The following is a 144,179-nucleotide window of genomic DNA, read 5'->3' as shown; positions in this document are numbered from 1 at the left end:
TGTTTCTGGAAGGTACGGTATTTTCTTTGTTATAATTGAGTACACGAACAAATAAGCTTTATGATTGCAAAGGAACCCCATGTTGGCCAGCAAAGCTTGATTTTCATCCAGAGGCCTAGACAATTGCTGTCCTCTGGACCATAATTTTAGTACATATAATCAGTCAAAAGTCCCAAATGGTGATTGATTAGCATGTGAAAACTTAGAGCATGTGTTACCCATTTTGCACTCTTCCTTATGGGTAGCATTCCCCTCACTCCCTGAATGCCCTTTAGTGTGAGCATCCTCACAAACCTTAATGGACAAGACCTAGTCCCAATCTGGAGGATGCCCTCTGTCGGTACCAAATGTGATGGAAGGATACCCTTCCTAGGCACCAAACCCAAATCCTATGGAGGGGCTCCCAGAGTCCAATCGTATGAACCAAGGGCACCGAATGAGGGTCTCCTATCTAAACTGAATAAAGTCTCTTGAGACCTCAGTCACAAGCATGGGAGGTCTTGGATCTGAAGCGACTTACCCGAGACCCTCAGGTGTCTTTGGGAAGACAACTGGAGCACAGGGGGTTGCTCAGGCTCCAGACAAGCTGGTTTCAGGATGGTGTCAGGAGATCTGGTCGTCACTTCAGAGCCTGACAACCGGCTCCAGAAAGTACCCACTGATGGTCATCGGCGCCAACTCAATGCCAGCAGGAATCCCCAATATGGGTTTGGGGTATGGTGAAGAAGGAAACTATTCAATGCAAACAGTGATACAACATGGCTATGAAAGCACCACAAGGATGGAACAAATCCTAGGGCTAGGCAGTCCTGGAGCTAGGCCGCTTCCACCGCTGAGAGCTTCAGAGTTTCAGTTTCAGCTTCAGCCTCAGCCGGGGTAAAAAGGTCAACAGCCACCCTTTCCTGGAAAGCAAATTCCCTGAACTGGAGGAATGCTGGCTTATAGACAGAAGTCCCCGGCACCTGATCCCTGATTGGTCCATTGTCATGCAAATGAGGACTCAGAATCTTCAGAGTTTGATTGGTCCAAAGGAACTGTCCTAATTGGTCGGAATAGAGTCGCTCTGGTCAAAGCTGAGCGGCTCCCATTACATGGGAGAGGCTCAGTCCTATTGGTTGAAATGGGACTCCAGGAAGCGGAGAGCTGGCTCAGGCAGCAGAAATAGAGCGCAGGCAGGCAGGCAGGCAGGCAGGCAATTCAGCGCTGGGCAGAAGCCCAGCACGGAGGGTTTTCGTGAGATTTGCGTGTGAGAGGACCCTGGGCAGAAATGCCTACTAGGTTCTGTTTTTCTTTTTCTTTTTTTCTTTTTTTATTTCTTTTCTTTAAATTTGAGCCCAGTTGGCCACCAGGAGCCCTTCTTAATAGTTAGGGTTCACAGTATCTATTTCCAATGTAGAAACAAAGATAAGTTACGCCAGAGAGACCTTTCGCATCCCCTACCCCTGCCTCTTTTCCTCCAAAAGACAGGATAGCTTAAGTTACGTGTAGTACATTCTAGAGAAGGTCTCATAGGCAGGTGAGACCTTGGGTTGTTGCTACAGTTTCTTGTCAGCAACGCCGAAGGGCACCAGAACATCCTATGTGTTTTTCATGTATTGTTCATGCTGGGCTACTTTGTCAGTCTTCTCTCCAGCGAAAACAAAAAACCCTCATCATTTCCAGTCTGCTACCTCACAGTAGCTTCAAAGCATCACTAGTATGGCTCTTAACACTTGTAGTAATTCACATCTCAAACTACAATAACTCTCTTGGAAACGGATTATTTACATGTATAGGTTATGTAAGCCCCCCTCAAATCTTTATTTCATTTATAGCTCCTACTGAAAGCTGAAATTTTGTTATTTAAATCTGTGTCTTCCAATTAAAATGTCAGCCTGATTGTGGCAGGGATTTCATTGGCAGGTTTCATCGCTGCAGTCTAGGGCAAGTTCTCAGAAAATGTCGAACGGGTGGCGTTTACGCAGCCTCTCATTTCAGTGATTTCATTTTTCCTCACAACTAGGAAATCTTGTCTCCATTTTTTGAACATAGAGACCGTGAATCAGAATTTAAGTATCTTTCCCGGAGTATCTTGGCAAGTATTACAGGGTACGACTTCAAGCCAGTAAGCTCCATAGTCCTCGCGAACCGTCCAAAACACAGCACGACGACAACCGGTGTCTGAGCTGAGGGCCCCCGGCGAGAACACCGTCAGCTATACCACCAGGCTGGCTCCGTGACTTCGGCAGGGGGCGGGGCGACACCGCCTGACCCGTGTCGCTCGCGTGACGTCAACGTAGCGACTCGGGAGATTTCCGAGAGAGCAGATGCTTGCTTCCTAGATCCCGGCGGGCGGCGCAATGGGCTGTGTTTAAGGCTTTGTGGGTGACTGCTTTTTCGCTGTGTTTGGCTAGGTGTCTTGGATGGGCTGAAAGGAGATTTGGACAGGCTCAGACCTCCAGCCCACACCTCAAGGCCTTCAAAGTGGGTGGTGGCAGAAAGTGGAGTCCGGCAGTGACTTGTGTGAAAGAGGCAATGTACCCCGAGATCTGGGGCTGGCTGTGCACAGGTTGGCCCAGCTTCAGGGTGACCGATTGCCCCCTGATGTAAATCGGTGTGTGGCGGGCTGGTAGCGTGCAAAAGACTAAACCGAGCTGTGTGAACTCCCCTGAGTCATCCAGCCTTGGATCCTCTGCCCCTGCTTTGGAAATAATCCTGCTCCCCCTACCTGCGAGCCGGTTTCAAAGAGCAAATGAAAAATTGGGAAGCTATAGAGTGCAGTTAAACACAATTGATAACGTAAGTTAAGAAGCTGGTGGATACAGGGAAAAGAGTTTCTAGATTACTTAACTGTCTTTAAAATAGCAAGTAACCTTGGGAGAATCCCCAAAGCAAGAGAATTTGTTAACAATCCTGTGATGACTAAATAGCAGCTACTGCAGTTGTAAAATAAATACTATCTTAAACTTAATGATCTCATTACTTATGAAATGTTTACCAGATTTCGCCTTTTTTTTTTTCATTGAAAGACTCAAGAAGTGTTTGGGTATCCAATAAGTGTAGTTAGTATTTGTTGGAGAGGATGTATTTGATTTAGTTAATGGAAATGAAAACCTTAAACAAGAATAGATTTTGCCTTAATTCTCTGTAGCAACCACTGGGAAACTCAAAAGCAGAAGAACATCTTAATTGTATAGATTTGTGTGGTGAATGTTGTAATTTGTCATAAAAATGGCATTGTTAAAAATTCTCATCTGAGGATGTGTTTATTGATTTTAGACAGAAGGTGGAGGAGAGGTGAGAAATAGAGATAGGTGAGAGAGGTTGCCTCCCGAATGGGCACCCAGTCAGGGGTAGAACCAGAGCCTTTTGGTATAGGGTAGGGTACTGAACCAACTGAGCCACCCGGCCAGGGGGCATTTAAAAAAAAAGTTTACTTTATAATTTTGCCCCTTACTTTGATGTCAAGTAACTTTGGAGTATAATATATTGAGTAGATTGTCCTCAAGTGAGAAATTAACTGCTGTATGTGTTTTTGCATTTTAAAAAAATGCATTTTTTTTGCATGTAGACCACATTTTTGTAAACATGCTTTAGTATAATACATTCTATAGTATAGGCACTTCGTTATTTATATTCCGCAGAGAGTGGCAGAAGGTATCCTTTTCAGTCCTGCTTCTTGCAAAAGGGCCATTCCTCGTAATTTTAGTGCATGCTATGGAAAGTCTTCCTAATATTTTACAGTGATCATTTGTATGTATGAAGGAAACTTAAAACTTTTACCTTGTACATCATGAAATAGCTAGTATTTGTAGACATGCTTACTAAAAGAATACTACAGTTACTTTATATTTTTAAACTTTATATTTAGAAATCATAACATTTCCTAACCTTATGGGTCTCAGCAGTTATAGGTTCATTTTGCTCTCCGTAAGACTATTTTGTCTTCAGTGTTCTCTAGTTGATAATAAATGACCTAGGTGAAAATGTATTTTGAATCAGTAGTGAAATCAAATAAATATGAAAATGTTTAAAAATTTGAATGATTAAAATTTTATTTGCCTTAAAATCTGGAATGTAGGGTTAAAAAAAATCACCTTTACCTTCAAGGAAATACTGGTAGTTTTGAGTTTTTAAAAATTAGTGGTTCCTAAAATTTCTTTGATGAAAGAGTTTGAAATATTTTTATTTCATCTGCACTGAGAAGCCCCGAGAACACTGTCTTGATATGGTACAGTGGTTTTATTGGTTTAATACGGTTTTATTGAGTTGTACTATGTTTAGAGTCTAAATTTAAGTAAACTTACTGGCAATTTAAATATCAAATGGAGTATGAACAGCTTACTTTTTAACAGTTATAAAATAACTTGATGTGACCTGTGTAAAGTATTTTACTTAATAGGAATTAGCACAGTTTATATATAGTGGACCAGAAATGGATGGATTATGGGTAGGATTTCTTTTTTCTGTCAAAGGTTGATTTTGCTTTCTCCTAAGTTCAGTTCCAATAGCCAAACTTTATTTGCATAGTCTTTTCAAAGTCATTGTACAGGTTAAAACCACTTTATCTAAATCAGTTTGTAACAATACTAAAGAAAAAATTAAGTGTGTGGTTCTTTAAATTTGGTTTTATTGGTTAAGTTTATATACATACATTTTAACATTGTGGTCAGTTGAGAGAGCATTCTACTTTTCTACCTGTTTTCATCCTCATCTGTGTATACCACTCCCCTCCCGAATTTTCTTCCAGCTCTGACCCAGCATTGGTATGATTGTATCATTAATTTTCAACATCATTATTCTCAGTGAAGTTACCACAGACAATTCGTAAGTTCAGAGATTCATTTAATTATATGCCTTTGATATAGTTATTTTTGTGAGAACTGACTGTATAGAAGTTTCTCTTTCTCTTTCTTCCTCTACCAGGCTCCCTGAAACTGCCTGTCCCCATAACACTTCTACCAGTGACAATTAGATGAACTTCAGTGAAATGACTCTTCAGGAATTGGTGCATAAAGCTGCCTCCATTTATTCTAATAAAATAGCTGTATGTTTTGATGAATGTAACAACCAACCTCCAGTTTACTACACCTACAAGACTCTGATTAATGCTGCTTCAGAATTATCAGATTTCCTGCTATTACACTGTGACTTTCAAGAAATTCAAGAAATTGGTCTCTACTGCCATCCTGGGATAAATGTACCCTCTTGGATTTTAGGGTAATATGTTTTAGAGCTAAAAATTTGATATTATTCTAACCTACTTTATGATTCTTTAATACATAGAATATATTGCAGGTTATTTTTCTGTTTACTATTGGATTTTTCTGTATTTCTTTGAATATTCTAGAGAGGCTAAAGGAGATCATATTTCCCCTAGGATTATTTTAATTAATTAATTTGAGCTTATTTAGGAGAGACTAGATGTTTTCATTCATAGTAGAACATTTAAATATCTCCAAAATATGAGGGCTTCATTTGTCTGCCAAAGGAAAAGTTATAAATTCTGTTGTTAGATAAAAGAAAATAAGTATTTCAGAAGTAATATGACCATATTTTTTCATCGGAGGCTGAAGTCTTAAGTACTCAAGTGTTCAGTAACTGAATGAATAAATAATTGAGAGTTTTGGATAGTGCTCCCTAAAAATTGGGATATGAATTGAGGAAGATACTAATCCAAACAAATATTTGCAAGATGTTCAATTATTTAAGTTGTTCTAGAATATTATTCTCATATAGTGATTTCTATATTAGGGTTCTGCAGTAAATAAAAGCTGTAAAGAATTAGACAAGTTGACATTCATCCCATAGTATGTGTGTTAGTAGTTTATATAACTGTAAGACAAAAAAAGTTTAAAAATTTTTCATTACAGTTTTGTTCCCTTTTAAGGTTTTGGTGAAATATGTCTTTTTAGTATTTCTGCATATGTCTCTCTGTATACTTATAATTTGCATGTGGATATTTAGCTTATTTTATATTAGTCTACATAGATAAATAAGAGTCTGCTACCTGTTTGGTATCTAGTAGTAGCCAGTTAACCTAGTTCATGTTACTGTAATACATTAGCTTTTAAAAAATCTTAGATTTCTCTGTATTAAGTAATGAGGATTTAATATAGTAAACACTCAGGATATTCAGTTTTAAGAGTGAGATAAAAATAACTACTTATAAACAAAAAGGTGTCAACAAAAACATTGGGAATTTCTGATAAAGTCAGTAGTAAAGTACATAGAGAAATAGAAGTGCTTAAAGATTATTTTCCACAAATATTGTATGTTAACTGTACACTGTGTTTCTTTAGAATTCTCCAAGTTCCTGCTGCTTATGCTCCCATTGATCCAGATTCACCACCAGCATTATCAACTCATTTTATGAAAAAATGTAATCTAAAGTATATCCTTGTTGAAAAACAGCAAATTAATGTAAGTGTATATATTTAAGTATTCTTTATGTGTTAACATCTTTTCATTTGAAGGGTTTCCCCTTAATTTCCTTTTGATTTCTAAATTTATTAACTCTTCAGGGTTACTGAGTTTCAGCATTGTTGAGATTTTGAGTTGGATAATTGCTTTTTTGTAAGTAGTGTCCTGTACATTATAAGATTATTTAGCAACATCCCTGGTCTCCAGCCACAAGATGCCAGTAGTGCCCCCCAGGTCTGACAACCAAAATTGTCTCCAGACATTACTTACTGTTGCTGGAAGTGCCCTTCACCCCTCACAGTCTGTTGAGAAAACTGCTCTATGGCATGAACATATCTCCTAGCTTTATAATACAGCATTGTGCATCGTTTTGGATTTCCTTTCTCTTTCCAAAGTTGTTTTTATACTAGGAAAATTTGAAACTTTTATTTGTATATATTTATGGCAATTTACAGTTGATCAGAACCATTAAAGAATTATAAGCAAGCTTAGATTTTGAAAAAGAGATTGGTACTTAAACCTTTCTGGAAACTTAAATTTATTGCACTTTTAAAAATTTAAATTGTATTTTAAAAAAATAAGTGTCAAGAGCTTGAGATAGATGAGAACTTCCTAGAGAATCATTGGTATTTGGGTAAAGCTTCCCAGAGACAGCTAAAGTATTCGTTTGGTTAATAAATATTTTCTGAAGAAACATGGGCAAAGTCTGGCCAAAGTTTTCTCTTCTGCTTAAACTGATTATTCCTTTGTTGTTGTAAGCAAGACTAAAATGGGAGTGCGGCATTCATTTTTCTTAACCTCGATGGCAGTTTTATAAAAGAAGTGATTGGGTGTGATAATTAAGTAACTGCTTATAGGAAGGAGTTGAGCACATAGAAAACCCCGTTGAAAGTTCCTTATTTCCTATTCCATGACTTTGATGGTGGAATAAGTATTCTTCCTTCCCTTCGCACAGGAGCAACAGGGAAGTATTTACTGAGCATCTCCTCTAGGCACAGCATCCAGCAGGCGTGTCCAGCCTTTTGGTGTCTCTGGGCCACACTGGAAGAAGAGTGGTCTTGGGCCACGTACTAAATACATGGAGACACATAATCACAAAATAATCTCATAATGTTTTAGGTAAATTTACGATTTTGTGTTGGACCACTTTTCATAACCACCCTGAGCCGCATGTGGCCTGAGGGCCACAGGTTGAACACCCCTGTTAGAGCATTGGTTCTTACCTGGGGGTGAGTTTGCCCCCCAGGAGACATTTAGCAATGTCTGCTGGTTTTTATTGTCATGATGGCAGTGGCACATCACGGGTATCTAGTAGGCAGAGGCCATTTAAACATCCTAAAAGAAACGAGACAGCTCCCCTCAAAGATTTATCTGGTCCCTTCAAAGATTTATCTGGTCCAGAATGTTCATGCTATGATAAAAAAAAAAAACCCTGCGCTAGAGTCAGGTCATCTGGGAAGGCATTGGTATGTGAAAGAAGCCCAAGACATGATTCCTACCCTCCAACTGTTCATAATTTATTTGGAGAGAAAAGGTTAATACTTCCAAACCTGTAACGTCTACCTAGTGTGATATTGTCCTAAGTGAGGTAAATATAACCTAGTAGAGGTAGAAAAGTTTTAATGGCAGATGATGATTTTTGAGCTAAGTCTTTAGAATATGTAGCCTTTTAATTGTTTGAATATTACAGGCCGCATCACACCCTACCCATAATATATACGGATCAAACAGAAAACACTGCAGCCTTCTGGGTTTTGACTTTTTTTCTCTCATTTATATTGAAGGAAAACTTAAATTATATTTCATTAAGCTGCTTTTTATCAAAATAAAAAGGTATATTCAAAGGAACCTCACTTTCGATATGTACAAACTGAATTTAGCGTCTTTTCATCTGAACTTAGTTCTGTAGTTCTGTATTAATCTATCTACCAAATACCTGACCCAGAAACTCAATCTTCTTGAGCTCGCTCTATTTCCAGAAAGTGACCAAGCCCTATCAATTCTTTGCTCATAGACCCTTTCTGCCCACTCTGGTTGCAACACACTAGTTCAGGCCCATATAACATATCTGAATTGTTGCAAATGGTTGATTAATTTGCTCTCACTTATCAGAGTCTTGACAGAATAAAGCCTCGTCTGTGCTGTTGCAACCTCCAATTGGAGCCTGTCGCCTACAGGTTAAGGTCTAAACTCCTTAGTGCTGACTATGCAAAGTTATTCAGGATTAGCATCTCCTGTTAACAGCACTACTCACCTTGCTCCCTTTCCCCAGCTCTGCAGCTTGTTGGAATGTTTAATATCCTCCACAACACCAGTTTTCTTGCGTCTCGTACTCTGTATTGGCTCTATGTTTGGAGAATAGCTACTGACAAACACATGTATTACATATGAAGAAGGAATCTCTGACCTAGGCAGTTAAGTTCAGCTCCCTCTGTTCCCATTAACATTTTAAGTATATTTCATTGTCACGCTTAGCACACATACTGCAGTCGTGTGTTTTTATATGTCTTTATTTTGAAAGTAAAGACAGCACTTTACTCTTGGAAGTTTCCAATTTATTATTTTTTTAATTCCTGGATGTAGAGCGAGCTCTCTAAATAAATAAATAAATAAATAAATGGCCATGATGAATGAGTAAATGAATACTTCTTATTACTTCTATGTAAAAGAGTGCCTTTTAACATTGGAAAATTGTGTTCTTCATTGAACAGAAATTCAAATCTTCCTATGAAACATTATTGAACTGTGATACACTTACAGTAGAACATAATGACCTAGTACTCTTCAGACTTCACTGGCAAAATGTTGAGGTGAGCGGGATGCTGAATGGTAGCAAGGAGAAATACGAAAACGAAAGAATGGCAAAGAGCACGAGTTCTGAGACCAGCGGTGAAGGAAAGTCAGAGGAGCACATGGATGCGAGGCTAAAGCATTGTTTAGCCTATGCCCTCCATACATCAGGCACCACGGGGATACCTAAGATTGTCAGAGTCCCTCATGCATGTATCGTGCCGAACATCCAGCATTTTCGGTAAGTTCTGTCCTTAGAGTCCTTTAGAGCTCGTAGCCCCCACATTATTCAACCATACAAATTTTATGTGGCAACCTTTGATAAGGAATGAAGACTCAATTCACATAGGTGGCAAAACCAGTGCTTGCTTTTATATCAAGTTGAACTAAGTCATTTGTAAAAAAGAGACTAAACTATGTGGGTAGGTTAAGGGAAGATAACAATTATTTTAACAAAGTCTGTTTCTATAGAATTCTCTGAGTCTCAACTTCTAGTCTTTAATGATAAGAATGTTACTTTCCTTCTGGTGTAGGGAGGGTGTCTTTCACATGGGAATTTCAGCTCCTGTTTTTATGGGAGAGGTGGAAGGAAGATCAGATTGTTTTTCTTTTATATACTGTTTTTCAAATGTCTTTAACTCAAAATAGTAGGGCAGAGTTGTATATTTTGTTATGGTATGTTCTTAACTCCTTGATTAAAAGATTAACGTTAGAGGGCTTACATACCGAATTTGAGAGGGAAAAGGGAGGGGAAGAAAAGGCTTCTGTGGAAAGAACAAATAAGCTTCTTTAGGAAAGACCCAGAGATAAGAAACTTTGTAATAATGTTGGTTTGTGCTGGTGAGAATCGCCTTTTCTACTTTGGGGCCATAGAACTCCCCTGCAGAGGATTATGGTATGTTTACTCTCTGTGTCCTTGCTGGAAATAAAAGCCATCCTGAATAAGGAATTTAAGGCAGCCTCATTTCCTAGAAGTTGCTGCTATTTGTCAGATAAGGAATGCTCGAAGAAGGCTTGTTTTCTGCATCTGTTTAATACAAAATGTCTTCAACTTAAAATAATCATACCAATTCTGGGGTTCTGGATGATTCCCCCTATTACCATACTTAAAGATATTTTGAAGTTAAAGTTAAGGTAATCCCTGCTTTTAGATAGAGCGGGTTTTGTGTGTTCAAATTGAAGTAGTGCTATAGTCTCAACAATTACTATCCATCCTCTATATTATCCTAACCACATATATTCTGTCTTGCTCTTTGTTTAACTACTAAGAGAAAATGCCAGATAGTAGGCAAAGGGAATCAGAGGTCCCTCCTAAGCACCACTGAATAAGAAAGGGATGGTCAGGCTGGGGCCTCATGGGCATGTGCTTATCCACATGGAAGTTAGGAAAGAAGATCCATGGGGTAGGGAGAGCAGTTGCGGACTCAGCTGATGTTTTGGAGTCTCTTCTTCATAAAAGACCTAAACATTCTCTTAAAGGCCTTCTGACCAAATCCAGCCAACCCAGTATAAGATCCTGTGATTAAAGGCAGTTGATTAGGGACTTTACTCATCTACAAAAATTCTTCATAGCAGCACCTAGATAGTGTTTGATTGAATAACTGGGCAAAAGTGCTACCCAGTGCAACTGCTTCCCTTCTGTCTTCCAGCTTTCAAGAGAGAATATCCTTGTCTTCTACCCTAATGGAAAACATACTAGAAAGGGAATTCTGGGGACTGTAGTTCAATCCAGCCAAGCTGACACATCAGAAAGCTATCACATAAATACTGGTCATAAAGCTGGTCATAAATACTTTGTTAGGATATATGGTTACCAAATATTAGACATTTCTCATAACTACATTCTGTTTTGCTTTAGGGTACTTTTTGAGATCACACAAGAAGATACTTTGTTTCTGGCTTCACCTCTGACCTTTGATCCTTCGGTTGTGGAAATATTTGTTGCTCTATCAAGTGGTGCCTCTTTGCTTATTGTACCAACTTCTGTCAAAATGCTCCCATCAAAATTAGCTGCTGCTCTTTTTTCCCATCACAGAGTGACCGTTTTGCAGGTACATTTTAGGAGCAAATGAAATGTTTAGTTCTTCATTATTTAATACTTTAAGTGTTTTAGAGAATATTTTGTATTCCTGCAGTTCTTTACAGTGGATTAATGATAATCTAGTTAGATTATCAAAGACTATCTACTGATTATCTCACTTTTTTTTGTTAGAGAATGTAAAAAAAAGGTCAGTTAATTCTGCCTAGAAAATTATTCTATTGTGCATTTTGTATATACTATAATAACTCGAGGAACTTGACACACTCAGATATGTTGAGATAAATGCTGCCTTTCCTACCTTAGAGTTTAAGTTTATTGTATTTTACACTGAAAGCTAAGTCAGTTAAATTATAATTGATTTAGAAATCTAGATTTTCTAATTTTTACATTAGTATATTTAACCTACAGAAACATATTTTAGGTTTGTCATTTTAAAAAATTTAAAAACATATATTTGAAAGTATGTTACTGGTACACAAGCCTTAAGATATTAATTGTAAATAGTTAGATACTGGAGAGAAATAATAAAATTATATGCATATCATGATAAACTAAAAACACCAGGCTTATACATAGTGTAATGAGACTCAAGAGGATGTTAAATTTCTGCCCCAAAGACAAAATTTGATACTGACTTTGTTTTTTTGGCAGTGTGTTCTGTTGGTGGGTTCATCCTAAAAAATAAATAAAACAAATATATGTACACAGACACACACTCACAGAATGGCTCACCAACAGATGAGAATTTATATCCATTGATATCTAGCAGGCCATATTGCTATACTCAATTTACATATATTGAGTATATGTAAATCATTCCGTGAATCTGGGCAAGATTTTAATATAAATTTTATTTTCATATAAAATTAAAGGAACATATTTTTCAGGAAACATTTGCAAAGTGCCGTAATAGATTTGGGTGATAATTACCAAAGGAATCAGGAGACTTTCTGTCTTTGTCAAGTCAGTGAGCTATACCTCTCTAACTTTGATCCCCTTGCTCAATGTTTTAGCATAATCTCAAATATATTTACTTTAGCAGTGGTTTTCAACTTTTTTGGCATCATTGCTCCTTTTGAGAAGCTGAACATATTCACTAACTTTGTTCCCAGAACACAATGAATTTTGATGTGCGTTCATGGTGATTTTATTTAACTCACAATACTGATTTTGGGATATTGTCAGTAGATTACATTTGACTTTGAGTAAGGAAGTACAGAAGCTTCCAGGTTATCCTTCCCTTTGTATAAAACACATGTTTTGTCTTATAGTAAACTTTAGCTTTGTTGTCAGGGTTCATCTTTTTCTTCCAAAGTGAAATTTCTTATCAAACAATATGTAAGCCATCAAGCATTTGTGTGCAGGGGGTGGGAAAGGAGGGGTGTGTGTATTTAAAAAGAGCTCCCTGTACAAATTTTATTTACAAATAATAACTTTACCCAAATATAATTTGATATTAAGCAAGGATTATAGAAGCTTAAAGAGAATACATGTTACTCAATTTTTGAATATTGAAAAGATATAGAACATGTTGAGTTACTGTGAAGGAGAAAGGCCCCAAAGTGAAATGGACTAAGCTTTTGAGGAAATTAAGGATCTGTTATATTTGTTTCAGAGTAAGGAGTTTCTTCTCTTGGGAAGAAAGACCCAATATTTGGTTTCTTACAAACCTAAAATATATTTGGGCATTTTTTGCATACTCTGGGTAACAACAGTTGTATTATTTAAACTTAAATTTTTTTTTACTGATTTATTTTTAGAGAGAAGGGAAGAGGGAAGAAAAAGAGGGAGAGAAACATCGATGTGTGAGAGATGATCAGTTGCCTCTTGTACACCCCCAATTGGGGACCTGGCCTGCAACCCAGGCATGTGCCCTGGCTGGGAATGTTGAACTGGTGGCCTTTCAGTTCACAATCCACTGAGCCACACCAGCCAGGGTTATTTATACCTTTTAATTAGAAGGGCAACTATGAGAGCTAACAAGTTTGGCAAGATTGGAGGATATAGGCTCAATATACAAAATGAACTGTATTTCTACATAAAGAAAGAAAAACCCCAAAATTAAAATAATAAATAATTATATTCACAATAGCATAAGAATAATAAAATAGGAATAAATTTAAAGAAGAGCAAGACTTGAACAGTATAAACTATAAAATATTGATGATAGAAATTGAAGAGCTAGTTCAGGGCATGCGAGAGGAAGCCAACTGACATTTCTCTCTCACATTGATGGTTCTGTCCCTCTCTTTCCCTCTCCCTTCCCCCCTCTCTGAAAACAAATAAAATCTTTATTAAAAAAATTGAAGAGCTAAATAAATGAAGAGACATTTTATGTTTATGGATAAGAAGTCTCAATAATATCAAGATCGCAGTCCTTTCCATATCTATCTATTAATTAAATATGGTCCCTATCAAAATCCTAGTAGACTTCTTTTGGTAGAAATTGACAAGCTGATCCAAAATTTTATATAGAAATGCAAAAGCCATTTATAAGCCATACAGTGGCATACCACTCAGCAATAATAAGTGCTATATGATCTGTTTGTGTCTATTCCCTCACTAAATTTATGTTAAAACCCTAATTCCCAGTGTGATGGGATTAGGAGGTGGGGCCTTTGGGAGAGCTTTGGTCAGGAGGATGGAGCCCTTATGAATAGGTCTAGTGTCCTGGCAAAGGAGATCCCACAGAGCTCTTCTACCATGTGAGGACACAGCAAGAAGTTGGCAGTACGTAGTGTGGACGAGGACTCTCACCAGAACCCACCCATGCTAACACCCTGATCTTGGAATTCCAGTCTCCAAGAACTGAGAAATAAATGTTGTTCATAATCTACCCAATCTGTGGTATTTCGTTATAGCATCCTGAACAGACTAAGTAGGACAAAAAGGAATGGACTATAGATATACACAAATTAGAATAATCACAAAGTATTTACGTTGAGTAGAAGAAGCCAGATCAAAACAGAATACGTGTTATATGATTACATTTTTATAAAATTCTCAAAAATACCAGCTGATCATAACTGAGGGAAAATAGATCATTCATCTGGAAAAGGGGTTTAGTTGAAAGGAATTACAATGGTATATAGATAATTTAAGGGATGATGCATTTGTTTATTTGGATTGCGATGGTATCACAGGTATATCTGTATCTTAAAATTTATATTGTATACTTTAAATATGTATAGTTTATTGTATGTCAGTTATATCTCAATAAAGCTTTTTTCTTTAAAAAAAATCCCTATTTTATTGTTTTCCTTGGGCATATTTTTACCCCTTTTATGTACTTTTTACATAAAGATAATGAGAGAGGGGAATGTAAATTGATTTTCTAGATTTTGTCATTTTTATCTTGAGACCTTTTTGTCTAAACTATATAATGAAACATAAGTAATATTTTTCTCAAGTTTTTTGCTAAAGCAAAATTGATACCCACTTTGAGAAGATAATGTTGCCTCAGGAGTTTTCCAAATATGATTTGTCATTTAATAAACATAGTCTTAATTTCCTTGTGGGTTCCCAGTGTTAAGCTTTGATCCAATCATTATAGTATTTACTTTTTTAAATAATTAAGGGGGAAAAATAAAATTTTCTTAATGTATTTACAGGCAACCCCAACATTGCTTCGAAGATTTGGATCTCAGCTTATCAAGTCAACTGTTTTATCAGCCAGTACTTCTCTTCGAATATTGGCCCTTGGTGGTGAAGCATTTCCATCACTGACTGTTCTCAGAGGCTGGAGAGAAGGGGGCAATAGAACACAAATATTTAATATTTATGGTATCACAGAGGTATCAAGTTGGGCGACTTTCTACAGGATTCCAGAGAATATTCTTGACTCTACTTTGAAGTAAGAGTTTTAATAACTTAGTAAGGTAGAAAGAAACTTTTTCCAGTATCTTAACACTAATAGTGTTTTTGGTAGGTACTGAGTTAATAATTTTAGAGTAGTATTTAATCTAGAATTTTAAGTTGGGAATCCAGAACCTTTCTTATTAGAACTGGTGCTACAGATCCTGCTAGAACTTTTTATGACTTAACAACAACAAATAACATGATAACCTTTCCATCTAACCTTTTCCTCTTGGTAGTCTTTGAATTATAATATAACAAAAAATATTTTGTTTCTTTATTTGATACAGTGCGATTTAAACACATTGGAAAATATTCTGTTGAAATGAAAAACATTAAGTCTGGTTCCAATTTTTTCGTAGATGTGAATTGCCTGTCCAGCTGGGATTTCCACTGCTAGGAACAGTAGTTGAAGTCAGAGATACTAACGGTGCCAGAATTCAAGAAGGCAATGGCCAAGTATTTTTAGGTTGTCTTATATTTATCAATTGGTAATTTTTTTTTAAGAAAAAATTCTGTATTAATTTTATTCTTTTCCCAATTTTTCTTATGTCTAGTATTCTTTTCATTGATGATACTTTTCAATCTCATCTTCATACCGATGAAACCTTTAATAAGTTACCATAATTATTAGCAATAACAATGTCGAATACCCTAAGGAAGTTGGACCTTTATATTTATAGCCAAAATTCTATTTAATCAGTGTTCTAAGAATTTTTAAAATCACATTTGTTTTGAGAAATATTTTTTTATCCTCTTATTTTACTTGAGGTTATTATAACTAATTTTATAATATTTAAAAGTGAGCCCACCGTTCTTATAAATATTAAAAATCTGAAACTGAGTAACTGAACTTTTGGAGATATTATTGATTTGCAGGTTTTTAATATGTTTTCCAGGGATTTTTTTTTTTTATTACATTGGTGTTTATGTCTTGTGAAGGTGGCAGAAACAGAGTATGTTTCCTTGATGGTGAAATGACAGTACCACTTGGCACAATGCGAGCCACAGGAGATTTCGTGACTGTGAAAGATGGAGAACTGTTCTTCTTGGGACGAAAGGACAGTCAGATCAAACGTCATGGTAAACGTCTTAACTTTGAACTTGTGCAACAGGTAAAACTATTTAAATTAAATTCCAAAATATCTACTCATATATGTATGTATTAGAGGCAACCACGACCAATTTTCTGTGCCAGGATTCTCTTTATTAGTATCATTTAAGTCCAAGATTTTGGTATTAATGATGAATTACAAATATTTAATGTTTACGGCATCACAGAGGTATCAAGTAAGGCAACTTTACAGGATTCCAGAAAATATTCTTAACTCTACTTTGAAGAGTTTTAATAAGGTATGGATAATTCAGTGTGCTCTTTATTCCCAGAATGAAGAGATAATTTTTTTTTTAAAAGTAACAAAATGGATTTTGATAACTGAAATTTAATTGATTTATTAGGCTATAAAAACTATTATTTTTGAAAAATGTTAAGAAACTTGGTAATAGTAATAGATCAATTTTTAAAAATATCTAGTGTATTTCACAATTTAATTTGACTGTGTTGGTTTCAGACATAGTAAGTTTGAGCATTTAGGAAGTTTGTTTTTAAATGTCCTCAATGGCAAATTGTGATAATCTCTCTCATAGGTTGCTGAAGGACTTCAGCAAGTGGAGTCCTGTGCAGTTATATGGTATAATCAGGAAAAATTAATTCTGTTCATCGTGTCCAAAAACGAGTTAGTAAAGGATTACATCTTTAAAGAACTGGAGAAACATCTTCCTAGTCATGCAATCCCAGATGAGCTTGTGCTGATTGATTCTCTACCATTCACATCTCATGGTAAAATCATTTGAAGCAGATATGTTTTAGTGCCAAATGATACTAATTGTATGCATAAATAGTTTCAAGGCCATGTAAATCCTTATTATAAGTACAGTATTTTGCCGTGTGTAATGTGCACCCACGTTTTTCCACACATTATATGTGGTATTGTTACCCCCATAGTATATAATTATTATACCCATGTATAATGCTCATCCTTAAAAGTGCGTGCTATACACGTCAAAATACAGTAATATGGAATATATTGTGGTAGACACTCTGTTAAATGCTTTGTATAATTAACTCATTTTATCTCCAGAAAATCTTGTGAGTAGGTATTATTATTCTCATTTGCAGATATGGAAAGTAAGGCTTAAAGAGATTAAGTAATTTTTCTAAAATTACATTGCTGGTTAGTGATAGAGCTGCAGTTCTGTTTAGGATTGTTTGACTTAAAAACAATTCCTCTTAGGCCCTGGCTGGGTAGCTCAGTTAGAGTGTTGATATGCCAGGATTGTGGGTTCAGTCTTGGTCAGGGCACATATACATGAAGCAACCAATGAATGCATAAAAAAGTGAAACAACAAATCAGTGTCTCTCTCTCTCACTTCCTCTCCATAAAAAAAAAATCAATAAAAAAATTTGCTCTTAATTACCATATTATATTGCCTTCCCAATTTCATCTTTATTTAATATTTACTTTAAAATGCAGTAATCGCTCAACTATAGTACCATTCCTTTAACTCTTTAAGTAGAAACATTAGCTAGTTCTCTTTTCTTACCTGTATCTGTATATTTATTACCCACTACATTCTTGATAGCATGAGACTGCCTTTTGTAGAATTGATTATCTATGACAAACTATTCAATAGGTTTTGTAATCTTTACACTGAAAAATATGTGTATTCTTATGACTAACAAAGAGAGAAAAAGCTTAAGCTGAAATTTAAAGGTTATTTCTTTTTTATATTAAGGCAAAATTGATGTTTCTGAGCTAAACAAGATTTATTTAAACTACACAAATTTGAAGTCTAAGCATAAGCTCAATGGAAAAGAGGAACTTTGGGAAAAATTACAGCATTTGTGGAAGGTACAGCTTTTAAGATATAAATTTGTTATTGTAAAGAGATCATTTAATATTTTAGGGAATGATAGCATCCTAATAAGTCCAATAAAATTTTCTAAGAATGTTATTGCTACCCATGTGGTAAGAAGTATAGTTTCATTTATTCAATTTGTATTAAAATAAGGGTTAGGTTTTCTATTGTAAGGTTAAATTAAGCTCCCTATAAAGAAATTTACTGGAAGTGAGGCACAAGTGGACAAAACCTATTTTGACATAACTTATCCCTAACAGAGCCCGTGGAGTGTAGTAACACTCTTGTCAGAGTTAGGAAAATAGCCAAATTTTGCTATTCTTGCTCTACCATTATCTGTGGTATAAGGGCTTATCTCATTATTCCAGAAGAACTTTCAGCTACAACATATATTTCTGCTTAAGGAAATTTATATATTACATAATATATATATCAAGCAATTTTAAAAATTTACTTTGAAATGTATATTTTATCACAACCATAGGTCAATACAATTTTTCTTAGATAAAATGTGGAGTTTTCTAAAGGGTTCTGAAAAGAGGGTGTTAAGTGTATGGTCTTGTCTGAAAATAAAGGATTTCTAGATAAAAGTCACTCTGTTTCATTTTTAAAATTTAAAAAATAATTTTTATTTGTATGAAGCAAATGAAGATAAATATTATTCCCATATTATAGAAATATCAGATATGAGTAACTTGAGGGCTTTATAATTAGTAAATCAAATGTTTTTATAATTCCATTCACTATTTTATGATTAGGAAAACTGCTCCAAAGAGAAGTATCATGTGAAGTTTTAGAGTGAGTTTATGACAAAATTGCTAGCATGGAGATGGTTTCCTTTACTATAAATAAAGTAATTTTAAAATTTATATTAGTTATTAAAAACATTTTTTGTCTTATGTTTATATATCATTACTACATTATCTTTAAGCTCCCTATAAAGAAATTTATATATAAATATATAGGGAGGTAACTGTACCTCCCTGTATATTACCTATAAATGTTGAATTCTAAATATTTTTATTTTAGGCCTTTATTTCACCATATTTCTTCCTTCTCTCATCTGTAGTCTATTCTGAGTCTCTCAGAAGATTCTTTGAAGGTTCCTGATGAGTCACTCTTCTTAAATAGTGGTGGAGATTCCTTAAAGTCCTTGAGGCTCCTCAATGAGATTGAAAAATTTGTTGGCACTTCAGTACCTGGGCTCCTGGAAATTATCCTTAGCCGTTCCATTTTAGAAATTTACAGTCACATCCTTCAAACAGTGTTTCCAGATGAAGATCTGATATTTAGCAAGAATTATGCCTCAAAAAGAAAATTCAGCGACATTAATCAAGAAGAAACCAGTGGAGAATCTTCACATCAGAAATCAGCTGTGCCTTTAACTTTAGACAGCGAGATAAATGCTTTTATTGCCCTGAGCAGAGGGAGTCAGACTTTGTCTCTGAATACTACTAGGTTTTTATCTAAGTTAGAACATTGCCCTTCGGCCTGTCCTGATTTAATCTCACAGCCTAGTATTCAAAAAGTGAAAAGCTTAAGTCCTCCAGCTCTTACTGGGAAGTCCAAAGATTCAACCTGTGTTGAAAATGTTTATGAAGATGGGACACCAGTGACAGGGGCTGAGACAATGGAGTTATGTGTGAGGTGGGTGGCAGACACAGGCAAATGTGTAGATGCTTCACCTCTGGTTGTAATACCGGCTGTTGATAAGTCATCTGCAACTGTATACATTGGCTCCCATTCTCACAGAATGATGGCAGTTGACCTTTACTCTGGGAAGGTGAAATGGGAACAGATTTTGGGAGATCGAATTGAATCCTCAGCATGTATATCCAAGTGTGGAAACTTTATTGTAGTAGGTAAGTTTCCGAAGTTGAGGTTTATAGAGTTACACTTAATCACCATACAATAATGCTAGTTAAGACTAAGTGAAATGAAAAAAAAGACCAAAACCTTATGTATAGTGGATTTGGCTGTCAAAGATAGTTACCCATGTGCTGATTCTCAGTGTGGGCCATGGGGTAGAGTCTCGATTAGAACTTAGCTCTAAAGCTGGTACCAGCTCTGTGACCTTTGTCAAGTTGCTGAATCTCTTAGAACCTCAGTTTTCTCTTGAATTTGTGGGCATAATAAATAAAACATGTCGCTGCATCACAAATTATCCCAAAACTTAATGGTTTAGAGCAACGCATTTATTAAATCTCACATTTTCTGTGGGTCAGGAATTCAGGAGCAGCTTAGCTGGAAGTACCAGCTCAGGGCCTTTTCTATGGCTGCAGCTATCTGAAAGCTTGCCTTGGGCTAGAAAATCTGCTCGCTCACATTGCTGCTCGCAGGAGGCTTTTGTTCTTTGCTGGATCTTGGCAGGAAGCTTCAGTTTCTTGCCACATGGGCCTTTCCCTCAGGTTGCTCGCATACCCTCACAACACGGCCGCTAACTTCCCCCAAAGTGATCCAAAAGAGAAAGAAGGAATGCAGTGCTTTTATGACTTACCCTCCAAAGTTGCATACCATAATTTTTGCTTTATCCTGTTCTTTGGAAGTACATCATTAAATCTAGCCCATGCTTAAGGGGTGGGGGTCTGGGTGGGGGATTAGGCTCTTGAAAGGAAGAGTGTCAGTTTGTAGACAAAATTTAAAACGACCACAATCATAATAGAGCTTTTGAGAGGACTAAATGAGATAATTACTTGTGAATCGCTTAGTACATTGCTAGGCACAGACTGAGTGCTCATTAGGTATTAGCTGCTACGCAGTTTCATTAAAGGATGAGTGACTTTACTGGGAATATGGAGGTCCAAGTGTGATGCCTCTCCTTTTTACTCCCCCACACACAGTAGGTTTTTACTGTATATGCTATGGAAACTGTTCATCAAAGCTTCTCAGCCTAAGGGCTTAGAAATAAACCTCCCTACTTACGCTATCCTAGCTGGGATCTACTTGAATCGGCGTTTGATCCTTCCCTTTCCAACACCTACATTTTGAAAATTATACTATAGGAAACTTTCAGTTACACATGTGACTGATCATGAGTAATCCCCATCCATGTAAGTCAGCTCATTGAGGTTACTATTAGCATCCCAAGTGTCTAGACTGAAAGCTTCTGGTACATGGTGGTCACTTAGTACTTTAAACATTTTAAAAATTAAGATATAATTTCTATGAGTAAACCCCTTTTTAGTATATAGTTTTATGTTTTGACAAATACATACCTTCATGTAACCACTACCACAACCAAGAGTCCATTACTCCAAAAAATGCCGTGTCACTTTGTAAACAGTCTGGTGTAACTGTTCAGAGCACAGGCTCTGGAGGTTGATTTCTTAAATTTAAAATCTCCTCTGCCACATAGCTGAGTAGTTCTGCCCTAGTAACTTAATCGCTGTGCTTCAGTTTTGTCATCTATAAAATGTAAATCTAAAAAGCACTTGCTTCACTGTGAGGATTAAATGAGTTAATAGATACAAAATTCTTAGAATAGCACCCTTCATGAGGTAAAAACTCAATAAAAGTTGGCTGTTGTTAATGTTAGCATTTTCCGAACACCTCCTTTGCACTGGGCATTTCATAATGTTCACAACAACCCTGAAAGTAAATATATTCACTTCAGCAGAAAAATAATCTGAGGCAGCCCTGCCTGGTGTGGCTCTGTGGATTTAACGCCACCCTGTGAAATGAAAGGCTGCTGGTCCAGTTCCTGGTCAGGGCACATGCCTGGGTTGCAGGCCAGGTCCCCAGTTGTGTGACGGGCAACCGACTGATGTTTCTCTCTCATGTTTCTTTCCCTCTCTCTCTTCTCCTCTCTCTAAAAATAAATTTTAAAAAATTTTTAAAAATCTGAGGCTTAGCAACACTGGGTGATTTGCTCAAGGGTGGCTTTGACAAGGTCTGTCAAAGCCTCTCCACTGCAGCAGGCTTCCCTGTTTCCTTATTGGTGAAACACAATAGTATTTTTTAAAAATAAGGTATGCCTACTAGGTAGGTACTTTACGTAAGTGATTTCTGTTCAGTTTCCGCTTTACATTGCTGCTGTTTAAATCGGAGCTGAACATAGAGACGAAGTACACATAAAGAGCATTGAATATAAATTGTCATGCTTTAGGCTAAAAAATTATCTTCTAGTGACTTACCTAAATCTCACCTTTTATATTTTGTTGCCCAACAGGCTGTTATAATGGATTAGTTTATGTTCTGAAAAGTAATAATGGAGAAAAATACTGGATATTTACTACTGAGGATGCTGTCAAATGCTCCGCAGCGGTGGATCCAACCACAGGATTCTTTTACCTTGGCTCTCATGACCAGCATGCATATGCTTTGGATATTTATGTAAGAATTTACCTCATCACCTCATATGTAGAAGAGTGTGAAACTGTTCAGTGCCCTTGACTAGAGGAGCAGGTGTTAACTATTTTCCAAGTTTAGAATTCTGGTCTGGGAAGAATGAGGAGTTAGTAATAGTCACATCTTAAGACATTTTTAACTTCCCTACCAAATTTTCACAAATAAATTTGCTACTCAGAGTTTTGAAATATAAAGAACTTAGAATTATTATCTTGACAATAGAAAAGAATCACAAAGAAAAATATCAGTAAGACCTGATTACATAAAAATGAAAAAAAATTAGCCCTGGCTGGTGTGGCCCAGTGGATAGAGTGCTGTCCTGCAAACCAAAGGGTCACTGGTTCTGTTCCCAGTCAGGGAAAATGCCTGGGTCGTGGGCCAGGTCCCCAGTAAGGGGCATGTGAGAGGCAACCGATCGATGTATCTCTCCCACATTGATGTTTCTCTCCCTCTCTGTCTCTCTCCCTTCCCTTCTATCTAAAAATAAATAAAATGAAATCTTTAAAAGAGAAATTAAAAAAAAATTAGAATTATAAAATTTAAAAGAAGTTGGGGGAAAAATGGAAACAAATGTGACAGTTAAAACTGATTGATAAGGTCGAATGAAAAAATAAATACAAGTTAAAATGAAAAATGTAAAGATCTAGTTGATTTGACTTTGGGTGGTGGGCATACAATGCAAAATACAGATCATGAAGGGAAAAAAGAAAAAGGAAAAATAAACAAGGGACTCCAAAGAAGAAATGGTAATAAATGTACTTAAATGTTTCAGTCCTTTAATAATCAAAGTCCTTTAATAAAAACTATGAGAGGAACAAATAGTATTAGATTAGAATGATAACATTAAGTGTTGATGAGAATAGCAGAGGGTTGTTAACTAGTGAAACCTCTGAGGAATACAGTTTGGCCATAGGTAACAATTTCATATCCTTTGATTCAGTGAAATTCTAGGAATCTATCCTAGCAAAATAATCAGAAACAGGGACAAATATGTGCACCATGATGTCTCTTTCCAAGTTACTTATAATTCCAAGAAATTAGTTCCAAACAATTTCCAATGATAAGGTAGAGAAATTCTTTTTCTCTCATATGGGATATTATGCATTAAAGAAATATTTAAAGAGTTTTACCAAGTAAGTGAGGTAAATTAGACACCAAGTGTATATTCAAGATGATCTCGGCTATATGAAACTCTATATGTATTTGTGTATGTCATTTATTACTTTTATATTAAAAATAAAAACTTATATTCGTTAAATGGACATAGCATATAAGAGACAGGATATATGAATTTGTTAACCACCAGCAGAAACCAATTAATTTGCTTTCTTATTTGCAGGAAAAAAAGTGTGTTTGGAAGTTAAAATGTGGAGGAACTGTATTTTCTTCACCTTGTTTGAACTTGATTCCGCATCACTTGTATTTTGCTACACTGGGAGGACTTTTACTGGCTGTAAATCCTGTAGGCATAAAATAATGTGTATTAATTTTGTTGCCTATTTTTCTTTAATATTCTTTTATTTTTACTTTGAATTCTGAACCTTAGAAGCAGTTTCAGTTAGATATAGTCCAGGTATCATTGAACTCATTAAGAATGACTGGCCTGAAGTCTAGAAGGATGAGTAAAATCAACTAAGTTCTGTACATGTCTTTTATCTATTTTTTAAATTAACAGAATTTTCTTACTCATATTAGAAGTTAGAATGACCTAAGGATAGATATTATGTGCTAGTTATTTCCTACCTGGTTGTACTGCAGGTGTCTATCTTAGTTCTCATAAATGATAATACTGGTTAATTTTTTAGCTGTGTATATGCACACTAGCTTCATTTATAATGTCAGCATGTCAGTAATGCCAGCAGGTCATTATAGTATTTTCTGATTTTTAGAGCTTTGCCTCCAGGAGATTTATGAGTTTGTTTTATGTTGGGTGATTGAGTAGAGTGATTGAAATGCTATGAATTGCTTTTTATCAACGACAGGCCACTGGGAATAGCGTTTGGAAACATGCCTGTGGGAAACCACTCTTCTCTTCTCCACGATGTTGCCTACAGTATGTTTGTATTGGTTGTGTAGATGGGAATTTACTTTGCTTTACTCACTTTGGAGAACAGGTAAAGTTTTCTAGTTCTATTTTATATATTTTTCTCAAAATGAGAGGAATTGATGACAACTGAAGTAAAATTTTAAATGTCATTATTCAACTTGTGTTGAAAACTAGCTCTGTTTTGTCAGGCCATGGGTTTCTTAATTTGTAAACAGTGCAATAGTAGAATTAAAAAATTCTATCCAAACATTGGTATACTTGTGCCACCCCCCCCCCCAATTTTTAAAAAATTTACAGTTTTAAGTCAGTTTTATTTTAACTTCTGCTGAGGTTATGAAAATTTGAGAAGCTCCTGCATTTTCTATGAAAACCAAAATCTGCTGTTTAACCCAAATTCCATGATATGGAGATCCCACCTTCAACTTCATAACTGGCAGGGCAGCCTCCTTCTGGGTTACATTAGGTCTTTTGTCGGGCGCAGTATCTGCACTTCTTTAAGTAAGCACACGTGACTGTCATTGGTGGCACAGTCAGCTGGGGGTTTGATTTAGGGGCATTACTTCGTGGACTTAAGAGTGCACTAGCTTCAGCATAGCGCACCAATGGCTAGATTCGATTCTGTGTGCTCTTCCTTCCACATTCACCCCTCGTTGCCGAGCAGTTTCTTTTGCTCTGTGTGACAGTCACCTTTTTATGAAATCTTTTATTTTGTTCACATAATGTTTTTATTTACAAAATTCTCACAGTAAGAAGAGACAAATGCTGTTACTCCTGTTTGTTTGGATGAACTATACACAGATTAAAGTGACTTTGTTCAAGTCAGGGACAGGCCTGAGATTATAAGTCATATTTCAGGAAGATGCCCATTCCTTATTATGTTTGTCTTTCATTATGCTGCTGTTAGTGTACATTTATAAACACTACTTTAGACTTGTACCTTTTCTTCAAAATGTTGGCCAACAGGTTTGTCTATAGTAGTAGCTTTGAAATAGGCAAATGATATATATCCACAGGTCAGACACACATTTCATAGCTTCTTGTTTAAAGCTTTAATTTAAATTATTAAACATGAACTCGACCTTTCAGACCACCTTACTTCCTTCTCCCCACATCAGGAGACTCCGATGAGATACAGTTGTTGGTAACATACATTGAAAACTTAGTGTGGTTTTATTTTTGAAATCAGTGTCTCTAACCATACTAGTAATAACTTTGGAATGGGGTTGAAATTAATTTTATTTAATATTATGCATAGCAATGGCTCATACACTAAGTATACTTGGTGTATTTTCTGCTGGATGTTAACACTGAGACAGAGGTCTAACCTGAGGGTGCTACTTTTCAGAAATACCCATTTTTTCTGTGTATGATTATCATCCAATAGCCTACATCCCTTACATTTTAATTTAGGATTTCATAAAGCTTTTACATACAGAATTGTTGAAATGAGATAAATGAATGATTTTTGCCTTTTCACCCTTCAGGTTTGGCAGTTCTCTACCAGTGAACCAATCTTTTCATCCCCGTGTATCTCCGCATCAGAGCAAGAAATATTTTTTGGTTCCCATGATTGCTTTATCTACTGTTGTAGTATGCAAGGTCACCTCCAGTGGAAATTTGAAACTACCTCAAGGGTGTATTCAACACCGTTTGCTTTCCATAACCACAATCATAGCAATAAAGTGTCACTGGCAGCAGCATCTACTGATGGGAAACTGTGGATATTGGAACCCAAGAGTGGACAATTGCAAAGTGTATATGCACTTCCTGGAGAAGTATTCTCTTCTCCTGTGGTCTGGGAATCAATGCTCATTATTGGATGTAGAAATAATTATGTTTATTGCCTGGATTTATTGGGTAGCAATAGAAAATAATCAAGTACAGTCTTTATTAGATTATATCTGAGATGTTTGAAAATATTATTATAAAGTATGTGGATAGTGTTATTTTATGATAAAGATTATATTTTGTTTAAGAAACTTGTCTATTACACTTTATTGGAGCACAACCATATTTTATTTCCTGTAGGAGCAACAAATACTTTTAAAAGGAGTTATAAAACAGAACATATCAATATATTTAGTAGCACTTTTTAAAAATCAGGCTAGAGCTATTTTATTTTTTATAGAAGACGCCCGGAAAAAAGATCAGAATACATTTGGTGGCTTCAACACTTAGTCTCTGAGGTCATACACCATTCACTCATTGATACTGAGATTCATGACAAAAGATTTTTAAAGGTAGGATCTATGTATCAAATTACGTTCCTTATTGAGTAGTTTTTAAATTGAATTTTTTGGGATAGCACTGGTTAATAACATTATATAAATTTCAGTGTACAACTTTATAATATGACATCTGTATACTCTATTGTGCGCTCACCACCTGCAGTCTGGTCTTCTGTCACCAGACATTTGACCCCTTTCCTCTCTTCATCCTCCTCCCACCCCCTTCCATTCTCGTGACAACCATTTTGTTGTCTGTCTATGAGCTGGTTTGTATATTGATTTTGTTTGTTCATTTGTTGCTTTTGGCTTTATATCCCACATATGAGTGAAATCACAAGGTTCTTGTCTTTTTTTATCTGACTGACTCACTTAGCATGATACTCTGACGTTTTATCCATGTTGGGTCTAATGGAAATATTTCATCTTTTTATGGCTGCATAGTATCCCATTGTGTATGTGCACCACATTGTTTTTCAAATATAAGAGAAAGTTTATTTAGAAAGTTACAGAGGAGTAAATGTGAGCCCTGGAAGGAATGGGCTGAGGAAACAAGTTACAGGGGCAAAAGAAGGGCCCTTGGAGCTTAGGAAAGTATACTCCAAAAGAAGATTTAAGCAGGAGTGCTCCCAGGCTCTCCGGGGACAGAGAGAGAGGGACAGAGAGAGAGAACGAGAGAGAGCAAGCGCGCACGCGTGCAAGAGAGCACATTATATGTACCACATTTTTATTTAGTCATCCTTTGAAGGCCACTTAGGTGTTTCTGCATCTTGGCTATTGTGAATCATACTGCAATGAACATAGGGGTAGTTATATCTTTATGAGTGTTTGCAAACTTTTTAGGCAGATACCCAGGAGAGGGATTGCTAGGTCATACAGTATCTATTCTTAGTTTTTTTTTAATTTGTAAATTATGTTTATTCTATTGCAGTTGTCTCAATTTTTTCCCCTTTACCCCCCTCCACCCATCCCACCCCCACCCCCTGCTCCCACAGTCAATTCCCACCCTGTTGTCCATGTCCACGGGTCATTCACATGTTCTTTGTCTAGTCCCTTCCCCTTCTTTCCACCATTGTCCTCTTTCCCCATCCCCTCTGGTCACTTTCATTCTGCTCCATGTTTCCATGCCTGTGGTTTATTTTGTTCATTAGTTTATTTTGTGGAATAGAGTCCACTTATAGGTGAGATCATATGGTATTTGTCTTTTGTCAACTGGCTTATTTTGCTTAGCTTAATATTCTCCAGTTACATCCATGTTGTCACAAAAGGTAGGAGATCCATCTCTTTTTCTTTCCTTTCTTTTCTTTTTCTTTCTTTCTTTCTTTCTCTTTCTTTTCTTTCTTTCTTTCTTTCTTTCTTTCTTTCTTTTCTTTCATGCAAATTGATTTTGTTTATTTTAAATGTCAAAATTAGTTATAAAATATTAAAAACTGTAAATCCTTTATAAAGTCTCAGCAATTAAACCAACATGACACAAGCACAGAAATAATCAAGCAGATCAATGAAATATAATGAGCATTCTAGAGACAAATGTATATACCTGACTAACAATGTAATATATGATTAAGTTGATAATTCAAATCAATGGATAAAAATAAGCCTTATTCAACAAATAAGGTGCATGGACCACTATTGAAATAAAACACATATAGAGCCCTATTTCACACATTATACAAGAAGTATTGAGGTGAATTAAAAATATGTAGAATCTAAGGAGTTTTAGGAGAAAATACAAACTAATATTTTTCTTACCCTGAAGTAAAATATTCAAACCCAGAAGCTATACAGTAAAATATTGACAATATGACTATATTAAACATTTAAGACTATATATTGATATACATATAAAAAAGTTAAAGGACAAGGAATAGAATAGGAAAGTATTTGCAACACACCTAAAAAAGGGTTAATGGTTTCTTTTGGGGGGACGGTGGGGAATTCTACAAACATTTAATCAAAAAACAGATAAAGAATACCAAAAAGTCATCTAAAGCTTTTTAAAAATAATAGAAATAGGCAAGAAATATACAGAAACAGGTTTAGTTTCAACAAATAATAAGGGAACAATTAAAATAACACATTGTCACAATCAGATTAGTAAGTATTAAAAATACTGGTAATACCAAGTATTGGTGACTGTGAAAGGAACGGTATTCATAAACTTTTTATTCATCTTAAAGCAGTCCCTTTAGCCTATTTTGCAATGCTGGTTTGGTGGAGCTGTATTCTTATAGCCTTCTTTTGTCTGGGAAACTCCTTATTTTGCCTTCCATTTTAATTGAGAGCCTTGCTGGGTAGAGCAGTCTTGGTTGCAGGCCTTTGCTTTTCATGACTTGGAATATTTCTTGCCATTCCCTTCTGGCTTGCAGTGTTTCTGTTGAGAAGTCAGATGCTAGCCGTATTGGGGCTCTCTTATATGTTACTACCTCTTTCTCCCTTGCTTCCTTTAGGATTCTCTGTCTTTGATATTTGCCATTTTAATGATGATGTGTCTTGGATGGGGTCTCATTGGGTTCCTCTTGAAGGGGACTCTCTGTGCTTCCTGGACTTGTTCGACTTTTTCTGTCCTCAAATTAGGGAAGTTTCCCATCATTACATTTTCAAACAGGTTCTCTATCCCTTCCTCATCCTCTTCTCCTTCTGGTATCCCTATTATACGGATATTATTACATTTCAGGTTGTCCTGCATTTCCCTCAAGGTCTCTTCGTTCTTTCTGAGCCTTTTTTTATTTTCTTGCTCTTTCTGGGAGCTTTTTTTTTACTTTGTCCTCCAGTTTGCTGATTCGATTCTCAGCTTCATCTAGCCTGCTTTTGATTCCTTCTACTGTGTTCTTCAATTAAAAAATGGTATTCTTCATTTCCTCTTGTCTCTTATTGAGACAATTGTCTCATAGTTTCTATGTCCTTTTTCATGCTGATACAGTTTGCAGTAAGTTCCTCCTAGTTTCCCTGTAGTTTTTTGTAATTCTCTCTAAGCTCATTGAGCTCATTGAGCTTCCTTAGAACCATTGTTTGGAACTCAATATCTGATCGTTTACTTGCCTCTTATTTCATTTAGTTCTCTTTATGGGGATTCCTCCTTTCCCTTTGAGTGGGAGAGTATTTCTTTGTCTTCTCATTATTTGTGAGACTTCTTTTTTGCTTCTGCTTCTTAAGTTGATCTGTCTTGATTTCCTGACTTTGTGGTGTGAACTTCTATGGTAGGAGATAGCTGTTTTTACTTTCTGGATCTGCCTCTGATGATGTCAGATGTCATCCCTGTCTGACCTTAGGCAGTCTATTCAAGGCTTCCAGTAATCTACTGTTTGTGACTGTCTCTTTCTGGTGTTAATCTAGTCACTCTGCACTCAGCAGGCTGCCATAGACAGCTCAGGGCAGGGCAGAGTCCCTCCTGGGGGCGGTGTTATTGGGTCCTCTCACGCTGCTACTGTATGGGGGAGGAGTCAGAACTGGGATCCCGCTGGCTACTCACTCCATTCTCTCCGCAAATTTTCCATCCCCAGTCTTTCCTCAAGTGTCTCCAGACCTCTCTGCTCCCCCTTTAGCCAGGGGTCTACTATGTGTGGCTGTCATTCTGCACTCAGCATGCGGCTTAGACAGCACAGGGTCGGGTAGCTCCCATCTGGGGGCGGGGCTATTGGGTCCTCTGATGCTGCTGCTCAGGTGGAGTGGTCTCTGCCTGAGCAAGATGGCTGCTGCCGCATGGGGGATGAGTCAGCACTGAGATCCCGCCGGTTACTCTTTCAGTTCTCTCCCTAAAGTCTCCTTCCCCAGTTTCTCCTTGATGTCTCCAGCACACTCTGTCCCCACCTTTGCTGGAGACCAAGGTAAGTGGCTACAAGTAAAAATTTATGTGTTGGCCCTTTAAACAGTTCTTTGCATCTCCAGCCACCTGGATCTGGCAGAGAGTCACCCTGCCGCTTTCGCAGCTGGCTGTTTTCTATGTACTTTTTGGGCTCTGGTGCTGTAGACTGGAGATCCACGCTTTTGGTTTAGACCCTGCTCTTCTCGGGGAGATCCAGCTGGCCGCTTCAACATCCTTCTAGTGCTGCTGCCAGTGGGTGCCCCGCTTACCTTCTCAAGTCTCTACCGCACTCCTTACCAGTTAGATTGCGCTAAAGCCAATTCTTCTGTCTCCGAGGTTACAAGGCTCCTCCCACACTCTTGTTCAGTTGCTTGTTCCAGGTGATTTCTCCACAATTGAGTTGTAATTCCAGGTTGGTCCTGGGAGGAGGTCTCCATGACTTCCACTCACTCCTCCTCCATCTCAATCTATTCTTAATTTTTTTAGGAAACTTCACACTGTTTTCCATCGTGGCTACACCATTTTACATTCCCACCAGCAGTGGGCAGGGATTCCATTTTCTCCACATCCTCCTAACAATTGTTATTTCTTGTCTTACTGATAATAGCCATTCTAAAAGGTGTGAATTGTGGTGCTGATTTGCATTTCCCTAATAACTAGTGATGTGGAATATCTTTTCATGTATCTGTTGGCCATCTGTATCTTCCTTAGAAAAGTGTCTATTCAGGTCCTCCACCCATTTTTTAATTGGATTTTGTTGTTATTGAGTTGGATGAGTTCTTTATATTGGATATTAGCCCCTTACGGAGGTATTGTTTGCAAATATCCCATTCAGTTGGTTGCCTTTTTGTTTTGTTGATAGTTTCTTTTGCTGTGCAGAAGCTTTTTAGTTTAATGTAGTCCCATTCATTTATTTTTGCTAAATTTCCTTGCCTTTGGGGTCAAGTTCATAAAAGCCCTCTGAGACCAATATCCATAAGGTTAGTGCCTGTTTATTCTTCTATGTATTTTATTGGTTTAGGTCATATAATCAAGTGTTTAATCCATTTTAAGTTAATTTTTGTGTATGGTGTCAGATAATAGTCTAATTTCATTCTTTTGCATCTGGCTTTCCAGTTTTCCCAACACTGTTTATTGAAAGGGCTTTCCTTTCTGCATTGTATGTTTTTGATTTCTTTGTCAAAAATTAGTTGTCCTTCTATGTGTGGGTTTATTTCTGAGCTCTCAATTCTGTTCCATTGGTCTGTGTGTTTTCCTGCCAGTGCAATACTGTTTTGATTATTGTAGCTTTGTAGTATAATTTGAATTTGGAGTATGATACCTCTACCTTGTTTTTCTCAGGATTTCTTTGGCTATTTGGCATATTTTGTGATTCCATACAAATTTGAGGACTTTTTAAAATCTCTTTGAACAATGCCATTGCAATTTTGATAGGGATTGTATTAAACCTGTATATTGCTTTAGGTAATATGGTCATTTTAACTATGTTTTTCCTTCCATTTCATGAAAATGAAATATATTTCCATTTCTTTGTGTCATATTCAATTTCTTTCAACAATATCTTGTAGTTTTCAGTGTATAGGTCCTTCATTTCCTCCGTTAAATTTATTCCTAGGTATTTTATCCTTTTTCTTGCAATTATAAATGGGATTGTTTTTTCATGTCTTTTTCTGATATTTAATTCTTAGTATATAGGAATGCAATGGATATTTGTACATTGGTTTTATATCCTACAGTTTTATTGTATTTGTATTTATTGTATTATTGTTTCTAATAGTCTTTTCATAGTCTTTAAGGTTTTCGATACATAGCATCATGTCATCTGAAAATAGTGACAGTCGTACTTCATTTCTAATTTGTTTTCTTTTTCTTTCCTAATTGCTCTGGCTAGGATTCTCAGTACTTTGATGAATAACAAGGGTGAGGGTGAGCATCCTTTTCTTGTTCCTGATCTTAGAAAAGGTGAGGCTTTCCATTTTCATATTGAGTATGATGTTAGTGGAGGGTTTGTTATATGTGGCCTTTATTATGTGGAGGTACTTTCTATACCCATTTTATTGAGTGGTTTAGTCATAAATGGATGTTATATCTTGTCAAATGCTTTTTCTGCATCTATTGATGTGATCATATGATCTGTAGCTTTTATTTTGTTCATGTGGTGTATCATATTGCTTGATTTGCATGTGTTGAACTATCCTTGCATCCCAGGAATGAACCCCACTTCAATGTGATGTATTATCTTTCTAATGTATTGTTGTACTTTACTTGCCAATATTTTGTTTAGGATTTTTCCATCTATGTTCATCAGTGATATTTATTTTTTAAAATTCTCTGTTTATTTCCACTATGACATTTATTATTTCCTTCCTTATACTCACTCTGAGTTTTGTTTGTTCTTTTTCTGGTTTCTTTAGAGGTAAAGTTAGATTGTTCATTTGGGATCTTTCCTCTTTCTTGAGGTAGGCCTGTATAGTTATCAACTTGCCTCTTAGAACCTTTTTTGGCTGCATCCTATTTGGAAACTCGTGTTTTCATTTGTCTCAAGGTAGTTTCTGATTTCCTGTTTGACTTTCTCTTTGACCCATTGGTTATTTAGTAGCAAGTTGCTTTTTGTTTTATCTTTTTGTTTTATGCACCCCTTGACTCCTTATTTAGTTACAGTTTTGCTACTTTTGTATTTTAACCTTCATATTAACTTTTTAAGTGATTGATTCACTGTGTTTACTATATATTTGTCTTTACCGGTGAGTTTTTTTTTTCTTTCCTGTATTTTACTTCTGATTATGGCCTTTTATTTTCTGCATAAATTTACATGTTTAGTGGTGCTGAACTCCTACAGTTTTTGCTCGTTTGGGAAACTTTATTTCTCCTTCAATTCTGAATCACTTTGCCATGTATAGTTTTCAAGGCTGCATGTTCCTTTCTTTGAGCATTGTAAATATTTCTTGCCACTCCCTTTGGCCTTTAAAGTTGATGCTATGATATCATCTGATAGCCTTATTGGTTTTCCCTTGTACATGACATGTCTCCTTGCCGTCTTCAAGATTCTCTCTTTAGCGTTAACTTTCACCATATTAATTACAGTGTGTCTTGGTGTGGGCCTCTTTGGGTTCATCTTGTTTGGAACTTGCTGTGCTTTCTGGACCTGGATGTGTTTCCTTCCCTAGGTTAGGGAGACTTTTAGCCATTATTTCTTCAAACATACTCTGTTTCTTTCTCTCATCCTTCTGGAATCCCTATAATGAGAATATTAGACAGGTTGACATTTGTCCCCAAGGTCCCAAACTCTCTTCACTTTTTCTATCCCCATCTGAGGATATGCTTATTGATTTTAGAGAGAGGGGAAGGGGAGTGGGAGAGAAACATCGGTATGAGAAACATCGGTATGAGAAACATCAATCAGTGGCTACTTGTATGTGCCTGAATCTGCAACCTAGGAATGTGCCCTGCCTGGAAATTGAGCCCATGACCTTTTGACTTATGGGACAACACTCCAGCCGAGCCACACTGGCTAGGGCTACTCTCTTCATTTTGGAAAAGTCTTCTTCGTTTTGCTGTCTTGTTTTATTTAAGATTTTATTTATTTACTTTTAGAGAAAGGGGAGGGAAGAGAGGGAAAGAAACATCAATGTGCGAGAGATACATCAATCACCAGTTGCCCCCCGCATGCCCCCAACCAGAGACCTTGCCTGCAACCCAGGCATGCGCCCTGGCCAGTGACCTTTCAGTTCACAGGGCAGTGCTCAACTCACTGAGCAACACCAGCTGGGGCCATTTTGTTGTTCTGATAGGGTGATTTCCACTATCGTGCATTCCAGGTTGCTAATCCATTCATATGTATTAACTAATCAGACGGTTGATTTCCTCTAAGGTATTCTCCACTTGGGGTAATGTATTCTTCATCTCTGATTGGTTATTATATTTTCTAATTCTTCTCTCAATTTCTCCATTCTCAAGTTCATTGAGCATCCTTATGACCATTTGTTTGAATTCTTTATCAGACAAATTACTCATCTACATTTTATGAAAAGTTCTTTTTCTTGTTTTTTTCATTTGGGGCATATTTTTCTGTTCTCCCATTTTGTTTCACGTTGTTCCTGAGAGTTAGGTGAAATAGTCATCTTTCCCAGTCTTGAAAAAGTGGCCTTGGTATAGACTGCTGCTGGATGGTTTTGGCAGGCCTGCTGTGGTTGGGGTGGGCACCGGTGGTGCCCGGAGTGCCACCGGGCCAGGAGGAGTTGGTCCCCGGCGAGGCAGCCTGGTGTATGCTCGCTTCCTCGCCCTTCTAATCTGGGCCAGGCTGCCCAGTGTGCCCACAGTACACCCTGTTGCACATCTGTTACCCAAGGCAGGTCGGGGTGGGGCTGCTGAGTTTCCGTGCTGCAGTGCCCTGCTAATTCCACACTTACTCTGGATGAGGCAGCCCTGCCTGCACACACCACAGCACCTGGCTAGTTTCCCCCGGTCTCCAGGCAGGGCAGCCCTACACATTCGCACGCCAGTTCCTCCAGTCCTAGAGAGCTCTCTCAGCTCACGGAGAGCTCTTGTGGTTCCCCCACCTTCTGTGCGGTCTCTCTTGTGGTGCAGAAGCTGTTCAACTGTCCATCAGTTGTCTCTCAGGAGAAACTGCTTTACGTAAAGATACACATTTGACATGTCCTTTGGAGGGGGCGGGTTCTTCATCCTCCTACACCACCACCTTGGACCTGCCTCCAAAAGAGTACTTAAGTTTTTTTTGCACCCAAGGTAAGTACCTCACTCACATTACTCACTTGCACCTAGTCCAGCCACGTGGCCCCGCAGGTCTGGCCAGGGCCATAAGCTCTCAGCATAGGGCCAAGCTGCTGTTCAGTGACCTGCACTTTGCGTAAGGAGGTTGTCGGATCACACTGTCTGGGACACAGACCATTTGATTCCAACTTAGGAATTGAGATAAACATTTTTATTTGACCCTATTCAATATTTTTCTCCAAAAACACCTAGTAAAAAAAAAAATTAGGTACCATATAAAATGCCTTGAAAATTTCCTTTCTCAACGAAAGCTATGTAAATAGGAGCATGCTTGAAATTAGTAAAAATGTCACCTTGAAAAGGAAATTCTGTCAGTGCTGAAGATCCTGTGGATATTTTTTATTGAAAGATCATATTCCTTCAATAATGGACATTTTACATTAAAACTTTATACAACCAAAATCTCAAAATAATATTAAAATCACACTAAGGTATTTCCATGGTTAAGCCTCTACTTAAGTTTATTGTTGGTAAAAATATTGCAAGACACTTTGTAACTCTAATATTTTTGCTTTAAAATAAGCAATTAAACTAAACGTCACAAGAAGAGACAATGAATACATACTACAATTTGCTGATAACTGGCTAAAATGATAATTTAATAGTGATTAATGTATAAGAAACAATTGCACTTGAAAAATTTAAAAAGTAAACAAAAAAATTCTAGTTTTATATATATATATGTGTCTATGAACGGAGGTTAATCATGTATAACCTTTCCAGGACAAGTGTGTGTTTGTTTTAATTTTTTTTAAAAAAAGCTGTATATTTAACATAGCAATAAGACTTTTTGTCTTGAATTTTTTATGTTTTTACAGAATTTCCCCCAAAGTTTGTTGATGAGAAAAAGACTGCAACACAAAGCAAAATAACACTTCATTGGTATTTAGTGCAAATCTGGAGTGATTTTTACATGAAATTTTAAACATGTAGCCTTTAGAAGTTGTTGGAAGTGAGTACTGTGGCTGTGCTGTCCTCAGTTCACTCTTCTTGTAAAGATTTTGAAGGAAACGTTAACTGAGGTGTTTCTCCTACTTTGTGTGGGCTTTGCTGTAGGTGAGCCAGTACAGTGGACTCATTTGCCCTTCTTTGTTATTAAGTCTGACTTCTTCGCTTGTTTTCTGCCATTACTATGATATGATCCAGAGCTGACAGAGGAATGAAAGGGTCAATGCAGAAGAATTACTGTAGCACAGGACTCTGGGTGGAAAAATTCCTATTAAAAAGTGTGTATTAGTGAAAAAATCAAAACTAACAAATGCCTATATACTTGATTTGAAAATGAGCATCAGTTGGAAAATGTGCGTGGAATCTTGTTTTCCATAGCAACAAAAAATTAAAGTTACACTGATTCTTAACAGACTGAAGGTCCAGTATGTGTATTTAAACTCAACTTGCAAGAGGACAGCTGCCCACATGACCACGCATTCTAGCTGCTACCATAAGGTGGAACCATGGTTTCCAGAAAGACAATGCCTTCTATATGGTAAGTCTGCTGTCATCCTTTCTTTAAGGTAAATGAGAGAATAATAGGACAGAATAACAGCACACTTGTCTACTGAGTGAGCATAAAGGAAATAACAATGTATAGAAATAAAATGTGTTTTTGCAGGGGAGGAAAAAAAAGGATGTAATGCTCTCTGCACTGGGCAAAAAATTTGTACTTATACTCTGGGGTCAGAAGCTAAGAAGATCAGAATATGCCAACACCATGAAATGTCAAGGTAGCAGCAACAATGTGTGGGTTTGCTGTATGTCTATGTTTCATGTAAAGCAAATTTAGGGAAATAAGTGAATATATGTGGCTTTTAAATTGCCAGATCCCTTTGTATCACATGTGTATGATAACAAGGCCACTTAAAACTCTGAGATGTTTTTTAAAGGTAGCAAGGTGAATGCTCTAAATTACAAATGCTATTGAATATGACTCTAAATATGGATTACTCCATTATGGTAAAGAAAGAAACTTTGCACAGTAGGTTCTTAGTACAAAGGCTCCAAATCTTACCTTCCTGTTAACGTTCCCTAAAGCCTTAGGGAATTTTCAGACATGTAATGTCAATAGCCTCCTATATCTTATAATAAACAGCTGGTTAGGGGAGGGGGATTTGTTTTATTATTTTTCTTGTCTCACCTTTTCTTCTTTGGGTGAAATGAGTCTCCCCTTCAGAGTTTTAAAAACTAGATTACACTAGAAGCAGTGTATCCCGAGGTGCTCAGCCTTTGGGATATAACAGTATATGTCTGAAGAGTTTTTGCCAGAATATACATTTCTGGGCCTCTCCTCACAGTAGGCCCAAGATGGAGCCTCGATGTCTTAAGAACTGCACTAGATGGGGATTCTCAGAGAGAAGGAGAATCTGCAGCTTCCTTTATCCTATTAAATAAAAATGTGCCCTAGGAGCCAAGTGGGCCAAATGTTGAACGTGTCCTTAAGGGGAGTACTGGCAGAGTGGGGCCTGTAGACCAACAGTGCGGTGAAGTGTGGATGGATCTGCTTTCTGCGTTACAGCTTCAGGTTGGGGAAAATTCATGAAAACCAGATGCGAGCACAGAGCTGGGAGGCAGACTGTTACTTTCAATTCCTAGTTCCTCACTACATTCAGGAGAATGGGCATTCCTATTTCTATCTATGTATGATCCTTTCACCATTACTGTAGAAAAAGGTAGAAATCCCCAAACATATGGCAGGGTAAATGCTTTGGGTAAAAGAAATTGGAGTATAGAGTCAAAAAACCATTACAAAGATTGGCAAAAGTACATGTCCAAGGGTGCGTGGGTGTGTACGTGTGGGAGGGCTGTGGGATGGGCGTGGCAGGCTCTCCTGAGGGCTTCTGAGTCTGGAGATTTTGCCTCGTGTGGTCCCTCGGACAGAATCTTCTCTTTAGAACTAGGAGGAGCTCAAGGCACCGGGACCTAGGGTTGTGCAAATACACTCTTTACAAGGAACACCACCAGTTCTGTTTCTAAACATTATTTAAGAGCCTATAAAACATGCTGCTTTTCCCTAGCTTGGTTTCTTTACCTCATATAAAAAATAAATAAATAAAAAGGGCAAGAGAGGAGCCAATAACTAGGAATAGGATGGAAAGAGTCACTCTTTACTTAATAATCTGTGGGCAGTCGCTCCAGGCCTTGGCTTTCCTTTTGGCCAAAGCCAGCCAGGCTGGTTCTGTTGACACAGGCGCAGCGTCCGGGGTGGAGAACCTCTTGGTGACTTCTTTCACCAGCGGTGCTGGGGCAGTCGAATCCGAGATCTCCACTGGATTACATGTGGAAGGAAAAGGAGAAAGGTCTAAGTCAGAGCCACATTTTGATTTACAGGATTCAGAAAGGAAACTCAGTGAAACACTGGGCATCTTCTGTGAGAATTAGAGAAGAAAGCTGTGCGATCATTACTTTTACACCCATAATTGTAGCGATCACAGTGCATGCAATTCTAATTTCAGAGAATTTCTAGAAGCATGTTTTCCTCCTGTGCACAGAAGTTATGCCTGCATGATATTAAAAAATAAAAGGTAAATTTTGTGATTCTAGTCATGTAGCCAATCAATTTCATGAAGAAAAAGATTACACTAACACTTTGAGTTTACCAAGCTGGAGAGGTCTAAAGCACCTGCCTCGACCAAGCACGCCCTGGGGTCCCTTCCCCCACAGGCCCACAGATCGTGCCAACTCTTAGGACTCTCCGTCTAGTCTAACAATTGCGTTGCATTGTTATCACTCTCTTTACCACACCGCAAAGGCTTCTGAAGGTGAGGGTTCCCATCTTACCGTTAAGTCCTATTTAGTGCCTGTGGCAATGGGCCCACACACAGCAGAAGTCAGGAAATGCTGATGGGAAAGAAATGCTTCATCCTTGCACAGGGGCCATGCTAATCTCCATCATTCCAGTTTCAGTATGTGTGCTGCCGAAGCGAGCACGGAAAAGAAATACTTCCGAACAAAGGCTGCTTTTATTAACCTGAGCCCCTCTCAATTGCAATTAACCCTTCGGAGCTTCCAAGACATCAGACAGAGAGGGGTCTCAGCTCTTTGCCTTTGGAGACTTCACTTTATTTTGAACGAATTCTCTCTGGCACACCCATATAATATATAGAACCCTTAATTCTTGGGTGTAAAAGTCAAGTGAAATAATACCCATGGAGGTCTTGAGAAATTGTACAGTGCTCCAAAGCGGTTTTCAAAAAAACTTTCTTCTCACCAAATAGTAAATACAGCTTTAATGGTGAGACGTCTTTACATTTTCAGAACTCAGTAAGCAGGTAACCAAGGAGCACAAAACTCCTGGCTCTGGAAGCTGGGCGCCCCCCAGGGGACCAGGGCTGCCAAGTGGGGACAGCAGATGCCCTGTTACCCCTGGAGGAAACTCGTTTAGATGCACCCATCCTCCAGGTGATTTGTAATAAAGTAAATAGCTGGACACAGTACTGGATCATTTTACCTTTTACGAGAGTAAAGAATTTTTTAAAATGTGTGTGTCTTTATGGGTCATGAACATATAAACACTGCTGTTGTTAACACCAAGGACTTCGAGCTGAACAGCCTTGCTCTCTCTGGAAAGTCACGGCTGGGTCAGACACTTGTCCTTTGAAATCGAATCAGTGAACGGGACCATCCCACTGTTGCCTGGAGCATCTGAGCCACCTGGGTCACTGATTCAGAAACACAGCTTCTATTTTCATCCCAGGTGCCAAGCTCCAGGGAGGGTTTTTCAGATACACCTTCCACACACTTACTCTAACTTTGTAGAGTCAAAGGACACAGGGCCCGGAGTCTACTTTTCAGCTCAGGCTTGATGCCAACCCCTTTATGTACACCCTATACCCTTGCTTTGCTTTAAGCCTATCAAAACACTGCTCCATTTAAATTTTACCTAAACTTTGCCCTTTTTCCTAAATCCCATTATAATCTCTTGCTTTCTGTAGAGGTCTTTGGGGCATGTTGTCTCTCTCATTACAGCAAGTCCATAAACCCAATTTTATTGGACTACAGGCAGTGGGGCATAGAAGAGGGCTCCTATCACCTTGTTAACTGACCAGGAACTTAGCATACCACATTGGAAGTTTGAAACTGGTCGTGGTGGGAATATTTACACCACAGTACGTGGTAAACACTACAAATCAGAAGTCTCTCTAGTCCTGAAGAGCAGATTGTTAAACATGTACTGTCACACCACTGACAGTGGGTGAATTTCTGGTGACCATTACTGGATGAGCTTCATCAGCGTCCCAGTTTACGAGTGGGGTTGTGAAACAGACTGTGCCTTGAAATGCCTAAAATGCTGTCATAGTTATCACACTGGGGGAAATAAAGCGTGCCTTAAGGAGAAGAACCTGTAACTATGGTTAAATAAAAACAGTCCTGCTCTCACTACCTGTCACAGATGTGGGGAGGGTGTTGGCCTTCTTCAGCTGGTCTCTGCGCTCCAGCCTGGACCCTGCTGTCTCCGGCTTCCTCTCCTCCGGCTGAGCCGCGGACTTGTGCAGGGACCCCGCTCTGCTCACGCTGCTGCTTCCTGGCTGTGGACTCACGCTGACCTGGGTGGGCAGAGGAAGGCAGGGAAAGTGTGTTTCCAACTCAAGCACATGGCCAGACAGACTGTGCAAGGCCTTGGGGGCTTCTGCCTGTCAGCCCCCATCCTCTGCTCCCAAAGGAGCAGCTGAATTGCGTTTGGGACCAACGTGCACTCAACCCCGGCCCCCAATCATGAAGCAGTTCAGTACAAAAGTCCCAAAGAAGGAATGCTACTTTCCTAGAAGAGCTCCATCAAATTAACTATAAAAGCAGGGACACAGAGCAATACATTTCCTCCCAACTCCCTGTTCAAATACAATCATTTTCATATTTCTCACATAACTATCATGTGTGGATTGCTGCTACTAATTACATCGTGAATTCTGCCAAATCATGTTACCCTAAAGCATAAGGAAACAATCAAATTCCTAACTGAAAATACCTTCCTGGGCTAACGGTGGTTGATTTTTTTATTGCTCTACCCTCTCTCAATATTCTATGCCACTCCCAGCTAGCCTTTTTTTCCTCTTTTTTAAATCCTTGCAACCACAAAAGAGAGCCAAGCTCAGAAAGGCAAAGTCAAAGTTGAAGACGGGGCTACTCACGTTATCTTTGGAGAGCTTTTCTGCCTGCTTGGCCTCCCTGGCTTGCTTCCTCTCCTCTCGAGTAGCTTGCTGCTCCCGAAAGCCCTTCTGTTTTTGCAGCGCTAACGTGATCCACAGTGGCTGTGTGGTTTCAGCTTTCTCCACAAGTTTGGAGCCATCTAAAGAATGTCTGCTCTGAAGCACCGGCTTTTCTGTGGGAAAAATGACTGATATTGTGATTTGTAATAACAAATATATGCTTGGTCTTCGTCCCATTTCTGGCCCAGAGCACCTAAGTGATGAGAGCATACAGGTGTCTCATGTCCTGTTAATGAAGCTACTGTAGGACCACACTTAAGGATGCGGCCTGGTTGTCAGGTGAACCAGCTATGTGACAAGAGGGTTGGAGCTTTCAGTCCCAACCCCCCAGCCTCCTGGGAGGGGAGAGGGCTGGAGGTTGAATCATTTGCCAACGGCCAATGATATAGTCAATCATGCCTATGTAATGAAGTTTCCGTAAAAACCTAAAAGGACAGGGTTTGGAGAGCTAGCTTCTGGGTTGGTGAACATGTGCAGGTGCTGGGAGAGTGGCGACCCAGAGAGAGCACGGAACCCCTGTGCCCTTTCTCCGCACCTTGCCCTATGCATCACTTCCATCTGGCTGTTCACAAGTTATATCCTCTTATAATAAACCAATACTCTAATAAGTAAAATGTTTCTTAAGAGTTATATGAGCAGCTCTAGCAAATTACTCAAACCCAAGGAGGGGGGTTCATGGGATTTTAACCAGTCGGAAGCACTTGGGTCTGAAGGGACAGCGTATGTGACTGAGACCTTAACCTGTAGAATCTGATACTATCTTGAGTTGATTGTAAGACACAGCTGGTGTCTGAGAATTGCTTGGTGGTATGGGAACCCCTCCCTCCCAACATGCACCTTGGAATTGTAATCAGAATCAGTAAAACAACAGCTGGCTTACAGTGAAACTGACTGTTCTCTTCTCTCAGTACCTCACCCCTTAAAACTTGTAACTTCATCAGCCCACTAAACATTCACCTCTCCCTTCCTAATACACCTCTGGGCCAATGCCCAAGTGACTCCGCTGGGTAGGAAAGTAGTATCTTCAATCAACAGAAAACAAGAGCATTTCCCTTCTCTGGAAACAGAAAACAACAAAAATAACCTTCAGTGTCATCAAATCTCAGACCTACAAGGAACCCAGGCAGTTATTTGATTCATTGTTGTTCTTTGTTAAATTAATTACCTTTTAAAATTTATTTTTGCAAGAACCTTTTCCCCCCACATACAATATCCTCTGTGGAACTCCAAAGTATGAAAGAGGAAAATGGGGCACTGCTCTGCCATGGGGAGCTGCTGAGGGCAGTGGGCCTCTGAGGAACACAGTGGGAAACCGTGATTTTGGTTCAATGCCCCCCTTTGACAGACGAGAGTACTAGGGTCCACAGTGATCAAGTTCCATGCCCAAGGTTACCCAGCAGTTAGTGCACAGGCTGAAGTCTGAGCCTAGGGCTTCTGACTTCCGGTCTCTACTTCTCTTGTGGTTTACTGTCTCGTCCATGCAACTGGGGTCAACACTCTTCACAGCTGGTGGTCGCACAGGTGGGGCTCTGCAACTGAGTAGACCTGGGTTTGACCTTGTGTGATCTTAGGAAAGCTACTTAACCCCTCCAAGCGTGAGTTTTCTACTCCACAAAGCGGAGAGGATAATGGTCCAGGCCTCATCAGGCTGCCGTGAAGATTAAAGGAGGTCCTGAGTATCAGCACATTTAAAACAGTGCTTGGTATGTTGAAACTACTCTACAAGAATGAGTGTTCTTATTACCTATGTCTCTGAGACAATGATCCCCTTCTTTTCCCTCAAGTAAAAGTTAGGCACTTTTACAGATAATCATTCTGGCATTTGAATCCTTTACTATCTTCAAAGTAAAAGGCCTCTCTATGATCCTGTTCTGTTGAAACCCAATAAAAGTTTATACTTTGATCATCCAGAGCCTTACCAACCAGGGCTCTCAGTCAACTGAACTTTATATTGAGAAGAAAGAAACTTAATAAATTCAAATTAGGAATTCAAGCACACACACACAAAAGGCAGATGTTGCTTAATTTTCTACACCCTTAGATCTATAATGCTATACAAAGAGAATTCAAATTTATAATGAGGCTTTGGCATTGCAATATCCCTAATAATCAAAAAAAGATTCAGTTATGATCTAACACAGGAAAGGAAGGATTTTTTTTTAAAAAACTGGAACTCAAAGGAGCTCAGCTTAATCCAAAAGTTTAACATGCACTGGAACTCATGAGTTCCCATTTTTTTTAATCAAGGGCTGTGTAACACCTGTTTGTGAAATGTCTACAAAACAAAATTGCAAAGATCTAAATGATTTCTGTTGAACCATGATGTAAAAGGAAATCCTATATTAAACATTCTATCTGAACATGCTGAGTAAGGTCATTAAAGCAACCGGCCAGCTTCCTGCCAACAACTCTGAACGGCGGCTATCACAAGGGTCAAAACACCTTTAAAAAATAATTGCCTGAACTTATAACCGACTAAAATCATTTGAAAAGACAAATCTCTCCCAGACTTTAATTTCCTTAGAACTGTAGTTTGAGTGGCTCATCCTGGAGTTATGGGCCAGATGTTAAAAAGATTATAACACAATATGTAAAGGGACCTAACAGGTCTGGATTGTGGTTGGGGATCAATCAACAGAAAACAGGATGTTAACATGGAACTCCTGTTTGAGTTTCAGTCAAGGAAGTCAATAGGCTTGTAAAAAAAAATAATCAGTGGCACCTACTCCAACATTGTGAAGTAAAAGGCTACATCACCTACTTAAGACTGGCCTGTGAGCTGGCCAACCAGCCACCTCAAGGTCATAGAAAAGTCAGAGTTGAGGCAGAAGAAGCCAGAGTAGAGAATTTCTCTGTAAAAGACCCGCGGTCAAAGAATTTCTCTGATTCCAAAGAGCAGGGGTGGCCTGGAGGAGGCACCGCTGACAGGAATGGAATTGCAAGAAATGGAGAAAGAGTCCAGGTGGCAAGTGAGGCGTCTGAGGAATGAACAGAAGTGCCCCACAGAAGAGCACTGAGCATAACCCAAAAGCAGTGAGCATCAGGGCCCCCCCCCCCCCGCCTTTCCCTTCCTCCACTCTGGCTCTGGAGCCTGTCTTGGCTGGGAGAGAAGGGAGGAGTCAACCACATCCACATCCCCAGTGAAGGGGTATCTGCCTGAAGCAGCCACATAAGAAGGGAGACACTTTAATGCAAAATAGCATTTGGAGTTTTGATTATGACATTGGAGGGGACATATTAATTACTAACATGAGATTGTTGTTACTGAAAGTGCCTAGAGGACTATTTATTTTCAAAAAGTGACTGAAAATGTAGCTTAACAACAAAAAAACAAAATACCCAATTAAAAAATGAGCAAAGGACTTGAATAGGTATTTCTCCTAGGACATACAAATGACCAACAAGCACATGAAAATACTCAACATCACTAATTACAATGGAAATGCAAATCAAAAGGACAATGAGGGTATCAACTCACACCTGCAAGGATGGCTACTAAAAAAACAAAAGAAAAACAAAAAAATAAAACCAAACCACCAGACAATAACAAGTGTTGACAAGGATGTGGAAAAATAAGAATTCTGTGCACTGTTGGTTGGAATGTAAATGGTGCAGCTGATGTGGAAAACAGTAGGATGCTTCTCTGAAAAATTAAAAATAAAAATACCATAAGACCCAGCAATTTCACTTCTGGGTATTTATCCAAAAAAATTTAAAGCAATATCTCAAAGGGACATTTGCACACCTATGTTCATAACAGCACCAGTCAAAGTAGCCAGGAGATGAGAGCAACCTAAGTGTCTATCAACAGATGAATGGGGAAACAAAATGTGGCATATACACACAAGGGAATGTCGTTCAGTCTTAAAAAGGGAGGAAATCTTGACACATGCTACAACATGGATGAAGCTTGAAGACATTATATGAAGTGAAATGAGCCAGTCACAAAGAAGACCAATACTGTATGATTCCACTTATGTGATGTATCTAGGTAGTCAGATTCATAGAAACAAAGCAGAATGATGGGGCTGGCAGGGGGCAGCTGTTCAATGGGTAAGAGTTCCAGTTTTGCAAGATGAAAAAACTGGTTGTACATAATGTGAATATGCTTAAGGCTGCTGAACTGTACACCGAGAAATGGTTAAGATAGTAAATTTTATGTTATGCATTTTTACCACAATACAAACTGTTTTTCTAAAGTGACTAAAAGAACTGTGCCCAAAATGTTATTTAAGAGATGAGGGAAAAATGAGGATCGAAGACCAGGTTTAAAGGAGCCACAAGAAAAAGAATGAAGTCAAGCGTTTGCTAAATCCTATGGCGTTTTTTAAAAACAATGCTTTTTTTTTTTGAACAAATATATGAGTAAGGTCCAAGAAGTAACATGAGGACATAATGAGAAAGTGTTTTTAAAGGCTAACAGCACTTTGCAGATGCCAGGTGAGAATCACTGGGGGCAGTCCTAGGTTACTGGGAAGATCATTTACCCAGCGCAAGGACGCCGCCCATCCTGGCTTTACCCCTGTGGGGATCAGGCAAGTCACCTAACTTCTCAGATGCTGGCGTCCTTATCTGTAAAATGGAGCCAAGACTGTCTGCCTATACATATGCTGTGAGACGGAACTAGACGGCATAAGTAAAAACACTTTGTAAATGATCAAGCACACAAAAAAATGACTGTTGTTATTTTCCAAAACAGTAGAACTGTTCATCCCATTCAAGGTTTTGAAAGACAGAGATGTTCTTTGTTAATCACATAAACTTTCTGGTCGAGGAGTTCAAAATATCTAATTAAAATTCTGTTTTGCTGCAATGTTTAAACCTATTCTCTCTCATTCTAAACTCAGTGGACAAGCAGAGCCACAGCCCACTCAGGTTCCCTCCTTCAGATTCTGGGGAGACAAGCAAGTACCTCCTTGGCATTAGAGAGTTCGAATCTCTGCCTCCTAAGGTCAGTTCTTGAGGGCCACTTACTATCTGTTCTACCCACTGGGAATTTTAGAATGAAATGACATCTGATGATATCTGTAATTAAAGCATTTAGAGGAGAAAAACAGGCGGATATGAACACTGCTCTTTTAATTCCCATCAGGGTGGGGTCCGTGTCAACTCCCTCCCAGTGTATTGGTCCTCGCTGGCTTCGGTCCCAGAAAAAGAAACCTCTTTCTAAAGCAATGGTCTCAAAAAAGGGGGGGGGGCGTGTGCTCTAGGGGATGTGCAAGGCAATTCATGGGGGTAAAGGAAGGAAAGATTACAATTTCTATTTACATATCTTGCAATATTTTTCAAAAAGCAAAATTCAGCTTTCCTAATACTTGGTACTTAGACTGGTTCTGACATCCTCACTCTGTCCACAGATCAGAAGGCCGGGTATAACAAACGGCCGCTCTAAAAACTCCCAAGGGAGGCTGGGTGCGGGACGGGGGAGAGTCCGCAATCTTGTCCTCACTTGTTTTGCTTTTAGCATATTGTGAGGTTTTGCAGATAGGCAAGTTAATGGAATAACATATCTCCTTTGAACTAAATGATCCCTTATGAAATGGAAAAACAGCATAAATGCCTGACAACAAACAACAGATTTAATATACTTCTAATAACACATAAGGACATAGCAGAGCTGACCAAGTTCTTTGCCTGCCACTTTATGGACAAGAAGTAGGCCAAAGAACTAAAAGGTACACCATGCAATAGGGATTTACATCCACTGCTGTTTCAGTGAACTTCGCCCGAAGTGAGTATGTGGCACTCTAGGCGTTTTAGATAACGATGGTACCATTTGTATACAGTCAACAAATAAATCGGAGGTCCAGGCATTTTTATTCTGATGGGGTATTTAGTCAAACACATTTGGTCAGCCCTGGCCTAGGGTCGGACAGGAAAGCTCCACGTCCTTAGGCAGCCACCATGCACAAGGCATGTGGCCCTTGTTTTCATGCTGTTTTTCTACCAAATAAGGAAAAAGTCAATTAGCAGAGTCTGACTTTTCTGGATACTAATAAAGAAAACAGGCACTAATAGTTTTTGATAGACAATGATAATAACCAAAAGACATGTGTAAGAGGAAGAGGCAGAGCTGGAGCGTTATTTTTGGGGGAGAAGGTAAGCATGTGCAAGCGCAGGCCGGGCTGTGAGGAGCACTTGGATGATACCACGAAGGCGAACCATGCAAGAGCTCATGTCAAAACTAAAAATGGGGGTTCAAGATGGATCCTCCCATAAACACACAAAGTCTAGAGCTGCAGACAGAACAGCGCCCTCTGAATACACTTCGAAAACCAGCTGAGTGACTCGTACACATTGGGCGAATGGTAGGAGGGCCTGCGACAATCTCACTGTCAACGCCACCCCATGTGTAACAACTCACAACCCTGAGGTGCGAAGGGGTTGGACCCCACATTCGGTGCCCCCAATTTTAAGACTTTTGCCGGAGATACAGGCCCCCAAAACACCTAGCTCTGAAAGCCAGTGGGGTTTGCATCCATGAGACCCACAAGGTTATAAGAAACCAAGGGACCTCTCTTAACGGGCTCACAGGGACTCACGGTGACTCTCTCCCGATGGCCCAGTGCAGAGGATAAAAGAAAAACCAAAAACTGAAAATGGGCTCCTTGTAGCAGGACAAACGGAAACCATTAGGGAGAAATGGTCTGGAAGCTGTTGATCAACACGCTGGTCCAAGAAACCAGGCAAGGCTTGGTTAGAAAGGGTGACAGGGTCTCAGGTAAGGTGAGCAACCAGACCAATACCCCTCAGGACACAGCTCCTGTCTCTGCAACCATCGCCCCAAACTTAATTACACAAAAAGACAGAAAAACAATCCCTCCTTAAAACACCTCAGGGGAGAGTTTCTCTGAGAAACGTGAGCCACTTCCTGGGCTATGACCCACACTTGACCTATTCTGCAAAACAGAACAGAGAAAATACTGGATTAAGGTTCTCAGGGAACCCAGAGCCAATCCAAGTGATCAAGGAGCTGTCCCGAACATCAGTGTGAAGAAACAGGAGGGGCAGCCAGGGATAAGGGTGGCTCTAAAGTTTCTTCAGTTGGTGGGGCAGGGATGCATTTGCAGAACATTTTGCATAAAGCTGAGACCATATCCATTCTTCACACAGAGGCTCCCTAGGCCGTAGAGCTGCTGAAAGACCCCCTCACCAAACCCCCTCCCTCCCCCATGGTATTGCTCCTGCCCAGAGACAGATCAGTCCCTGGTCCAGGAAATTCCCATCACTGCCCCTCCCAATGATTCAGAAAATCTTCATTAATTAGGATATTCCATTTCCGCTGGCACCTTTAACTTAGTTTTTGTGTTAAGTAAATTGTCATTAATGGGTGTGGGCTGCAGATATATAGCAGAGTCAGTTTGTATTTCCAAAATGGTAAAGAAGAGTGGGAAAGTGATGGGAAAAAATATGAGGTGTTCTTAATTCAGCTACAGAGGACCGGAGAAGGGGGCAGAGATATGAGGGAGGTTCACCAGCTGATGATGGTTGGTAGAAACAAAAGGCTGCCTCCGTTCCTGAAAGCATGTTGGAACTTTGAATCGGCTTCCCAGTGGCTACTTCAGCTTTTATCTCAAGGGACTTAGCTGACAATCCGGACGCCGCCACAGCTTACTTACACGTGAACTTTTGGACTGTTGCCCACAGCCCATCCTCAGGGACTCTGCACCTATCCCAGAACTGCCTCTGCTTACCCTTTTCACCTCACCCATAGCCAATACAGAGTCTTTCAGAAGAACTCACATCTTTCTTCCCCACACCCATTACGTAAAAAGCTCCGTCACTCCAGAACAAGCCTGTCTTCTCCATGGAGCCCTGCCTCCTGCTGGCGTGTCAGACAGCCTGCCCGCCCAGGACCTGGTCCATTTTTCTGGCTAGCGGGTGGCTCAAAAAACTCTTTCTGAAAAGCTTTGGGCCACAGAGGTTTTCTTTTAAGAGAAGTAAAGAGCCTCGCTGAGACTCACTCCCCTCAGGAATGGCAAAGGGGCCGCTAAGGAAGGGAAGTGCTCCAGCGCCAGCTCCAATGGCTACTTCCAGCCCTGGGCAACGAGCTGGAGGGGGCAGCTTTCCACCCCTGGGTACGTACCTTTCCTCCCGACCTCGGGCGTCTGGGGAGGCTTCTCTTGTGGGGCTGCAGACAGAGCTGGGGAAGCAGGTTTCCTCTCTGTTTCTGCCTCTTCCTCCTTCTCCCTCCTCTGGGCCTTCCTCTCCTCAGGGGGTGGTGGTGAGGGTGGCCAAGGATTGCTGCTCTCCTGGTTCTCCTTACACGGCTCACTGGCCTCCAGGTCAGGCTTCCCCGGCCGCCGAGCCAGCAGCTCGCCCAGGTAGGGCCTGCTCAGTTTGCAGAGTGGGGAGGACGGTGGGGTCTTGTCGGCGGGCTTGGGTGCCAGCGCTGGCTTCTGCACCAGTGGCATTCTGTTTGCTGCCTTGTGCTCTGGAGCCGGGGTCTGGAGGCCGACTGGTGGGGGTCCAGGCTGGGCTGCAGGGGAGTGGCCGGAAGGGCTTTCGGCAGAGTCCTTCCAGGTGGACGGGGCTGGCTTCCTCTCCAGGGGAAGGGACGGGCCATGCTTCAGGGCCACACCCTCTGTCTCTTTCTCTCTGTCTGTGCTCCCTGGTGCAGGCAGCCCCCCATCGACACCGTCCCCAATGCTGCTGTGCCTTTTCTTCTTCTTCTGTTCTGTCTGCTGGTCACAGTGGAAGCGCAAGGAGTAGTTGGTCCTTCTCAACTTTATACCAAAAGGGGAGGCTTTATCCTCCCCACCTGGCATCAGGGGGTCTGGCTTTCCTATACCACTGGTGGTCTCGTTGTCTGACGTGGTCACACACTCTGCCTGGGCCGCTGCTTTCTGCAGAGGGTAAGGAAGGCTGGGAACAAGGAAAGATGGAAGGTCTTTGGCAAATTTGCACCCCTCGGTGGTGTCTGCTGGCTCCTGGTGCACCTCCTGATTCTCTGGGCCCTTCTGGTGCTCACTGCTATCAGCAGCCAGGGGCGGGGGCGCTGTCTCATCACTGGCTCCCAATGTGGGTCTTTTTCTAATGCCTTCGGCTTCCGCGTTTTGTTTGAGGGGCTCTGTGCCCCCATCAGAGAATTTCTGCCAGGCAGGCATAATGGAGAACTTCGCATTTACTGGCGGAGTCTTCCGGAGGTTCCCCCGGGAATCACACCGGCCCCTGGGGGGATGCTCATCGCCAGGCTGAGACGGGTCTCTCTTGCTGCCCTGGTCACTCTCTGCGTTCTTCAGGATTCTGGACCGAATGGAAGCCCATTCAGCCAGAGCGGCCACACTGCTCGAGGACTCCTGGGCGGGCCTGGCCTTCCTGCTGCCGGCCCGGGGGTCGGTGGGGGCTCGGGGTGGGTTCTCCAGAGTGGGGACATCCATGTGCTTCTTCTCTTCTGACAAACCCAGGAGAGACTTGCAGGCCGTGTCCTTGATCTGGCTCAGGTTGACAGCTGGGCCGCAGAGCTGTGCTCCCGTGACCAGAATGGCCGTGTGAGGGATGCTCAGCGCCGAGGGCAGAGTGTGGGAGGCAGGGCTGGCTTTGGCAGCCTTTGGCTCGTGGGGAGGGGAGGCAAGTCCTGCGTCCTTCACGGGCGTCACTGGGCTCAGGTTGACTTTGGGGAAGAGGATTTGTTTCCCGCCTGATGATACCTGGAAAGTATAGGGTCTGGGCATGGTCTGCCTCTCATCCACTTCCTGCCACCTGAGTTCCTCCACCTTTCTGTCTTTTTCTGGAGTGGCAGGTTCTTTCTTCTCCACTGCACTCAGCGTCTCTCCCACTTGCACCCCTTGTTTCTGGGGAGGGAGGACATTAGCTTCTTCTCTCTTTTCCCGACGGACACCACCATCCTGCCCATGAACGTCCCCCCGCTTTCCCTGCTGCTCTCCTGATGGCTCGGCCTCGTTGTTCTGCTTCTCGCTAACACTTGGTTCCTCGGCGTTTTCTCTTGGCCTCTCAGGTTTCAGGTGTTCTTGTTCTGGTTTCTCAGCCAAGTCAGTCTGAGGTGGGCCCCTGCCATCCAACTCTGGCCGACTCTCAGCCTCCATACTCAGGGCTTCCTGAGGCTCCTTTTCCACTTCCCGCCGCCTCTGTGCCTCCATTTCCTCTTGCCTTTTCCTCAGCTCTTCCCTTCTCTTCGCCTCCTCCTCCTCCCGCCGTCTCTGCTCCTCCAGTTCCTCCTGCCTTCTGAGCTCCCTCATCCGTTTCTCTTCTTCCTCCCTCTGTCTCCGCTCCTCCTCCTCCTGCCGCCTCTGCTCCTCCAGCCTCCTCTTCCTCTCCTCTTCCTCTCGCCTTTGCTTCTCAGCTTCCTGCCGCCTCTGCTCCTCCAGCCTCCGCTTCCTCTCCTCTTCCTCCAGCCGCTGCTTCTCAGCTTCCTGCCGCTTCAGCTCCTCCAGTCTTCGGAGTTCCTTTAGCTCTCTTTCCTCTTCTTCCTGCCATTGTTTCTCTGCCTCTTGCTTGCTTCGTGCCTCCAGCTCTTCCTGCCGCGGCTCAGCTTCTTCCTCCAGAGGCTTCTTCTCTTCGGCCTCCTGGTTCCTTCCTTCCCCTTGTTCCCTCTGCTCGTGGCCTCGGCCACCTTGCTCTTCCAGCCGCTGCCTCTCCTCCGTGCCATGCCCCTTCCCTGCATCTAGCTGTGGTTCTCTCTCCTCTCCCTCCTCGTCCTCTTCTTCCTCCTCCAAGAGCTCCTGCCTTCTGTTCTCTTCCCAGAGCCGCCTCTCCAGGGCCTGAAGCCTCTGCTCTTCCAGGCGTCTCCTCTCAGCAGCTTCAGCCTTCTGCCGTTTGCACTTGGCCTCCAGTTCTCGCCAGTATTCTTCTTGGCGTCTCTTCTCTTCCTCGGAGTCCAGTGGGTCTGGCTGCTCTTCATGCCACACTGGCTTGTCTTCTCCAGGGTGTCCGTTCTGCTCCAGGGGCGGCGGGCCCAGAAGGCTACTTTGTTCATTCAGTCGATCCTAACATTGGCAAGAGAAGCAGAATTAGCCTTCTTTTCACAGGCAACTACAACGCATCCTCGTTACAATGCAGGCAGCCCTTTAACTGCTAAAGACGGGGCAGTTCTCTTGGTTTTGGGATAGATTTTTAAATGCTCTTGTGTACCCCCGGGGAGCCCTGTGCACAGACCTTCTGCCCTAGGACTGTGGCAAAGGGAGGCCTTTCCTTTTCCAGACATGGGTCAGGGAGTTCAGCAGGGCCCTTTTCAGGTGACTCCTTAGGGTCTTCATTGCTTCTTTCTCACTTAAACAGTAGGAAACCCCATCTGTTACTACCCAGAGGAGTTGGTTTTTAGCTCAAAACTCAGTCATGTTCTCCATGGGTTATTTTGATTTCACTAGACTGTAAGCTCCCAGAGCTCTGCAAGGGCAAGAACTGTTGTCTGTTTTGTATTCTGCTGTTACTGCCAGCATCTAGATCAGTGTCTGGTGTATATAGTAGGTGCTCAATAAAAATGTGTTCAATGAGAACAAAAGAAAAGAAGGGGCAGCTCTGAGTACAGAGCTGGGTAAACTCAGGCTGTCACACCAAGAGCACACTGTGGCCGGGGGCAGCGGGAGAGGAAAGAACTGCACGTGTACTCTCTTTATTTATCATTCTCAAATTCCTTTTTCTTAAGATGGATTACCATAGGAAAGCCAATAGTCCAGGATTAGAAAGAACAGGAAAAAATTAGATTTACCCTTCGTCGATGTCCCCTGAAACTTGTGCCTTAGAAGTCCACCCTAATCAAAGTGAAGAAGCTTTGGCTGAGCCACAGCAGAGGAAGGCTGGGCCACCTTCCTGCTGCTGCAAAGCAAATGCAGAGCTTCCGCAGCCCCTCGGCAGGCAGCCTCTGAGGTCCCCCCGGCTGGGCAACGTGTTGGGAAGGGCGACAGCAAGGAAACGGGCCTGTTTCCCCGCCCACGCTACAGCACGCTCCGCTCCGGCCCCTGCAGGTCCCTCACACCGCCACCCTGCCTGCAGAAACAGTACCCGGCAAGCCAGAGCCGCTGCCCGGTCTGCCAGCACAGGTTCTACGTACCCTGGCAAGTCCAAGTCGCCTGTGCTTCTTTGACACCCTCTGGTTTTTTGGCTTCACTGACAGTTTGTGCTTGGCGGCACTGTTGTCTAGGCGAGCGATGGCCAGGGGGATGGCATCTAGGTTGACACTTTCGATGGTGCCAGCAGAAGAGAAGTGCCTCTTTGGCCGAGACGGTTTAGCGGGAGCTGCCTTTGGTGGAGATGACAATGTATAATCAGTGCGGATCAAAAAGCAACCGGCGGGGAATCTGGGAAGGGAAGCGCTTCCTGGTGCCTGCGCCTTGGCAAGCAGAGGCGGCGTATCTGTACAGTGAAAGGAGCATTGCTTTTGGAATCAAAAGACAGGATGTTCACTACTTGTTCTGCCAATGCTATTTGTGTTAATTTGTAGTAGGTAAACTTTCAGGGACTAATTTTCTTATTCTGAATAACATGGAGATTAGATTAGGGGTTGACAAAATCTGAATCCTGTCCGCAGTCTGTCCTGGTAAAGTTCTGCTGGCACACAGCCACACCCATCGTCACTGTCCTTGGCTGCTTTCATGCTACAAAGGAAGAGTACAAAGGAGAGTCTCATAGTTGGACCTTCTGGCCACAGATTCTAAAGTGTAGTAGGTCACTGAGCCCTGGACAAGCTCACCTCTGTGTGAAGATCTGTAACTCTAAGAGCGTTCCCACTACCTCCAACACCATCTAAACATACCTCCTCTCCTGTCTTAGCAAGGAATGTGTCTTTTTCATTTTTGAATCAGTCTTCTTCATGCCCAAGTAGCAAACCCCATTTGGCAAGTACTCAGTAAATATTTGTTAAAGGAATAAAGGAGCAATAGTGTAACATCTCTGATTAGGGTGAGAAATTTCTAACCTGGAAAAATGTTGTAGCACCATCACTTCAAAGTCATGGAGCCCTGGAGGCCCTGAGAAGCTAAAGAGGGGAGCAGAAACATGTCACACGCCAGGGAGATGGCAATTCCGCAAAGGATGGATTGCGGCACCGCTCGCTCGCAGTCCACACCTCGGATGAACTGTGCAGATTTAGACAGGTCAGAGAGGTAGTGGCTCAGCCTGAACCCAGAGGCACAATGAATCAGGTGTAAGAAGCCACACCTGTAACTACACAGCGTTCATGGGCAGGCAGCAAAGTAAGGGCTCCTGGCTGTGTCACACACCACGTCAACACGTGGCAGGGGCCGCTCACAGCTCCATGGCCCGTGCCAGCGGCTGTCAGGCACAGGAGCCATGGTGGAGGCTGCATGTCAGCAGGAGCCACGGTTCAGCTGACCGAACTCTAACCACAGCCTCAGTGGAGCTTAACCGAGGGCTTTGCTTCTTGCAATTACCTTCCATATTTACCCGCAAAAGCTGAAGCACCAACCTAGCTCCAAGAGCAAAGGGGATGCTCCATGAATAATAACTTACGACAAGAAGGACAGAAGTAAGGAAAAAGTAATCCCAGCCGTTGGTCCCTAGCCTTTATTCATTTATGGTTATCTTTGAATACTATCAAATTCTGAACTACTGTTGAAAAGAGATGAATTAAACATTTATTTCCATCACCTACTAGATGCATGAGTAGAAGGAGCTGGAACCAAATGTGACAGGTTGAAGACATAGATTAGGACTAGAAGCTGAGATTGAAATGCAGGGTTTCATTTCTAGGTATCCGTGCTGGGCCTCTTCACCGGCTGGGCCGTGCCCCTGTCTCAGACCATCTCCCCCCGAACACCTGGGGGCACACCCTGCTCACAGTGCTGCCTGCCAGACCCTGGGAGGACCCTGGACCCCTGTGCAGGGGAAAAGTCCTCATGGCAGTGGACTGGTCTCTCCAGAAGAGGTGTCCACGAGGTTCTGCAGGGTTCCCTAGGGTCCTGCGGGAGAGGACCCAGGTTTCAATGGCACACAAAAAAGCTAGAAAACAAAAATACGTACAAGTGGAGAATTGATAGGGTCCTTTTTTAGGCATCTCTAAATAGAAGACGACTTTTTTTCCTTACAGACTTGGGTACCTTCAGGAAAGTCTTTTTCAACAACCTAACAGAATCATGAAGTACATAACGTATTTAGGAAAATGCCTGACGTCTAGGGCTCCAAAGGCAGGCATGCTGGGCAGGCGGCTATTGTTCAGAGCAGGACTCAGTTCCAGCGTTTGCATTACCGTGGAAAGAGGTGCTCCAATATCCGCCACTGGTTGCATTTGGAAGAAATTTACAGTAATGGACGAAGACAGCATCGATGAATGGGCAAATGAGGCAGAAGATTGTAAAAAAAAAAAAAGGGCGGGGAAATAAGGAAGCAAAATAAATGTATAAGTTCAAATCACATTACCTTCTCTTCCATTTCGCTTCTGGCTCCAGGCAGATTCAGGGGACTCAGAGAACCTGGTGTGTCGCTAGACTGGAACGGTGAAGAGAGCACTTCGGTCACACGCCAGAACAGGAAGTTTGGGGCAGCCACCCAGACACCATCTGTGCCCGGAAAGGGCCACCCCCTCCTCCACACAGGTGTGCAGCTGGCTTCAAAGAGCCGGCAGGAGTCGCAACAGGGGCTTTGCTAATGTCCAGACTCCCCAAGGACCGCCGAGGCATGGAGCGTGCACTCCCTGTCCCCCGCGCCCACACGCTTGCCCTCTGGGCCGTCTCCCTCCGCGGTCCGATCCTTGGTGTGTTTCCCCATTGCTAAGAGAATCTGCGGCGGGGAGGGGGCTGCCCCACCTGGGAAGCAGGGCCCCAGCCTCAGGGCTTTCACTTTGCTGGCTGTCTTCCACCCCCTTCACCTGCCGAACCTCTCACCTGTAAGCCAGACCTCTTCTCTATGAGAAGAAAGGAAGGCCCTACCAATGCGACATGCAAAGGACTCAGCAGAGCAGGTGAATGACCAGAGATGGGGAAACAACTCGGGAAAGAAGGAAAAGAAAAAGGCTGAAGGCTCCCACCCTGGTCGCAGCCGCCTGCCCTGGGAACACCCACACCGCGTCACCTGCACCTTTCTACCTATCTTTTTTTTTTTTTTTTTAAGATTTTATTTATTTATTTTGAGAGAGGGGAAGGGAGGGAGAAAGAGAGGGAGAGAAATATTGATCGGTTATATCTCATCTGTGCCCTGACTAGGCACCGAACCCTCAACCTAGGCATGTGCCTTGACCGGGAATCGAACCCACAAACTTTTGCTTTGCAGGACAATGCCCAACCAATTGGGCCACCCCGGTCAGGCTGCCCCTTTCTGATGACTCTTTACACCTTCCGCCGTGTATAGGCAATATTTGCAAAAGGGTCTTATTGTCCCTGCCAGCGTGGTAATGTGAACTTGCCCTACCTCAGTCAGTTTTCAGCATCACACTTACAAGCATCTTTAGGAAACACAGATTATGTCACTGCCCTGCCTCGCATCACTCTGAGGCTCAGAATTTGCCCATTTCCAGTGGCCCTCAGGGTCCGGCCCCTGCGCCACACTCCACTCTCCCACCGCCCTCCGCGAGACGCCAGGGGGCCGACCTGGCCCACCCCTCCTTTAAGACAAGCTCAGTCCCTTCTCTGGGTCTGGGCCTTGCTGCCTGCTCTGTCTAGAACACGTCCCACCCCCAGGTCTGCTCAGGGGAGCTCTGACCTCTTTCTCTTTCCACTTGTCCCCAACAAGTCACTTACTGTTCCATTACCCTGTTCTATTTCCTGTGTAGCATTTTTCTTGATCTGAAATTATATTTATCTATTTGTTGACTTCTGTGTCATATGACTCTCCTCATTACAATATAGACTACCTGGAGCGGCCCCTAGTCTATCTTGTTGGTGTCTGTGACACCCACAGCTGGGGCAGCGGCTGGCTGAACAAATGACCCTCCCCCCACCCCGCCCCCAGCAGCTTGTGTGTATTAGGTTATCAGTAAGAGTGAGGACGCTTGTCGTTGGGGAATCCCTGCCGGAGAGGCTGCAGAGAGCGTGTCTGGCTGCAGGGGGAGGAATCGGCCCGTCCCTGCTTCATCCACCCCCTACGTGTGTGAGCGCCAGGAGTCACCGGGGCAGGCCCAGACAGAGATGGGCGACAGGCGGGACAGGCCTTTCCTTTCCTTTCTCGCTTTGCTCTGAACATGGCTCATCTTTCTTCCTAGCCTTAGGCCATATTAGCTAATAAACAGCATGACTACTCAGCGGGGGGCATGCCCGTTTCAATAACATGCAACGTAATTTTGGGCACCTTGGTGGGGAGAGCACAGAGGATGCTTTAAGACTGGAAGATGCAGTGTCTTACTGAGGGAGCTCCTTCTCTAGCTCCTTTTCTATAAGGGGCCTGAGGGTGTTCCTTTTGCGGCGAGGAGGACTCTCATTTCAGGATATGCTCGTAGCGTTTGTTGTTGTTCTTGTTGTTGTTTTTCAGTGTCAAAAGACCAAATTTAGAGAGAACAGTGCTGGACCAATGTGACTTTCTTTCTACACTAATTAGACGTCACGCTGGTCTGTTTGATATGCTCTATCTCGTTGACCTACTTCTTTCTTTTCTTATTTCCCTTTAAGTTAGTCCAATCCAATAAGTAATTACTGTGCTACCAAGTAATTACTAGCAAAATCCTGGGGAGACAGAGATGCATAAGATCCAGTTTGTCCCCAAGGAACTCACCGTTTAGAAATGGAGGAAACAGTTAGGGGGACACGGATACAGAGGGGCTTCGGGTGTGTAACAAGGGCTAAAGACGCACAGCCAAGGCGCGGAGGAGAGAGCACAGCCTCGGGGTGAGGCCAGGGAAGGCTTCCCAGAAGAGGTGGGCCAACCTGCGCCTGGGAGAGTAAGTGGAAGACACTGGGAGGAGCACGTGCAAGGACGCGTCTCCTCTTCCGCCCGCTCCTCCAAGGTGGTCCCACTGCAGATCAAGGCACCTGCCCGTGAAGTACTCTCCAGCCCCAGGCTACTCGTCAGAAAAGCTTCTCCCACCTTTCCCCCTGCACTGCAGACCCCAGGGTTACTGGATGCCTTGTCCAGTGTCCAACATCCTCCCCGGCTTGTTAGCCGTCAAGCCATTGCCTGAAGGAGCCTTACTTTGTTCTCGGTGTCTGAGAGGATGATGTCCTGCTGAGTTACAGTTTCCATGGGACTGGCCAGGGACAGATCCTCTTCTAAGCCAGCCTCTCCACTGTCTGCCTTCTTCATGGGAGTGGCACTGGGTGGCGGCTGCCCAAACTTGATGTTCTTGCCCAACTGTCGCTAGAGGGAAACAAAAGAAAGAAGTTCTGAAGCAGCAGAGCGGTTTAGAGTAACCACAACCAGATTCCCCTGCGTGTCTAGTAGGCACTGAGTCATATTCTCTTTACAGCTGCTTTCTACACACCGTGCCAGTACAGCACGATGCCGTCCCGGCATAAGTGAATGCATCTTCCAGCTTCTGCTCGTTTTCTTTCCCACCTTTGAGCCATGAGCTTTATCATCCAGCCACCTCTTCCATGGAGCTGTCCATTTCCCACAGGGTAGAAAGACCAATTTCTGAACCAAAAGTTGGGATAGATGTTATGGCAAAATATTTTCCATTGACCTCTAAGTTAATCTACATTTGTACAGAAAATAGTTACATGAAATGCAAGCACCCCTGGGGAAATCAAGACCCTTGTGGTCTCTGCAACAAGGGAGCCCTCCAGTCCCCTCTGGACAATTCCCCTTGAATATTTATACTTCAACTATCTTCCTCACCAGCTTGAACATCACGTTCTGGTCACAGTGGGTACCGCTGTCAAGGTGACGAAGGCCCCAAGGCCAGCACGTCTTTCCATGATCAATACTGAAACCATGGAAGGGACAGAGTCTTGTCCTGCCACCGGGGCCTCCTCTTTGCCTTGCTTTGGCTGCCCACTGTGAACTAGGAGAAGATGACTCCACGTGGGAAAGGGAGAGAGAAATAGGCAGGAGAAAAGCATCAAGGAGGGACTGCTTGCCAGTGGGTGGGAGCTAACAGGACAGGAAGAAGGGATGGAAAAACGGGGTAAAAATTAGGAACAAAAATAGTATTTGGAATTAGAGAAAAGCAAGATTAGAAAAGGAAATACTCGTATATTCCCTGAAGAAAAAATATATAAACACAATAGCTAAAGACGGGGCAAAATATTTAAAGGGCTGTGGCAGAGACAATGAATGACACTCAAGAAGAAAATGAAGTATATGCTGTGGTAATCTGAGCGACCGCTGGACTGAGTGCGATCTACAAGCTGCTCGCTGCCTTGACCTAGGGCAGGGCTTCTCCGCCTCGGCCCTACCGGCCTTTTGGGCCAGGTCATTCTTTGTCGTGGGGAGCTGTCCTGTGTATGGCAGGATGTTTAGCAGTACCCATGGCCTACTGGACACTAGACGACAGCAGCAATCCCTCTTCTCCCAGTCGAGACAACCAAAATTGTCCCCAGGTGTTGCCCAATGTTCCTAGGGGTGGGGGTGGGGGGTCAAATTGCCTTCAGCTCAGAACTGCTGCTCTAGATCCAGGTACCTGGGTTTCATAGTCCTTTTATGCCTCACAAAAAGAAAAGAGTACATTATCTGATATTTATCTTTAATTGGGCTAATACTGAATCCCACAGAGCTGCAAAGAACCTTTGCAATCATGTAGTTCAACCCCTCACTGTGCAAAAAAGTCAGAGGTCCAGTAGGGAGAGGTGGCTGGCCCAAGCTTATGAAAAGAATGAGTGGCCTCAAAGGACTATGAATGTAGGTCTTCTAACACCACAATCAGTGTTATTTTCATTGTACTCTGCTGGTTCTTATAAATTTGACATCACCCTTCCTTCATATAGGGACAGGGATAAAAAACATGATGCAGCATTTTTATACCTTACTGAAGTTTCCTGGCCAAGAACTCCTCAAGGGAAGTGCCCCTTGTCCCTCTGAACTCAGGGTACCAAATCCACCCACCTGAACCCAGCTCCCCCTCAGCCTTGCATGGTGGATGGTGAGACCAGAAAGGCATGAAAGAGATGAGCCTACGACTCCCCTGCCCGCCCCCTGGGCACCCCAGCATGCCAAGTCAGGAACACAGAGAGACATGGACATGTGTTTGCTCTGCTGGCATTTCAGCCTCAGCCTGGCTCCCCCAACACCAACCGCAGGGAAGGCACACATATCAAAAGCCCGAGGTCAGCCAATGAAGTACAGCTTGAGCAGCCTAAAAGGTTTCAGGGCGGAGAAGGCTGAAGATGGGTGTCTTCTGAAAACAAGTTTAGCAGGAAGCGGCAGTTAGTATCTACTCTAAGCAGATCCATAAGCAGGCACGGTTAGAACAGCCGATGGAGTTAGACAAGAGGACAAGGTCACAGGCCCAACTCCCTCTACTGCCCTGTGGGAAAGGGACGGGAACCTCGGCAGAAGGGGTGGGAATTGTTCTTATGTCTGGGATTTGCAGCCTAGCCTTGGGTGTCCCAGTTATCCCTGCTCTCGGGGTGCTGGCCAAGAGCTGAAAACTGTTCTAAGTCCCCTGAGACGGAGACCTCCCATTGTCAGGCTCTGCCATCTGCTGCTGCTCCTGAATGACTAAGTGAGGGGGTTTCTTCTCCTTACCATGGAAAGGACAATCTGGAATGAGCTTCCAAGGAGACCTTGGCCTAATACTATATAATTTAGTGGGGGGTTTTTTGTTGGTTTTTTTTGCCACCATCACAAGAAAGAATGAATGTGCTGATATTTTACTTCATTAGGGTCTTTCTAGAATACTGCTGTTGGTCCACCCTGATGCTTAGCGGACAAACAAGGATATGGCAAAATGTCATCATAGTCTCCTACAGAAGGGATGGTTATCATGGCTACCAATGGAAAATGAAAGATAAAATGGAAAAAAAGCCCCCAAAACAACACCAAAACCTGAGTAAGTACAGGAGACATTAAGTCCATGGGACAAAGGTGGGAAATGAAGAGCAATGCTAAGAAATGAAGTAGAATGTTAGAGAGACGAACAGAGAGGACGGTGCAGGGTCAGAGGAAATGCATGGAGAGGAAGAGTGGCAGGCCCAGGAAGAGTTGTGGGCGGAACTGAAGGTACAGCAGCTGAAGGCTGGGGCGTGGGGGGGGGGCATGGTGGGAGGGGGAGGGGAGAGGAGGGAGGATGTGTGGATAGCAAAGGGTTGATTTATGTCACAGTTATGTTCAATCTGGCAAAAGAAACACATGCGGTTGCAGTTGTGCATGACAATGTGCATCTCCGTAAAACAGCTGATTTAAATTTCCTCCCGAGAAAATAAATTCAGGCTGGTGGCTACGGGGCCCAGGAGGAGGGAGCAGGATCAGGGGAGGGGAGGACCTAGGTCATCAAAGAAATGATGGCAACCGTTTAGGGACGGGGCTGCAAACCTCTCTGTCAAGACACAGACACATCCTGCCACTGTCAGAAACAGGACCCTAAGTGGCCTGGGGGACTCAGGGTCCAAGGCCACAGGACTGATCTCCAGGCTCTTGGGGTCAAGGTTCCTGCACCTGCACATTTTCCCTTCTCTGTGGTCCCCACTACATCCAAGGCTTACTTCAGCGGACTCCAAGAAGTCTGGGCCGCCACCATGCTCTGCGGTTTACTGAGAATTAGATCGCTATTGCTAAAACCTATTCAGCAATCTCAGGTGTCCTATGAATTGAATACAGGGATAAATATGGCTTTTTCTTTACTACAATTCTGTCCACTATTCCGACATTGTTATAGAGAAACTTTCATACAAGCAATCACTGAAAAGCAGACTGCTAAGATGAGCTTGCCCTTAAGTTTTCAGAGAGAAAAAAAAATCACTACTTTTTTTTTTTTTTTTAATATTCATGGATCCTTCTACACACTGTGGTTATAACCAGAGGGGAGAGTAGAAAGTTGTGCCTGTACTGTGAGTCCATGTTGCTTGCAGCTATGAATGGTGTGTCTGTTGAGACTGGAATGTGAACTAAAAGGGACTATATTTTATTCATTCAAACTGGGCCATTTTGTTGTAATATGGAATGCTGGAGAGTGATGTTATAGGAATGCGCATCCATATTTATGAGGCTTTTTATATGGTGTGGAAATTCCAAGCATGTCATATTCTGCAGCTCTCACAGTGCCAGTCTTTAGAGTCCCCCAGATTTTTCATTCTTCAGACTATGTCTGCAAGTATAAAGCAGAGGAAGGATAAAGTTGCCATCTTCTCGAGCAAACTACAGGCGCTCCCACAGTTAAAAAAAAGTGAAAAAGAAAGGCAAAAGAAAAAGCACACAAATTAGAGACATCTGCTCTAGGAAGAAGTGGTGAAGAGCAGGTATTTATCTTCGTATCCTAGACAGCTGCATGAGGTGTCCAGACCCTCAAGCATTTGACACTTGGGCATTTTTAATTGAAATCCAGCTCAGCAGGAGACAGTGGCTACTGAGGATAGAGGTTTTTCTTCTTGCGCTAAATCGTTTGTAGACTAATGCACTCAGCATTTCCTGACAAAGGTGTGGTGTAATTCTAAAAATTACCTGCAGGCTTAGACTGTGGCATTCGTGAGTTTTATCGTTGGTTGGTAGATACTTCGAAGCTTGGTCTGATCTAAAATAAACAGGTACCGCCCTGATCTGTGCCCTGGGCGGCTGTGGGAAAAGTCAAGGTCACTACAGTCCAAATGCAACGAAGCGCAGCTCTTACGAAGCTACTCGTGCTATACCAGATGAACAGTGATTCAAATAGTTTGCCACAGAAATTTTCGCAGGTGGTAGATTCACATTATTCAGAAACGTGTAGGCATATTTACGCTGTATTCAGTCATCCTGTACTCCGTAGAGGGATACTAACTGCTGAGCGTGCAGCGGACGACAGTTTTAGCAGAGCTGACTATATGTGGCCTCTAGAGGGCAACCTTTCCAAATACACTCATTACAGACACAGTACTGTGGGTTTCCAGGGGCTGGGAAGTTTAAGTCAGAGAAAAATGTTTGTTTTGTTTTGTTTTAAATGGCATTCCAGAAGAAATCTCATTTCGAAAGAATGCCTCAATAATAGTGGCTAATCAGCTTGCTAGGACACTTACTGTCAAATAGGTTTTATCCATTACTTCTCTCTCTTAAAAATAAATATACACAGATACACAACGACAATTTTAGACATTAAAAGAAAAACATACATGCCTCTGACGTAACTAAACACCCTCATTCCATGCTGGAGTCTGCGCGGGGTGGTCTGTTATGCTGCTTACTAAGCATCAATACCAGCATAATGTTGTCATGGAAAAATGCAAAGCATTCATGCAATTTAATAGAGTTAACTACTATTTCTACGACTTACCAGGAACATACTGCTTAGTCGACTGAAAAATAAAGCACAGTCTTTTGGGGATGATACAGTTATATCTTATGTCACTCCAAAAATTACATATTCTATGATAATGGTCCCATTTCCCTCCTCAAAGAGCAAAGCCTTTTATTTATTTTTTTAAACAACTATAGAGCTGTAAGGAAGCTTGTCAAGCTGTATAGCAGAAGCAAAATTAGGAAAACCTGACATGAATAGGTATTGTCAAAAGAGAGCCCTCAAATTGGACAGCTATTCTGCTTTCCTCACAGTGTTAATAGAAAGAATTGTTGCTTCAGGGAAGCTGTTTGTTTTACATTTATTAATTATGAGATGATGTACTTTAAAATTGCGCCTTCCTGTTAATGGGAATAACAGGCAGTCCCATACTTTACTGAGTTCCTACATTTTCAATCCTGTAGTGTTACATATCATTTACCCCTCCAAATCCACTTCTTGGAGTGGCAGTGGCATGTCCTGTGATGTAACTGAGTAGGTATCATTTCAGACAACACATGAACCACTACCTGATTTTTAAAGAAGTCCTAGAAAGCCCTCCCAAAATACAGCTGTTTCATGGACCGAAATCTGTAAGTCACTCCTCTTAGAGAGCAGATGTTATAAGCCAGGGGTTCAGAGCTTCTAAGGAATAATATTCCAGGAATCAAAAGATTTCAAGATGGAAAGTTAATTCTCCAACCTGTGAGAAGTGACAGCTTGCTTTTCCTTCTGAGTCTTCAGGTAACAGCACAGCCAGCAAGCACCAAGAATGCAGCCTGGTTAGGAAATGTTGGAATTTGAAGGAAGTGCCTGGGTGTGCTCTGAGGGCAGGACCACGGCCTTGGACAGTGGTGGCAATAGGTCTCAAGATCTAGACAAGTCTGGGTGTGGCACCAGGGTGTTGGCTCTTTCCTTGCTTGCCATATGCTATGTTCAGCTGTGTGTGTTTGTGTGTGTAATATGCGCTGAAACACCGATCACAAAATATGTACCCAATGTTCAGTAGAACCAAGAACATTTCAAGAAAACAGAAAACCTTGAGTATAATGCTTCATCCTGTCAGTACCTACTCAAGCCAGCTGTTTCTTTTTTTGCTCACTCACTCACTGCTGGAGATGTACAAACAGATGGAAACCAGCGAACCAGAGTTCCACTTTCCTAATTTGGATCGCCTCCAGGCACCCCTGTCTCAGAGAAGTGCGGCTCAGGCACTTCTGCCGGGTGAGCGCGTACTTGCAAGCAATCGAGCAAACAATCCTGCACAGTCAGATCCCAGGTGCTTCCACTCCCTTGTTTTCCCTGGAGTCCCCATTATCTGCATCACATTTAGTGAAGACGTATTTTTTTTATACAGTTGATCCTTGAACAATGCAGGAGTTAGGGGCACCAACCCCCATGCAACTCAAAATCCACAGACGACTTTTGACTCCCCCAAAACTTAACTACTCATAGGCTATTGATGACCAGAAGCCTTACCAATAATATAAACTGCTTATTAACACACATTTGTATGTTATATGTATTACATCCTGTATTCTTACACTACGGTAAGCTAGACAAAAGAAAATGTTATTAAAATCCTAAGAGAAAATACATTTACAGTATTTATTGAAAAAAAGCTGCCTATAAGTGGGCCTGTGCAGTTCAAACCTGTGATCAAGGGTCGACTGTATTTTCATTATTGAGGAGTTACCACCTGAGCCAATTTTACCTAGGAAAACTGCCCAGTCCTGCAGCTGGAACAGGGGGAGGTTTAAGAGCTTCAGGGTAGTCCTGTGAGACAAGGGGGCCTGCGGGCGGGGGGCGCAGGTTCAGAATCACAACCCCATTCACCGTGCAAGCAGGGAGCCTTGGGGAGAGAGCAGCTGTGCGAGCCCTCCCGCCCAACAGTCGGCCTGTCCTTGGGGATCATGGCCAGCACCTGAATGGTTAGGAACTCCTTCCTCCCACCAAGCTTCCCTTGGGTGCTTGTCCTCAGGATGTCCACTTAAAAATAAGGGAACAATGTGAGAGAATAGGAGAGGGGCTGTTATGGAGGTGGGTACAATGGTAACAATGCACCTCTCACAGGTGGACAGAAGGCTTAGAGAACTGACTCAGGTTCAGATAAGCAAAAATTCTCAGCAGGGGCTCCCTGACCCCCCCGCCACCCCCCGCAGAGCTCCCCAAACACTATTCAAGGCTAAGCTGCGGATTTTCCCCACTTCCCTGCATAGCCAGGCCCCCTCCTACGGTTCTAACCTTCCAGTCTCAAGCTGTCTTACCTGAAGAGTTTTGACTTTGCCCAGGATGTTGTCCTGTGACATTGCTTGAACTGTCTGCTCACTTTCTGCTCCCCCATCAGGGATAAAAATACTGTCATGGGAAAACGCCCGGGTTCCCATAGAATAGTTGAAGGACCTGGAATGCAAATCATGTGCTTCGTTTTATTAGGATGATAAAATTTCTTTTGGCAATTAGTTTCCTGTTCCTCCTGATTTGGGGGCTCCACCCACATCCCCTGTCTCGCCCAGCACCGTGTCCTTTACTGCTATGGGTCAGCCAAGTAGCTGGGCAGACAGAAGGGTCCCACAGGAATGAGGGGGCGTGTCTCCACCACAACAACATGTCAGAGCCACTCGCTGAGAGCTCCGGCAGTCCTGTATCTGTAGGGGACCCGGGACAGAGGGCCCCGCAGAGCTTTGATTAGGAGGAGCCTTCCTCCTGACGAGCTGTCACCATCAGTTCTACCCCAGCAGGTCTTGTCAGCCACCATTTTTAAGTAACATTTGGATCTAGAAGTATGAAGGCCAGGGTTTCCTTCTTTCAGATTACAATCGAGTTGGAAGAAAGACAAATACATTTAAATGAGGAGTAGAATTGCTGATAAGGACTACAGGAATGAAGAATCTTTCTCCCCAGCCTCCACAGGAATTCAGAGAAAGGGCAGTTCTGACAGGCTTCATGCACCCTGATGAGCTCCTGGTATAGGTAGCCAACCATAAGCACTTCCACTGAAGGCTTGGACTTCAAGAAGTCCAGATTTCTATCTGACAGGGAGGTACAGACAGGCTGAACTGCAGGAAGCAGCAGCAGCAGCAGAAGCCAACTGGTCTGACTTGCACTTGGAAACAAACTCCTGGGAAGGAAGACACATCCAGGCTGCTCGCAGGGAAGGCAGGATCGCACACCCTCCCTGGGGCGCGCACACAGGCAGCACCCCCCCCTCCCCCGGGTGACAGAACGTCACTTCTTCCTCTCCATCCCCCACAAAGGTTATATCAGTGACCACCTGGAGGTTTCATCAGTGACCACGTGCCAAATGCAGCGGGCAGGGGTCCAACCAAGTCTAGACCTAGCTGGGCAGGTTGAGCACCAAATCTAATTTGCCAAATTACAGGCAGTATGGCAAAAAACAAACAAACAAACAAACAAACAAACCACCACAAGAGGTTAAGAAACAAAAGATTTAAATGAGAGCCTCCTGGCTGTGTGGTCTTAGGCAACAACAATAAAAACGACAACAAGCATCCCTCACACTTGGATGAAAACATTGTGCTGAGCTTTACTTTCGTCATCTCATCATCGGCACCTGGCTGCGGAGGAAACCCAGGGAGCAGACAGCCTTATCCTAGGTCACCCGAATCTACTGCTTTTAAGTAGAGGGAGAAGCTGAATTTGGACCTGGTGTCTTAAAGTAGTGGAAGGTCTTAGAGCATCCCTCCCACGAGTGGAGGGCCTGTGGGGGGTCTGTGGGAGAGGAAGGGGGCTGGAAGTGCCATGGGGGCTGGACCATGGGAGGGCTGGACATACTAAATAGCTAGAATAATGGGCAGGCCTTTGGCTTACTAGCACGAGATGCCATAGAGCAGCAACCCGCTGTATGGAATATGAGGCATTATTTGAGAATATGAATATGAATATGGAGGAAAATGAAATATATCATTATCTCTCTGCGCTCAGAGAATTTGTGATCTATGTTACACATTGAACTTCCAGGTTCATCTAAAGATGCTATGAAATATGCTTTTCAAAGTTATTGAACCTTTTAATATTCTCCTGTCTAAACTTCTCCTCAGATTCCTGGTTATGAGTCAGATGGGAGAAGAGGTAACTGATTTCCTTTCTATACAGTGTTTTTATAATGGTTTATATACATACGCAGGCTCTCAGATATTCATACATGCACATATACATACAAGTCCATATCAGATGCTTAATAAATGGTTAATAATGTCTCACAGTTGTGTGTACACAATACACCAGTGCTGTGCCCAGTTCCCTTCCAGTTTCCAAGTTAATTTTGCTCCCATGCGTTTTTCCAAATAGGCTAAGAACTGAAATTCTGCTCTCCTGTGTTGCCTCAAACATTCCCAGTTGTCAGCCAGGATTTAATGTTCACCCATTTCAGATGATCATATTGAAAAATAGAGACAATGAATGGTAGTAATAATAATAATAAAGTAATAATTGTAATAATAGTGCTAGTCACAGGAGTAATGTTAATACTAGCTAAATCTTATCAAGCTTTTGCTATGTACCTTGCACATGTGTTAATCTCTTTAATACAATAGCTAAGTCATTTTGATATATAATACTTATACCTTATGTGGCAGGCACTATTATTAAGCCTATTTTATAGATGAGGAAACAAAGGCTTAAAGACAGTGAGTGACTGGCCATAAATTAAGTGACTGTAAGTGTATGTGAATCTGTTTCTGGCCTCTGTTCCACTAGTCAACTTGTGTGGGTGCAAATTTTTTTTTGTTTGCTTGTTTTTAGCAATTATCCACACTATCTTAATTAGCATAACATTTTTGTTAGTATAGAATGCTTTTTATTTTTGCTTTTTCTATTTTTTGAGATATAACTCATGTAAAGTGCTAAAATCATAAGTATACAGCTTGATAAATTTTTACACATGTATGCAACTGTGTAATCCCCACAAACATCAAAATATAGCTATTTGCTTTACCCTGGAGGTTTCCTAGTGCTCTTTTCTAGAGAAAAAACAAATCCTCTACTATTATTCTGGTAATCACAATTCTGAGGTCTAACACCACAGATTACACTATAGCTTTTTAATGAGTCTTGGTACCTAGTAGTTTAAGTTCTCCAGCCTTGATTTCCCCCCGCCCCAAGATGGTTACTCTTATCTCTTCATGTTTGTATGATCGGGTTGCCTGTGACAAAGGAAAGCTTTATTTCTTCATTTTTAATCTTACTCCCCGCCCCCCACACTGCATTAGTTAGGATCTTCATACAAAATCAAATAGAAGTGGTGATGGTAGACTTTGTCATATTCCCAAAATGAGCAAGAAAACGTTCAATATTTTACAATAAGTTATGATGTTACCTGTAGAATTTCTGTAGATTATATTACTGCTTCTTTGAAAAGAAAGGCAGTCTAGCTTTTCTTTCTAGCTGATTGTAAGATTTTCCTTTTAGTCATTGCTTTTCAGCAGGTGTGGGTAGCCGTGTATTCTAACTTACTCGGGTGGGGGTGTATAATACTTCAGGTGGGGGTTTGGTGTCTTTCATCAGTTTTGGCAAATTCTCTGTCATTACCTCTTTGAATATGGCTTCTGCCCCATTCCCATTATTCCGCCTGATTCTTCATTATTAGAACCTTTCACCACGAGTCATGTGTCTTTACGCTGTTTTCTGTATTTGTCATTCTCTTTACCTAAGATGATTCAGTCTGGATTTTCTACCAACTCAGCCTTCAGATCATTAATTCCCTTTTGTTGTGTCCAATCTGCTGTTAAAACTACCAATTGAGTTCTTAATTTCAATAGTATTTTTCAGATATAGAAATTCCATTTGATTCTTTTTAATAGATTCCAATTCTCTGGTAAAATTCTCCATCTTGCCAACTATTTTTGAATATATTAATCACAATCATTTAAAAGTCTATCTGAAACTGCAGTATCTGAGGCCCCTTTGGGTCTATTTATATTATCCTGTTTTCCTCATAGCCTGTTTCTTAGCTGCCTAGTAAGTTTTTAATTGAATTCTCTACGTCCTGCATGAAAAATTGGAGAGGCTGGGTTGTTTTCTCCTTCCAGAGAGGATTCACAGGCTTCTCTAGCTGACCTCAAGCCAACCAGGGACTGAGCTAATCAAGGCTGGTTAGCAGTCCTTGTAAGACTCAGAATACCTCTACTTTGTCCCCTCTTCTAGGGTACAGGCCACCTGAAGTCCCAGCTAATAACCTGGGTTTTTCCTAAGGTGGTGGGTCCCAAATCCCACTTTCGTCTTGCCAGTACCAGTGACAGCCCCAAACCCTGCCCTGCTTTCCAGCCTCTAACCCATCCTGCTTCACCAACACATGCCTCAAAAAAACTGTTGCTTGGGTTTATGTTCATTTTTCTGGTCTTCTCTTGGGGATTTTAGTGCCTCAAGTCCTGGTTGTCTGGCCAGCCGCTAGCTCTAACTGTTGTGTTGCCAACCCCATCAGGTGGCCTGCCGCCTTCTCCACCTCTTGACAGCCACCCCCAGCCTTTGTGGTCTCCTGCCCTACAGTGAGAGTCAACTAACGCCCACAGGAGAGAAGCAATGTGCAGAAAGTTGGGCTCGACTCAGTGGGCTTCTCTTCTCTCCAGGATCTCGTTGCTCAAGTCTGGTTCCTCAGCCGCAATCTGATGCCTTCAAACAGATGTCTTTAATATTCTATTTGTATTCCCAGTTGTTCTTGGTGGGAGCACTGATATGCCCTGAGCTACTTCATCACAGCTGTAAGTGAAAATGATTAAATAACTTCTTGACATTTATTAAGTTTCTACACATCAGAACATACTTGTAGGTATGGCCATGGCTCTTAAGAGGATCACTTTACAAAGTGGCCAAAAACATTTGTACTTTTTTCTCCTTGTATCTGGTTTTTGTCCCATTTTAAGAAGAAACAGTGGAGTAGAATGATTATTGGTTTATTAGTTACAAGAATGAACAATCTTTTCTACATAATTCAGTTTACGTAATGCAAATCAACATTAGATCCTTGTCAGTTTGGTTAATTATAATTTTTTGGTAATCATGGTTACCAGTCGCAGCTCCAAAGAACCCTACAACAGAGTTTATTTCCTGTTCTCTAAAGGGAAAGCTGAGAAAAAGAGTGGGTAGAAACAGTGCCCAAAGTTCCAGAGTTTGAGGCAGGGCTGGAACTGAAACTGAATAGTCCATGTGCGGAGATCCCAGTGTGAAACTGTGTTCTCATGAACAAAGAACTTGGCAGAATCATTGTCCCTAACCAACTGGGAACTGCGAATTACATGATTGGGAGGTGAAGGGGTAATTCACCACAAATTGTACCTTAGCAGAGTTCATCTGCACTTTTTTATTCTTGACATTTGAAGATCTTTCACAGTTGCTTACAAAGCAGGCCCATCCTCCGCCTTCCTTTTATTATGAGGAAGCCAAGAGGCAAGGGGCCTTGGAGCCTCAGGGCCGCAAACTCTCCCTCAGACTCGATGTGCTCACATGGGAGGAACGGGGCCTGCTGTGTGGGAACCTTCTCTTTTGATGCCGAGAACACAGAGCAGCCTCTTGATCATGAGAACAGATGTATAAAGGCCTGTAAAATCCCCCAGACTTTTAACTTCTAACTGGAGGGTTGTTGATACAGTCATTAAACAGTCATTTTAATTTAACCAAGATCTGAAGTCAAATGCAAGCATATGTGGTAAAAGCAAACTCTTGAAAGAAGAGGAAGAGACCCACTTGGGAAATTTAGAACAACACGGGTCTCTGAGGAACTGTTTTCATAAACTGAGAGTAGAATCACAGGCATGACTTACAGAGGCCAGAAAAATGGTCCCTTTGGACCGGGAATCCAGGCAGCAGTTGTTCTCGGGGACTCATGGGCAGGACGGAGCATGGCTAAGTTGTTGTAACTCTCATTTCTGTATTTCTGTCCTGACTCTGTTGTTGCTATTGCTGATATTACTGTTCTTGGCAGAGAGGGACCGATTCCAAACATCTAATCAAGGCTTCTACTCAGCCCAAAGAGACCAGCTTTCAGTGTTTCCCTCAACTCTTCACAGCCTCCCATGGTTGCCTTTCCAAAGGTGTAGATGGTACGACAGCTTGAGGCTGCTCTCTGACTTTAACAGTCACTTTTAGAACCTGTCTACACGAGAGCCAAACTACACTCTCTTCTACCCATGTGTCTCCAGCTACACGCTGGCCCCTGCTACCTGACTATCACATGGTCTCTGCAAACTCAATATGAAAAACCAAACTTGTTAGTGTTTCCCACAAAACTCCCATCTCTCCTGTTTCTTTGTTACTACCATCCCTCGGGCTCTGTGCTATGCTGTTTTATAAATGAGGCCAGATTGAGGTTAGGGGAACGGTGTAGTGCAAAAGACCTAAATAAGTAATATCATTTGTCCTTTCACATTCAAAAATCCTTCAAAAACAATGTAGGACTGCAAATCCTAAGCTCCTGGCCCATGTGAGCCTGCGCTTGATTCTTCCTGGCCACACACCTCTACAACTGTGCGTGGGGCCCAGATTGCTGCTCTGCACATCTTGAGCAGGCAGGCTTCTGCAAGGCAACCAGTGCAAAAGGGGGAGCTGCAAATCCAGCACAGCATCTCCTACGACAGATGGCAGCCATCACACCAGTGTCCTGCCGACTCTGTGGGCTCTCTGTCATCATAGAGTCCATGACTTGAGTCCTTATGGGCAAAGACGAGGCCCAGGAAGGTGAAGAGAGAGAACTGATAAAGGTAGAACTGAAGCCAGAACTGAGTCTCCTTGCTCACAGCTGACAGTCTTCCACTTTAAGTGTTCACAGATGTCTGGATTTCTTTGGGAACAAAAATGTTTTGTGAACAATAGCTGCTGGACCATGACAAGACAGTAATGTTAGGAGAGTCCCAGTTCACCCACAACTGCAGATCTTATACCAAAGAAGGTGAACCAACGTTACTGCTTAAACACCAAAGCTGTCAATACCAAAAATGATGCATCCATGATTTTTTTTCATATTTACATAATATTGAGTGAGATGTTTTTATTGTGGTAAAATACACCTAACACAAAATTTACCATTTTAATTATTTTTAAGTATACAGTTTAGCACCATTAAGTATATTCATACTGTTATACAACTATCACCACCATCCACCATCCCAAACTGAAACTCCACACTAATTCCACAATAACTCTTCATTCTCCCTTCCCCCTAGCCCCTGGTAACCATTATTCTCCTTTCTATCTTTATGAATTTGACTATTCCATCTACCTCATATAAATGGAATCATATAATAATTGTCCTTTTGTGTCTGGCTTATTTCACTTAGCGTAACACCCTCAGGGGTTACTCATGTTGTTGCATGTGTCAGAATTTCATTCCTTTTTAAGGCTAAATAATATTCCATTGTACGTAGATAGCACATTTCATTTATGCATTCATTGGTCAAAGGACATTTGAGTTTTTTCTACCTTTTGGCTATTGTGAATAATGCTGCTGTGAATATTGGTGTATTAATCAAGATTTTTAAAAAAATGCATGAATGTAGCATTGTGACTCATAACTATGTGTAGACATGACTGAAAGAGTTAGTAGGTGTTCCAGAAGTCCTCGTTTCACAGCAAAGATATGACATTATTTCCATATCCTCTACCACAATTAAACAGTCACAATTCAAAAAAAGATTAGTAGAATCTATACCACAAGAGAAGAAAAAGGAGAAGGAACAGGAAGAAAAGAAGGAGAATGAGGAGTAAGAGGAAAAAAAGGAGGAGGAAGGCGGTAGGAGGTGGAGGAAAATGAGAAGGGAGAGGGAGAAGAGGAAGAGAATTCCTTCATATTTGCTTGAAATCATGGGAAATTTTGAGATGCAATGCTTGGAAATCTGATCCTGGTGTCTGATTCACAGAGAAACAGCACTTGGATTCCATCCCTGCCCTTCCCACCGCAGGTTTAAACAACATGAACAGGACCTATTAACTGGAGACCAGAGGCTTCTAATTCTAAGAAAAAATGTGTTGTATTAGCACTAAGATTGACTTGGGGTGGTTTCGGGGTCCTACATTGTATTACATTTAAGCCCTTGCACCTAAGTCACTATGGCCATGGAAGAACAGGAGGAAAGAGATGCTGCACTTCTTCCCTGCTCCACCTCCTTCTCTTTCACTTACCCAAAGACAGTGGCACTGACAGTCATAGTTCTACCTAGAAGCTCTAAGATGCTACTTAATAATATGGTATGTGTGGGCACACTGTGGCAGCACATAGACCAAAATGCAGGGTTGTTTTCAAGGGCCTTAAAAGTTATGGACAGAGGCCTAGACAGGTTACCCTACTCTGCTCTAATACACGTGAGGTCTGTCCAGAAAAATCCAGCCATTGTTAATATAATGAGAATGGTTTGAACGACATCAATGTAACCTGGCAGCCAAGGAGAGTGGACTGGAATACATGTGGGTGAACAATGATGACTTCATTTTACAAGACAGCAGGGGTGGTAGATGTTGGTAAGCATGAGTACTGTGTGGCTGTCGCATTCAAAATGACTGAGTGAGTAGAGCAATGAATCTGCATCAAATTTTGCGCTGAGCTTGAACTTTCCTCCACGGAAACTATTCAGATGATTAAGAAGGCTTTCAGGGATGATGCAATGAGTACAACACAAATAAAAGTGTGGCACAAACGCTTCAAAAATGGTTGAGAATCTGTTGAAAGTGACCCACCTTCTGGAAGGCCTGCAGCAAGCAGAACACCTGAGAATGTTGAACGTGTATGGGCTGCAATCAACAGAGACCAGTGACTCACAGTGTGAGAACTAGAAGCTAATCTTGGAATTTTAAAAAGTACTGTGTCTGAGATTTTGAAGCAGGATCTTGGCATGAAATGTGTCATGGCAAAATTCATTCTGCAGCTTCTGCTACCAGAGCAGAAAGAATAACGTGCTGCAGTTGCTAATGAGCTGATTCAAACCGCTACCAAGGAACCAGGTTTCCTCAAGAAGATCATAACCAGAGATGAATCATGGGTCTATGGCCATGATCTAGAAACGAAGGCCCAGTCGTCCCAGTGGAAGTCTCCTGGTTCTCCATGCCTGAAGAAGGTGCAGCAAAATCACAGCAAGATCAAGATCATGTTTTTTGACTGGGAACATGTTATCTATCATGAGTATGCCCCTCCAGGCCAAACAATTAATAAGGAGTACTATCTCAGTGTTTTTCGTCAGCTGAGAGATGCAATATGATGAAAATGGCCACAGTTATGAGCAACTGGTGACTGGCAGCTTCATCACGACAATGTCCCTGCTCATGCATCATGTCTTGTGCAGAGTTTTTTTGAGAAACATCAAATCCAGGTAACTCAGCCCCCCTACAGCCCATATTTGGCACCCTGTGAGTTCTGGCTTTTCCCAAAACTAAAATCACCTTTGAAAGGTGATTTGAAAAGGAGGAGATTTCAGACCATTGATGAGATTCAGGAAAATATGACAGGGAAACTGGTGGCAATAACAGCAAAGAATTTTGCAGAGTGTTTTGGACAGTGGAAGAGATGCTGGGAGAACTGTGTGAGTTCCCCAGGTGCCTACTTTAAAGGGGACTGAGGTGTCATTGTCCTATGTACAATGTTTCTTGTATCTCTGTACCTTCTTTAATAGATACCGGTTTTTCACATTATGAGGCTGGATACTTTCTGGACAGACCTGGTAGACTGGATTATTATTCTAATGACCTTGCCAAAAACAATATAAAGGTCGTACCTTTTAAGCTTTGCTCAGGAGAGGTTTTTATTTTCATTATCATTTTTTATGTTGAAAGCATTTTAGACTTATAAAAACACTGCAAGTGTGGTATGATGAGCTTTTATTTTCCTAGACCATTGGAGAGTAAGTTGCTGGCATGATGCTCTCAAGTCTGAGCCAGGCAGGCAGTGGAGGCTCACGCAATTTGTTCCTAAACACATAGGAAGCCGCGAGTGAGAAAGCTCAGGAAAAAGTGGAGGAGTTTCTGAGGGCAGCGGAGGGCCAATGAGTGTGTCATTGTCCCTGCTGCCTTGGCTTTACCTCCAGCCTTCTCTAAGATGACTGACATCTGTAGGTGCTCTCCAACTGCAGTCCTCTCCAATTCTGCTCTAACCATCTGTTAATCTTAAAGCAGCTAATTTGCTGGCCCCGGAACCTCCAGTGATCCCTTTTTGCCGAAATTCTACCAGGTGAAGCTGCAATAGTTGCTTAGCATTTAAGGCTCTTCACAGTGGGGCCCTAAACTACTCTGGGAAGGCCTCAGTTTCCTTATCTGTAAATGAGGATGACAAGAGGACCTACCTCATGGAGCTTTTGGGGGATTTCAATGAGTAGTATAAGTGCCTATGTAAGTGTTAGCCATTATTATCAAATGTTAGCCTACTTCAAACCCAACCACTAGGTTCCTCAAATATCCTCTCTGGGCTCTTTCAGCTCTTCCTGTCCAGGGACAGCCCAAGGCCAATCTCTCAGTTCAGGTCCTACTCACCCTTCATGGTCCAGGCTCAAACTTATCAACTCTACACAGCCTTTCGTGCTTCCCTGGAAGAAAGGGGTCATGTACAAAGGACCCATCGACAAGGACAGTGGGGTGGGGATTGTCTTTGGGAGTGAGGGTTGGACAGGGCAGGGAGAGCAATGGGGGAATATGGGGACAACTGTAACTGAACAACATTTCAAAAAGAAAGAAAGGGGTCGCTTCTCTCACTAAGACCCCTATGCGCGCATCTCTTGCTGTTTCATGTTATGCTTACTATAATCATGCCGTAAATGAGAGGGAAAACAAAAGTGCTTTGCATATTGTAAAGTGCTACACAGTTGTGATCCCAATGACTGTGGCATCACCCTATCTCCACCACCGTCCTTGGAGTTGCATGAGGACAGGGATCACATGTATTATCTTTGTTTCTTGCAACGTGCTTTATACGATAACATCTGTGAGTCAATTTTTTTTTTAATGGACGAGTAAATGATTAATATTGTATGGTAGTTTATTAGCTAGGTTTCCCATGGAGAGGTCTCTGAGGGAATGCAAAGCATGACGCCAGCATGGTGATGGCAGGGTGGGGGGCTATTCTCAGGTCCCGGGCCTCATTCCGGTGCGGGAGGCCTACACAGGAGGCCATTGTGGAAAGCTCTGGGAAGCCAGTGGAAGGGCAATTCAGAAGAACGTTCAGCATCTCTTTTTCAAAGGCTTCTTCTGAGCTTTCTTTTCAACTCAAACCAGGAAATTGCCCCAGGCTTTGCTTCCCACCTTCTCTTGCAAACCTCCGGCTCCCCAAGTTTTCCTGGTTTCATTCTGTCTCAGTTACAGTTCTTAGCCGCAAGCAACAGAAACTACATCTCACTCAACCAAAAGAAAAGTTACTGGAAGAACAGTGGGGAAACTGCTGACGAGGCTTGGGTAAAGGTAGGAATGAAGAGAACTCTAGCAGCCCAGGCATCAGGACCCACCGCGATCGTCACGGGGCAGGGAGAGAGCCTGGCTACAGAAGGCTCTCCTAGTTATCTCCCTTACCTCCTTACCCACCCGCCAAGTCAAAGCCCAGGAGGGAGAGACTGGTTGGCTAGGCTAGGCCCTGTGCTCATGCCAGGCTACACTCAGAAGTGGCCCTTTTGGCATCTGTCATACGAAGCTGGCACTATGTTCTATCAGCGGTAGATACAGCAAGATAAGTTTGATTCTCTGAAAGGAAGTTTGGGTGCTGTTGAGAAGGGGAACCAGATGCTAACAGCTCAGTTACCCAAAACAGCCACCACACTGTGCTTCTGAAACTGTGCCTTGATTCTCCTTTCCAGCTTAGACCATTTGATGGACAACTATTTGCGCAGCTCTCTGGTGTTTTCATTCTACTTCTCTCTCAAGAGGTTGCCCTTCGTCCCCGGTGGCATGTGATGCTGCCTGAGAGCAAAGGATGCCACACTCCATGCTACTGGGATACCCAAGCCCAGGTCTTGTGTACTATGCCCATGTTTATTAGCAGAAGTGGTAGAGATCAGACAGGGGGCTTGATGGCCTGTGGCCTATAGCTCACGGCATCAGAAGGTAACAGTAGAGAGAGGGTGAGAAGCAAAGCAAAACAAAGTTAGCCCTGTAGTCATACTGTTCCATCCCTCACCCACTGTGCACTTCGTGCCAAGGAGAGCAGGGAGGAGTCAAGAAGAGCCATGTCCATTTTAAGTTCTGATATCTGGAACTAAAGTCTGCAGCAGGGTCTGGCATGAGAGGAACAATGAAAAATTGGGGAGGTGTTTCTGGGAAAGTTCTCATTCACAAACCATGACACAAGACAGGGACAGTCCCCTTTCTGCCACTGGCTTTTGTCATCTGCATGTGACACCTGGAACTGTGGCAGGCCATCTTGGGCTATAAGGGGACAAGCCTGAGGACGAGAGCCTATTCCCGAAGGAGCCTACTCCCTAAGGATAAGAAAAAAGGGATCAGATGATCTTGACGATGTTGCTGGGTCGCTTCATTAGCAAACTTTGGATCTTAGAAAGTCCTCCAGATTTTCAGATACATCAGAAAATATATTTCATTACTGTTGAAGATACTAGCTGTGTTTTCTGTAATAGCTGAAATCATCCTCCCTGACGCAGTCTTCTAGCCATTAGTACAGGCACTGGGCACATTCTAAGACCCACTGACATCTTCTAACCTTGGAGTCTACAGAGGGAAATTCTCCCCACCCAAAAAGGAGAAGCTTTCAGCAGCTGCATAGTTAACATGTGTCTCAGGCCAGTCCCCCTCCTCCTCCCTCTTCTTTGTCTTTTTCTTTTTCTTTCTTTCTTTTTTTTTTTTTTGGACAAGTATCATGTAATTTGGGGCCATAGATATTGGGTAATTACCACAGCAATGATTAGGGATTCACTTCAGGAATAAGGAAATATAATTATAGTCCCATTGCAGCTTGTTTCCATGACAACAGGGGCAACTGCAATTGATCAGCAGTTTTCTTCCTAAACAGATCCGTGAGTCTCATTGAAATGAAATGCTAAAGAGCAATTAACTAGCCTCATCAAACACTAGAATTGCTGAAAGAGACGAGAGTCAGATTATATTTTGTGGGGCATCTTGGAGTCTTATCTCCAACTTAAGTATTCTATGAACGTATATACCCACTAGGCTATAGAGTAGCCAATTACTTAATATAATTACAGTAGAAACAGGGCACATCATAAAAAACTCAAGGAAGAGGAGAAAAGTTTAGAATCTTAAAACACAGGCACTTAGAACTGAAGTCCAAGGTTCATCTACTCCAGCCTCTGGGCCTAGACCCGCATCACGTAGGACAAACAATCATCTAACCTGCCCTAAAGCCTTGTAGGGACTCTGGGGTCTTCACACTAACTCTCCCACTCCTCAGTTGCCCCACCTGGAGGAAGATCTTTTCGTAAACCTTTTTAGCCATCATCAAAATTAGGTGAGTCTTGGTCTATGCTCTGGAGGAAAACTACCATACTTTGCTGTGTATAATGTGCGCCCAAGTTTTTGTGTGCATAATTCACAGGATTATGATGCCCATGGTATGTAATCATTATACCCATGTATAATGGGCATCCTTATTCTTCCCTTAAAAATGTGGGCAACAAACTGCACATTATACATAGCAAAATACAGTAGTTATCAACCTCCAATTTATCTCAGTAATAACATTACCCTGTATTTGTAAAGTGCTATCTTGGAACAGACAGTATAATGCTTCATGAATTTTTTTGTCTCCATGATAATTCTGGGAGATAGCACACCCACATAACAGATAAAGGAGCGGGCCTGGAGAAGGGCAGGCAGCTCGTGAGTGAAAGGACCACCTTCGCAAGTGGACTCTGGCTCCCGACCTGTTTTCTCCCACAGATTGTATCTCTAAGAACTGCTGTAACCGATTCATCAACTTTCTTTCCCTCTAGACTTATTCAGCCCAGCTGTATTAATTCCTCTGCTTCATCTCCAATTTTTATTAATTTAATGGTTTTTGTACCTCTTCTCTAACCCCTGTTCAATTTCAGCACATGCCAGTTTCCTATGGGTAGAGGAGAAATGATTGAGTAAAGTAAGGCACATGATGGTAACCACGGAGCCTGAGCTTCACTCTAAGCTCATTAAGGATGTGTTGTCTCATTACACCAGCCGTGTAATTTTCCTTTTCCAGCAGGTCCGAGGCACAGTGATACTCTGCCACAGTGAGAAAATGAAGGATAAAGCAGGTGAACACTGACTTGTCTAATGTGAAGAGCCCAGTGGTTAAAAAGAGCAGTATTCATGTACTCATGCATTAAGCAACTATTGGATGCCTGCTGTGTGCCAGGCACCGCTCTAGAGGCTAGCAGTGCAGTGAAGGGCCAGTGATGCAGGTCTAGCCTCAGGGAAAGGGAAAGGAAGCTGTGCGAATAATGGCAGCAGGCCTCTTCTAGGCTGGGGAGGTCAGAGAAATCATGCTCTCCTGAGGAAGGCACATTTGTACAAAAGAATGAAGGATGAAGAGGAATTAGCTGGAGGAATATGTGAGGAAGGGGATTGGGGTTGTTCCAGACAAAAGGATTACCACATACAACATCAGCTGACATGGATTCTAGCCACACCTTTAACACTAACACCACTGTGATCATGTTCTGCCTCAGTTTCCCCATTTGTAAAGTGAAGATGGTAGATCAGGACTAAAAGTTACCTTAAACCTTTGACATTGGGTGCATGTGTGTGTGTGTGTGTGCGCGCGCGTGTGCGTGTGTGTGTGTGTGTGTGTGTGTGTCCACTAAGAGCACCATGTAAGCAGAGAGCAGGATTTATATTAGCTTTTGGGGGAGGTGGCATGCAGGGGGTCAACCACAGACATATAGTTTAAGCAGGTGGTTTTGAACATGGCCTGTAGCTCTTTCTCCATCTTCTCTCTCCCATCAAGCCCCCACCCCACTCCCACCCCGCCATGGAGGGGCTCAAAACCTCAAGAAAATGGGAGCAGCTGTTGGCCCTTGGAAGCCAGCCTGCTCGACTCTGCTACGATGTCCTCCTTCAACATGATCCCCTTCTGTTCCATACTAAATTTCGAGCTCTATTTTAGGCCTTTAGGGGAGAAAAATAAGCCCCTACTCTTCCCTGCCAACAGGAACTTATCGCCTCAGTCAGACATCACCTTTTCAATGCTACCTTCATTCCCTTCTTAAAAAATCTTCATTGAAATTTACATACCATAAAAATCAGCCTTTTAAAAGTACACTTGAATGATTTTTAGTATATTCAAAGAACTGTGTGGCCATCAGTCCCACCTAAGTTGAGAAGATTTTTATCACCCCCAAAAGGAACCCCATGCCCATTCACGGTCACCTACACCCTGCCCCGTGCCTGGCAACCACTCACCTTTCTGTCTCTACGAATATGTCTATTTGGTATTTTGTATGAATGGAATCGTACAACAGGTGGTCTTTTTTAACTGGCATCTTACAATTAGCAAAATGTTTTCAAAATTTATTCATGTCAAAACATGGGTCAGTATTTCATTATTCTTTATTCCCATCTTTTGATGGACATCAGGACTCTTTTTACTCTTTAGCTATTATGAATAATGCTGCTATGAACATTTCTGTACAAGTATTTGTGTGGACACATGCTTTCATTTCTTTTGGGTTTATACCTGGGAGTTGAACTGCTAGGTCATACAGTAACTGTACGTTTAAAGTTTTGAAAAATTTCCAACTGTTTTCCAAGGCAGCTGCACCATTTTACATTACCACCAGCAATGCAAGAGGGTTCTGATTTCCCCTCTTTCTCACCAGCACTTGTTATTGTCTCTTCTATGTTACAGCCTTCCTAATGGGTGGGATGTGATATCTCATTGTGGCTCTGATATGCATTTCCCTGATGGCAAATGATGTTGAGCAAGTGTGTTAATGGACATTTTTATATCTCTGGAGAAATGTCTATGCAAATCCTTTGCCCATTTTAAAAATTGCTCTTTTTCCAGTCTTTTTTTATATTGTTATAAAGAGTACTTATTCTGAATATAGCATTGTAAGATAAGTGTTAGGGAAATGTTTCCTTCCATTCTGAGAATTGTCTTTTCACTTACTTGATGGTATTGTTTATAGCACAAAAGTTATTTTTTCATTAAATTTATTGGAGTGACATTGGCTAACACAGGCTTAAAATTAAAGTGTACATTTCTGTGATACATGAGCTGTGCATTGCATTTTATGCCTATCACCTGAAGTCCAGTCATCTTCCAAAATAAGTTCCAAAAAAATTTATTTTTGATGAAGTCCAATTTATTGATTTTTCTTTTTTCACTTATGCTTTTTGGTACCTAAGAAATCATTGCCTAATCCAAGGTCAGGGAATCACTTCTTTGTTTTCTCCTAAGAGTTTTGTAATTTTAGGTCTTCAATTAAGATCTGTTATCCATTTTGAGTTCACTTTTGTGAATGGTAAAAGAAAGGGGTCCAAATTTATTTTCTTGCATGTGGCTATTCAATTGTCCCAGCACCATTTGTTCAAGTACTCTTACTAAAAATCTGCTGACCACAAATATAAGGTTTTATTTCTGGACTGTCTCAAATCCATTGATCTATACAGCCAGTACCACATTATTCAGATTACTGTAGTTTTGTAGTAAGTTCATAACTCAGAAAGTGTGAGCCCTTCAAGATTGTTCTGGCTATTCTGGGTCTCTTGCATTTCCATATGAATTCTAGAACCCTCTTGTCAATTTCTGCAGAAAAGGCAGGTAAATTTTGTTAGGGATTGCAATGAATCTGTAGATCAAATTGGGGAGTACTGCCATCTTAACAATCTTAAGTTTTCTTATCCATAAATATGGGATGCCCCTCCATCTATTTAGAACTTCTTTAATTCCTTTCTTTTTAGTATATGCTTAAGTAACTTATTTATTGGGGTACCACTGGTTAATGAAATTATGTGCGTTTCAAGTGCACAATTCCATAACACATCATGCATACACTGCACCATGTGTCCACCGCCCAAAGTCAAGCCTCCCTCTGTCACTGTTTACTCCTCACCTTTACCCTCTTCCCCATCCCCCACCCCTCTCCCTCCTGCAGCCGCCATACTGTTGTCTGTGTTCATGAGTCTCCTTTATTTTTTTGCTCAGTCCCTCACCTTTTTCACCCAGCCATCCAACCCTCCTCCCCTCTAACAGCTTTCAGTCTGTTTTCTGTATCTATGAGTCTGTTTCTATTTTGTCTGTTTATTTTGTTCATTAGATTCCACATAAAAGTGAAATCATACGATGTCTGTCCTTCTTGGACTGGCTCACTTCATTCAGCATAACATTCTCCAGGTCCATCTGTGCCATCAGAAAAGGCAAGGCTCCCTCCTTTCTTACAGCCACAGAGTGTCCCATTGCGTAAATGCACCGCGGCTGCCCCATCCACTCATCTACTGGTGGGCACCGGGGCTACCCCCAAATCCTGGTTTTATAAATAATGCTGCAGTGAATGTTGGTGTCACCACCGCTCTTCTTTAATTTCTTTCAATGGTAGTTTGTCATTTCTAGGGTATAAGTCTTACTTTTCTTTTGTTAAATTTATTTCTAAGTAGTTTATTCCTTTTGATGCTATTGCAAATGAAATTATTTTCCTAAGTTCATTTTTGGAATGTTCATTGCTAGTGTACAGAAATATAACTGAAAATACAAAAACTCCCATCTTGTATCATGCAACCTTGATACCAAGGGTATCATGCACCCAAGGGTGTATCATGCACCCTTGTTTATTAGTCTAATAGTTCTTTTTGTGGATTCTTTAGGGTTTTCTACATATAAGGTCATGGCATCTGCAAATAGGGATAGTTTTATTTTTCCTTTGGCAAGATTGATGATTTTTCTTTTTCTTGCCTACTTGTTCTAGATTTAACCTACACTATAGTACAATGCAGTATTGGATAAACACCTTGTCTTGTTCATGATCTTGAGGAGAACACATTTATTCTTTCACCATTAAGTATGATACCACCAGCGCCGAGTGACTGGCGAGGGTTGGTGAGCGTGTGTGTGACCCACGCGGGCTGGCGAACGCTTGCACCTGCCGGCAAGGCCTCACACAGACTGGCACCCATACGGCCTGCGAGGGATTGCACAGAGGGGCAAGGGCAGGCATAAATTGACCTACCCGCCGCAATTGCGGAGCGGCCCACAAAATAAGTAGAGCTGTCCAGAGTCCCTGGAGGAGAGACCAGAAACAGGATTAACCGGAGAGTCCTAGAGCTGATTTCCTCCCATTTCCGTAGTCCCCATTTGGCGAGGGCAAGCAACGCACCCAAAGAGCCAAAAGCGGGGAAAACCCAATAGAAGACCCTAAACTGACCAGTGCCGCGAAGCTCGCGTGCCAGGGAGGCCAGATGAGTACGGGAGGTCGCGAATAAGCCCCCTGGTCTGGGGCAAACACATGCGAGCCCAGGCAGGTGGGGGACCCTGCCGCGCTGGGAACGCGCTCAAGGAGCTCTCGTGAGAGCGCAGAGAGATCCCAAAAAATAGCCCAGCCCTGACCGAAGGGGTCACAGAGCTGCTCCAAGCAGGAGTCAGACACAGGCATTAGACTCCTGAAAGGCTCAAACAAACAACCCAAGGCCCTATAGGGTCAACAACTGACATCATCAGAGGCAAGCCCAGAAAGAAAAGTAAAGGACAAAAATACTTAACAGACTCTCACAAAAATGGGAAGAAAAAGAAGTGCCCCCCAAATGAGTGGAAAAGGGGACTCCCCACAGAGAGAGCTCAATGAAATAGAGGCAAGGGAACTATCAGATATGGAATTTAAAACAATGGTTCTAAGGAAGCTCAATGAGCTCAGCCAGCTCAAAGATAACTATGAGAAACTGCAGAGAAACTATCAGGATCTTACAGCAAACTATATCAGCCTGGAAAAGGACATAGAAACTATCAAGAAGACACAAGAGGATATGAAGAATACCATTTCTGAATTGAAGAACACAGTAGAAGGAATCCAAAGCAGGTTGGATGAAGCTGAGGATCGAATCAGTGAGATGGAAGACAAGGTAGAAAAAAGCACCCAGAAAGAACAAGAAATGGAAAAATGGCTCAAAAAGAATGAAGAAGCATTTAGGGAAATGCAGGACAACCTGAAACGCAATAATATCCGTATAATAGGGATACCAGAAGGAGAAGAAGAGGAGCAAGGAATAGAGAACCTCCTCGAAAAAGTAATGATGGAAAATTTCCCTAATTTGAGGAGAGAAAGGCTCTCATGGATCCAGGAGGCACAGAGGACCCCACTCAAGAAGGACCCAAGGAGGTCCACTCCAAGACACATCATCATTAAAATGGCAAATGTCAAAGACAAAGAGAGAATCCTCAAGGCAGCAAGGGAGAAGGAGAAAGTAACATACAAGGGGGCCCCGATATGCCTAGGAGCTGACTTCTCAACAGAAACACTACAAGCCAGAAGGGAATGGCAACAAATATTCCAAGCCATGAAAAGCAAGGGCCTATAGCCAAGGCTGCTCTACCCAGCTAGGCTCTCCATTAAAATAGAAGGAGAAATACGGAGTTTCCCAGACAAAAGAAAGCTAAAAGAATACATCTCTACCAAACCAGCACTCCAAGATATGCTAAGGGGACTGGTTTAAGCAGATGAAGGAAAAGAATGAGACAGACAGGAACACAAGTACAAAGAGAAAAGATGAGTAAGTTTCTATCAGTAATATCTCTCAATGTGAATGGACTAAATGCCCCAATCAAAAGACACAGGGTAGCTGAATGGATAAGAAAACATGACCCACACATATGCTGCCTACAAGAGACCCACCTCAGAGCAAAAGACCTACACAGATTGAAAGTAAAGGGATGGAAAACAATATTCCAAGCAAATGGACATGAGAAAAAGGCTGGCGTTGCCATACTTGTATCAGACAAAGTAGATTTCAAAGCAAAGGCCATAAAGAGAGACCCAGAGGGGCACTTTATCATACTTAAAGGAAGAATCTATCAAGAAGACATCAACATTGTAAACTTATATGCTCCCAATATAGGAGCCCGCAAGTTTATAAGGAAATTGTTGGATGACTTCAAAAAAGATATAGACAGCAACACACTGATAGTAGGGGATTTCAACACCCCACTGTCAAAAATGGACAGATCTTCCAAACAAAACATTAATAAACATATCGTGGCGCTGAATGACACACTGAATCAAAGAGACTTAACTGACATATATAGAACCTTATATCCCAAAGAAGAAAAATACACATTCTTTTCAAATGCTCATGGCAGTTTTTCAAAGATAGACCACATGATAGGACACAAAGCAAGCCTCAGTAAATTCAGGAAAATTGAAATAATACCAAACTTTTTCTCAGACCACAAGGCCTTGAAACTCAAAATCAACCTCCAAGAGAAACTTCAAAAACTTGCAAACTCATGGAGACTGAACAGTACACTATTAAACAATGAATGGGTCAATAATGAGATAAGAGAAGAAATCAAAAAATTTCTGGAAACAAATGAAAATGAACAGACAACTGTCCAAAACCTATGGGACACAGCAAAGGCGGTCCTGAGAGGGAAGTTCATAGCAATACAGGCTTACCTTAAAAAGATAGAAACATTTCAAATAAAAGACCTAACACTACAACTTGAAGAACTGGAGAAACAACAACAAATAAATCCCAGAGCAAGTAGAAGGAAGGAAATAGTCAAGATTAGAGCAGAACTGAATGACATAGAGACAAAAAGAACAATTCAGAGGATCAACCAATCCAGAAGCTGGTTCTTTGAAAAGATTCATAAAGTTGACAAGCCTTTAAGCAGACTCATCAAGACAAAAAGGGAGAGGACCCAAATTAATAATATCAGAAATGAAAGAGGAGAAATAACAACTGATACCACAGAAATACAAATGATCATCAGAAACTATTATGAACAATTATATGCCAAGAAATTTGAAAATCTTGATGAAATGGACAAATTTTTAGAAAAGTATAATCTTCCAACACTGAAGGAGGAAGAAACAGAAAGCTTGAACAGACCGATAACAGCTGGGGAAATTGAAGCAGTCATCAAGAAACTCCCAGCACACAAAAGTCCAGGGCCAGACGGTTTCCCAGGAGAATTTTACAAAACATTTAAGGAAGAGCTAACCCCTGTCCTTCTCAGACTATTCCAAAAAATCCAAGAGGAGGGAAGACTCCCAGACTCCTTCTATGAGGCCAGCATCACCCTGATCCCAAAACCAGATAAAGACCCTACAAAGAAAGAAAACTACAGGCCAATTTCGCTGATGAACATAGATGCTAAAATCCTCAACAAAATATTGGCAAACCGCATCCAGCAATACATTCAAAAGATTATCCATCACGATCAAGTGGGATTCATCCCAGGGATGCAGGGATGGTTCAATATACGCAAATCAGTAAATGTGATACACCACATAAATCAAAGAAAAGACAAAAACCACATGATCATCTCGATAGATGCAGAAAAAGCATTTGACAAGGTACAGCACCCATTTATGATCAAAACACTCAGCAAAATGGGAATAAATGGGGAATTCCTCAACGTAATAAAGGCCATATATGAAAAACCTACAGCCAATATCATACTCAACGGGCAAAAACTGAAAGCTTTCCCACTAAGATCGGGAACACGACAAGGATGTCCGCTCTCACCGCTTCTTTTCAACATCATATTGGAAGTCCTAGCCACAGCGGTCAGACAAGAGAAAGAGATAAAAGGCATCCAAATAGGAAAGGAGGAAGTAAAACTATCATTGTTTGCAGATGACATGATAGTGTACATAGAGAACCCTGTAGACTCTACCAAAAAACTCCTCAACCTAATAAGTGAATTTGGCAAAACAGCAGGATACAAAGTCAACATTCAGAAATCAAAGGCGTTTTTGTACACCAGCAATGCAATAGAAGAAGAAGAAATCAGGAAAAATATACCATTCGATATAGCACGAAAAAAGATAAAGTACCTAGGGATAAATTTAACCAAAGACACAAAAGACCTGTATGCAGAAAACTATACAACATTGAAAAAAGAAATTAAGGAAGACACAAATAAATGGAAGCATATACTGTGCACATGGATTGGAAGAATATCCTTAAAATGTCCATACTACCAAAAGCAATTTATAGATTCAATGCAATCCCTATTAAGATACCAATGACGTATTTCACAGAAATAGAACAGACATTTCAAAAACTTATATGGAACCATAAACGACCTCGAATAGCCGCAGCAATTTTGAGAAAGAAACACAAAGTAGGAGGGATCACAATACTGGACATCAAACTCTACTATAAAGCCACTATACTCAAAACAATCTGGTACTGGCACAAGAACAGACCCATAGACCAGTGGAACAGAATAGAAAGCCCAGAAATAAGCCCAGGTCTCTATGGACATCTAATATTCGATAAAGGGGGCAGAAGCATAAAATGGGGCAATAACAGCCTCTTCAACAAATGGTGTTGGGAGAGCTGGACGGCTACATGCAAAAAATTGAAATGGGATCATCAGCTGACACCATACACAAAAATAAACTCAAGATGGATAAAAGACTTAAATATGAGTCGCAACACCATCAAAGTCCTCGAGGAGAACATTGGCAGGAAACTCTCAGATATCCCACGCAGCCATTTTTTCACTGATATGTCTCCTAAAGCAAGGGACATAAAGGAAAGAATAAACAAGTGGGACCTCATCAAAATAAGAAGCTTCTGCACGGCTAAAGAAAACATCAGCAAAATGAAAAGGGAGCCAACCATTTGGGAAAATATATTTGCTAATGATACATCAGATAGAGGTTTGATCTCCAAGATATACAAAGAACTCACTCGACTTGACTCCAAGAAGACAAACGATCCAATCAAAAAATGGGCAAAGGACCTGGGCAGATGCTTTTCTAAGGAGGAGATACAGAGGGCCCAGAGGCATTTGAAAGGATGCTCTGCATCACTAGCCATCAGAGAAATGCAGATCAAAACCACCATGAGGTACCACCTCACACCGGTCAGAATGGCCATCATAAATAGATCCACAAACAACAGGTGCTGGCGAGGCTGTGGAGAAAAGGGAACCCTAGTCCACTGTTGGTGGGAATGCAGACTGGTGCAGCCACTATGGAAAGCAGTGTGGAATTTCCTCAGAAAGCTGAAAATGGAACTGCCTTTTGATCCAGCGATTCCCCTGCTGGGACTATACCCTGAGAACACCAAAACGCCAATACAAAAGAACCTATGCACCCCAATGTTCATAGCAGCACAATCGACAATAGCCAAGTCTTGGAAGCAACCTAAATGCCCATCAGTAGATGACTGGATCAAAAAATTATGGTACATATACACAATGGAATACTACACAGCAGAAAGAAAAAAAGAAGTACTAAACTTTGCAACAGCATGGATGGAACTGGAGAGCATCATGCTAAGCAAAATAAGCCAGGGGGCGAAAGACAAATACCATATGATCTCACCTATAAGTGGAACCTAACCAACAATGCAAAGAAGCAAGGAAAATATGACCAGCAACACTGAAAGGAAAAGAAATCAACAGAGACAAGAGGGAAGGGGGGGGGCAGGGAAAAGGAAGGGAAGGGGAAAGTCAAGGAACATATAGCAAGGACTCATGGACAAAACCAAAGGGGAAGAGCTGAGGGAGGGAAGGTGGGAGGGGGCAAGGGAAAGAGGTGGGGGGAAGGCAGAGACAAATGTATTTAAAAAGTAAATAAATTAATTAAAAAAAAATAAACATAATAAATTTCTGTAAAAAAAAAAAAGCTTTAAATGAGTTTTTGGTCTTCTTTATCCACTTACGGATTAAAGGTTTGTAGAACTTTTTTCCCTAAAAAATAAAACCAACATAAAAAACCTATTAACCATGTTTTAGATGTGTTGCAAATATTTTTATATTCTATTACTTGTCCTTTAACTTTTTTATATGTATATTACTATATAGTTAAATATTTAATATAGTCATATTGTCAATATTTACTTTATAGCTTCTGGGGTTGAATATTTTACTTCAGGTCATGAAAAAAATATTCTATTTTCTTCTAAAAGTCCTTAGATTCTACATATTGATTTTTAACTCACCTGAATATTTCTTGTATAATGTATGAAATAGGGCTCTATATTTGTTTTATTTCAAGTAATAGTGGTCCATGGACCTTATTTGTTGAATAAGCCTTATTTTTACCCATTGTTTGAAATATCAACTTAAGCATACATATATTAATCAGATATATACTTTGTCTTTAGAATGCTCATTATATTTCATTGATCTACTTGATTATTTCTGTGCTGGTGTCATGTTGGTTTAATTGCTGAGACCTTATAATTGTTTTAAATTTTTAAAAATATTTTATAATTAACTTTGACATTTGAAAAAATAAATAAAATCAATCTGTATTTAAGAAGGAAAGAAAGAGAAAGAGATGGAACTCCTACCTTTTGCAACAACATGGATGGAACTGGAGAATATTAAGCTAAGTGAAATAAACCAGTTGATGAAAGACAATTACCATATGATCTCACCTATAAGTGGACTCTATTCAACAAAATAAACTAACGAACAACATAAACCACAGGCAAGGAAACATGAGCAGACTGAAAGTAACCAGAGGGGATGGGGAAAGAGGACAATGGTGGAAAGGAGAAGGGACTAGACAAAGAACATGTATGAATGACCCATGGACATGGACAACAGGGGGAACTGACTGTGGGAGTGAGGGGTTGGGGTGGGGTGGGTGGAGGGGGCTAAAGGAGTAAAAACTGAGACAACTGTAATAGAATAAACATGATTTATAAATTTAAAAATAAATAAAAAATAAATAAAACAAAAAAAAAACAAAAAAGAAAAAAAAAAAGTATGATACCACCAGCTCTGGATTTTTTGAAGCTGCCCTTTATTAAGCTGAAGCAGTTCTCTTTGATTCTATTCAAGTGCTTTTATCATGAGAGGGTGTTGGCTTCTGTCGAATGCTTTTTCTGCTTCTCTTGAGATGATCATGTGTTTTGTCCTTTATTGTATTAATATGGTGTATTGAAGAATTTTCATATGTTAAACTAACCTTGTACTCCTGGGCTAAATCTGACTTGATCATGGTGTATAATTTTTTTTTCATGTGTTGCTGGATTCAGCTTGCAAGTATTTTGCTGAGGATTTTCCTGTCTATATTCATAAGGGATACTGATCTGTAGCTTTTTGTCTTTGCCTAGTTTTTGTAGTAGGGTAACATTGGCCTCATGGAGTAAATTGAAAAGTTCCCTCCTTTTCTACTTACCACAGTCATTCTAATGTGGAAGCCTCTGCTCCTGCCATTCCAGATCTGAAATGTTTGTGCCTTGTCTCTGAGCTGCTCCAAACCCTGCCCGTCCTTCAGAGCCAGCTCAAGGGCTCCTCATTCCTGGCCCTTCCCTGACCACTCCAGTCCCAGCCTGAGCTCACCCTTGTGCAGCCCCTTCCATTCTCACTGTGGTGTCCAGCTGACACTCACTACAAAGTGCTGTAGCTGTGCATCATATGGTAAAGGCTGGAGGTCAGGCAGAAAACTAGAAGCAGGGCAAGTAGAGTCCCAGTGAGTAGAAGAGCCTCAGTCAGGTAACGAAAAGTAGGAATACACCGGAGCCTGGTGACTCCGGACCAGCGGGACAACTCAGGCCCGTGACTAGCTCCCCTAGGAAGGCTGCCATAGAACAGTGGGGGGTTGAGAATGTACTCTTCACCGTTTGAATAGTGATTCAGTAACTTACCAGCAAGTCACTCTCTGGCCTCAGTTTTCTCATCTTTCAAATGGGGATAGTAATATCAATCTCAGATGTCTTGGTAAATATTATATGAGTTCATCTATACAAAATACATTGTAATAAGTTCAGTAAGTGGCAGCTTTAATATATGCTACAGGATAATCTCTATGAAAAAAACAGTTTGTGTTTGAAGCAATCTTGGAAATGCTCTAGATTACATCCCTCTTGCAGGCTCCCTGGGTACATTAGCACAGTGAAGGCTCTCAAAAGTCCTGTGTAAAGGATACTATTTAATTTGTTTTGGCCTGATATTTCCTAAACCTATTTGCCAAAATGATCCATTCTCCCTTTTAAAATTTAACATACATTTAACACACTTCAGGAAACAAAATATTAATTGTATTTAATTAATAAAGGAAGTCACATTAAATTATAAAAAACGGATCATGTTTTACTCTTTAGCTTTTCCCACAGGCATGTATAATTTAAAAGCAGCAGCTTAGGAGAACTGAAGGTTTCTGACCTAGAGAAAGAACAGAATGCTTTAAAAGCCCAAAGGAAATGAGCAATTTCAGGCAGAAGGAGCAGATCAATAATGAGCTATTTTTGGCCATGGAGACATTTCTAGAATTACAGATTCCTGGAGTTAAAGTTCGGCTCCTTTAAATCCTCACCAGTGCCAAAATCCCCTTCATCAGTCCCCATCCCTGCTGACACGTACTCAGCCTCCCCGTTTTCAGGCCGCTCTAGTAATTAGGAGATTCCCCCTCACACTGGGCTGAAATCGGCCTCCTTGGAACCTTTACCCAAGATCATGTTAACTGAATCTTGTGTTTTGGTGAGAGCTGTCCGTTTTGGAGATGGCAAATAAAATGTGCAGAAATTCTGTGAATCATTCATTACACGATGTAAAGTAACACATCCACTGATGGAATGGAAAACAGAAATTCTTGGAAATAACGTTGTTCATTTTTCTCCACCTTACATAGGACAAATAATCAGAAGTTTTGCTATACTGTAAGCAATGAATGGAATATTTACTTTGTGGGTGCATTTATATGGTAATTGCCAACTTCCAAGAAGCAAAAGGGGAATACATATTTTAAATGACTTCTATTTTCCTTTTTTGTTTTAAAAATAAAGAGACTTTATTTATTTATTTATATCCTTACCCGGGGATATGCTTAATATTAGAGAGAGGGCAAGAGAGGGAGAGAGACATCAATGTGAGAGAGAAACAACATGATCGGTTGCCTCTCATACACATCCTGACAGGGAATGAACCCATAACCTAGGTATGTGCCCTGACTAGGAATTGAATCCACAACCTTTAAGTTTATGGGACAATACCCCAACCAACAGAGCCACACTGGCCAGGGCTAAAGAGACATTTTAAAAAGACTCTTCATCCAAAGCTTATCCTTCCAACTTCATTATAAAGACAAGTATTAATTAAAATATAGCATATGTCACATAAATGTAGGCCTCTCAATAAGAGTCAATAATAAGACTGTGGGTGAGCACCTGTAGAGATTAAATACACTGCTTGCCTGCAGATTTTGTAATCTGTGCCCACCTGTGGTGTCTATTAGAATTTGCTTACTAATACACACCACAGAGGCTGTTTTTGTCCATGTCCTTGAAATACAGTAAAAATATCCTAGATTACATCATCTATTCCTTCAGCATGTACAGGAGGACATCACATTGTTGACAGGGTCTTAGAAACTGCAACTTTAAGCAAAACAACACACAAAGAAACCAATTTTACTATAGGCTGATATAAATAAGAGTTAAGGTCTATATTTCTGGTCACAACGACATCACTAAACTTCTAAAATAAAGACCTCCAACACTTCTACTATTAAACGCTGAGAAAAATGTGAGATACACATACATTTTAAAAAGATTAATAAAAATGAGTAAAATCATTCTTTCCCAGCCCACTTACTGCAGTTCAGGGAGGCGGCTGGCCGGAGCCTGTACCTGCAGCTCAGGGCACAGAGGAGACCCAACTCTGGACAGGAGGCCCTTCCATCGCAGGGCCACTCGCACACATACTCACTCAGACCGACAGCGCAGACACGCCAGCTCACCTCGCGTGCACAGCCTGGGGATGTGGGAGGAAATCCACACACAGTATGGCCTGCTGGAAGAATCCCTTTTTTTCTTCTCATCAATGTTACAATGAAAGGGTGTTGGAGCAAACGTTAATCAAGGTCCCGCTGTACTACATTAGGGCCATTTATGCAGTGCCAGGCATTCACAGGAAACATTTTTGATCACCTAAGATAAGGCTGAATAGAACCTGGTCCCTGACTTCATGGAACTAGCAGTCTAGTGAGTGAGAGAGACAAGCAAATGAATGATTTCCATACATAGTGACAAGAGCCAGCTGGAGGCAGGCGTGTGGTGCTAGGGGAGCGCAGGCGAAGGCTGGCGAATCAGATCAGGCAGCGGGCAAGGCTTCTCAGAGGCGCTGACTTCTAAGCTGTCAGCAGCAGAATTTAACCACCTCTGACCCCACCTTCAGCTCCCAGCACTCAGGTGAGGAAGAACCTCCCGACCCTGCTTTTCTGAGTTCTTTACACTGTCACAGTCAGACTTGGTGCCTGTGTTTGTTCCAGAGAGGGAGGAAGAGGGAGAGAGGAACAAAGAAAACAAAGAAGACTTTGACACCGCAGAGAGGCACTGGAAGTTACTAGAGATGGCCAGAGGTGTGCAGGGTGACCACCCTGTGCCTGAGAGGTCCATGTCCTCGATATGCATGTAAAAGCTAATCTGTGACCACCCTTTCTCTTTGTCCAACAATGAGACATGGAAACAAGGTCTTCTTCAATCCAAGGAACCCTGTTGAGCTAAGCCAGTGATGTGCAGCCTCCTAGCACCGTGAGGGCAGCAGAATGAAGGCGCAGACCTCTGTGTTCTCCCAGGGAGTGAGGTCACACTTGTCTACCAACTCCCCCAGGGGACTTCACAGGACACACCAAGTACCCTAAGTCTTTCACATTCCCAGAGAGGGAACACATCTGTGATTCCGCTCCTGCCTCCTTTGGGATCCTGCGCCCCATCCCAGAAGTCCACCAGAGACCCCCTCCCCGGAAGCAGTGTGAGTTGTTACCTTAGATTGTCCTCCAGGGTCTCCTCATCGGAAGAGAAGGTGCCATTGCTGATGCTCTGAGGAGAGTGGCTTTTCTTTCCTGCTGATGCCTCCCGGGAAAACGAAGTGTCTTTCTTTTTCCGTTTGCCAAACAACTTCTTAAAAGGCTGGAATTTGCCTCCCTTCTTCTTGTCTGTGGATTGTAAGAAAAACACCTGCTGCAGTTTGACAGGGCTGCACCCCAGAGCCTAAGAGCAAATTACAACTGAGCTTCCTCCGGCCCAGGGAGCCGGGGCAAAGGGCAGCCATCGGAGTGAATGAGCGACCGAGCCCTGTGCCAGGAATGCCGGGGCCTGCCCCTGTTCGTGCCGAGTCAGGTGGACACAAGCCAAGAGCACAGCGAGTCTCCTGCCTCCCGGCTCCCGGGAAGCACTTGGGGGCAACCTGAAGGGGTTTCAAGCTTCTTGGTGGCCAGCACAGCACCCCCTTGCACAGGCCTGACAGAACTGATGTCTGCTTTCTTTAACAAAGCAGATGGCCCGTGCCCTTTTCCACGGAAGAAAAACACGTAAGCCAGAGAGTCATTTTAAGAAAATTTATATATGTATATAATGTCTTCTAAAGGCCTTTAGACACAGAAGAAAACTGCTACCTCTTGATATAGCTTTGCTGCCCAGTTCCCTCCATGCCCATATATTTCTGGCTTACCTTTTGTCTCCTTTAAAACTACTATGAAGAGACCCTAAAGAACTGCTATGCATATCTTTCCATACATTAGTACTTCATGCAGTCAGGGCCCAGGCTCATGGCCAGCATTTCCTACAGATATTTTAGGTAATATCTTTCAGTTCTGCTTCTTCAGATACAAATTCCTCCACATCACTCCATTCATTCCTTGGAAAAGGAAGTATAAATCACCCCATACCAGAAGCATCTTCTCAGGCCTTTCCTTTTCTTTAAGTTTAAAGAACCACTTATCCAGTGGTCAAGCAATCTTTTTCTTAAATTATTTAACTCTTAGTATGCATTGCTGCTCTAAGAACTTTACAAATATCAGTTCAATCCTCACTGCAACTCTATAAGGTAGACACCATTAACATCCCCATTTTACAGATGAGAGGCCTGAGGCGCAGAGAGATGAAATAACTTGTCTATGTCATGGGAAACATATCTTTGAAGCTGGAGTCAGGGAAAAGGAAAACTGAAAATGCACAATGTATACAGAAAAACACCTGTAACGGACACAAAGGTATGGGCCCCCAACTTAGTATTAGAGGTCCCAGTACTTCGCTTGCCAGAGCCTACAGAGAGATCTAGATATAACAATGAGGTTAAGGATATTTAAGGTGGTCATCTTGTTTCCTCTGGTGATCTTCAGTTCTGGCCTTTCTGAGAGAAAATATGAAGTGAGGAAGAAGTGTTTTAAACCACTTTGCCCTACGCAGTGGTATAAGAGAGTGAGGAAGCAGATAACATAATCATCAATTACAAAGACATATACGGGGATCCTGAGCACAGGTGCAAATAGACCTTCAAAGGTCAGCAGTCCCTGAAACAATGCTATGTTAGGTCACATTTAGAAGGAAAGCAGATTTCTAACATATGAGATGCCTCCCATACCCAAGGCTTTGTGCTAGGCAACTAGTCCTCAAAAGAGTTCAATTTTCACTCTGTGTTACCTAAAAGACGAAGTGTGCAATGCAATTGAGACAATATCATTAAAAAATGGTAAAATAAAAAAATTGGAAGGTTTGATTTCAGAATGTTTGTATGCTTTCAGTGGTTACTTTTCAGGAGTATAGGCCTGAGATTTTCAGGACACCTACTTCCAGTTCCCACGAGCAAAATCTTCAATGAGTAATTCTCTTAAATTACCATCAGTGGATTTTGAAGACCACGAAAGAACATTAAGCATGTGTTAAAAGAACTGACCTTACAGAAAATGAGTCCATTAAAAAATTGAAATGAAAAAATTTCTGTGAGGCGTTACAGGTATCATTATTACATTATTATATAATTGGTCTTCGGCATCAACTGATAAAACAAGTGAATATTTTCTTTGTGATTATCCAAGGCTCAAAATATGCAAATGACACCATTATTGTAAACGGGCATCATTACAAATGGTCAAACAGCAATTTATGCTACATTTCACTTATTTCTGAAATAAATCCTTCCTTTTTACCTTTATATCAATTGTCTTTTTTCCACGGCAGAAATATCTAACCCCAAATTCTCTAATCAGGTATATTCTAAAAGAGCATAGCAAAATTCTAAAAACATTAGTTATGACATCATTACTAATGATGGTACTCCCTGCCTGGGCCCACTAATCCAGCTTTTAAACTACCTAGAGAGAATTTTAGACTACATCAGAATTTACTGATAGAAAAAAAAAAATCATTTGCTCTAAACTCAAGGTGGAGTCAGTGGTGCAGTGCTGTTCAGTTGAGCTGCAACCAAGGGAGTTAACTATTATTAGGGATAGATTGCAGTTTCTTGACCAGGTTATCGTGTATCTAACTAATGGGTGACTTGGTCTGTCAAGAAGGCTGATGAGGTCCGTTGTATTGCCTCGTGTCCAGAATGGTGGCAGCCACCATATAAAACATGTGCTGCATAGGTCATACTGTGGGGCAGCCAGAAAGGGAACAGAGCCTAGAAAGAGCTCTCTTGTGTATTCATACAAACGCGAGGGCGGGACACAAACAGCCTTGGGGAGGGTGCCAGGGTACGGGAGCCTCAGTTCGGAGGACTCGGTGGGCTGCATGCGAGCACAGGACGGCCTCCTTCAGGTGGTCCTGCCTGCAGAGCTGGCCCGTGTGAGGACTGCCTGTGAACCAGGCACGCTGGCAGTTACACAGGCAGTGACCGGCGTGAGCACACACCTATTGTCCTGGAAGATGGGTCAAAGTCCAAATGTCAGCACACTGCTCCGAAGGACCTAGGAAAAGCTGTCTCAGCAATGCCTTGGTTATTATCAGGAACATAAAAGGACGATAAAATGTAACTGAACTACCCATCCAACAACCATTCCTTCTTACCATAAGAAACACCAATTTCTCTTCAGGGGAGGGATGAGAAGACAGAAGCTTACAAGTCTGCTCCAAAGTCTTAGTGTTTGGTCATATCTTGGTTATAAAAAGTAACTTCCCCCTTCCTCATTTTCAAAATTAATAATACATTTTCTGTCAGAAATATCTTTATATTTTAAATACAATTTAAAAGTTTGCTTTTATGATATTTTTACTATTGGCTGTGGCAATTAATTAATTTGCCAGGGCTCACTTGATGAAAAGTCCCAGTAACTACATTTAGGCCCACTCTCCGTTCAGGCAGCAAACTGTGATGAAGCAACATCAATAGGGAAGGAAACTTTATAAATCAGGTACGAAGTTGAACTTTTATTTACTTGATCTCCAAGCTTTATTCTCAAAGTTCAGTATAACATCCCTAACATCAAAAACACAAGTATCTCAATTTTACAAAACATTTGCAATTCTATGCCACAACACCCATTATGAAAAGCTGAGCTGTGTCTAAAACTATGCATTAAATAAACTATTTTAAGATCAATTTATAACTGGGGGCTGTATTAACAGCCTGTCTCCACAGAATCAACTGGATTAAGTGCACAGTCATCACTAGAAGCTATTTCCTTGACAAATAACGCCAACTGTTATTGTGAATATTTTTGTACAGATGGGGCCTAAAAGATCAAAGCAATTTTAACAATGCATTAAAACAGAGCACTTCTGCAATGTTAATGTGAAATAGTCCCGAATACAACTGCCACAGGGAAGGAGTACAGTTTAGCAAAGTGTTCTCTGAAATTAGAGTATTTAAGATGGCACTTTAGAATTTTACAATACAAATTTACTTCTGTCGGGTGGTTGTGACAGTGGGGAGAAGCAGATAGGGGGAAGGAGAAATGTTCCATCTATTACATTGTTTCTTTAACTGGCCGCAGCTCTAGTTAAGGGTTAAGTATATGGGCCCCAGAGATAGGAATAGTTGGCCCAAATCCTGATCCCATCTCTTATTAGCTATGAAACATCTGCTTACCAGCCTCTCTGGAAAAATGTACCATCTTAAGATGTAAGAGTGGATTTATCGGAGAAAAGACAGTGGGTGCCACATTGTCTTAATGTTTCACCATTTTTGTGTTGTAATTTTTCACATGAAAGAACCTATATAGGAATATACACTGCTTTTAGGGAGCATGGTAATTTTCACTCTTTGAGCACTGAAATGAATTAATTTATTTTCATCATCCAATAATGACTTTAGGGAATTTTTTTTCATTTAAAAAAGTGCTCATTATCCATTATTTCATGGATGTAATTATGTACCATTTTCTGGCTGCATCATCATAATTGCTAGCTTACACAGAAGACTCTAAAAATTAAAAATCACTGGGCAAGTCAAGCAAATCTGATTCATTTTCCATTTGTCATAAGGATGCAATTCTAACATTTTCATTTCTAAACATAAAAAAATAAAAGCATACAATTTCTCTGCATTGGATTATTTATATGGTAGGCTTTTAAATGAAAAACAGAATTTCCTATCACAGTTCATTTGGAGCACCATGTTTTAGTCTGGGGTTTCTCTGACTGTGCCCTGTGGGTCAGTACCAGATTCTTATTTCAAGACCAGTGCATTTGAGAGTCCAGGTAAAATAAAGTTAAATATGTCTCTTTACTGTGAGACCCTTCAGAGTCTTTAATATGCTGATATCACTTTGCTCTCCAAAAGAACAGAGATGGTGTAGTGCTCCCAAAACTTGTTTGGTCATGGAAACTTGATTTTTTTAGACATCCATTATGATTAGCATTCCTCTGAACATAGGCTGGAAAACTTGCCTTCACTATTTCTTTCAAATGTCTTTTAGTTTCTTTAGGTCCCATGTATTTCATAACACACATCTCCCCTAAACGCCAGACTGCCCCGCTCAGTAAACCCGAGTGAGGTGACTTAAACATTTTGGTTAAAGAAACCTAACATTTTAGGCCAAGTTCTGATTTCAAACATGTATACATTACATATGCAAATAGCGTATATTAAAACACGGAACACAGCAACTGTCTGAATCATATAATTTTACTAAAGGGGAATTTTGCAATGCTTTTGTTAGCTCTGGAACACTGGAATACTTTGGAGAGGGAACTGTCTAGTAAAAAAGAGACTGCTTACTAGAAATACACTGTAATACACAAATACTCAGTGGCTATCACATTTTTACTGGACTCCACAATCCCTGTACATTTCAACAAAGACTGAGGAGTTGGCAACGTGCTGGATGGGCTGTGCTCTTCAGTGACAGATGACGACAAGACTGAGGCCTGAGAGGAGGGAAGGGGTATCATGGCAGCCTCTCGAGTTAAACAGGCAAAGAAGGGACAGTTTTCTCCTTTTCTGGGGAAGCATGGAGGCAGGAAGGTATTTGCCTGCTGTGCTAATTCTGACGACAAAGAGACTGGATTAATAATACTCTCTTAGAAGAGGGCCCTGGATCAAATGGCAAGAGGCCTGGTAGTGACGGCAGTTGTCACAAGTCATTGGTCACAGTCATAGGCAGAGAGTGTGGTGACCGGCCCACACCTGGAACACCAGGTCCTGGACACTTGGGTGGATGGGATATGGCAAGGGTTGTAGACCAGTAAGGAAGGACTAGAGATTGGATTTGGGCTGTTTCCTCTCCCAGAAATGTCATTTTTCATTCTTTTCAATATGATGAAATTCTATTCAAAGACCTAGGTCCTTGAAGCTTTTCCCAAGTCCCCAAACCCAGTGACAATTCATCACACCTCCCTCCGGCTTTTGTGCACTTCGCTCATACTTCTGTGTGCCACACCGTGTGTGTCAGGAGCTGAACTGTATCCCTCAAAATTCATATGTTGAAGTCCTAACCCCCAAATACCCCAGAATGCGACTGCATTTGGAAAAAGGGTCCTTACAGAGATCATTAAGGTAAAATGAGGTCATTAGGTGGGCCCTAATCTAATATGACTGCTGTCCTTATAAGAAGAGATTAGGACACAGACACACACAGGGGCACGGCCATGTGGGGACACAGGGAGAAGATGGCCATCTACAAGTTAAAGACACTGATGACACCTTGATCTTGGACTTCCAGCCTCCAGAATCGAGAGAAAACAGTTGTGTTGTTAAGCCGCCCAGTCTGTGGTGCTTTGTTATGTAGCCCCAGCAAACAAATACACCATATTATAGTTGTGTGATATCACTGAGATCACTTTGGATCTGCTGGTTTATGATTTTGTGCCTTTGCACCTTTAAACATGTTGTCCTCCCTGGATGCCTTTCTCCGTTTGCCTAGAGAACTCCTAACCACCTCCCCAAACACCTTCCAGGTGTCACATTCCCTTGAAAGCCATCCTGGAACACTCCAGCCGGGAAGAGTGACACCACCTCAGTTCTCTGTCTGCACACGTGCAGACACCTATTACAATACCACAAAGCGTGCCATCGCCCCTGGACCGCAAGTGCTCTGGGGACAGTGACTACTAAGCTTTGTTCATTCTGCCTCTCCAGCACCCATCATGGTGCCTAACACAGAGCAGACACGCATCAACGCGGATCCACATTCCTGATCCCTTAGGGCCAGATGTGTTTTAGAAATCAGAATTTTTCAGATTGTATAAAGGTATATTTAGACCCCAAGGGTGTCCATGGCAGCACTTTATAACCAAAGCAATATTTCTGAATTAACCTTGAGTTTTGCTGCCAAAGGAATTTGTGCCAAACTTACAAAGAATTCTGGGGATGATGATCTCTTTACACAGTACAGACAGCTCTGCAATCACACTTGCTTTAATGCAAATTTGTTCCAAAGTGATTGATTTATATATACTATCTTATTCATGAAAAACACAAGGTGAATGCAGAATACTGCATCCAGCTGAACTGAGGTGTATAGAAATACACAAGATTCACCCACACATACACCTAAAATACCCACCAGTCACCCGAGACTGCTGCCTGTGCTATGAGGTGTACCCACACACAGCTCTCTGTCCAATTTCGGGGAACCCTCCTCCCAACCTCCTCCCTACCTCACAGTAGCTCACAAGCTGTCGCCCTCCAATGATTCCTCAGTTCACAAGCAAACTTCAGGTTTTTTTCAAGATAAAATGCTATATTTATTGTAGTATTTATGTATTTCATTACCATTTAACATGTGGAAACTGCTACATTTTTAAAGTTAGGTTCCTATCCTTTTAAAATGGCACTGGTAAATTTTTGGGGGTTGTGCTACTATCCCATTTTTTCCTATTGGCCCTTATTTTCATTTTGTGGTTTTGCATAACATGTTTTTAGCAATGCATACGTCACATTATAGCAGAACTGACTGTGCGTGTCTAAAGAGAACCTATGGAAGTATGCTGGTGCTCACCTAGGCCCGTGCAGGGGTCCGTCAATTAAAATGACGTGGTTCTTTCTGGAAACCACAGCAATTTTTTATTTTTCTAGTTTTTCCCACTGTTCTGTCTTAGAACCCCTTTTATGTTTCACAAAAATTCAAAAGGAACAGCATTTAGAAATAGTAACAGAGGCAGATAGGATTTTTAATGTGAAGTCTCATTGTTTGGCCACATTGCTCCCACGCACTAGATGTGTGGGTGCAGATTCTCTTCACTGCCAATTTCTGCCACTTGAGCTCCAGAGGGTGCTGTGAATTGGTGGCCAGCGCTGAGAGGGAAATAATGGCGGGGGAGCTGCCTGCTACCTTGGTCTGCATACCTGCTTAGAGCAGCAGCGCACCACCCCGGCAAAGGCTGCCGCCGCACGAGGGCTGGACACACTAAATCCACTCCAATTCTACACTCCGAACACCTGACACCTGTAGGGCTGGTGCAGACCCAGCTGGCAGCGCTGATGGATAAAACAGAAGCTTTAGGCCTGCGGGCCGTACGCGGCCCAGGATGGCTATGAATGTGGCCCAATAAAAAATTGTAAATTTACTTAAAACCTTTTTTTTGCTCCTTAGTTTGCACACTGTCTATTAAATATGTCACCCAAGACAATTCTTCTACCAGTGTTGCCCAGAGATGCCAAAAAGTTGGACATCTCTGCTTTAGGGACACCTGAACTATACCGGTCAGGGTTTAACCAGAGAAGCAGAACCAGTAGGAGATCGCATGTGTGCGCGCGCGTGCGTGCGTGTGTGTGTGTGTGTAAAAACATATTAGGAAATTTATTGCAAGGAATTCGTTAAGCCAGGTGGGTCGGGCTAAGCAAGTCTGAAATCCATAGGGCAAGTCATCAGGAAGGGCACCTGGAATCCGTAGGCACAGGTGAAAGCTGCTGTTCACAGGTGGAATTTCTTTCCTTAAAGAAGCCTCAGCCCCGCTTTTAAGACCTCTCAATTTACTGAATCAGGCCCATGCAGGCTATCTTGAAAAATCTCCCTTACTTAAATCAACTAATTATAAATTTAATTACATCTACCAAATACCTTCAGAGTAAGAGCTCAATTAAACAATATTTGTATTTGATTAAATAATTGGGGACCATAGGGTGGCCAAGTTGACACATCCAAAAATCATCACACTCCATCCTTTGTCAACTTGGCACCCACCCACATCTCCTTACGCAATGCTTAATCTCCAGACAAAGTCAGGAACAAAATAATGTAACTTCCACTAACATGATATCAATGTCCCACATACGTCTGAAAACAAACTAACATGTTTCCCAGATAAGGATGCTTGGGTGAGGTTCACCCTTCTCCTGTAACTTACATACTGAGGTAAGTACAAAGGTCATACTTAATATATCTTATGTCAGGTTATAAGGAAATGAGAGGGGAGAAAACAAAATATTTGTTATACACACACATACACACCAAGATATAACAGAAAGATATTTCTTCTTTATAACAAAACAAAGAATACCCATAACTACTAGAGTCCCTGTTTCTGCAGCTGGCCATGTAGTCGTAGCTGGTCTGTGTAGCCACCTTCTCCCACCACCTGTTCCCTCAGCAAGGACCTGTTTCTCTGTTTCCCTCAGCAAGGACCTCAGCCGGTTGTGCTTCTCTGCCTGGTGAGGTGAGCCCCATGTAGACTCCTGAAGAACTTGGCCATTTGCTGTCCTGAATTAGGCTGCTGTAGCTTTTGATTACTCCACAGCACACGGGAGTACCGGAGATGCCCTAAGGGAGCTCCTGGATTCCAGGTGTACTCTTCCTTGCCTCCACTGTGCAGGAGCAGCCCAATTTCCCCTTGGCAGTCAGGACCAATCACTCTGATGCAGTAACCCCCTTCTTTGCCTGTTGATTAAGAGGCATGAGGAGCTCAAAGGGGCTTTTTGGCAGTTTCAAATACCAGCTCAATGGAATGAATCACTGCAGTGCCTCCTGGTGAAAACATTCCTCCCATTGGAACTAAGAACTCTAAACAAGCAAAATCTAAAGTCAAGAGGAAGGGAAGCAAAAGTTTTTTCCAGGGGGTTGCTAAGGGTAATAGTGAATGGAGCCACTCACATTTCTATCCCTTGATTCCTGGACCATGAAGCCTGGTTATGGGAGAAACAGCACCACAGACGGGATACTGACTTTTACTGTATCCCAGAGGACACAGTCCCAGCCCTACAAAGTATTGCCACCTAGCCAGCACCATAACTGAGTCTTCTACAGGCCATTCTACCATTTTGTTGAGCCAGGAGCTTCAAGATGATGGGAAATGTAGTGAGACCAATGAATGCCATGAGCGTGGCCTGTCAGCTTCCTTGGTCAGCAGTGCTATCTGTGTGAAATACCATTACAGTGGATAAGGTATCCCGTAAGTCCTAGAAGACAGTTTTGGCAGAAGCACTGCATACAGAAAAGGCAAATCCACATCCAGAGTATCCACTTTAGTAAGAACAAAGCAACTGTTTCTTTCATGATGGAAGTGGCCCAATGTAATGAATCTGTATCAGGTAGGGAGCTGATCACCCCAGGGAATGGTGCTGTTTCAAGGACTCAGTATTGGTCTCTGTTGGCCTTGGTGAGTGGGTCAATGTTGCTGAGCCTCATGAGTAACTTCTATCCCTGACACCATGGCCATTTTTCATAGGCCCATTGACAAGTGGCTGGGTAAAGAGCCTGACAAGTATCCAGAGAATGGCTCCTCCTACGGACCTGATTATTAAAAGCCTCCTGAGGTCATCCTTGGGTGAGCATTTACATGAGACCAAATATCTTCAAATCCTCTGTCCATTGAGAGAGGTCTATCCACATACCCCTTCTCCAGACCTCTGTGTCACCAGATTTTCTAATCATATTCCTTCCAAGTCCATGACCATCCAGCCAAAACACCGGCCACTACCCATGCCGTGATATAGATGTGCACCTCTGGCCATTTCTCCTTATAAGCAAAATGAACAATCAGATGCACTGACTGAAGTCCTGACCACTGGGAGAATTTCCCATCACCACTGTCCTTTGGGGCGGGGGGTGCATTACAGCTTTCAAGTGGTGCCTGAAGATCATGCAAAACCCTCCATAAACCAGGCCTGAGTTTTCTCTTCCTCAGTCAGCTAGCCCTAGCGAGCTCCCCACGGGGTCATAGGTGGAGACTGGGAGAGAGCGCGGAGTGTGTCAGGGGACCAGGGACACAGGAGTGACTTCTTCATGTAACTTACTTGTGCCTTTAAGGCCTGCTTGAACCTGATCTCATAATCACCACTTCTTTTTTTTTTTTTTTTGTCATAAATGTCATCTAAAAAACTTCAGTGTACAACACAGAATGAGAATGAGGTAACTTGGTCAGAGTTCAAATAAAAAAGACTCAGGATTGTAGCTAAGACCAGGGTATTAGTTTCCTAGAGCTGTTGTTAAAAACAACAGAAATGGCTTAAAAAACGAAATGTATTCTCTGCAGGTCTGGAGTCTGGAAGTCCAAAGTCAAGGTGTCAGCTGGGCCGCACGTGTTCTGCAGGCTCTGGAGGAGAATCTTCCTTGCCTCTTCTTGTTTCCGGTGTTCCTTGCATGCTACTTCCCTTTGATAAGGGAGTGCTGCTGCGCACACCCAGCTTTATGGCTTGGTAGGTCAGACAACTCCCAGTTCATGATGGGCAGCTCAGGTCACGTGGTGACTCAATGGCCCTTGGTTAAGCCTTCGATTTTTACTAATGCCCATTAGCAAGACAAAAGCTGTTTCTCAAAAGCTTAGCCATTATTTGCAGAGGATGGCAAGGTTTTTCTTCAAAATCCTAAGGGCCTGTGCTGTGATTAACCCAGAGAGATCTGCCACAGGCCCCAAACAGCATCCCCCTCTGTCAGTGACACGTCAAGCACTACTGGATCTACTGGATCCTACGGCCCAAATGACAGAGCAGTTTGCACAGCAGACTGGACCTGCTGCAGAACCTTCCCTTATTCTGGACACTATTTCCTAACAACAAGGAGGAATGCTCGCTTCAAGTGGTTGTATGATGATGAGGAAACACGCCCCAGAATCTTAAAGATCTGTGTTTATTTAGTCCCCTGTGCCATCATCTGGCTTCTCGGGACCTCAGTTTTCACATCTGTAAAATGGGGCGACTGAGCTGTACACTACTACCAAAAGTCCCTCCTGTTTTGAAATTCTATAAACTGTTTCTTTAAAAAGCTAGGCAAGTTTAGAATATATATTCTGGCTTATAAAACTTACTTGCTATTCTTTTCATTAATTATCTAGGAACTATATTCATTATGCTTTCTCCATTCCTCTTTGGTTTCCAAATTATACTGGTTTTGTTAACATCGTACTTATTTAGTAAAAGTAAGGACCTTCAGGGCTTGGGAGAGGCAAAAAGAGAGTCTGCAAGTTAGTAAAAGAGAACCCAGTCATTCCATCTCTTCATGTCAGGATCCAGGTCCCTATTCCTAGGAAAGGCAATGCTGATGGAGAAGGAATAGTGTCCTAGAACCTGAACCCCCAACACCCACCACCCCACTGCCATGCTAGGGTCTGCCTCAGTGAGATTTTCTGAAAAAGGGGACTAATGTGTGAGCCTCAGATCTGGGCAAAACATGTGGGCCTGACTTCAGACAACTTTTAGGATATCAGAGATGACATTAGCTACTCAGCGGTCCATTAAAGTTCTGAGGGACCGAGTCAGATGGCCCTCAGACAGCCTCAGGCTTATGGGCTAGTGATGCAAATAAAGACAGCTTTAGTTCCTGACCAATTCTGCCCCAGTAGATTCAGATTTTGCTAGCCCTGCATTTTGCCTGCCTGCTTATCTTTGTGTCGCGTATATTCAGGAATGTATGCCCTACTGGACTCTTACTCCACCTTATAATCCTACAACTTTATATCCTCTCTACTAAACTCAGCCCATCTAATAGCGAAGCACTGCTATTCGGTCCAGCACAGGTCAGTGCTACCTCTGCAAGAGCCCTATTTCCACAGTGTTCAGTGGGACTACTAGGGTTGATGAACAAATACTTACTGCAGTCCTACTGTGTGCAGAACATTGAGCTAGCACTGGCATATCATAGGAATTACTAAGTTTCTGACACAAGCTAATAGGAAGAATTAGTAAATTTAGTAAAAAGAAATTAACAAGTTGTTTCTCAAATTCACCATTTTTAGGATTCTGGCCTACTGTGAGAAAACGTGAAGTCTTACTAGAAGGGAAAAAAACTCCCCCTGCTAGCAGCTGATGAGGCTCTGTCTACCCGAGGGTCTAGAGGGTTTAGCGACAGTAGCAACAGCATGATGATGGTATGTCTGTCTATGGGGGTGGGGGTGAGCTAGAAAGAGGATGCAATGTCTCCCCTTAAAGGCATGTGAAGTCCAGGGAGGTTTTGACTAAGGGGAATCCTAAGGGCAGTTTTCTTCAATTCGTGGATCCTGCAATCAATTTAGTGTGTCATGACCAAGAGTCTTTGGAAACTAAATAAAATAGAGTGGAATACAAAATTGAGTATTATTTCATGAAATTATTGTTCCTAGATTATATGAGGTCTGGAAAAAGTCCAGCCATTGTTAATATAACAAGAACAGTTTGCAAGACATTGATGTAACCAGGCAGCCAAGGAGAGGGGACTAGAGTGTGCATGCACGAAGAACAACAACTTCACTGTAGTAGTCAGTGGGGGCAGTAGGTGCTGTTGAGTGAGCATGTGTACTGTGTGGCTGTCACATTCAAAATGACTGAATGAGCAGAGCAATGACTCTGCATCAAATTTTGTGTGAAGCTTGAACATTCCTCTGCAGAAACTCTTTGGATGATTCAGAAAGCTTTCAGGGATGATGCAATGAGTGACTGGCAGCTTCATCACAACACACCTACTCATGCACCATGTCTCACGCAGAGTTTTTTTGAGAAACCTCGAATCTCTCAGGTGACTCAGTCCCCCTACAGCCCAGATTTGGTGCCCTGAAACTTCTGCTTTTCCCAAAACTAAAATCACCTTTGAAAGGGAAGAGATTTCAGACCATCAATGAGATTCAGAAAACTATGATAGGGCAGCTGATGGCAGCTGGGGGAACTGTGTGGGGTCCCAAGGTGTCTACTCTGAAGATGACTTGAGGTGTCCTTATCCCATGTACAGCGTTTCTTGTACCTTGTATCTTTTCAATAAATGTCTCTATTTTTCATATTACATGGCTGGATACCTTCTGCATAGATATCGTATGTGTGTTTTTGTATACGTTTACACAACTTTATACATACATATGTTCTGATATAAAACGTATTTCTTGCTTTAGATGCAAGTCAAAAATATTTGAGAAAGGCTAATCAAGAAAAATTACCACACTTCCCAGTAAGTTAGGCATTTCCATGCAAGAATCAATAACTATTTATCAACACAAGCCATTGCATATGTGGCAGTCAATTTGGCTAAATGAAGATGAGAAAGCACTGCATACAAAAACAAGCTGAGAACTGCCAAAGCCATTAACTGAGCTCCCAGACACTGACAGAGCCAGGGCTGATATTCGGACCGCTGACAACCCTACTTGGCTTTGATTATTTTGCTTCTCAAGTACTGAAACTTCATCTCCGAGATCAACAAAATCTTCCATTTCCTAATAGAAGAAGAAAGAAAGCCTTATTAAACTTAAGACATTGTGGCTGCTGAGCTTGGTTTTGGAGCATAACTTAAAAACTTATAATTTGGGCCATAGCTTTAAAAAAGGATTATGCTTTCTTTACCTTTAGTATACACTCTACTTTCAAAAGAAAATTCCTTCAGTATAAAATTTCATGCAGGAAATCAAATCTGCATGCACCAGATTCATTTCTGCTGAATTGGATCACTTGGTATTTTTCAAGTGCCTTTCACAGGACAATTTCAAAGAGTTGGGAATGACGGTCACGTCACTACTTGCCTTCCGCATCAGACTAGAGAAGCTAAGTTAGCTGAACAAAGTCAGATGCTGACTGAAGAAATCAGGTTTCTGAACCCTGGGCCTCAACTCTAGCCATCTAGTCAGGCAGGTGCTTGAATCAGAAGATAGATGGTTGAGGAATAGTCTATTCCACTCCATCAGTTTCTCAGGGATTCCTTCTCCAGACCAGTATCGAAAGTACTGATGAAGCCCTCGAGTATTAAGCAAAAGGCTGAAAAAAGTTCATTCTAGAATCATTAAATGGAAGTGCTGCATAATGCTCCTTCACACATCGTATGGAACATTTTAGAACTTGTTATTAACCTCTAGAACTGCACAGAAGGAAGACATGAATGGATTCAAGAAATCTTTAGACATAGCTATTAACGATAAATCCACAATCGTTATGGAGGACACAAAGATATTTCACAATATGTTTGTAATTAAATGAAGCGGATAGCAGAGCAGGAAAATGTTATTTTTTCCCCATAAATAATACTACTAGTAAATTTTATTAAACTTTGGGTACGTGCCAGGCTTAAAATTTTACAGGTACTATTTCACAATAACTCTGTAAGTTCTTTCCTACATTTTATATGTAAGGAAACTGAGGCTCAGAGGGGTGAAATGATTTTGCCCAGAGTTACATGGCAGTGAGTAGCAGTGCTGAGATTCAGACCATGTCTGTTTAATTCCAAATGCCAAGCCCTTACCATTTTGCTGCATTCTGAAAGTATGTCTCGGTGACACTATTTGACTAAGAGCTCATTCTATGCGAAGCACATGAGCTCTGGAGTCAGACATTGGGTCTGAGTCTCAATTCATTTACTAGCCATCAGGCTTTGGGCAAGTTCCATAATCTCTTAAGTCTTTTACCTGTAAAATAGGGATAATAATAATATACAGCTTATTGATTTATAAGGATTAAACTAAATACTGCATATAAAGCATTTAGCAGAATGTCCAGCATATAAGTAGGCAAAAAAGCTATTATAATGCTAGTATTAAGAAATTCATTGATTTGTAAAATATATGATTGTCTAACTACTATGCTATATACATGAAACTAATACAAAATGACACTGAATGTAAACTGTAATTGAAAAATAAAAATAAACTAATTAAAAAGAAAAGAAATTCACTGAATTAATGAATGGGTGTGCATTGGCCATTATATGGCATTTCTTAGTTATTGCAAAAAACTAAGGAAAGAGTTGTAAGAAAAGAGATAAGGAAAGGAGACAAGTTGGAAATATGGAGGCAAAGTGAGAGAAAGAAGAGAATGAAGAGGAACAAAGAAAGTTAAAGAGCTTTAGACATTTTTCTGATTAACTCAGATTTTTCTCAAAGATGCAAAAAAGGTTTCTTTGTTTTATTTCACTCCAATCTCAGAACATTCCATCTCACGAGGACGTGACAGTATTGTGAATAGCGAGAAAATAATGTTAATCCTCTTTCAACTTGCTTATGATTCTGGACAAACACATAAACAAGTAATGTTTCTAATATATCAGATACTCAGGCCATAACAGATACATATACAATTTAAAATGAGAGTTCAAAGAACCACAAGATAAGAGTATTCTCCTTTTTTCTAGGAGGGCTAGAAACCAACCTATATTCTAATAATGGCACCGAACTCCATGGCTATGCTGCAAGGCTCTGGGTAAAGGGCAAATAGATAAGTCTGAGAGGCATCGTTCTCCCCCTAAAATGATCCAAGGGCTCTTTGTGGAGATGGAGACTTTAGTAGGCTCTGAAAGACAACTGCCATGGTAAGTGCCTAGTATTTTAGTGAAATTTAGTGTCTCTAAATAATTCATTGAGCCTGGACTGCACCTTCATATTTAAAAACCCATGCTTAGGTTATCTCTTCAAGTTGAGTGTGAGCTCCATGAAGACAGCATTCTTGTCCTCTGCTTCCTTGCACCCGTTATGTGACTGTCCTAACTGGGGGGGGGGGGGGGGGGGGGGCAAAGAAACACTTCGTAACTACTTCCTGGCTGAGCTGCCGTTCTCGCTCACTGAAAGTGAGCAGATTGCCAAAAGTTGACAACCTAGCCTTTTGTGTCTGAGCAACACTAGTTCCCTCAGATGTGCACTTTTCCTAGGAAGACATCAGTTCAGACTCAGTAAAAGTTATTTCAAACAATATTTTCTTCTGTTTTTATAGCCAAGTAGTATTCCATTGTGTAAACATACCATAGGTGTTTTATCCACTCATCTACTGACAGTCACTTGGGCTACTTCCAAATCTTGGCAGTTGTTAATAATGTTGCAATGAACATGGGTTGCTTATATTATTTCAAATTTAGTGTTTTGGGTTTCTTCAGATAAATTCCCAGAAGTGGAATTGTTGGGTCATTAGCAGTTTCATCTCCACACTGCTTTCCACAGTGGCTACACCAATCTGCATTCCCACCAACAGTGCAAAAGGGTTCCCCTTTCTCCACATCCTCGCCAGCACTTGCTTTTGGATTTACTGATGACAGTCATTCTGAAAGGTATGAGATATCTCATTGTGGGTTTTTTGCGTGTGCGTATGTGGGTGGGTTTACAGTTGTATATGAAACAAGAGTTTATTCTTGTATTATTTTTAAATTTTATTTTACTGATTGTTATTAGAGTTGTCCCAATTTGTCCCCCTTTGCCCTGCTCCACCCAGCACCCTTCACTCCCTCAGGCAGTCCCCACACCATTGTGCATGCCCATGGGTCATGTGTGTTAAGTTCTTTGGCTACTCCATTCCCTATACAGTACTTTACTCCCCCCTGGCTATTCTTTAACTACCTATTTGTACTTCTTTTTTTAAATTTATATTTTTTCCATTACCATTTAGTCCCCCATACTCCCACCCCCAGTTCACTGTGGTTTTAATTTGCATTTCTCTGATGATTAGTGACATTGAATATATTTTCATATGTCTATTGGCCGTCAGTATGTCCTCTTTGGAGAGGTGTCTACTCAGGTCCTTTGACCATTTTTTAATTGTGCGTAGTGTGTGTGTGTGTGTGTGTTGAGTTTTATAAGTTCTTTATAAATTTTGGATATTAACCGCTCATCAGATGTATCAGCAAATATATCGTCCATTCAGTAGGTTGTCTTTTTATTTAGTTAATTTGCTTTGCTGTGCAAAATCTTTTTAGTTTGATGAGTCTCATTTGTTTATTCTTTCTTTTGTTTCCCTTGCCTGAGAAGATATATCAGAAAAAATATTGCTACGAGCAATGTCTGAGACTTCACTGCCTATGTTTTCTTCTAGGATTTTTATGGTTTGGGGCCTAACATTTAAGTCTTCAATCCACTTTGCTAAGTGAAATAAGCCGGTCAGAAAAAGACAAATATCATACGATTTCACTCATATGTGGAATCTAATAGATAAACTGAACTAGCAAGCAAAATAAAAACAGAGTCCTAGACAGAGAGCAGGCTGACAGCTCTGGGGTGTGGGGGTTATGGGGTGGAGGGATCAAGCAAAAGGAAAAAGGACTCACGGACATGGCCTATAGTGTGAGGATTGTAGGGGAAGGGTAGAGGTGGAAGAGGGTATAAAGGAGATAATGGTAATGGAAAACATACAATTAAAATAAATTTGTAATGCTAAAAAAAGAAATATTTTGTAATAACTCGAGTGAAGGAAATGCTCTGAAAACAAATTGCAGCGTGCTGTTCTCTGCAACGCTCTGACTTTTCAGTGGGAAACAAACAAATCATGCTCCTGGTCTGTGGCACAGAGGGCCTGCATCAGGACGATAAGCTGAGTAGTCTCTAATGGGCCTGCCACTCCCACAGCCCTGCCACTTGAAAGATTAATCCACCTTCTGGCGCTGCTGTGATATTTTATTCATTTGCTTATTTATTTGGGGGGTCTACCGCATACAGCTCTCAGCCTGCCTATTATTTATCTTGATAAAATCCTGTGGCACACTTTAAGTACAAAGTATCTCATGTAAAACCTAACAGAACTCTCTAGGTGAGTTTCCCTCTCCCAGTTATTAACTGAAGGCTTCTGACTATGGGGGAAGGGCAACAGAATTGAGGTCCCTCATGTAACTGACAGCCCAAACAGGCTTTTCTTTAAGATTCCAGAGTCACTCTCAGCGGCCACTCAACAACGACTAGGGCACAGAACTGCAAGCGTAGCTGATACACTATCAGTCACTTACAACACAGGAGCCAGGTGAGAAAAGGCTATCTAGAGAGGGAGAGACTCAAGAACTTCAAAAGACACTGATGACATCTGGGCCCCGACTCTTAACTTATGAGGCAGAAAGAGAGAAAATAGTTTGCAAAGGGGTCTCCTGCCCCAGTGATTTTTCGCCTTACTTGTCCCACAGGCCCCATGGCAGATGATCGCTATAGCGCACAAAGCTTGGATTACACGCAGTTCCCTCTCCCTAGTGACAATGCATCTCTTTCTCTCATATTCAACAATGCTTATTAAAAGGCAGGTAAATGGGAAGGACTTCCAGAGGGCTAACTCTGTATGCATCCTCATTTTTTTTGAGAACTTGGGTACTTTACTAATAATAACACAGTACTTGAAGGATACACTTTTGTAGAATATGCTGCCATAGAGGCAAGAAGCTGGAGGTCATTCTCTGATGTCATCAGAGGTAACAACGATCGCCAATCCCCCTTTACCTCCCACTTCCCAATTTCAGAGGATGAGTCCAAGGCCTTCTCTTCACATCCCACACACTTACCTTCAGTGCTGACTGAAGCCTAAAGTTTCCCAATCAAACAAGAGATTCTTCCTTCTAGTAAATTATCCCAGCTAAAGAGACCGTAGGATGGCCCACTTGATAAGCTCAGTAAGGCATTTGGTATGTTATAATGGAAATGTCTCCAGTCTGACTCAGGGGAGGTCCGGGCACGACCGGTCTGACTCTTGCCATAGTTCTAATTCCAGTAAGGAGGGAAACGGCCGATGGAGTCTTCCACTCAGGATTCTGCCTCTGACAGTTGCTTTCAGAAACAGTGTACAACAGAATAGCTGCCCTCCACACTACTGTGCCTGCTCACCTTCCTGCCCCCTGCGTTATCTAAGCCTCAACTACTGTATTTTGCTGTGCATGATGTACACTTTTTTGCGCAAGTTTTTGAGGGAAAAATAAGGATGTACATTATATATGGGTAGTGCTAATTCCACATCTATATAAATGTTTTTAATTCTTTTATTTATGCTTATGCATTGAAAGTGTTAACTTCAGAAAGCCATAATGATATCTGCATGCAAAATCATACGATAACCAGCTTTGTTTCTAAATATAAATGAATAAATAATTGGATTAAAAAATTAAAACAAAGGATTTTTTTTCTTGGAAGTTTGGGCCAATAACGGGTGTGCAGTATACACGGGAATGCATTATACATGGCAAAATACAATAGCTTCATTTACACTCTCCTCCCACATATGGCCCCACGTGTAGATACAAATGACCTTTTCATGAAAAGGTATCAGTGAAAAAGGAGGGGAAGTGACAGGGAAGAGATTAGATACTTTCGTTCCAGTCAGCATTTTCTAGCTTTAAAGGATAGGAAACCAGCATCCCAGGGAAGTTTTATTTCCCCTCTATCTGACAAAGCTTTGCTGAGAACTGCACTGCAGAGCAGGAGATCTGGCGGGTGCTCAGGCCAACAGGGTGGGGCTGGCAATCACAGCCTTAAGGACCCTGCAGGCCTGGGCCAAGGCCTCCTGCCCACACCCCTCTCCCTCAGAATCTACCTCAGGCAAATGCCAGACACTGCTTTCCCGCAAAACAGATCAGTCAGAGGCATCACGTGAGGAACATACCAGAGCCAGTATTTTGCCTGAATCTTATTGAAAAGAAGAGAGACAAAGCAATGAGATGTATGCTAGGAAAAGAAATGCGTCTAGATATCAATGACGTTAAGTGCAAATTATTTGCAACCTCAACCCAGTACCGGAAGTTTGATTTTAACTTCACTTCTGGGAAGGGCAACAGGAGAAGGAGGGTAAGAGAGAGATGAGCGGCAGCAAGGTGTCATTGGTATTCCGCTCTTGAACCCGACTTCAGGAAACACTTGTCCCAGCCAAGGCAGTGACTCATCCTCTGCTGCCACAACAGGAGCCTGATCTGCTGCAGTCCAGCAAATAGAGCAATGCTCCTTGGAAGAAAAAGCGCTGCTCTAGCGTTTCAGAAAGATTAATGAGATTCAAGTCAGTGCAGAAAATGGAAAATTCCCATCACCATTTTATATTAGAGAGAGGTGACCAAAACACAATCTAAAACTCCCAAAACCTTTACCTCAAAAATCAGCAAACACGGCTGCATTTGTTTGTTTTATTTTTTGGTCATGCAGTAAAATATATTATAAAAATCAGACCCAGAGAGATTACTGGGGAATCCAAGATTATTCCACATAGCCATGCTAAGGAAGGGATGAAACTGCTGGCAACTATATGCTAAAGATAATTGCTAATTTTTTAATTTAGATTCATATTTTCATTTACTCAGCAATTAATTATTTCCTATCCACTATGAAAAAGACTTTGTAGAAAATACCAGGATATCTCCAGTATCAGATAGGAAGTAATGTGTTCTATAAGAAGGGGGTGGTTGTTTCAGGAAGGGAACTATCATTTCAAGATGAGGAAGGCTATCTGGTAGAAGGGGAACATGAACGGGCCCCTAAAGGATGAATAAAACTTAGAAATCAGGGAAAAGTCTTTCTGAATAATGAGCACAAAGACATGAAGGTGAGAATATGGAGGGAACCAGGGAGCAGTGAGCAGACCGGGTCGCCAGAGCAATGTGCCGGGGACTCAGAAAGGACTGGTGCTAGGTTTGTGGACAGTGACGGCACAGACCAAGCACATGGGTGTGTGAAAAATGTGTTCAGCCATCAGGAAATGTAAGCGGGAGTTCAATGAAAAACTTTGACAATTAGAGCAGACAGGACAGCTACAGGCTGGGACAGAGTCCCCGGAGGCCCACTTCTGGGCTGCGTGTTAACCTGTTAGTTGCTGGGCTGTGGGGTGGTGTGAGGGTGTCAAGGAAGGTTTACCACAGTAGGGTGCTGGGGGAGGTGAGGCGTTCAGGGGGTTGGGGGATGTGAGTCTGCAGTATTTACCAATGAGTGCAGAGTATTTCTGAATTTTACCAACCGGTATAGTCAAATCAACGTACAGTAGCTGGATTTCAGTTCTGTCTATAGTTTAAAAAAAAAAAAAAAAGTCAAAGCTTTTGTTTTTTAGATCTGTAGACTAAATTTTTACTTGGAAGTCAAATGCAGTATGTTAAAACTAACCCCACTGTATTCTGTACTAAACATGTAGCATCTTACACTCGCATCAGGAACTGGCACCATAAGCAACACAGGCACTCATTTCAGAAACCTGGGAATCATTACCTGCCAGGCCTGTGAGAGCACGGCCAGCATGTGAACTCCCCTCCCAGTTCTGGGGAATCGTCACTGGGTGAGCTTGGGTGGGAGCCAAGGCTACTCGCTCTTCCTGACTCCACCTTTTGACTTTCTGGTCACTTATACAATATTTTAGGGATTTAGCTGCATTCCAGTCAAATGTGTTCTTAAAATATATTACTTTAAAATACTATAATTTAATTATGCCTATATATTTGATTAAATAATATATCAATCTGGAAATACTATATTATTCAACTCTGACATTTTATAAATCAATAATATACAAATTGTTTTTGAAAAATTTGTTAATTACCCTTGCTATTTTCTCAACTCTTTCTGAAACTCACGTTAGTAATATGTCAGACTTAATGCAATATTCTCCACTTTCCTTATTTTTCTAACCATTGTCCATACTTTTGTTTTTAATTTTATTTTGGGGGGAAATTTCTGCAACTTTATCTTCTGACTGTTTATTGAACTATCTGATTCAAACGACTGATTTTCAGTTCTTTTTTATTCCCTGAATGAATAGCATCCTGCTCTTTTTTTCAGGTAGGCAGTGTCTTTCTCTTATATCTGAGGATTTGGCTACATTTTCTTTGACGTCTTCTTCCGCTCCCTGCATTGCTTCTGATTCCTCTGAGTCTCCTTTTCCTGTTTCTTCACTTGAGTTGCTGCCTTTCATGTTGGATGCTTTAATCACAGGGTTAATGATTTTTAACTGGCTATTCATATTTAATAATGAAGCACTAAGAAGCTATTCTGAGGCTAGCACATGGTATGAACTGGTAGGCTTCACTGTACAGTATTCAGACAAAAAGCCACATGGTTTTTTGTTTGTTTTGTTTTTTAAATATACATACCATATTAGTTAGATTACAGGTTAGGCTGCTACAACAAAGAGGCCGCCAGATAGAGTGACTCAAACAAGGTAGGGTTTCATTTCTTTCTCATTTAATATTTCACAGTGGACGGGCGGTGCTGCTCTTTCTACGCTATTTGCTGCTCCACTGCCCCCAGACTCCTGCCCTTGTCGCACCAGCACCATACTCACGACCTGCCCTTGAAGGGAATGAGAAATGTGGGAAGACAAGCAAGTTTCTTTTAAGAGGATGAAGTAGAAACTGTTCACACCATGGATAAGAATTTAGTTTGTGGTCATACCTCACTGCAGGGGAACCTAGGAAATGTGGTCCTATCTACGCAGCCAGGTTCCTTGCCCAAACTTGGGGGTATTCTATTAGTAAAAAGGATAAGAGGGAGAATAGATACTGGGGGACATTAGAGTCTCCTCTCTTAGGGACTCTCAAGTGTCGGTATCTCGAGGTTTTTCTCTGGGGTGGTTCATTTTCTCTAAAGGTGGGTCCTCCAACGTCTGCATATCCAGGCTGTTGGTATTCACTGTCAAGTGTACAAACTAGGGCTCCTCACTCCTACCTCCTCTGTGCCTGAAATCTGAGTCTGGTTGTCCTCTGGTTTACTTTCTCTAAGGAATAAACTTCTGATTATATGTGGGGGGTCGAGGAGGCCTGGTTACCTGTCTGTGTGGAATGGGGTACAGCTCTTTGGATAGACTTTCTCCTGAAATCCCTATTGTTGGCTTCATGGTTTGTTTGGGTGCATGTATTATGAGAACTTAGACTTGACCTTTTTGTTTTCTTGCCGTTCTTCCACCATTTTTCATTTGTCACATACTCTAGTTCAGCGTTACACACATCTAGCGTCCTCAGAAATGATGTCTGCCTTTCTGTTTCCCGTTCTCTTTATTCTTTATGGGATTTGAAAAAGGAGAAGGAAGTGAAATGGCTGCTACTCTACTATCTTGATCCTAAAAACATTTTTTCATCTGTACATGATGCTATCATTGGAAATTTTATCTCAAGCCACATCCATTTGCTTAAAATTAGAACAGTTTTATTTTTCCGTTCATCCTGTGGGTATATACTCATGATTCTCCACAAAGTAACCACTAATTGTATTTCATTTTGAAGTGATTTTTAAAAGGCTTATTTGCAATGATATTTAAGACTTGCAATTGTAAAGTCATTTCTCACTCCCACCTCCCAAAATATTTACTAAATCTATATTGAATTTCTTGGCTTCTTTTTAAAAAATATTTTTAAAGTTGACTTTAGAGAGAGAGGAGGGAGCGAAAGAAAGAGAAACAGCAATGTGTTGTTCCACACATTTATGCATTCATTGGTTGATTCTTCTATGTGCCTTGACCAGGAATCAAACCCACAACCTTGGCACATGGGGATGACACTCTAACCCACTAAGCTACTCAGCCAGGGCTCTGTGCTGCTTTTGTCAAATGACCTCTACAAACATATGAACCAGTGGCGACAGAGGCTACTGTGTCTTTCCTAAACAATTCTATGTGGTTCAAAATAAAGTAATTGAGAGAGTGCTCTGTAATATAAAAGGTTTTTAAAGACCTGCAGATAACTCAAATCTCCTTGTTATGAAAGGTAATTTTTTAGGAACAAAACTTCATATACAAACTACAGCTTGGCATAAAGAACCTGGACTCTCTTCCACTTTCTTATTTTTGCCCATGTTAGGTCATGTACATGGCACACTTTCTTCAGCTTCTCCTCTGGCTGCCTCCTTCTCACCCTTCTAGACTTAGTTCCGGCATCACCTCCTACCAGAAGGGTTCCTCGACCACCTCCCAGAGCTTTCTCACAGGCTGATCAGCAGCTGCATGTGTATACTTCCACGGCACCCAGCATTCCCCCTAAATAGCATTTACTTTATTGTAATCACCAGTTTATTTGTCAGTCTCCCCCACTAAACTGTGGGCTTCCAGAGGGCAAGGTCCATGTCCTATTTATCTTTATATTCCTGGCATCTATAAACCATGCCTGGAATATAGCAGGGGCTGGTTATATATTCACTTATTGAATGAGTAAGAGAAATGCTAGTTTTCAATTGGAAATAAAAATTCCTCAATGAAATCAGAAGCAGAGAAAGCAGGAGGAATAACTTACCTTGGTTACTTTTAATCACTCATTCCCTCAGTGGCTAAATATTAACTGAGCTGAGAATAGAAAATGTCTTCTATAAGACTTAGGGAAGTGGAATTTAAGAAATAGATGTACTTGGTAGATTTAAGCCATTTACCTGCTGGCCAGATAAAAAGATGCATAAACTTGTACTTTTGGTATTTGTTTTTTTGTTTTAGTCCAGGCCCTTCGGTTGCAATGGATGGAAATCCACCCTGGTTAAAAGTGGGGGTTAACGAAACCAGAAAGCACACAAGTTCTATAATGAGCAGTAGTACTGGGGAGAAGAGCCACAGAGGGTGCACACTTGGGGTTACAGTCTGACCTTTGCCGCAAGTCAACCAGATACATGGAAGAAAACAGCAATTGCTCTAACTTCGACTTTGGCTTGCAGATTGCTTTGTTTCTGGTTTGGCAGGCAGCAAAAGTTATGCTGAGACTACTTCTGTCAATGCCAGCAATGTATTTAGCACAAGTTCACTGTGGGAATTATAGTAATTTCACAAGCCAATAGCATACATGATAATCTCGCTTAATAAACCAAATAAAGAGATAACATGCTCCACACAAATGACAGATTAACTGCACTGTTGTTCCAGGCAAGGGGAGGTGAAGGGATAAAGTCCAAATTTAATGAGGTGTACCTTTTCATACGAGGCGGCACTCAGGAGACTTGGTGACCAACCAAAGAGCTGATTTCCAGTGCTGGTAGGTGAGCAGATGAAGAGGGTGTCACCAAGACAGAAGCCAATGACCCAAGGGTCTTCGGGGAGTTTTTAGGTTAATGAAGAGTCACCTTACTCAAACCGAAAATCTCCAGCAGTCCTCACAAACTCTCAGTATTTGTAGTCCAAATGTTCCTCCCTTGCCATACTTGCTTCTCTGCATGTTCCTACTGATAAGCCACCCAAGCTGGGCTCTGACTGCTTGCTTATCAGTGACAACAGGTGCAGAATGATGACATCCGGGCACGACTTACTCCGTTCATCTCTCTCTCTCTCTCTCTCTCTCTCTCTCTCTCAAAGCAACTTTACCTCTGAAAAAACTTTTTTCTTCAGTCTTTGTCGTTGCCATAAACAAATGGATTCAAGCAACTTAAGTCATAAACAAGTGGATTTGAAACCATATGAAACCTACACATGCTACAGGCTGAACGGCTGACGGGGAGACCCCCCAATGATGGGGCCCAGCCACCATGCTGCCAGTGCAGCCGGAAGCCTCCCAAACCGCGGCGGCTGTGCACACAGACTTGATCACTGCTACACTAATGGGGCTCTTGGGGGCAGGCAACGTGTGAGTAAGCTTCTAGGATGTAGAAGAATCAGCTAAGGGAGCAGAAAACACACCTAAGAATCTTTCTGTTTTTTTAATGATTTTATTTATTTATTTTTAGAGAGAGGGGAAGGGAGGGAGAGAGGAAGAGAAACATCAATGTGTGGTTGCCTCTCACAAACCCGCAACTGGGGACCTGGCCTGCAGTCTAGGCACGTGCCCTGACTGGGAATCAAACCAGCGACCTTTTGGTTCACAGGCTGGCTGGTGCTCAATCCACTGAGCCACACCAGCCAGGGCATTTAAAGATCATAGCTAAATGGAAGAGGCACTCTGTGACTGAGCCCATCCATGTACACTCTGCTTTAAATTGTGGTGTGTCTCCTAGAACCAAGTTATCAAGGAAAGAGGCCGACAGAGCAAAACCTAAAACACACACACTGAACAAGACTGGGTTGATGGTTTTGGTGTAGCCTATTTATTCTTCTCTGGGGGGGGTCCCACTCCCCTACTCCAATCTGTGTTAGGCCTTTCCCTTCTCATCCACCCAGTGCTATGGCAGATCTTTGGCATCGCTCTACCAGGGTATTTGCTGTCAGCATCCTTGTCAATCTTCCCCACTTTTAGCGGTAGGGAATGATGTCATTTATTATAAACCAATTCATATACCTTTGGTATAAGGAAGGGTATACATATTTAATAAATTAATAAATGCCTTAAAGCTCTATATTCTCAGAGCCTAGTATGTGCTTGGATCATGTCAGACAGATGGATAATAATCATAATAAAAGAATGAATAAAATTTAATACCTGGAATTGCTTTTAAAAAGCTCTATAGTTAAGAGTCATGGGTTTAACAATTTCTCATGACTTTCATCTGATTTCATCTCACGCCTAAGCATCAGCAGAGCAGATGTTTATATGTTCTTTTTGAAATGCTTGTATTCCAGAAGCCTGTAAGTTTTGATGTAATTATGAGAAAAGCTTTTAATTTTGGTCTAGTGTTCTTAACACATGGGAGACTAGGGCCGGGAGTCGGGGTTGGGGTCCACGGTTACCTGAAGCTGAATCTAACTGAATCTGATGGTGGCTGTTTTTCACAATGGTCAATTTAACCTGACAATATCCACCCTATTTCTAGATTTAGACACTTTTTTTCTTAGGTGCAAAGATGACTTGAATTCATTCCAGGTTCTGCCCTGTTTAAATGCTCTTAGATGGCATTTAGGCCATTGCTCACTTTGGCTAAACTTGGGAAAAAGTGAGATTTCGATGGCTCTCTTTATCATTCTTCTATGAAAACAGAGAGTAGATAATGTTTCACATTAAAGATCAATTTCTAGGTCTGTAAATTGAGCATGCAAACACTGATCTCACAAAGCCATGGTGAGGGATAAAAGAGAAGATGTCAGGTCACCACAGGGCCTGGTACATACACAGCAGGGTCTCGGTATCTGTTTGCAGATCGGAATTAATTTAATTCAAGAAGAGTTCTAGTCTAAAGATGCTTCTTTTTTTTCCCGTCATGGAAGGCAACTTTTCTTACAAAGGATTTCTTTCTCAGGAGACTGCAGCCTAAAAATTGGAAATTTTGAGAGAACAATGGGGACCATAAAGTCTGAAACACAGAGGACCTACGTGACATTCCCATTTCTGTCTAAACTGCTCCAGCCCCACTCAGTTCCACTCTGCTGAGAAACCCTCTTCTGCCTCGCGGGGTGATGAAAGGCAGGGAGGAGTCAGAGGGAGTCTTTTCTCCTTTGACTGCTGGAGCATCAGCTCAGAAAGCCACGTTTCACTCTGGACAGCCTCGGCACCACACGGCCATGCTGAAGTCACTTTGCTGTCTTAGTGATGGATTTAGAAGAGGACACTATCAACAAGGGCTAATCACTCCAGTGCCCTGTGATACGCAAAGAATCAAAGACCAGACTGAGATATCAAGTAAAGTGTAGTAAGTCTTTGCCCACCCACCACCAGCACCCTGTCCAAGACACTCTCGTTTTTGCCTGGATGACTGTATCCATTTATTCAGTATGTGCTCACACCTCCAGCCCTTTCTCTGCACAGGCGCCAAGGGATCTTTGAACAAGGCGGTCAGCGAAGGTCCAGAATCTCCGTTACTGGCTCACCTGCCCAGGCTGTGCCTGCCTCTCCAGCCTCATCTCTGCTCACGCCCCTCAGGTCACACCGGTTACCTTTCAGTTCCTCAAACACACCAAGGTCCCTCCTTTCTTTGGGTCTGTGTCACCTCAGTGAAAACCTTTCCCCTAACTCTGGCCTAGATATCTCCTCCTCATCTTTCAGGTTTCAGCTAACATGTCACTTCTTCAATGATATTGAAATAGACCCCCTGCTTTGTGCATCACGCAGCCCAGTTTCCTTCACAATAATCACTGCAACTTGCAGTTTTGTATTTATTTATTTACTTATTTATTTATTCCTATTTAATGTCCATGGCTACCAGCAATGGAAAAGCTCCATGAGGATGGAGAGCCTACTTTGCGTACCACTGTGTGTCCAGACCCAACACAGTGCTTGACTCATGTTCAGTGAGTGGAAGCAAAAAGGAGTTTGTTAATCATATACAATTTTGTTGGGAATATACTTTGGAATTGTTCTGAAAACTTGGCTAGGATATGTCATATAGGTAGGATCCTCTTCACCGACATAGGGTTCCTTTTTACAACATTTCTATAGTAACGTTATTTTCATCCCACTATAGCTCCAAATGCTAAATTATCTTTAATCATTGCCACATCCACCCGAAGTGTTTACTATCAATTCGAAATGCTGAGTTACCTGACATAAGCTTTGAATGAGTTTATAGAACTTTGAACTTTGGGATCCTTGTGACTGAATTTTCCTATCAGTAAAAGGAGGGGGTAGGAACTAGTTGCTCTCTGACTCTAATTCAAAATTTCAGCTATTATGACTATCTTATTCTTTCTCTGAAAGATGTGAACCAACAGCTCACAAAAAAAATAAAAATAAAAATGGCCAATAAACTTCAGTAATAACCAAAAGTGTATATTAAAAAAAAATGAGACATCATCTTTGCAGATCAGACTGGCAAATTTGGGAATGAATAATAATACCCTTGTGTAACAGTTTCAAGAAGAATCATTTTCATCACTGTACAATATTTGGAGTGGCTATTTGGCAGTATGTATCAGAAGCCTTAACAACGAGTGAAGCAGAGTGTATTTTCCAAAGACGACCAAACCAACACAGCCCCTCAATCCCGTACACTCCTCCAATGCCGACCCTTCTCCCTAGGGAGATGGGAGCTGATGTGCCCTCCTCAGCCTCGGTGGCCTGTATAATGCAAGTGCTGTCACATGGTTCCCAGGGCTAAGTCAGGAAAAGTGACAGTGCTTCCACGTGGCACTCTATTGGGATGCCCTAAGCTGCCATGTAAGAAGTCTAGCTACCCTAAGTCCACGTTCTAGAGAAACCAAACGCAGGAAGGTGCCTGAGGAGGCCCAGCTGTTCCACCTCCCGGCTGTTTGACTCCTCCCGGCCCTAGCACCACCCCTGTGAGAGAAGGCGCCTTCAGAAGAGCCCAGTCTCTCAGCTTTGAGCCACCCAGTCTATATCAAGTGGGACGGAAATAAGCCATTGTTAATTAAGCCCTGCCCAGACTGCAGATTCAAGAGTAAAATAAGTACTCTTGTTTGAAGTACTAAGTTTTGGGGAGTTTGTTATGTGGCACTAGATAATTAGAACATTATGTATACTGCTGGGTTAAAAGATATCTATATATCTGTTCATACATGTACATATACAGCTATAGAGTTCTGAGGTAGTTTGTTACATAGTATCAGATAGCTAGATTATTATATATAACATATAAAAATGTATATTGCTGGGTTAAAAGATTTCTAAATCTCGCCATGGCTGGTGTGGCTCAGTGGATTGAGCACTGGCCTGTGAAGAAACGGGGTGCCTGTTCACTTCCCACTCAGGGCACATGCCTGGGTTGTAGGCCAGGTTCCCAGTAGGAAGAACTCAAGAGGCAACCACACATTGATGTTTCTCTCCCTCTCTTTCTCCCTCCCTTCTCCTCTCTAAAAATAAATAAAATATAAAAAAAGATATCTGTATCTCTATATATTTTTACATGTCTATGTACATATAGTATAGATACAGGTATTTTTTAATCTGGCAATTTCAGTTCTAGGAATTTGTGCAAAGAAAATATTTGGAAAGAACACGAAAATGGCTACCTCGCATTAAAATGTTTTGAAACCATCTAAAATGTTCAGCAACAAGCAACTGATTAAATATATTATTTTATATTCATACAATCAGTTACTAGGCTGCCACACAAAAATGTATTTACTGGCCAGATAGTGAGTTATGGATCAAAAATTTTAAGTAATCCTATTCTTTGCACGTAAGGTCCATTTTCCTTGTAATTTTTTATAGGATCTTATGTGCAAATACATGGATGTTAGGTCATACTCATCACTGGTTCATGCCTGGCTCACATCATTTATTTATTCATAGAAAGATATTAAAGCATAACAATTATTTTCTTTTTTAACAAAGAGGAATTACACTCTACAAATTACTCTGCAATTTGTTCCTTTAATCCATAATACATCATAAATATATTATATTTAACATATCATAACCTTCCAGGTTCATAGATTTGGATTTAACTCATTCTTTCAAATAGCTTTACCATAATTTATTTAACCTTTCTCTCATTAATGGACATTCAGGTTGTTCCAGTTTTTTCTTTTACATCATTACAAGCAATGCTACAATAAATATTTTGATTCATTTCTCTTCGGGTACTGGTGCTTTTATTTTAATAAGACAAATTCCGAGGAATGGCATTGCTGGGTCAGTGTGTACTTAAGTTTTGATGTACACTGCTAGATTACTTTCCAAGAAGGTTACAACAATTCATATTCCCACCAGCAATGTGCGAGACTTCCCTACACCCTGAACAGCGATGTGTTCTTTCTCTCTCATTCTTTCTCATGGGTAGAAAATGGTCTCAATGTTATGTACTTTTTACATATTTAAGATATAAACCACATCATACACTGCAAGCTTGTCTTTCTTTGCCTTTACATTTCCCTCATGGCATACTTTGCAGCACAAAAGTTTTAAATTTTGTATGGTCCAATCTACCGATCTTTTCCTTTATGGTTGTTTGAACCTTTGTTTTAAAAGCTGAATATACTGTCAACTGAATTAGCATTTGTGGGCATGGGAGTGGTTAACCAGACTCATCTGGTCAGGCTTTTCCTTTCAACACTGAGCCCCTGAAGTCTGACCTTCAGTTAGTACTTTGCTGCCACTATCCAGAGAGACTGTTTACTTGTGCGACTTGAGTTCTAGAAAAGGTCTGACACTTTTGTTCAAAATGAGCAATTCTGTTCCTCAAAGAACTTAGCTTTAACGATGGAGATGTGAGCTGGTGTTTAATGAGTCTGCAGCATGAAAAAACATGCTTATCTATTTCTTGTGCCTCTAAGAAAATAAAAATAGTCTTCAGAATAATCTTTCCATAGACATCTCATGAAACACAAGTTTTTAAGTCCTACGGTATTTCATTTTTCCTAAATAGAATCCTTTAGTGGTTTATGCAAATCCAGGCAGCTCCAGCTGCTATCTTATCAGTTTTTGGTGAAAGCCTTGACTTGACAAATACCCCAAGATTTATTGCTTTATGGCATCTGGTCAGATATGAGTTAATAAAAGCTTTTACATTTTCTTACCCTACTCCCCTTATATTTTTCAAGCCCATAACCTTGCATTTTTATCTATCTAATGGAAAAAAGGTGAGACATTGAAATTATTTTAAAACACACAGTCTATAGACATCTTAAAAGTCTATTTTATCATAATAAGTATACAAATGTCAATGAATTGTTGAAAAACATGCCCTTAAACACAACAAGACTGGAGGGTGGAACAGAAGGCAGTATGTGCTTAATTCCTTACTGGCGCCTGAGAAAAAAATCAGAGAACTCTCTAAGCTTTAATAGCACTGCTATGGTAATTTCTTATATTTTCATTCTTCATATTTCACCTAAGTTTTGTCTACCAAAACGTTTTCAATTCAGTCATGTCATATAATTATATCATATGAAAGCAAAGTAATCAAAGTCTCTACCACTTCCCAATTTTTGTCAATGGCTTTAAACCTTCACCCCTACCTTTCCTTCACTCTAGCAAATCCTGTTGACTTTTTAACCATTTATTTATTCAACAGACATTTACTGTATGTCAAATTTTTTTTATGGTGATAGAATTACATAACATAAAATTTACCATTTTAACAATTTCTAAGTGTACAGTTCAGTGGCATTTAAGCTGCCATACATTCATGCTGTTGTGAAACAACCACCACCATCAATTTCCAGAACCTTTTCATTGTACCAAACTGAAGCTATATCCATTAAATGGTAACTCCCCATTCCCACCCCCGACCCCAGGCCCTGGCAACCACCATTCTACTTTCTGGCTTTAGGAATTTGACTACTCTAGGTACATCATGTAAGCAGAATCATACAATATTTGTGCTTTCACAACTGGCTTCTTTCACTTAGCATAATGCTATGAAAGTTCATCGATTTTGTACCATGTGTCAGAATTTCCTTCCTTTTAAAGACGAGATAACATGCCACGGTATGTATAAACCACATTGTGTTTATCCATTCGTCTGACAATGGGCTTTTGGCTTGCTTCCACATTTTGGTTACTGTGAATCACACTGCTATGAATATAAGTGTACAACAAATACCTGCTTTCATTTTGGAAGGGGGGAATAAATATCCAGAGGTGGAGTTGCTGAATCATACAGTACTTTTATTTTTAATTTGATGAATTGCCATACCATTTTCCACAGCAATTGCATCATTATACATTGCCACCAGCACGCACAAGGGTTCCACTTTCTCCACATCCTCACCAATACTTCGTTATTATTTTACATAACAGCTATTCCAATGGGTAGGAAGTAGTATTTCATTGTTTTGATTTGCATTATCCTAATTATTAGTAATGTTGAGCATCTTTTCATGTTCCTAACGGCCTTTTATATATCCTTTCGGAGAAATGTTTAAAGTCTTTTGCTCATTTTCTGATCAGGTTTTTGTTGTTGAGTTGTAGTTATTTATATATTCTGGGTATCAATCCCTTGTCAGACATATGACTTGCAAAATATTTTTTCCCTCTTCTGTTGGCTACCTTTTCACTTAATAGTATCCTTTGCTCCTTCAAAGTTTTTAATTTTGATGAAGTCTAACTTGTCTATTTTTTCGTTGCTGTTTTTGCCTGTGCTTTTGGTGTCATACTTAAGAAATCATTGCTAAATGCAATATCATGAAACTTTCCCCTATGTTTTCCTCTAAGTTTTATAGTTTTAACTCTTACATTTAGGTCTTTGATCTATGTTGAGTTTATATATGGTATGAAGTGATGGTCCATCTTTTTTTTTTTTTGCATGTGGATATCCAGTTTTCTCAGCATTATTTGTTGAAAAGATTATCCTTTCTCCATTGAATAGTCTTGGCACCCATGTTAAAAATCATTTACCACGTATACAAGGTTTTATTTCTGGGCCCTCTATTCTGTTGGTCTATATATCTGTCTTTATGCCAGTACCACACTGGTTTGATTACTGTAACTTTATAGTATGTTTTTTCCAGTGTTTGAGAAATAATTGATATACATCACTATATAAGTTTAAGGCAGACTGCACCATGGTTTGTTTTATATATATTGTGAAATGGCTGCAATAGGTTTAGTTAACATCATACAGATATAATGCAGGAAAAAGAAAAAATATTCTCCTTGTGATGAGAACTAATAGGATCTACTACCTTAACAACCTCTCTATATATCATACAGCAGTGTTAACTATAATCACCTTGTTGTGCATTACATCCCTACTACTTATTTATTTTATAACTGGAAATTTATACCTGTTGACCACCTTCTTCCAAATCCCCTCCCTTATACTAAGTTTTGAAGCCAGGAAGTGTGAGACCTCCAACTTTGTTCTTTTTCAAGATTGTTTTGGCTATTCAGAGACTCTTGAGATTCCACATTAGTTTTAGGATGGATTTTTTCTACTTTTGCAGAAAAAGTTGTTGGGATTGCTTATCTACAATACCTAAAGCAGTGTTACTTGTATTTATTCCTTTCTTTCTACTTTACTGGACACCTTATGAATGTGTTTACAATAGTCCCTTACTGGTACAGGAGGTCCTGGAACAATGTTGTTTCATTATAATGTTGATGAGATGCTGTAGAAACTTAACACTAGTTTATATCAATTAGCCTATGGCAAAATTGGTTTTGTTATAGTCATTTCACTTAAAAGCTGCAGAACCTATTGATAGCATTAAGGACTTGCTGTATTCCTCTCCAAAATGCTCCACATTTTATGTAAAATATTATATACACTGCTTTTAGATAAATATCCTAAAACATCAAATTATTATATTACTCACTGGATGTAAGACTTAAGAGTGCTCCACAGTGCCTGAATAATCATGTCCATACATCGCTGCTTGGTGTTTAAGACTGACCCTTCATCATGCCCTTGATCTGCTTATAATATTTATTCTCTGCCACTTCCTGGCACCAAGCCTTGGTTCCAGTCATTGTGCTTTCCTTCCCTAGTGTTCCCCTTCTGGTTTCTATATAACCTGACCCATCCCATAAGACCATTTCTAGTCTCACTTCTTTTAAGTCTTCAGTGACAATACTATTTTACCATGATTGCTTCTTCCACCAACGCCCCCCCCCCCAAACTATTTTCCCTTTTTGCAAAAGGAAATATTTTTATTGTAACAAGCTGAGTTTAAAATTAATGGAATCACCCCACAAAAACCTGTATACAAATATTCAGAGCAGTATCATGAATAGTTTAAAAGCAGAAACAATCAAATCGTTCATTAACTGAGCAATGAATAAAAGAATCCATATAATGCAAAATTATTCAGCCATAAAAAAGAATGTTACAACATGGATGAACCTTGAAAACATCATGTTAAGAGAAAGAAGGCAGTAGCAAAAGGCTACATATTGTATGATCCCGTTTAAATGACATTCTGGTAGACAAAACTGAAGGCGCAGAAAATGCATCAGTGATTGCCCAGGGCTATTGAGACGGGAGAAATGGGGAGCGATTGCTAATGGGTATTGATTTGTTTTGGGTGGTGATGAAAATGTTCTAAAATTAGAGAGTGGAAATGGTTCATGACACTTTGTACTAAAAACATTGACTTGTATACTTTAAAAGAGTGAACTTCATAATATGTGAACTGCATCTCAATAAAACTTATAAAAATTATGAAAAGTACAAATAAGTTATTGAAACTAGTAAATAGGTCTAGGGAGACTACAGGATACAAGACCAATATACTAAAATCAGTGTTATTTTTATGTGATAGTGACACAATTGGACATTAAAATTATGAAAATAACATCATTTATAAAACACAACATATTTAACGTAAATTTGGCAAAAGATATGAAAGACCTGTACACTTAAAAATTACAAAACACCAATGGGAGAAAATAAAGCTAACTTAAATAATTAGAGACATTCTATATTTACCAACTGGAATACTCAGCATTGTCAAATTTTCCTCTATAGGCTCAACATAATCCCAAATTCTCATCCGGCTTTTTTGCTGAAACTGACTGATTCTAAAATTCCTATGAAACTGCAAAGTATGTAGAGTTGTTAAAACAATTTTTAAAAGATGAACAAAATTGGAGAAATAACACTGCTTGACTTCCAGACTTGTAAAGAAAGATACCATAATCAACACTGTGGTGTTGGCATAAAGATAAACAAATAGATAAAAGAGAAACCAGAAGGTTTAAATGATAAACAAAATAGATAGTCTAGCACACATATAAATATACAGAAAACTGATAAAACTGATTTTTGATAAAGAGGTAAAGGCAATTTAGTTAAGAAATGTTAGTCTTTTCAAACAACGGTGCTAGAAAACTTGGATGTTCATATGCAAAAAACTAACTTTGACTCACATCTTACATCATATATAAAAATGAACTCAAAATGGAACAGATATCTAACTATAAAACCCAAAACTATAAACCTCCAGAAGAAAAGTTAAAAGTTTTGAGAACTCAGATGAGGCAAAGATGTCTTTAGATGCAACACCAAAAGCATGATTTAAAAAAGAACATATTATTAAAATGGACTTCATCAAAATTAAAAACTGTTCTTCAAAAGATACTATTATGAGGACAAAATAAGTCAGGAGAAAGTATGTCCAAATCATATATCTGATAAAGGATTTGTGTCTAAAATATATAAAAATTCTTGAAACTATATAATAAGAAAATAATTCACTTAATTAAAAATGGAGAAAAAATTGAACAAATCTTTCACCAAAGTAGATGTACAAATGTTAACTAAGCACATGAATAAAAGCTCAATAAAATTAGTTATGAGAGAATGCATATTTTAAGCCACAGTGAGATACCACTACACACCTGTTAACATTTGCTAACATTGAAAGGCCCAAACATACCAAACTGTTGGCAGGTAGAGGAACTGGAATTCATATACTGCTGGTGGGAATGCAACTTTGAGAAACACTGGCAGCCTAAATGCCCATCAGTAAACGAGTGGATCAAAAAACTGTGGTACATTTACACAATGGAATGTTATGCAGCAGAAAGAAGGAACTCCTACCCTTTGTGGCAGCATGGATGGGACTGGACAGTACTATGCTAAGTGAAATAGGTCAGGTGGTAAAAGACAAATACCATAGGATCTCACCTATAAATGGAACCTAATCAACAAAACAAGTGAGCAAAATAGAACCGGAGACATGGAAATAAAGACCAAACTGACAGTGACCAGAGAGTAAGGTAGAGGGAGATAACATGGGAAAGAAGGGGAAGGGCAAGTCAAGGAACATGTATGAAGGACCCACGGACACAGACAATGGCGGGGGGAGGCCTGAATGTGGGCGGGCAGGGCAGGGGAGAGTAATCGGGGTAAAATGGGGACAACTGTAATTGAACAAAATTTTTTTTAATAAAAACACTGGCAGTTTTTTAAAAAGTTAAGTATACAACTACCATACTATCATTATTCCATGCCTAGGAATTTCCTCAAGAAAAATGAAAACATACCCAAGAGACATAAAAGACTTACACTAGAATGTTCATTCATAGCAGCCCAAAAATGGGAACAGCCTAAATGTCCATCAACAGGTTAATGGATAAACAAAAAACTGGCATATCCACACAGTAGAATACCACTTGGCAATGAAACGGAACAAACTATTGATACATGCTGTAATAGGTGAATCTGAGTTATTTGAAACAATTATGCTGAGTTAAAGAAGCCAGACATAAAGAACATACAGTGTGATTCCATACTACTATAAAATTTTAGAAAATATACACTAGTATATTGTGACAGAAAGTGCTGGAGGCCGCTTTGAGTGGAATCAGGGGCTGTAGTCCTGCGCAAGCAGGGGCCTGGGAGAGGCTCCAGGAGTCTTGGCCAGAAAACTGGGAATGCGGTTAATGGGCAGGACCCCATAATAGTACCAAGGGCCCCCGGGGGAAATCAAGCCTAAAAGTAAATCACCCTCCTTGAAGCATGCTTTGTTTCTCTCTCAAGCTCTGTTATTCTCACACCAGATAACCAGCTCACGCTGGGAAGGAAACTTACATTATTCATGGACCCTAAACCTTTTGGCACAGTTATGCTTACACTCATCTCAGAACCAAGCAATTTGGTGTTTCCTGCCATTTGTCTTCTTCAAAACATCACCTATTCTAGGTAAACATTAACATACTGACATAATGAGATTACCTATACCTTCCTGCTACCTCTCCCCTGCTGGTAACCCTTTCAATAAAAGCCATTGAACAGGAGGGCTTGGGCCATTCCCCAATAGAGGGAATTGCCTTCCCCTTTCCTCGAAAAATGGTGCCTGGAATGATTCTTCCATCCGCAGCGAACCTGGGGACTTCACAGGCTGAAGTCCTCCGTAAGAAAGCAGATCAGTGTTTACTTAGGGACAGGAATGGGGAAAGAGGCAGGAGGAAGGGATCACATATGTCCCTACTGTTCAAGAGTTGTGTTGGTGTCCATTTTTCTCCAGTTCTGTAACTGCAATAAATACCATTATACACTAATATTTTTTGCACACAAATATTTTTTAAATCCTCATCAGAGGACAAGTTTTCATTAATTTGAGAGAGAGAAAGAAATGTTGATGTGAGAGGGAAACATCAATTGGTTGCTCCTATATGCACCCCAAACTGGGACTGAACCCACCACCCAGGTATGAGCCCTAACTAGGAATCAAACTGGCAACCTTCCAGTGTACAGAATGATGCTCCAACCAACTGAGCCATGAGGCTAGGGCTGCCTATAGGTATATTTTAATTTTGCATAGTATACATTCAATAAATGTCCTTTAGTGAATTAATCATTGGAGAATTGATAGCTGCTTGAATGTAAAGTCTAAGCTAAATTGCTGGGTCAATAAATAGCCGGATTTTAACACTTTATATACACTGGCAGATTTTACTCCAGAAAAATGCCAATTGTTAAGGAAGCTTATATTTATCCATACCATACCATGATTTAGCCATACAAACCAGCTGCTGGTTTATAAGTAAAAATGTTTACCCTTTTTTAAAAATTAAATTTATTTGGGTAACATTTATTAATAAAATTATATAGGTTAAGTGTACAATTCTGATATATCTGTACATTGCATTGTGTGCTCCCCACCCGAAGTCAAATCTTTCATCACCATATATTTGACCTCCTTTACCCTTTACCACCTCCCTCCTCTTCCTTCTATGTTTACCCTTGTTTTAATCTACTGTTATTTACATATTAATGAGTTTGATTATTTTTCATTGTTTATTTGCTTATTAGCCATTTTCATTCCTTCTTCCAGCTCTTTTTGCACCAAATTTGCATAGCACACAATTAGCACTGCATTATATATTTTTATTTGTATTGGACAATTGGGTACTTTATCATCTTAATATAAAATGTTGTTATAGATGTTGCTGTTGTCATTGTATAGCTTACATGGAACCCTGACAGGGCCTCTTAGGAGATGCCGCTGTTCGTCTTATAATCCCAGCATGCTTTATTATTATTCACCAATTGTTTTGTCCATGTATATATAGAATATATTTTTCTTTTTTCCTCTTTTCTCTCTTATTTCCCCTCCATACTTTTATGTGGATTTTAAGTTAACTGATATAAGGTTCATACTAATTATACATTACCAAGATAAAGGCAGATTATATATTTCAGTTACATATAATTAGTGGATGAACTGATTCAGAAATAAAAGATTATCGAAGGATAGGTTAGAGTATTGGTCTGATGGTTCCAACTGCAGTTGTTACAGCACTATTTTTAATGGGGTTTGGAGCATATCCTTTTATCTGCAGTTTTCTTCCCTAAAAACTGTGTGCACACTCAGGAGGAGAGCACCGTTAGGCAGAACATCAGAAATAAAACACAAGAATGACCACCAGGAAACCTGGACAGTGTAAGAGCGACTGTGTTCAAGTGGAGGATCTATTAGCAGCTTTTTAATTTTTTTCTACTTTTCTATATTTCCTAGGACTTCTAACCATATTATATTGGACATGCATTTTGATCTGAATCCAGATTACCTAACTGAAGATACTTATGATGTTTAGAAGCTATAATATTCTCCAATCCACAAAGAAGTTAGTGAATGTTTGTTGAATGACCGGTAACAATTCTGTCATACAGCTGGTACATGCTTATATATGTTCTTATATTTTGTAGCAAAGTCCTAGGCTCACAGAAAATCAGAACTGGAAGAGATGTTAGGACTCATTTGGTCTACTTGCTTTCAAATACTTTTAGTTCTGGAAGACTGTATTTGAAATTTTATATAGAAACCTAATATATACAAGAAACTGAGAGCATTGGGAAGAGGCCTTGCGAACCGGAGCACTAAAGGTATAAACAGGTCATGAATGTCAAAAATCTTTGAGACACTTTGAAAACCATTGATTCAATTCAATCCATTCATGTTCCAGAAAAAGAAACTCAAGCAAGGCCATAAAGCAAGTTAACTGCAGATTCAGATCTTCCGACTTGCAGTCTAATCTTTTCCATCACAACACTGCTTTTCAGGTGGACTCTAGACTCTCCTGCTATGGGGTCAATGCCTTGTGGCTCTGTCTCCCTTCCAGGCCAGCACAGAGAGCAGTACTAAGGGCATCTTTTTAAGTCAAACAATTGATGTATACCTGTTATTCACCTGGAAAAGGACAGATTACCACCCAAAGTTAATTACATACAGAAAAAGCTATGCACACTTTCAAAAAAAGGAGCTAAGTATCATTTCAGTCTTCACACCGAATCTCCTCAGTGGCATGAAGGACACTGCCCAATACCAACAAAAGGAAGATTGGGAAGTTAAACAGTAGAGTAGATGAGGTATGTGACAGTCTTCCAACCCCAAGCAGGGAGGTCTATACTGGAGAAACCTCCTCCTGCCCAGAGCAATTAATGTGGTAAACAGATGGGGAGGGAAGCAAATTATTTTCAAGCTTTAAAGGGGAGATAAAAGACATGAAGAAATAATAAGCAGTAAGCCCACAGGACAGGGGCAAACAGGAAGCCATGTTTTTCTTTCTTCCCAAAGATATTTTTATTGACGGCAGTAATTGCTCAAAATTTTACTGTTAGTTGTTTTCATTGATTATGGAGTGACAGAGTAAGGCACCCAGAGAGAAGCCACATAGCAGAGACATCAATGCAAGCGATGGGGATGAAAATGAGCTCCCAAAATCCAGTATGAGCCTTACCCTAGCCGAGTTTATAAAAAGGCAAGCTTCCCTTTAGTCAGACGGTAGTATATAGTGCTCCTAGAACTGGAGATTATGATGGTGATCATGAAGTGAAGAAACCACAGGGTACATGTTCACGTAAGTCTGGGGGTTTCCTATGGGGTTGCAGTTATTTCCACAGCCCACACCCAGCATAGCACCGGTCCTCTTTTGTTCGTTCACCTGCTACTGGAACAAGCTTGTCCCCTACATACACGCATATTCATCTTGATTCACCAGTGTCATAATGTCCCTGCAATGTCTGACATATGTAGAGAGCGTTATGATTTTCAAAACATGTTTCGCAGCTATTTTCTCATTTTACCTTCATGACATCTTTGCGATGGGTTCCTGCATGTGACAAATAAAGAAGCTTCAACTCCAGGACTGTAAATGATGCCTCCAAGGCTGCATGGTTAATAAGTGGCAGGGCCAAAATGGGAACTTGAACTTCTGTTTGTATGTCATCCTTCTATGACAACTTACTTTCCACTAAACCACACAGAACACCATCAGATGTCCTCTGCCGTCCCCTCGGTAATCTCCACAGCGTCGGCGTGGCCTCCTGGTTCCTCCGCAGCTGGCACCTTTCCTGCTCTAACCTTCTCTCCCACTTCTCCCCAACATACACTGGCTGCTTGTCCTTAACAACCCTTTCACCTGGAATGTCCTCCCTTTATTTCTTTTAAAGTTTATTTTCTCCATTACCATTTACCCCCATTATACCCTCTTCCCCCTCTACGATTCCCCCTCCTCCTGCCCCACAATCCTCCCTTCTTGTCATTTTACCAAATTCTATATAGCCTTCAAGGCTTAGCAGAAGGGGCAAATGGATATAATCTTCCAACAAAAGTAAGTTATGTCTAAATTACACATTTTAACATTTTATTATGTAGCCAGTATAATTTTTAGTAAAACACAGCTGTTAAACTATTTGTCATACCACATGAACTAAATTACTTCATATTTAATTGTTTAATGTGTTAAAGTCTTGTTTGTGTTAAAGGCCAAACCCTTTGGTGGTAAGGGAGGTATCATATACTTTTATTCATGAATATGTATTAGTGTTTAGAATAGAGTAGGTACTCAATAACAGAAATTAATGATTCTTTGGTTTTGTTTCAATACAATGACTGTCATTATATCAAAATATTGTCATGGAAATGACTGGGGTAAGAGAGGGATAAGGCAGAATTTTAGTTTTACGGGAACTCGGGCTCCAGAAGAGCTTGGAAGTAGGGATCCAAAACCTGAAACTGGGTACGCAATGAAAGCAGACAAGCAGCGAGGCTGATTTGATGCTCCATATATATGTCCTGCCTAAGAAAGAAGACTAACTTCAACACTGGGCTAGGACTGAACCATGTATCACGGCGAAGTAGCCCCTAAGAGACACAGTGAAAGGGAGATAAAAAGAGAGAGAAAGTGATTAGCTAGATCGTTGGTGGACCGTGTCCTAGAGACAAATGTATTTAAAAAAATAAATTAAAAAGAAAAAAGAAAATAGTTACCCGGCATAGGACAGTTTGTATGTATATTACACACCTGTTGCTGCTCATGAGAAATAGCACTCATTTCAAAATTCCACGCTTGTTTTTCCAAATAAAGCGTTCATGGAACACAGTCACGCCCATTTCTGTAAGCACTGCCTATGGCTCCTTTTACACAACAAGGATGGAGTAGTTGCAGCAGACGTTAAAATATCTGGCCCTGCACAGATGTTCACTGACCTCTGCTCTAAAACCTAGTTCTGCTTTTCATAAGGAGATCACAAAGCAATTTTTGGCAAGGAAAACCCAGAAGCTGCCAGTAGATTTAAAAAAGCCAGAATGTTTCCTTCTGTAACTAACAACCCATTTGCCCCGGCCTATGAACTCATCACTTGGCCATTTTGTCTTTACAGCACCTATTTGTGATGCTGAGGTTATTCTACTCTTTCCTGTGTTTTGGGTCTAAAGTTTTCTAGAACTTCCGTAGTGTGTCTAGCTATGATTATTCCCTAATGCTCATGCTCATGTGAAATGTTAGGGCAGAAAAAGAATGTGTTGTTTATACAATGGTCAGTGAAAGCAGTTACAACAACAACTTGTTTATCTGCCCATAAGGAAGTAGCAGACTTTTTGAGCTTACAGAAAGTATGTCCTGGACATTATGTTTACCATTTTCACTGGAATCATTTCTTGAATGGATTTCATGGATTTTTTCGCTTAGCAACAGAATTTAAAAAATAAAATTTAACCTTTTTTTTTTTTTACTTTTTGCTGACTCAGAATCATCATAATGAAACTTCTGCATCATAGCTCTCTGGGGCCACAGAGGAACAGAGGCTAACTGAGCTAACACCAAAAAAAGCTGAGCAACTGATTCCACAGTTATCTGCATTTCTCTTTCCCCACCCTCAGGAGCCATTCTGCTGCAGACTGCCAAGACTGGAAGGTGATCTACGTCAACCACCAATCTCATGCCAAAATTCCTAGATTAAAAAATAAAAGTGGCTATCTAATAGAGTGGTCTTTGTCTTGGGCTGCTCAGGCTGCTGTAACAAAATGTCACAGACTGGGTGACTTATAAACAACATAAATCTATTTCTCACAGTTCTAGAGGCTGGAAATTCCAGCTTAGGGTGCAAGCATGGTTGGGTAACGGCCCTTTCACTGTCTCCTCACAAAGTGGAAGGAGCAAGGGATCTCGCTGGGGCCTCTTTTATAAAGCACTAATAATGCCACTCATGAAGGCTTGGTCTCATGATCTAATTACCTCCTGAAGACCCCACTTGCCCAAACCATCGCAGTGGGCATTAGGATTTCAACATACGGATTTTGGGAGAAGACACAAACATTCAGACCATCGCAGGCTGGTGTAGTTTAATTCACCAAATCATCAAATATTTACGGTCTGCCTCCTCTGGGCCAGTCATAGTCTTATTCAAAGATGATTAAGACATGGTTTCTGCCTTAATGAAGCATAAGATTCCAACCTTGCTAGAAAGGCCAATGTTCTTGTATACGATTGTATGTGAGCAAGGCGGGCCCACTTCTCATAGCTCCACATTGTGCTCATTCAATGCTATCTGATAAAGCCATTTTGCTTTCAGGATTTCATTCACTCATTTGTTAGATTTTCTAATGACACTGAGCAATGTCTAAATAGGTAAGAAGAAAGTTTATGAGCAATCAGCATACCTGCTTTCCACAATCAGGATTTTGCCTCACAAGAGCTTTAAGATGTGGTTTCCAAGAATAAGTACTACCTAAAAGTGAAGCCTTCTTTGTTTAATCCAGTAATAATTCAAAGATCAATTTACAACAGCTAATGTTCTGATCTTGAATTACTTGCAAAAGGTCCACAGTAGACTTCAACATGGTGTTCTCATTGCACTAATTTAAAATTCCTGTCTGTTTCACAGTAATGAACTAAAAAAAAAAAAAAAAAGTCCTAAATATTTATACCTAATAAAGCATGGTAAGTCCAGCTGTAAAATTTTCCCTTTATAAGAAGAATTTCACCATACCATGACTCAAAATCAATTATAATACAAAGAATACGGGTTACCTGGGAAAGAGAAAGATGGGAGAGAGAAATAAATGAAAGAGAGGTAACAAGAAAGGGTTCAAGAAGAAAGAGGAAAATGGGGGCAACAAAAAAGGAGATAGGATCTAGAAGAAAATGACATAAAAGATAACTACTTAATCAAAATTTCTTTATTCAAAAAATTACAATGTTGTGAGAAGATCGCACAGGAAGAGTTATTTACTGAATTTCCTTCCGAGACTAAGGGTGTGAAGAATATAAGGTTTAGACCGAGAGTCACAGCCTAAGGCCTGTATCTCCTGGCTCCCGGGGCCCTCTAGATCCAATACCAACTGACCACAACTGGCTCCCAGGGCCGGGTGTGCCACCTCCTGCCAGGCAGTGCTGTGGACGCTGGATTTAAGCCAAAAACCACCATGCGGTAGGAGAGTCCCACAACGGAGGGAATAACAGGTTTGAATCAGAATTAAGCAAATGCAAGGTTTAGCCAACACAATAGAAAGGAATTAGATGTTTAAAAGACTGGGACAGAGTAGGCTGCATCATCACTATTTATAGATGACATAATGAAAAACCCAAGTCAACAAAAACCTACTAAAACAGAAGAGAATTCAGTGACTCTGATGGAGCATGAATCAAGGCCATTTACAAACAACAAACAGAAGATGTAAGGATTGAAAAGACCTCAATGATAATAACAGCCAAAACAATGAAATACTTAGGAATAAACTTAACAGGAATGTGAAGGAAATGGATGAAGAAAATGTCAAGACACTTCTAAAGGACAGAGAAGTGACCAAAAGGGAAGGCATGCCATGATCTTGGGAAGAAAAGCCCGACATCATGAAGTTATCATTTTCCTTAACGTAACCTAGAAGTCAAATGCCAATTGCAATACAAAAGAACAGTAAGGGAAGCTCTGGGGAAAAAAGAGTAATAAAGGGAAGTTAGTCCTATCAGATATTAAGATGTATTATAGATCATCAATAATTAAAACACTATGACATTATTGCATGAATATACAGATAGATCAATAGAACAGAATAGAAAGCCCCTCCGAATAGATCCAAATACATTTGGGGATTTTATAAATGATATGAATGGCATCTTAAATCACTTAGGAAGATAGACAATTCAAAATGTGGTGTTGGGCTAGCTGGATAGATAACTGGAAAAAGATAAATTTGGGACCATACTCACACTATACACCAAGGTCAACTGCAAGTGCAGCAAAGATGAAAATGTTAAAAATGGAAGAACACACCACCTATGAAGTAACCTTGAAAAAAACTGAATCTAAATTTGATAGCACCTAGCTTGATACAACTACCAACTTAAAGAAAATACAGAGGAGCGCACGTATCAGCTACACTGCAGGAAATCGAACAGCAGAATGTGGGAGACTCTACAGGACACTCAGGGTGCAGAGTGCCAGTGCGAAGGCAAGAAGAATATGACTGGTATATATATTTGCTATAAGGGGGGAAAGGAGATAGAGTAATAAATTCCTGTATATTCATAAAAAAATTTCTAGCAAGATTCACAGGAAACTAAAAACTGGTATTTTGGAGTGGGAGAAATTGGCACGAAAAATGGGGTGGGAAGAAGAGTTCACTTTATACCGTTTAAAGTTTTGAATTTTTGACCTATGGAAATTCATTACCTGTTTTAAAGTTAAAGAAAGAAAGAAAAATTAAAGAATTGATGAACTTAAAAAAAAAAAGCAGCAGCTTTTATCCTTGTAATGACCTTAATAAAAGCTCCTCTGTAGAAGTTACTGAAAAGTTTAACAGCAGACAAGGAACAATGAGCACCTGAACTAGGGTGATGAGTCTTGCATTTTTCAAGGGAGTATTGCAAGAGTTTCAAATTTATTTTTCTGACTACAGTCTTGCACCTTCCAAACCATACACCGTGTGGCTATCAGAATGATCTTCCTAAAATGCAGATCTAATCATGTTTTAAAACTTCCAGGGGTTTCCTCAAAAAACTAAAAATAGAACTACCATATGATCCAGCAATTCCATTTCTGAAACTGAAAACAAAATTTCAATTCTGAAGCAAATGAAAACACTAACCTCCAAAGATATCAGCATCCCCATGTTTACTGCAGCATGACCTACGATAGTCAAGATATGGAAACAACTTAAGTGTCCACTGATGATGAGTGGATAAAGAAAATGCGGTTGTGCACACTCACATACATATACAACAGAATGTTTCATAGCCAAAAAGAAAAGAAGAAAAGAAGAAGAAAATCTTGCCATTTGCAACAACATGGATGACACTTGAAGGCATTACGCTAAGTGAAAAAAGTCAGAGAGAGGAAGACAAATATTGTAGGATGTCACTTATATGTGGAATCTAAAAAAAGAAAAAAAAAAAAACCAACCCCAAGTTCATAGATACAGAGACTAGACTGGTGGTGGCCAGAGAGTTGTGGGGGATAAGTGAACTGGGTGAAGGGGATCAAAGGTACAAACTTCCAGTTACAAAATACGTAAGTCATGAGGATGTAATGGACAACGTGGTGACTATAGTTTACAATACTGTATTGTATATTTGAAAGTTGCTATGAGAGTCGGTCTTAAAAGTTCTCATCACAAAAAAAATATATATAACTATGGCGACAGATATTAACCAGACTTATTGTGGTGATCATTTTATAACAAATACTGAATCATTATGTTGTACACTGGAAACTAGTAACATGTTATATGTCAATTATTCCTCAATAAAAAGGAAAAATTCCAGTGTCTCTCTTTCTCTCTTACAGGATCAAGTTCAACTCCCTACCGTGGCACAACGCTCACATCTTTCACAATTGAGCCTTAACTTACAGGCTTTCCAGAGTTTGGCCCTGTCACTTCTCACTACTAATCCTCCCCTTCCCCTTCACTGAATTACGGTACTGATAAGGCTAAAATGCTACATTCTTCAGGAAGCCTGCCCTCATTTACCCCAGCAAAAGTTCCAGGGACCATGCTCCCACAGAACAATTATTTCCCCTTTCAACTAGGCTCCCTGTAATATAGTGCATGTCACAGCATGTTGTAACTATTATTTGTTCTAGTCAGTATTTAATAAATGAATAATCATGCCTTAGGGCCAACCCAACTCCTTTTCCAAAGGTCCTAAGTTCAAAGAAAAGGATTCCAAAAACGAATTATCAAGAGCCAAGCTTGCAAAGATAATTCACTAGCCCACTGAAATGAATTTATTGGCTTGTCTTCATTCCAGATGGTCCCTCAAATCAGCATTCTGTACTGTTCACACAGCATACCAGGAGCTGCAGCCAGGCTTGTGTTCTTTCTCAAGAGGCTCCAGCAGGCTCTCTGACCAGGGGCATTTACCAACTAAAACCCCACCATCTGTTTCTTAGGGAGCAGAGTGAGGCTCAAAGAGCTTGTTTATAAAGTGCCGAGTGGGTCATAAGTGCAGAAAGTAGACATCACAAGTGCTCCTAATTAGATCCCTGGGCTAACCTAGAAAGCAAAGGAAGCCTGCAATCTTACTACTCTTTTCTTGCATGTCCAGGATATTTGCACTTATGGGGAAGGTAAGAATTTGGCTACAGAAACACACTTGAAAGGCGGTAAAGACACAGGTGTGGCTGCTGAGCAAAGTGCTGGAGTAGTGGAGGCCTCTCCAGACCAGCACCTGCCTACTGTCCCCCTATGTAGATTTCTGAGCACTTTTACTCCTTTTCTTTCTTTCATTCAAATATGATCCTTTGGTATCCTTTCTCATACTTTTACAACCAAATTTCCCTAATTAGTTTTCTCATTTTACCTCCCTATAGTTTTATACTGTAAGCCTCAATGCACTGAATAATCATTTGCGTTTTCAAAGATTATGTTGAATCTCTTACCCAACACCTTCTAAGACTTCACCCAACACATGTGTTTGAGTATTGACAGAAATCACTGCTCTCTGTCTGAAGAGGAGTTATAAGCAATAGTAACCCTGGAATCACAGGGCTTTAAGCTGGAAGCTGTCTGAGAGATCACTAACGTTCCAAAGCCACTGTCCAGTTAGTAAACAGAGGTATCGACTTGCCCAACATCACACTAGTTAATTGCAGAGAATTGACTAGTCTGTTTTCCTAATATCTAGTTCATTTTATTTCTATCACATCTAGCAATCCCCATTCCTTCCATTTTATTTCCTTAATTTTAGATAAGGTTTTCAAATTTCTGTTTCATAATAGACTGTGGTCTAGACACCGGAATCTTCAGAGGAATTTTCTGATACCAAGAGCATCTTCTTGAGTAATATTCAAGAAGTGGGGAGCAGAAAAGAAGGCAGGGAAAGAACTGATTGAGGGTGAGACTCGTGTTCTACTTATCATAAATTACATGAATTCATCTCAGTTCATCTACCAGTGAAACAGTTCCGAGGTGACCTGCCGTTATTGATTTTTTCCTACTATCTTATATTCAGTAAGTTGTACGCAAGGCAGTGAAGGTCAAACACACCAGTCTCTTTACCGCAAGTACTTGGCAAATATGAGGAAAGACTGTAGATTTAATTGTTCTGTGCTACAGCCCAAAATAAATGAAAGGAACAATATCATTATAAAATAAATAATTCTTTCGAGAGTCTTCCTGTAATTACCCAAAACCATTTTAGGGCACAAATTATTCACAACCATTATATGGAAAAATTTCCTGCATAGTCAGGTATACATCTATTATGGGTTGAATTGTGTTTCCCTCAAAAAGAAATGTTGGAGTCCTAACCCCTAGCACCTCAGAATGTGACCTTATTTGAAGACAGAGCCTTTACAGAAGTAAACAAGTTAAAATGAGGTCATTAGAGTGAACCCCAATCTAATATGCCAGATGTCCTTTTAAAAAGGGGAAATGTGGACAGAGACACACACACACAGGGGGAAGACAATCTGAAGACACAGAGAAAACATCATGTACAAGCCAAGGGACACCTGAGGTTATCAGAAGCCAGGAAAGAGGAATGACACATATTCTCCCCAACAGCACTCAGAAGGAACCAACCCTGCCAACACCTTGATTTTGAACTTCTAGCCTCCAGAACAGTGAGACAATCAATTTCTGTGGTTTACACCACCCACTCCACGGTACTTTCTCATGGGAGCCTTGCAAACTAATACAACATCTGATGACCAGTGGGTCTCCAATGCTCCCCAGCCAGTGCGGGCAGGAATCAACCTCAGGTTAACAGAGTGGCTACTTCTGAAAGTTAACAGACGTTATATAGCTTATGGCAGAAAATAAATCCAAGCAGTTTTCTACTTCAGAATAATTAACTACTTTATGCAGAGGCCAATAAATAC

General features: G+C 41.1%; 2 protein-coding genes and 1 non-coding gene across 5 annotated transcripts; 1 reads left to right on the top strand and 2 right to left on the bottom strand.

The window, feature by feature from the left end:
• Positions 1–2,310: 2,310 nt before the first annotated feature.
• AASDH (aminoadipate-semialdehyde dehydrogenase) lies at positions 2,311–26,333 on the top strand. Its single transcript, XM_054566769.1, has 16 exons — positions 2,311–2,778; positions 4,730–4,806; positions 4,906–5,199; positions 6,282–6,402; positions 9,114–9,433; positions 11,051–11,243; positions 14,845–15,086; positions 15,451–15,557; positions 16,031–16,203; positions 16,736–16,928; positions 17,885–18,000; positions 19,077–19,869; positions 22,176–22,339; positions 23,694–23,816; positions 24,337–24,468; positions 25,886–26,333. Exons 3-16 carry the CDS (start codon positions 4,955–4,957, stop codon positions 26,273–26,275), a joined length of 3,312 nt encoding a protein of 1,103 aa, XP_054422744.1. The 5' UTR covers positions 2,311–2,778; positions 4,730–4,806; positions 4,906–4,954; the 3' UTR covers positions 26,276–26,333.
• An 11,911-nt stretch (positions 26,334–38,244) lies between these two features.
• CRACD (capping protein inhibiting regulator of actin dynamics) lies at positions 38,245–94,647 on the bottom strand. 3 transcript variants are annotated; one of them, XM_054566768.1, is made up of 9 exons: positions 94,480–94,647; positions 65,933–66,068; positions 58,457–58,621; positions 55,757–55,825; positions 53,433–53,621; positions 49,509–52,368; positions 41,345–41,535; positions 40,600–40,762; positions 38,245–38,484 (listed from the first exon to the last, which is right to left on the bottom strand). In XM_054566768.1, the coding sequence occupies exons 2-9, from the start codon at positions 66,050–66,052 to the stop codon at positions 38,324–38,326; spliced, it is 3,918 nt and encodes a 1,305-aa protein (XP_054422743.1). In that variant the 5' UTR covers positions 66,053–66,068; positions 94,480–94,647; the 3' UTR covers positions 38,245–38,323. The 3 variants fall into 3 exon arrangements, with proteins under 3 accessions (XP_054422743.1, XP_054422740.1, XP_054422742.1); XM_054566765.1 differs by lacking the exon at positions 94,480–94,647 and adding an exon at positions 63,663–63,684 and having other exon boundaries at positions 65,933–65,998; XM_054566767.1 differs by lacking the exon at positions 65,933–66,068 and having other exon boundaries at positions 94,480–94,600.
• Positions 39,042–39,146, bottom strand: LOC129065557 (U6 spliceosomal RNA). The gene has a single exon (XR_008528599.1). It is a non-coding gene; the product is annotated as a U6 spliceosomal RNA (small nuclear RNA).
• Positions 94,648–144,179: the final 49,532 nt, after the last annotated feature.

The sequence above is a fragment of the Pteronotus mesoamericanus genome, unplaced genomic scaffold, assembly GCF_021234165.1.
Source record: "Pteronotus mesoamericanus isolate MK-2021 breed Mesoamerican mustached bat unplaced genomic scaffold, CSHL_Meso_final contig_180, whole genome shotgun sequence".
Classification (NCBI taxonomy): domain Eukaryota; kingdom Metazoa; phylum Chordata; class Mammalia; order Chiroptera; family Mormoopidae; genus Pteronotus; species Pteronotus mesoamericanus.
The sequence above is the reverse complement of the archived record's forward strand: the minus strand, read 5'-3'. Positions and strand labels throughout refer to the sequence as shown.

Bases quoted from the DNA above. Each gene is read 5' to 3' on its own strand.
- AASDH (XM_054566769.1), top strand. From the start codon at position 4,955: ATGAACTTCAGTGAAATGACTCTTCAGGAATTGGTGCATAAAGCTGCC. The intron at 18,001-19,076 runs GTACAGCTTTTA...TCTCATCTGTAG, and splicing joins AATTACAGCATTTGTGGAAG to TCTATTCTGAGTCTCTCAGA. The intron at 24,469-25,885 runs GTAAAGTTTTCT...TTCACCCTTCAG, and splicing joins TTACTCACTTTGGAGAACAG to GTTTGGCAGTTCTCTACCAG.
- CRACD (XM_054566768.1), bottom strand. From the start codon at position 66,052: ATGGGAACCCGGGCGTTTTCCCATGACAGTATTTTTATCCCTGATGGG. The intron at 55,826-58,456 runs GTAAGGCTCCTT...TCACCGTTCCAG, and splicing joins TCTCAGACACCGAGAACAAA to TCTAGCGACACACCAGGTTC. The intron at 41,536-49,508 runs GTACGTACCCAG...TTTTTCCCACAG, and splicing joins GCCCGAGGTCGGGAGGAAAG to AAAAGCCGGTGCTTCAGAGC.